The sequence below is a fragment of the Pimephales promelas genome, chromosome 23 (assembly GCF_988280905.1).
Source record: "Pimephales promelas chromosome 23, fPimPro1.hap1.1, whole genome shotgun sequence".
In the NCBI taxonomy this organism is placed as follows: Eukaryota; Metazoa; Chordata; class Actinopteri; order Cypriniformes; family Leuciscidae; genus Pimephales; species Pimephales promelas.
The window spans coordinates 18,139,032-18,260,691 of NC_142791.1; the positions used below are offsets into that span (position 1 = coordinate 18,139,032).

Consider the following 121,660-nt stretch of genomic DNA (forward strand, 5'->3'; position numbering starts at 1 on the left):
AAGTGTGCTTTGCTAGTTTCAGCCTGACGCAGTTATCATTTTCATGTCCTGTGCCACGTTAGCAAATGCATTTGCGCCCATCTGTGGCCCATGGGCTGCTGATCTGAGGACCAGGTGTGTGTTCGGGCGCATTGGTGGAGCGTTGCTATTCTGAGGAAGTGAAAAAGACTGAGCCATTGACCAACTGAAACCCGGGCTAAAGTCAATTATTACCCCCCTCGTTGAAGTCAGTACCTGATTGCCTAATCCCAACCCCGCCCCTAATCTTAACCCCTCCCCCACAACTAATCCTAAACCTACCAATACTAGGGGGGTAATAATTTGGCAGGGGGTCGAAATTCGGCACAACACCCAAAACACACCCATTCCTCATTAAAGGGTTAGTTCACCCAAAAATGAAAATTCTGTCAGCATTTACTCACCCTCATGTTGTTCCAAACCTCTATGTGTTTATTTGTTCTGCTGAACACAAAGGAAGATATTTGGAAGAATGTTTTAATCAAACAGATCTCATTCCCCATTGACTACCATAGTAGGAAAAAATACATACTATGGTAGTCAATGGGGAATGAGATCTGTTTGATTAAAACATTCTTCCAAATATCTTCCTTTATGTTCAGCAGAACAAATAAACACAGAGGTTTGGAACAACATGAGGGTGAGTAAATACTGACAGAATTTTCATTTTTGGGTGAACTAACCCTTTAAGAGAGTATGGACGACCCTTTAGGAGTGCCGACCGTTAAACTAGTAAAAGTGGATTCGGACTCGCCCTAAGTGCACTTTAGACCATGAGATAGGGCCTTAAAATAGGGCCCTTAATGTTAATACAGTTTTTGATGCTTAAAATTGTATTAATTTGAAATAAATTCCTGTGGCTGTAAGAAATTAATTAGTTACATCTTATCTATTTTTATTACTTGAATTTATACACTCACCGGCCACTTTATTAGGTACACCTGTCCAACTGCTCGTTAACACTTAATTTCTAAGCAGCCAATCACATGGCGGCAACTCAGTGCATTTAGGCATGTAGACATGGTCAAGACAATCTCCTGCAGTTCAAACCGAGCATCAGTATGGGGAAGAAAGGTGATTTGAGTGACTTTGAACGTGGCATGATTGTTGGTGCCAGAAGGGCTGGTCTGAGTATTTCAGAAACTGCTAATCTACTGGGATTTTCACGCACAACCATCTCTAGGGTTTACAGAGAATGGTCCGAAAAAGAAAAAACATCCAGTGAGCGGCAGTTCTGTGGGCGGAAATGCCTTGTTGATGCCAGAGGTCAGAGGAGAATGGCCAGACTGGTTCGAGCTGATAGAAGGGCAACAGTGACTCAAATAACCACCCGTTACAACCAAGGTGGGCAGAAGAGCATCTCTGAACGCACAGTACGTCGAACTTTGAGACAGATGGGCTACAGCAGCAGAAGACCACACCGGGTGCCACTCCTTTCAGCTAAGAACAGGAAACTGAGGCTACAATTTGCACAAGCTCATCGAAATTGGACAATAGAAGATTGGAAAAACGTTGCCTGGTCTGATGAGTCTCGATTTCTGCTGCGACATTCGGATGGTAGGGTCAGAATTTGGCGTCTACAACATGAAAGCATGGATCCATCCTGCCTTGTATCAACGGTTCAGGCTGGTGGTGGTGGTGTCATGGTGTGGGGAATATTTTCTTGGCACTCTTTGGGCCCCTTGGTACCAATTGAGCATCGTTGCAACGCCACAGCCTACCTGAGTATTGTTGCTGACCATGTCCATCCCTTTATGACCACAATGTACCCAACTTCTGATGGCTACTTTCAGCAGGATAATGCGCCATGTCATAAAGCTGGAATCATCTCAGACTGGTTTCTTGAACATGACAATGAGTTCGCTGTACTCAAATGGCCTCCACAGTCACCAGATCTCAATCCAATAGAGCATCTTTGGGATGTGGTGGAACGGGAGATTCGCATCATGGATGTGCAGCCGACAAATCTGCGGCAACTGTGTGATGCCATCATGTCAATATGGACCAAACGCCCTGAGGAATGCTTCCAGCACCTTGTTGAATCTATGCCATGAAGAATTGAGGCAGTTCTGAAGGCAAAAGGGGGTCCAACCCGTTACTAGCATGGGGTACCTAATAAAGTGGCCGGTGAGTGTATAAACATAAGTATAAACAGGGCAGCACGGTATCACCATCACCTGATCCATCAGTTGCAATGTTTTCCCTTTTGGGAGGATTTCCCCCCAAAAAAGAGAGAGAAAAAAACGTTCTTAAAATATATTTTTTTTTGACTTTTTAACATTCTTAGTTCAAGTAACGTAACATTTGGGTTTAAATACAGTTAGTAGAATGTTTAAAGAAATGGTCTGGTAAGTAACCTTTAAGTATCATTCTAATCACCACAAGAACATTTTTTTGGAACATTTCAAAATACTGTTTCCTCACCGTTTATATAACCTTAATTTGTAAGCTGGGCAGTTATCTGAGCTCTATGTTGGCATTTTGCTTGGAAATATGGACATTTTAATCTTACTTGTGAGTGAAAACAGAAACATGAACAAACTTATTGAAAGTATTAAATGCATAAAGAGCATGATTTAAATCTAACTACAGTTCCTACCTTTAGATGCTGACTGAGCCCGAGCACATTAATGTAGTGCTGGCCATAGCAGTACGTCTCCGCCAGTGTTTCCCAGCTGTTCTGGAGCCACCAACATGGCACATTTTATATGTCTCCCTTGTCTGACTCATATGCTTCTGGTCTTGGAGTCTCTGCTAGTGAGCTGATGAGTGGATTCAGGAATAGGAAGAGTTTGTGCACTGCTGGACTGTGTCTGAAACCGTCCTCATTCGCTGTTCCCTACATTACTCCACTGCATTTACATTTAATTTATTCATATAGCTGACGCTTTTATCCAAAGCGACTTACAATTGCTATATACGTCAGAGGTCGCACGCCTCTGGAGCAACTCGGGGTTAAGTGTCTTGCTCAGGAACACATTGGTGTCTCACAGTAGATTCAAACCAAAGACATGTGTCTTATCCACTGCGCCATCACCACCCTAAAATAGTACAAAGTGAATGAAAACGAGTGAGTGAATTCATGAGTGCCGGACGTGCTGCTGCTTTTACATGGTTTGAGCTGAAACTTAGCCCACTGGCAGCTCCAGTAGTAATGAAAAGATTTATCTTGTAACTCTGTCACGGAAACTAGCATTTATAAACCCTAATTAAACAATTAAAAAAGAGTTTGTATCTTGTATGATATTACGCTGTACCCACATTGGACAAGCGGATTGAAAACCGGAAGGATGGATGATTCAGCTGCATGTGCGACTCTCACAGTGCATTGTGGGTATTCTCTAGCCGTTACATCAGTACACTCGTTATTGTGGTATTGAATGAGTGCACTAGATAATGTCCATTATGGCTTCAGACACCACGACAAATGTCTGTCCCCTCAAATAATGCCCTGTTTAAGGGTGTAGGGGAGATTTCAGACTCCAGAAACATGGTTGGGAAACACTATGATTTTGCTCCAGTTCCTAGTGTCCATATTACCAATAGGTGGCGTTGTCACCAAATCCAGTATGCTCAGGTTATTGTGACGGCATGTACCAAACTTTATGCCAATATGTCGAAACATTGCGAAGATTCCTGATTTTCCATCCTTACCGTAACATAAACAGTTTGGTACATCAGAATAACTTTAAATGAGTTAAAAGAAAACCCCTAAAATGATCACTAGCAGAACTGATACCCGCTCCAGTATAATCCAAACTTCATGGCGTTCGGCCATACGTGAGCTATGAGAAGAGAAGACAGAGGAACAGCTAATCAAATGTCTTTAGGAGCAACATGACATCATGACTTTTGCGTGAACATACACGCCACTTTCGAGTCAGGTGGCGTGTTATCTCTACGCATTTTGAGCTATCCGCGTATATGTCTACGCCATTAACGTCCGCGTCATTCCGTGTGTCTGTACACGCAGTCAAATCTCCAGTCATAAATACCATTAACCCCAGTGACGGTTAAGTTTAGGGATGGGGTTGAGGTAAGTCATATCTTTTTTTTACCTAGGATGGTAAGGGAACAGTCATAAATGCCATTAACCCCAGTGACGGTTAGGTTTAGGGACGGGGTTGAGGTAAGTCATATATTTATATAACGTTAAGTCAACGGCGTTCATAAACACGCTGAAAGGCGATTATGCGTCTTGATAGCACGCCAAAAATGGAAATACTAATTGGCGTGTCATACACACGCTACTTCATGAGATCAGTCTGTTAGGAGTTAAGATTGCCATCAAATGCTAACAACTTTACTTGCTTTCAGCAGCTTGCAGTTTGTTCGGAGAATAAGACATTGCAAAAATAAGGAGACGCAACACATAAAGCTATCATACATAGCGGCCAGACATTTTATACAGTTGTTCACATAAGAGCAAATGAAACTGAACATCTTGGTGGTCATGTTTGACCGTGCTTGTTTTGCATGTGTTGTGCCAGGCATGCCTGTGTTTGTCCTCCTGCTCTCATGCAGCATTCAGAAACACTTTATTTGTCTCAGTGGAGAGCATCTGTTCTTCCTTTATCTTCATTGGCAATCAACCAACCAAGCCAAAATCTGCTATGCTGGAACACTGGTCGTTTAGAGATCACACGTCTAATTTCATCCAAAAAGTAAATGAACAGCCATTTCTAAAAACAAAAATATGTACGATGAAGATGGAACCTTTAAAGCCGCCATCTGTAATACATCCAACATCAAACCACTTGAAGCGGTGGGAATAAAGGCTTGCGTTAGAAGCAACAGAAAAAAGGCTGTTTTCAAGTGTCCCAGAAGCAGTTCAGCTCATTTTTATTGTACAATCAGTTTCATGGATATTTGTCACGGTGAACATTTGTTGTTTTTTTTCTGAATGAGTTTGAATGACAGTATGTTGAATAACAGAGTCTAGGCCTAAATGGCAAAACAACACAAATATAGGAGAAAAAAAGGAGAAAAAAAAAAACACACACACTTAAAAAATAAGGTTTTGTTGATGAACCCAAAGATTGCAAGTGTCTCCTATTGTCAATGCTATTAAAATATAGACTTATAGATGCTAGATTCCATAAGGCCCAGATAATAAATAAATAAATAACAAATAAATAAAGAAAATAAATACAATAAAATGGGCCACATTTGATGGAAGAGAAAGCGTAGGGGAAAAGGCCTTCACACAAGCTGTATAGTGAGCTCTAGGTTAAAAGTGTTGTCTGTGTAACCAGGTCAGCAAGCTGGATAGAGTAGACTATTAGTGGCTATTTTCAGGAAAACCTTGTGAATACATAAGTTACTGTGTTAATCTGGTGACGCAAACATAACAAAATACTGTACAACAGGTGATTTGTTCTTTAAATGATCACACATATACACACAAACATGATGAGACGTAAAGGAACACTTTGAATATAATATAACGTTCTATAGGATAGCAATGGACAAATGTAAAAAAAAAGTGATCTGGACAATAACTAATCAAATAAAATATTGTAATAAAAATGTCGGTGTCAGTATCGTAAAAGTGGTGCTATAACTTTCCCACAATGCATTGTTAGAGAAGCCAATGAGCATGATGGACAAAGTGAGCCATATATCCAGTCGTGAATCAGTAATTGAATCTAAAGTCTCATAGAACTAAAGTATGCTATACAAGTCAACCGTAATGATTATGTTTGATTAATAGCCGATCGCACATGATTTATTTATTTTTTTTTAGCATTTTTTTCTTCATTTTTTTAGCTTTTGAATTGTCTTGTTTTCAGTTTGCAGCAGCCTTACATTGATATTTTAAATCAAAATGCAGAAATAAGTCTCAATGTAAATAAAACAAGTCGGGTTAAATGAAGTTTTCCAGCCCGCTCTGGACGTCTCTCTCGTCTGACACAGTTCAGTCATGGAGCTGAGGATCTGAATCACGTGTTAAATAAGAGAGACCAAGATCAGGACTGAGAAGACCATGATGCACTTTTACACACTTTAATCGGATAGCAAGAATTCAGACATGGAGTGCTGGTGGATTTTTTTTTCTTCTTTTCAGTCAGTCACAGAGAATGTGTTTTGTTGCCCCCGAGTCGTGAATATATGGCCCAGTGTCATAATGCAGTTCTTCTTTTTCCCAACTGAAATTAAAAGGCACCGTTGATTATATTTTTTCTGCCATTGAAATACTGTGACCTCAGCTACATGTGAATGGCACTTTTTTTCCATGACACAAACACGTTGCACACATTATAAAAGTCTTTGTTTCACTAACATCACTAAAATAAAAGTTAAAGTTTTTCTTTTTGCAATACTTAATTATAGAAAATAAAGGTTTAGTGGTGATCTTCTTCTTCTTTGCATGCCTCACACGGCGATGAGGTCTTGTTTGGCCATGCGGGCTGTGAGTCTGCTCTGCAGGTCGTGTTTGGGCGAGAGGAGCAGCGCCGGGTTAGGGTTAGTTCTGCTGCCCTCCAGCCCATCCAGAACCAGCCCGCCGGACACCAAAGGGTTCTGGGAGCCGAGAAACGGCGTGTCCTCGTCCTCGCTCTCGGAGCCGCTGCTCTCTGAGGGACTGCCGCTGAGTTCGGGCTCCGGCGCCGCCTGAGTCCTGTGGGACGGGGAGGACGGGGCACCTGTGCTTGTGAACCTCTCCTGCTCCTCAGGGTGCACAGGACTGGGCAGATCCAGCCCGTGGTTATAATGGGCCGAGTGGCGAAGGTTCTGGCCTGTCTGGCTCTGGTGTGCGCTGGGTTTGTCCCGCAGGAACAGCAGGGGGCGCTCCTCCTCTCCCGAGGGACTGGACGGGACAGGGGTCGCCAGGCTGGAGAGAGGAGCCGACATCTCGGAGGGTGTCGCTGGAGAGAGGGGACCCACGGGGGACACATGGGCCGGGGAAGTTATAGCCGAAACGTACCTGTGGAGGACACACACACACACACGCTTTACAGCACAAATTTGGCTGAACCGGCGTCATTCTGAAGGCATGAGTCTACAACCCAACCTGGAGAGAGCAGTGTATCTCGGCGAGACAACGTCAAGGTAAGATTTGTTTTACAATGATTATACACGCCTATATCTTAATGATTTTCGTACAAGTTGTATTTAAGACTGCAAGACATACTTCGCCGTGAATCTGCGTTGATGAGAACATGAAAGAATGTTGGTCTAAGCTAGGTCTAACGTTACGTTCGTTGCTAAGCAAAGACTATTAAAATATGGGATAATTACAGGAAAATATTTCAACGGGAAGAGAGCGGGAATTAAATCTAAATAAGGGAGAATCACAGGGGAAACGGGAGGGTTGACAGGTGCAGGTTCCAGCAAGCGACCTAGGCTAGACTCATCATCAGCTAAAAAGAGTGGAAACCAAAACAAATCAATTATTTGGTAACACTTTACAATAAGGTTCATTAGTTAACATTAACTAAGAATGAACAATACTTCTACAGCATTTGTTAATCTTTGTTAATGTTAATTTCAACACTTACTAATACTTTATTAAAATCTTGTTAACATTAGTTAATGCACTGTGAACTAACATGAACAAACAATGAACAGCTGGATTTGTATTAACTAACGTTAACAAAGATTAACAAAAACAGTAACAAATGTATTGCTCATTGTTAGATCATGTTAGTTAATACATTAATTAATGTTTAATAAATTAACCTTATTGTAAAGTGTTACCAATTATTTCAAATTAACTTTATAGTGGTAGTCATGGAGTTATACAAGCTGATTATGGTAGATTGTCACAGTTTATATAATGACACAATTCTGTGCGTGGTAGTTTATGCTTTTTCCCTCCCACACATGTCAGGGATTAGCATTGGGAGTGCGCCAGCTCTCAGACTCTCTGTGGTGCTGGGCCAGTGTCAGGTAATCTCCACCCATGCTGTACTGGTGAGGGAGTGTCAGGTTGTTGTTTTTGATATTGAGGCTAGCCCATCATAATCTGCTGTACAAGAGCAAGTTACAAGGAAGTATGAGTTTGTAAAGGCATTTTGTATCCAATGTGCATACAACAAAATGGAAACAATGTCTGTAGTACTTGTACGATACTTATACGTATACTTGACCTCAGTAAAAAAAACAAACAAACATACAAAGCGGTGAGGTAAGAGATAGACTTTAAGGGCTAGTTCACCCAAAAATGAAAATTAAGTCATTAATTACTCAGCACCATGCTGTACCAACCTCGTAAGACCTTTGTTCATCTTCGGAACACAAATGAAGATATTTTTTGATTAAATTTGAGAGCTGTATCACTACCACATTGGCTGCCTAAGGGATTGAAACTTGACGGCCCAGAAAGTCATTGAAGAAAATGTTTGAAGGGATAGTTCACTTTGAAATTAATTTTTTATAACTTTTAGCTTACCTCAAGGGGAAAGATGTAGGTGTCTTTGTTTCCACATTATTTTCAAATTCAATCAGTCATACACTGGAGGCTGAGGGAGTCCACCAAAAAGCATGCACAAAAAAGTCAAAATTAAACATGATTTAATGATTTGTACATGTACACATTGATGGCCTAAGACACGAAACGAGCGGTTTGTGTGAGAAAACGAACAGTATTTATATATTTTTACCTCTTGTAATCATAGCCATGACAAAATGATCTGACGACACGGGCGCTTCGGTCTGTGAATGTGCCGGAAGTGATCGCTTGCGTGTGACGTCACTCTTTGTTTATACAGAGATTTCTGAATTTTACCTTTCACTAAACATATTTATATAAGTGAAACCGCAATGGAAGACGATTTCGGTATATCTAAATATGTTTAGTAAAAGGTAAAACTTCAGAAATCTCCGTGTAAATATTGAGTGACGTCACACGCAAGCGATCACTTCCGGCGTAACATTGAACTGATTCAGTTCGGTTCAGTTGGACATTGCATAACTGATTCAGATCACTTGGATTACACGAGGTAAAAACGATATAAATACTGTTCGGTTTTCTCACAAAAAACGCTCGTTTCGTGTCTTAGGCCATCAATGTGTACTTACATTTACGAGTCATTAAATTATGTTTCATTTTGACTTCTCTGCGCATGCTTTTTGGTGGACCCCTTTAGCCTCCAGTGTATGACTGATAGACAACAACGGTTTGACTGAAAAATGTCAAAATTGAAAATACTGTGGAAACAAAGACACCTACATCTTGGATGCCCTTGAGGTAAGCTAAAACATATCAAAAATTAATTTCAAAGTGAACTATCCCTTAAAATATTCCATGTGACTACAGTGGCTCAACTAGAAGTTTATCAAGCGACGAGACTACTTTTTGTGCGAAAAAAACAAACAAAAATAACGTCTTTATTCGACTATTCCTTTTCTTCCTTGTAGGCCTGAGACGAGAGTTCAAGAGATTTCCACGACGCACGCGCGAGAACTGAGTTATTTTTCTACTACTTCTTGTTCAGGTCCCACGCATGTGTTGTGGAAATCTCTTGAACTCTCGTCTCAGGCCTACACGGAAGAAAAGGAATAGTCGAATAAAGTTGTTTTTTTTTTGTTTTTTTTTTCTTCAAACAAAAAGTATTTTTGTCGCTTGATAAATTTCTAGTTGAGCCACTGTAGTCACATGCAATATTTAAACATTTTCTTCGATGACTTTCTGGGTCGTCAAGTTTCGATCACTTAGGGTGCCTATGTGGTAGTTATACAGCTCTCAAATTTAATAAAAAATATCTTCATTTGTGTTCCGAAGATGAACGAAGGTCTTACTAACACAGTCTCATCCCAAGACGTCATATAACTGACGTCTTGGGACGTCTTTTGACCATACGTCAATATCTGCCTTTTTAGGGCCCCCTTAAACGTCGGTAGATGGCGATCCCGGGCCGTCATACAACTGACGCTTTACCTTTAACGTCAGTTAGGTGACGGGTTAGGTTTAGGTCTGGGGTAGAGTTAGGATCCCATAACCTCATCTACCGACGTTTAAGGGGGCCCTAAAAAGGCGAATATTGACGTATGGTCAAAAGACGTCCCAAAACGTCAGTTATATGACGTCTTGGGATGAGACCGGGTTGGTCTTACGGGGTTGGTACACCATGGGGGTGAGTAATTAATGACTTCATTTTCATTTTTGGGTGAACTAACCCTTTAAAGCGACTCACCCTCGAGTTGTTCCAAACCTGTGTGAGTTTCTGTCTTCTGATGAACACAAACTCATACAGGCTTTTCGGGTGAACTTTCCCTTCAAGGTCTGGTTATACTTAGTTTATCATGTTCTGCTCCGTTTTGTGCACAGTTAAGAGCACAGGCCTTTTGAAGTAAGCCTAGGTGACTGTGAGCATGGATGGACGCTCCACAAGTTCATATGGACAAAAGCAACAACTACCAAAAACAGGCAGCAGTCAGACAATGCCCAGTCACAAGTGGACTTGGTGACAAACATTCGGTCACGTGCACTGTCCGTGAGACAAACACAAACATGTGTAAGTGGGGGAGGGAAGATATGAAGTGTGCACAGGAAGAGGGAGAAACAAACTCCTACAAAATATTAAATATCTAAAGATAAAACAAAAGTTACTTAATGTTATTAATAAATGGTTAGCAGGAGCGGATAAGGCTTTCTTTTGCCTGCTGTGATAAATGCAACAAACAAAGTTCTGAAGCGTTGTGTGTTTGGGAGGATTGTATAAAAGCCAGACCGAATCTGCTCACACCTCTACCTGCAGGCATTTACAGGCAGAAGCAGGAGAAAATATCATATAAAACGCGAGTGGGAGAGAATTAAACATTTCATTGCATTTTTGTAGCGCGTTTGTTTTGGCGAGGTCATGTCTTTATCTTACAATCTTCACAGTCATGGGGGTTTATAGTGGCGCACAGGGACCCGTCAATTCATTTTCTCCCAAATGTGAATTCTCCAGCCTGGCGTGCAAAGCTCTACTAAGGGCTGAAGGGGTTCAGTACACGCAGCCAACGCTACCTCTCGCTGTAGGGGGAGTCTCTGCAGGAGCCCGGGGCGTCTCCGCAGCTCTTCAGGTGATCGTTGAGCTGGTGCACGCCTCCGGTGGCGTTCAGACGCCCTCTGGGACCGGGCGTCCCATGCCGGCTGTTCTCCTGCGAGGACTTCACCAGGACTGCATGAACATCAGAAGCGACACTGTCTGCTTTCCCATTACTCCAGCTGCTAGAGACCAAGGCAAACACGCTCATCATACACATCATCTACACACGTCTTGTGATAAATCATGTCCTGCCATACCATAACAAAACATTGAATTAAAAATGTTCAAACCAGTTCTGTGATGCTTGAAAATCGAACAATGACAGAGGTAGAATTTGTACTTATGAGGGAATGAATGAACTTTCTCATTCCATAAAGCAATATCGTTACAGCTATATCGTATAATAAAGTTATATCATTATCACTTTTTAACCTGCTTGGTAACAGTTTCTCTGGATCTCACTGCAGGGTTATGGGTAGTGTGGTACTTGAACAGAAAGTCCCTTCTTTTTAACTTGTGACTTACTGTAGATGTCAACAAGCTCAGGAGCTAATGGATGGTCTGTGAAATCCTAAATCAATGGGGCTTTTATGTCAGGAAGATTTGCTGTTGCACTCTGTAGAGGCTTATACACTCTAATATGACTATCAGTTATCAGTATAACTATAATATATGATATGCAACCATATGTACGGAGAAAAGTGCAATACAAATAAATATGACTTGATTTGACTTGATGAGTGATTGATTTGACACTGATGTGTGTGTGGGACTGTACCTCAGGCTAGAGGAGCGAGTGACGGCGCTGGACACATGTGTTGGTGATGGGAACTCTGTGGTGGACAGAGATGTTTCCGCTTTTCTGTCGGTCACATGAACGTGAGGAGGGACAGGATTTTGCGGCATGTAATGCTGAAATCAGACAAAAGATGATTGGTCTATCACTGTTTCTCTTGTGGTGTGATCATAGTGTACACTCGATCAACTTTAACCGTTTAAACACATATTAAAAACCCCATTTACAGTAAATTAGCTTTTAGTCGATTGGTACAATACTTGTTGACCACTAATCTTAAAATCCTCTCAACGTGATTACGTGATGTGTGACGCATCACAGCTTGTACAACACCAGCATTTGTGGTTAAAAGTATATAAATGTTTTTTTTTTTTGTTTTTTTGAAAATGGACGATGGTTTCACTAGATAAGACTCTTATTCCTCGGCTAGGATCATGTCGAGACTTTGAAGCTGCACTAAAACCATTGGACCTCATTGAAGTCACTATATAGATTGTTTTCTATATAGAGTGTTTTCCTAAAAAAACCTTCATTTCTCTTCGACTGAAGAAAGTAAGACATGAATGACTTGATGATTACGTGGGGGAGAGTAAATTATCAGGAAATTTTCATTCTGAAGTGAACTACTCCTTTAATACTGACACCATTAACATAAATGGCACCATTTTCTGAGAATGATGAATGATCTAAAATCCCCTAAAAAGGGTCGCTGTGTTTTTATCCAATAGTTCAAACTGCAGTGGACAGGATTTTAACATTATTAAATTTCATGATGTAGACACAGTGAGCACACTCACATTGACCAGCTGCAGGTTTTCGGGTGGAGGCTGGGGTGGCTGGGCGCCTTTGGCCGCAGCGTTTCGCTCTCGTAAACTTTGCCGCAGACGGTCATGCAGCTTTTTCCTCTGTTTCCTACACGCGCGAAAAAAGAAAAAAGGGAAAAGAACAGCTCTTAGACATTAGGAGATCAGATATCAATGACTATCAATAATTAATATGGCTCATTTTAGTTTTTGAGTAAAACATTAGTACAAACTAACTGTACAAAGTAACTTAGTACAAACAGACATTTCAAAAAGTTGTTGAATTACTTTGTTTTGCAGTAAGCCACCACACACATGATGCCAACAACTAGAAGAGCGATGCAGATGCCTGTTATAGTCAAAACGCGTTTCTGATAGAGCTCCTCAGCTTCTGGAAGAGAGGACAGACTGCTTTTCAAGCTTGAACACACACACACACACACATTACATCTCAGTCATATTCTTACTTGGAGTAATATTTTATAATAACAATGTTATTTCAACAGATTTCCAAGTAAGAACATAAGCTGGCACACATGTATGTTTCCAGTGGCGCTGATGCTTTAATTAGACAGGTTTGATTGGTCTCAGGATGTAGTTTTGCTGAGGGGAGGGACAACAGGACAAGCTAATTCAAGGTCAGCTCAGAAAATCATCATGTCGTCACAAATGACATGAAATGCAAACCCGGCCAGGCTGAGGCCTCTGGGATGCCTGCAACACTCAACACTCATGCATTTCACTCATTTTACTATGAGGTTTAGATCACAACAGTGACAGACTGAATTTATTGAAGCCTTCAGTAACTTTTTGTATGTATAATTTTGCGAATGGTCAATAGATATGGAATGCTAAAGGCTTTAATAAACAGTCATGAACTAGTAGCAGCACAAACTCACAGGCTGCTAACACAAGCTGGGAAATGTGTCTGTTATTTCATGCCAAAGACCCCATGAAATGTTTGACGAGCATATTTTTCGCAATTTGATGGACGCTTGAGTGGGATATAGAAAAAGGCTCCTCCCTTTTGGTAAAAATGGCCTTTAGTTTACATGAAACATGACATGAAAAACTGACATTTCATGTAATTTTACAGTAAAATACTGTTATCATTGCCATTTTTGTCTCATCAGTTATGAACATTAGGGTTTTATGTTATGTTATGTCGTTAAATGTTTATTGCATCCAGTGTTGGGGAGTAGTTAACTACAAGTAGTAACTTAACTACATTTTTCAGTAGCTTGGCAGTAGCTTTTTAAACAGTGTAGCTTTTCCAGTAGGTAACTACTTTTTGCAGCAAGTAGCGGTGTAGCGCGAGCAAAAGCTACATTGCGTTTGTCGAGCCTGCGCGAATCAGCACGTTCACATTCTTTTATGTTAGATTACAAACTAATTTTTTCTTGCCATTACCGCCACCTGTTGTTTAATCACGCATCTTGCGGCTAACGGTTCACTGACGTGCAGAAGTGGGTTGACACACCCATATTATGATTATACATGATGGAGCAAGACGTGATGGCAGATTTGGAGGATGGAGAAACAACTAACGTTTATTATCCATGGCCTTATTTGTCCAAGTTCAATCAGTATTTTTGAGAAAATGTTCTACATGCAATTTACGTTGGATGTATATTTTGTTCTTGGAATGTTGTAGGCTATTTGTTGCAATTTTGCATTTTTGACAAAGATATTTAAGTGTTGTGTGTAATAAAACAATACTCTTTGAAATCATAATTGTATTGCATTGTTTTAAACACTAAAAATTTAAAACATTCCTCAGACACTTATTCAGTTATTTATAATATACATTGTTCAAAAAGCAAAAGTAGTTTCAATGTAGCTATTTTTTTTATATTAACTTGTAGTGTAGCTAAATACTTTTCCAAAAGGGTAGCTTGACTGCAGTTTAACTGCTTTTAACTTACGAGTAGCTTGTAAAACTACAGTTTCAGAGTAGCTTCCCCAACACTGATTGCATCATTGTAGTGTCATGATGGTGTTGTATTTATATGTATGACTTTATGACTGGATAGCTAGTGTGTGTATAATCTTGTAGCTTTCTCCTTACCAGCTCTTTACCAGTTTAGTTATAGTGTTATTAGGGCAGGGGTGTCCAATCCTGATCCTGGAGGGCCACTTTGGCACCAACCCCAATTAAACACAGCTAATCAATTTTGACCGGACACAAAACTGTATACGCCCCTGAGTGCACGATGATGTCATCAACATTTTATCTGCTTTCAAATTTTCCATTTCTTCATGGGGTCTTAAAGGCACAGAATACTGTAGGTTCCCGTCACAACAAAGCGTATGGAAGCCTGTGAGCAAACGCTACCACTCGTTTGATTTAGAAACTTCTATGTTGAATTATTGTTTTTAGAGTATAGCAAACACATTCTTGATGCACACAACACAACGGCAATCACTATGTACAGACATTGATAAAACACTGATGAGAAGTAGAAAAGGGGGAGAAAACAAAGAAGAAAGTGAGGAATGAGATGTCATGCTGAAGATAGAGGGATGCATGAATGGAGGGCAAAGCAAAGCTGAAGGGATCTAAACACAGCATAACTACTGCAGTACGGCTTCTCTTGTGCACCGCTGAACTGTGTGTGGAATTTAGCTGTCTCACTCTCTCTGTGTGTGTGTGTGTGTGTGCGTAAGAGAGAGCTTTACATATCTGCCTTGAATGGAAGATATCAGAGGTCTTGATGAATTATTAACAACATCCTTCCTAGCATGCAGGCTAATGCCCCCGCGCACGTCACATGCTTCGGAGCGGATATCCACTTTCTTGTCTAAGACCCTAGAAACCTGCAGAGTGGCTCTAAGCAAATGAATATAATAAAGAATAATGGTGTCAATCTCCAATCATCTGTTATGGCTGTTTGATCCCTTCATGAGCAAAAGGAAACCAGCTGAAGTTGAAGGAAACAGGCTCAAGCTTCTAGACCTACGAATCTGCAAACTAGGAGGAAAGAACGATTCATACCCATAAATTCAATCCCAAGATGTTCTGCCAAGGCAGACAAGGTGTTGAAAAGAAAGCAAAACACAAACAAACAAAAAACAGTTGAGCGGTGATGTCAACTCTGACTGACTGCACACAAACAGCTCAAACCACCTCCAAAAACACCTGCAGTCTTCTCAGCATGTATATATATATATATATATTGCATGGTACATTACACACATACACAGATACATATTTGAAAGCAGAAATGATTCAAACCTATTCTGTTTGACTTTAAACCCACCATGACAATGCATCATTTAATGCTTTTAGAGAGATATATGGATGGTTTATCACACGTATATAGTGATGTACATCTCTATATACAGACACTTATGGTTGGTCATCATTATGACACAAGGACATGCACATGCAGACGTCACTGCGCTCACGCCATTATATACACTGACCCTCCACACATTTCACTACAGACAGTCAGATTCGGTTAATTCATGTGATTACACCAGCACTTGTTAAACATGCTGTTAAACACATGCATCTCTCGGTCACCTAAACTATCTGACTGATGTCAGAAGCTGTGGCTTGTTGGACTGATACCTGAGCCCATCATAGTTTGAAAGATTAACCCTGGCAGAATGTGATCTCATACTCCTCTATACATTAAGAACAGATTTGCAGAAATATAATCCTGTGATTTCAGAAGCATAAAATGGCACTAAAACTAGTGTCATTACAAGGTTAAATCGCCAATTAAAATAATATCAATTGTTTGACCTTAATGCTGGCATAATAATGATGACGTGTTGTTAGGGGCCCAATGATTTTGCTCATTAACTGATAGCCGAAGGACACATTAGCAAAGATTATTAATAGCTGAGAATTGATTGTCATTGCAGATTTCCAGTAATAGCTATTTTAGCACTTTAGGTAATCGATGGAGATTTTCTGTCTGCTCACTGTCCTATTTGAAATGCAGAAATGATAATGAATATCACCCAAACGTATAATATAGATGTCCAGTTCAATATAATAGACGGATCTCTCTTTTGAGCAAGGATCTCTCTGTGATCATTGATGGCTCTCAGCTCTTATTACATGGCTCTGTGTGTCTTAAAGGGATAGTTCGCCCAAAAATGAAAATCACACCATGCTTTACTCACCCTCAAACCATCCTAGGTGTATATGACTTTCGTTTTTTAGACAAACAAAATCAGAATTATATTAAAAATATCCTGGCTCTTCCCAGCTTTATAATGGCAGTAAATGGAGGACGAGATTTTGAAGGGTAGAATATGGATATTTTTCTTACAAAAACCCATGGCTTTGCTTCAGAAGGGCTTTTTTAACTCTCTGGAGCCATATGTACTACTTTTATGATGGATGGATGCACTTTTTTGGCCTTCAAAATCAGGACCACCATTCACTACCATTATTAAGCTGGAAAGAGCAATGATACAGTATCTTTTAATATAACTCCGTAACTCAGTTTAAAATAACTCCAGTAAATCATGGGATAATTCTCATTTTTGGGTGAACTGTTAATGTTAATTAAGGGAATTGTGTCTATATCTCTGGTACTGTACAATAAGTCGCGTCAATAGTTTTAAGAAGAGTCATTCTCAGAAAAGATTCTCATGGCGTTAAAAAAAATACTACTGTCAGGATTTGTTAAGATGAAAAATAAATGAAAAGGTCTTGTCAATTATTTTTGCAGCTGATTGCATATGAATTTGTGGGAGCTTCCTTTCAGATGCAATATTAATGGGAGGAGTGTATCTAAATTAATCATGCACCATGATTTACCAAGGTTTGCTGTAGTCAATGTACTGGTATTTGTGCAATTATTTAACACCCAAAAAGCATGTCTAAAGCCAGTTTGCACCTGTGTTACCATCAGCCTGACCGGTCTCTGAAGCATATCTGACAAACGCCAATTAATTGTATATATATATATATATATATATATTGGGTAACACTTTATTTGAAGGGGTGTGCATAAGACTGACATGACACTGTCATAAACTTTGCATTAAAAGTGTCACACTGTAAAAAAAATATTGTTGGTTTAACTTAAAAAAGTAAGTAACCTGGGTTGCCTTAAAATTTTAAGTTGATTGAACTGGAAAAAGTGAGTTAATACAATGAAGGAGATTAATTTAATAATCAGAAACTCAAAATAATAATTTAACTAAATAAATTATTATAAAGTTGATTTGACAAAAGAAAATATGTTGTGATAACAAATCTTCAAAGCAACCATTGCCAAATCGGCACAGAAATGGAGCAAGTTTTGGTTAACAGGAAAGCAGAAAACTGAAACCACTCTCTCTATTGCTTGTTTAATATTGTGCGCTAAAGAGTAAGCCCTTAATGGCTTTTGCATGCCAGCACGTTTTCCAGCTAAAATAGTTCGGATTATGTGTTAGGATGGGCACATGTCTGAGAACATCCTTCACATGCCCCCAAGGTGAGAATGGCATTGATCAGTGGTTGTGGGAAGAGGTTTATTGTCTCTGGCAACTCTCTGGCTCCACTCTTGAGGTATCTTTTTCCACGGTCAGCTATATTTTCCCCCTATGTCTAAAGTAGAATTGTATGCTTGGCTATGTTGTATTGTTTGTTAGATACCCCTGTAGGGCTGATGCAGGGTGAATGGAGTAAGGGCATTATAGATTCCCTATACCTTGTTTATCTCGCTCCCCAACTACTGTTGTGTCTTGAAGTAGGGATGTATGCTCCAGGGTTGTGTACTCGAGACTTGGACTCGGTCTCGACTTGGTCTCGAGACCATATTTTAATGGTCTCGGTCTTGTCATGGACTCGTGTGCATTTAGACACGGAATTGAGTCGTACTCGAACATATTAGGACTCTGACTTATTCCCGAGTCCACTCGAGTCCCATTTAAAATATGTCATGATTATTACTGTATGTTAATATTTCTTTAAATTGTTGTTTGGTTAAAACTCGGACTCGACCCTCTATGGTCTCGACTCGGACTCGACTGTCTTTGGTCTCGGTCTTGACTCGGACTTGACTCTCTTTGGTCTCGGACTCGACCCTCTTAGGTCTTGGTCTCGACTCGGACTCGAATGTCTTTGGTCTCGGTCTCGACTCGGACTTGACTCTCTTTGGTCTCAGACACGACCCTCTTAGGTCTCGGTCTCGACTCGGACTCGAATGTCTTTGGTCTCGGTCTCGACTCGGACTTGACTCTCTTTGGTCTCAGACTCGACCCTCTTAGGTCTCGGTCTCAACTCGGACTCAGCCCTCTAGGGTCTCGGTCTCGACTCAGACTCAAGTGAGCTGGTCTCGACTACAACACTCCTCTTGGGATGGGTGATTTATAGGCCTCTTTAATAAGACCCATGTTCAAGAATACGACAGGTAGAGGTAAACTGCCTGTGAGCGTCCCTCCTGATTATCTATTGCATGCTATAGTTAGCAATAGAGTAAAGCGCTATCTATAGTGTGTCCTGGAGAATACGTATATTTTATTGAGGGTTGATTTGCTCTCCACCAGTGTACTGGGGTATGTTATGCATAAGCTTCTCTGCGTCCTTCTTGGGGTTGGCTTATGCTGGATGATAATTATTGGCAAACTAAAGAAAAAGCAGACTGCCTTTCTCTTGACAGAGGCATTTCTCCCTTTTGGGATACTAGGTGATGGGAGTTATGTAAGGCCGTATACATTTTCTCTATTTCATTTACCTCCCTCCCCAAACTGCTGTCAGGTTTTCAAGTTGGGTTTTCTCCCTTTGGATAGGTGCTCTACTGTGGCCTGGTTTGACAATCCTAACATGTAGAGGAAGGTCGTCTATGGGCTTCCCTCAGATTATCTATCACATACTATGGTCTAGTGCTAAAAGGAAAAGACGAAGCGCTAGTTATAACGGATCTTAGGTAGAGTGCCTTTACTCAAGGTTTACTTAATACTTCGAAAAGCAACGTCTCAGGTTACGTCTGTAATCCAGGTTTTTCTGAGAAGAGGAACGAGACACTGCGCTTCATTGCCATGTCTTGGGCCTGCCTCAGAGAAAAGAGTTTATGATGTGTATTACAGGCACTTGTGACTTCACAGACTGTGGTCAGCCACACATGCTCCCCATAGCGTCATTTCAAGACGCAGTGTCTTGTTCCCCTTCTCAGGGAACCAGGATTACAGTTGTAACCTGAGACGTTTTTATTAATGTTAGCACTTGCCAAGGCAACATTTCTAATTTTCTTTCTATATTTTAATCTAATATTCACATTTTATTTTAGCTTTATTTTAATTAGCAAAAACGATTTTTAATAGTTTTAGTTAACAATAGCAACACTGAGAATGACACTTATAACAGTTTCTTGAGAGGTTTACAGGACTTGGTTATACATGAAGACTAGCTCACAAAACATGTTGATGAGCTGAGAGTAAAGTCAGTTCATAACCTTTTGAGTGCAATGTTGTCTGCAGACAGAGCTTAATACACTCATCTCATCTGTTCCCGAAAAAGTTAAAAATTATGTGAATGAGGACAAACCGGATCTCCCCTAATAACTAACATGTGTCCAGACTGATGAATGTCAACCCTGTCTAACTATTGTCAGCTAACTAACATCCAACATAACAAAACTAGATTAATAAATGCTAAACATGCAAAGAGAAGAAATGGAAAACATAAAAAAGATCTGATCTGATCTGACTACCCGTTGGTCAAGAACATAAAACCAAAGCAACAGGAGGTAGCGCTGATTGAGCATGCTCCAATCCAAGCACAGACAGGAAGAGGAAATAGACGTACTGTAGAAGCTGGCCATTACGTAGCTTTGGCAGCGATCACCAGTAAACTCATTGGGGCACCTGAGAGGGAAAGACAGAAGTCACAGAGAGAAAGAGAGGAAGACAGGAAGTGAGTTTGACACCCAAAAGTCCCCCTCACACACGCGTGTCTCCGGTGTTGCTCGCTGAATGTCTCGCAAACGTCCGCCTGGGTTCCAAGTGCCAATTAACAGTTTAGACATGACTAGTCTCTGAAGAGTGGGGAGTATCTCTGGGGTAAATGTTGGCAGCCCATCGTGCACCTGTCCACATCTGACGCCGGGACAGATGGGCGGTCTGGCGAACCCTGACAGAAAGAGTGCTTTCTAAATGGCGGAGGTGGCGAGGCAGCGCAGAAACAGCGGCGATGGAGTGTGTTTGGGGTGAAGGGGGCATTCACAGACTGCACATACGTTTGGGGTCTACGACTCTCACAGGGTCTCTGGTATGACAGCGGTTCCCTGTGAATCCTGGAAGGCACCTAGGTTAGAAAAAGGATGAACACAGCACAACACATCACAACACAACATTACACTACAACACTAGACAAACACACACGGGTCAAGGACAGGGAATGTTCTCTGCTCTTCACAAACATGAGCTTCCCCTCCGGATTCACTTCTGCTGTCACGTCATCATATCACTTATTTTTTGGTGATAAAAAAAAGTCCAGGGTTGAGATTGTTCCAGTCTTGATCTTTCAGCTGACCAACTGGTCTCTGATGACATTTAGAGCACTCAAACCCTTGCCACACACCCACACACAGCTGTGGAGCTCCAGCTGTTCTTCTGGAAGGGAAGTCTTTCTCAACAGACCCTGATTTACTTCAAGCGAAATCGGAAAAAAAATGTGGTGTGATATTTTAAACTTTCCGGCTAGTAAAAATCTTGCCATTGGTCCATGGCGATGATGCGATGGGTAGGCGTGCCTCTGAGGCTCCGCCTTCTTTGGTGTGGAAATCTTCTCCGGTTTATGTCTTCCGTTCAGTCCAACAATGGAAAGCGACATTGTATTTTGCTACAATGCTAGGTGATGGGAGTTATGTAAGGCCGTTTAAATTTTCTCTACTTCATTTACCTCCCTTCCCAAACAGCTGTTGGGTTTTCAAGTTGGGATGCCGCTCCCTTTTGATGGGTGCTCTACTGTGGCCTGGTTTGACAATGCTAACAAGCAGAGGAAGGTCATCTATGGGGCTTCCCTCAGATTATCTGTCACATACTATGGTCTAGTGCTAAAAGGAAAAGACGAAGCACTAGCTATACTTTTAGTGTGTGTGTTTGGATTTTTAGTGAAAATCTTGCCATTGGTCCATGGTGGGTTGGCGTGGCTCTGAGGCTCCGCTTTCTTTGGGGTGGAAATCTTCTCCGGTTTATGTCTTCCGTTCAGTCCATCAAATTAAAGGGTTAGTTCACCCCAAAATGAAAATTCTGTCAGTATTTACTCACCCTCATGTTGTTCCAACCCCGTAAGACCTTCGTTCATCTTCGGAACACAAATTAAGATATTTAAGATATTAAGATCGCTCCTGCATACTAGTCCATAGGCTTCTTGAGGGAATGACACTTGCTGGCATCTAAAAGTCATTAAAGACATCGTTAAAATAGTCCAAGTGACTACAGTGGCTCAATCTTAAGTTTATCAAGCGACAAGAACACTTTTTGTGCGCAAAAACAAACAAAAATAACGACTTTATTTCAAATATTTACTTCCTTCTCCATGGGCCTGTAGTCAGTTAACGTAGTGTGATAGCGTAGAGCTACGTCACACGTAGGCTCACTATTGGCCGACGCTGGTCATGTGTGTTATGCGTGTGACGTACAATAACAGAAGTTTACGCTATTAAACTAGTAACCTGACTCAAGGCAGAGAGAAAAATAAACTAATAAATGAAATAAAGTCGTTATTTTCGTTGTTTTTTGCGCACAAAAGTGTTCTCGTCTTTTGATAAAGTTAAGATTGAGCCACTGTAGTCACTTGGACTATTTTAACGATGTCTTTAATCACTTTTCGAGGCCATCAATTGTCATTCCCTCAAGAAGCCTATGGACTAGTATGCAGGAGCGATCTTAATATCTTAAATATCTTAATTTGTGTTCCGAAGATGAACGAAGGTCTTACGGGATTGGAACAACATGAGGATGAGTAAATACTGACAGAATTTTCATTTTTGGGTGAACTAACCCTTTAAGACATGAGTAAAAACGTGAACAATGGAAAGCGACATTGTATTTTGTAATGATAAAGCTGCTGCTTTAAATTGCAGCTGAATTGCAGAGTCGGTGCAAACATATCCACATCACTATGTTCAGTTGCTTTCTGAACTGCTGTTTGTTATTGAGTGGAAAGCATGCAGCACATATTCATTCAAGCGTCGCTCTCAGCTGCGTGGGCAACATCGGGAAGTTTACTGAGAGTATGCCTAAACCAATCTCACGGGAAATCAGAACCATTTTATGAGGTGGCAATTTTATATGAATTCATATGATGTGAAAAAGGGAGTATGAAGTTCTCGAATTAATGAAATGAAAATACGAATGAAATTAACAAGCCACCAAAATGTCAAATAGTTTTGATTTGCCACAACTTGTGATTGTGTTGGTATTCCAGTCCTCAGGCATTTCAAACTGCTCCAGATTCATCAAAAGTGTTGAGAAACGTTAACAACAACAACGCGATATGCCGCATTCCTTGAATAAAAGGTGAATGGTGCTCTGACATCCAACAGTCGCTTTGATGCTGGAGTGTTGTGGGTGGTTGCCAGGGTGTTGCTAGGTGATTTGTCTCAAATGAAAAAATCCATTCTCTGTGATCATCTAGATATGCCTCCATCAATGTGCATCTGATCTCTAAAATCTCGTCAACACGAGGAATTATTCATGTCTGGAGCACAAATGATGCACACAATCAGCTTTAATCTTAGTTTCACAATTATTATGAGCACTGGTACAGTCATACTTGACTGAGCACTAATTCCACCAGTTGGTTAAGGGTCACGTGAGCACTGCTGAATGGCTCAAAGATGTACAGTCCCTGAGGAGCGCTGCTGTCTGCCTCTGCATTGAGAGAGGCGTCGACTGCAGTGCTTACTGATGAGAACAGAGCCCTTACATCAGCACTACGGTTTGTGCTTATTCACTGGATTGGACAGTAAGTGTGCTGGCAGTGTCGTGCATGCGGAAAACCTCCGCTTGCAACATGATTTTACATTTACATTCATGCATTTCATACTTTATCCAACATTTCATTGAAGATATTCATTGTATCAGTCCATACATTCCTTGAGAATCAAACCTTGGTGTTGCAAATGCAATGCTCCACCGTTTGAGCTAATAGGTCAATCATCTACGATCAATAAAATGACAGTGACTAGCAGACTGAATGCCTCAGTGTTGACCTGTAACACACGTGCGGATGTGAGCTGTACCTGCAGAGGTGTCGGATGTTTCCCGGTGTGACCTCCAGTGTGAAGCATTTCCCTCCGTTCACGCAGAACTTCCTCTCGCTCTCGCTGCAGGGCGTCATGTGACTGGAGGTCTTGGCCGAGGGAGTGGTGCTGGTGGCCGCTGCACAGAACAACACAACACAACTCATAAGAGTTCTGAGAAAGGAGCAGGTTTACCCCAGAGGACCTTATTTAAGTGTAACGCTAATCTGAGATCAAGAATTTAAAAGCGTCTGAACTGGATCTGCAGTTTGTGAGTGTGTCTGATCCAAACGACCTTCGTAAAACATCTGCTAAATACTAGAAGAGACAGGCTATTTCAAGCTATTGATCAGACTGAAGTAAATGCAAGGTCATTGTATTTCACTAAAAAAAGAATGTGAGAGCACAGGAAGAGCAATACTTCTCAACCAAACAGCTACTTCATTACATGCATACAAAGACCAAAATATGAGCACCAATGTTTCAATGTTTCAAATACAGCCACTTACAAAGCAGCAATGAACCATTTAAAGCAAGTGACAATTTTAAAATGAAAACAGCTCAGGCAACCTTGCAAATGTCAATCTATTTCAAGAAATTGTAAATCAGACAACATCAAATAATATCCCACCATACCTGTAACATTGCGATAATATCTGGATATGTGGAAGCGCATGACTCCGGTGTGTCGAGCACTCTGGACCTCTACTGCCTTGCTCTCCACTTCCCATCTGCAAAACCTCTGCTCATCAACATTTTTAAGTGAGCACCTCTGTGGCAGCTTGTACACGTCACGAACTGGCACCGAGTCTACACATCATCAGTGCAGCGGCGAGCGCTCACACTCCTCACACGACGACCAGCGAGGCAAACTAGAGCGCATTACTGGACTCCAGGTGCACTCGTAGTGTACTTCAAATGATAAGATAGATATATAACATTAATGAAATAAAAGAATACTTAAATATACTTAGTATAAAAGATACTTATTTTTGTAATAATGCGAAATTAAAGTTTTAAAGTGCATTTTAAATCATTATGATATAATAATCTTATGTTATGTTTTAAAGATATACAATTGTTCTCTTGATTTTAATTTGAACTATATATTATTCAATACATTTAAAGTTAACATGTTAAAGTTTAAATGTACTAAATTGCAACTTTATCATTCCAAATGTGTAATTAGTTTAATATACAGGTATCAATAGAAATAATACCTGACACACAGGTATCAATAGAAATGACATTCGTTTACTATAAAAGCCTGTCAGTACCATATTTCAATAGAAAACAGAAGTATGAAATTTCATATAAAGATACACAGTAACACTTTAGAATATTGTTCCATCTAATAATTAATAATTACACGCGAACAAATGAGTAACACATTACTAACACATTAGAAACTACTTTTAACTAACTAAGTAATAGCGCTAAGTTTATTGAAAGAAGTTCACTATTAGCTAATGAATTACTACTATTTTTTTCATGCCTCCCAGGGAATTCATAAATTCTAAAGTGAAGATCATAGTACCTCAGTAAGGTAAGGTTTTGGATAGTAATTCCTTCCTGATAAATTTGGCAACACTTAACTCATTACTAGTGGGTTACTATAATCTTCAATTTAGATACCGATCCAAATAAATATTAATTTCTTTAGAAGGATGCGTAGTCCTGTGTAGTTATTCATTAATGATGGAACTGTTTTATAAAGTTTACCAGATGTACTTATGTCCTAATTAATTGGGTCAAAAAATCACTCTAATGTTCAGCTAATGTTAAATGCATTTAATATAAATTGAAACTATAATACATTTTATTTCATTGCGAACAACATGCAATTACATTAAGTACTTCATGTATATTATTTTAAAGCAAATTATTTCTGTAATATGTACTTTTTTCAAAGTATGCTTAAGTATTTCTTTTTCACAAAGGAAACAGTATCAATATTGTTCTGTCCACACACAAACACAAGCAATCCTTCTGAATCTGTCACCATTCTGAGGAAGGGACGGTGAACCCAACCGTGAATTCCTGACCGCGTACCTCCTGAAGTGACTTCATGATCACATACTAATGGCTCTAGTTTCTGCTTTACGCACCAAACCAATTCCACCAGGAAATATTGATAGCCATCTCTAACCACCTCTGACATCGAGTTACTCTCGTTTATGGGCCGGAATCCGTGGCCACATCCGGCCGTCCGGACTTCCCTTCCACACGGTCAGCGCGAGACATGAGCCGCTGAACGCTGGCGATGTTTCAAGGCCAGAATAAAACTCAGCCTTCATCCTGACAGATAATCCAGTTAGTTTGGTTGTGATTTCATAGGTCACAGACCCCATCAGGTGACCACTGAAGCAGGATTTGTTCTGCCTTTGAGCTCAATGTAATTCAATCTTTACCATCCGAACTGCTGATGTTTGAGACAACCAGAACCGCATGAATAATTGACAGCGTAACAGATTGCTTTTGTCCCGTTAATCTAATTGCCGTTTTTCACTCCCATTAAACCTGCAGCATTAGTGATCAGCCACATTTGATCATCCGTCACATAACAACAGCGTTCAGTGTTTTCCGAGGAAGGGAAAGTGACGTGCATTTGCATATGACTGACCATCAGTGCCTGAAAGAAAACGCCTAATGAAAAGACTGTAAGTAGAACGACAAGACTTTAAATAGACGCCATTCATGTGACGTTGGCATCTTGGCATCCTGCGCTCACGTTGACGGGCACCTCTGTGAAGTGGAACCGTCATCAAAACAGCAGGAGAACATCTGAGTCTTTTCAAGGTGACAGAAGAGACAGAAGCCTATTCATTCAGCTCACGTATGAGCACATCTCAAGTCAGAGTCTGTCCGAAAACACGAGTGACGAGCCAAGGAGAGAAGTGAGGAACACTGCATTGCTGGGTGAACTTTTTGCTTGTACTTGGTCTTTGTAAATGTAAATGAAGTTTTTGTTAATCTGCAAGTCTATGTTTACAGTTAAGTGGTGTTTCTGGAGATGGTGGTATTGGTTAAGGATTGGGATGGTAATGTGGAGTTGACACATACATCCATGGACCTTCTGTTATCGAGATCTTAGGGTTAAAACTAGAGATGATGCATCGGCCATAATCGGTATCGGTTGATTAAAGCGATTCACTTTCGGCCATCGGCCAATTGTTTAAAAACAGACGATGATCAACGCCGATCATATATCCTTATATCATTCAAAAGGATGTGGAATGAAAAAAATGTTTCGGTGCATCTCTAGATAAAACGGTAACACTTTATAATAACTACACGCTAATAATCATTAGTTAAGCATGAGTAAACCATTAATTCATCATTCATAAAGCATTAATAGACATTAATAAGCAGTTCATAAATACAGCTATAAATGCTTTCTTCTTGATTTAAACGCATATCTATAATTTGTTTAATAATTGTATTTTCATCCTTTATTAATGATCAATTTATCATTTCTAAATGAAGAATTGCATTTTTTATGAGCCAGTTATTTAAGAGTTTTCAGTGGTTCATACGATTAGAGCGAGTAAGTAAATGATTAATAAACTATTTAAATGTACATTTATACATCTTATTATTCAGACATATAGTGATGGTTACTTAATGTGTTAGTAAATGCTTTATTAACATGTATTAATGCTATAATTAAGGGTTAATTTGGGTAGTTATAAAGCATTTAGTAGTGGTCAGTTAACTATGTTCGTGAGCTCATCTAAAGTGAGGACTAGTCATGCCTTGTAAAGCATTTTTAAAGGCTGTTAAATATTTCTATGTTCTGTATCACTGCGTTGTGTTTGTTACATTTTACTGTTTAGAAGATTGACGAGTCTTTAAATCACCTTTATAAATGCTTTACAAAGCATGATTAGTCCTCACTTTAGATTAGGTCACAAAAATAGTTAACTAACCACTACTAAATGCTTTATAACCACCTGTATTTACTACATTTACTTACACTTTCTAAGTGAACTTATGAATGACTGACAACTCTTAAACAACTGGTTTGTAAATAATGCTATACTTCATTTCATAAACTGTATATTAATGTCTATTAATGTTTTATAAATGATGAATTAACTGTTTACTCATGCTTAACTAATGATTAATAGTGTGCAGTTATTATAAAGTGTTACCGATAAAACTAATATGAATATACAGTCAAACCAAATTTATTCATACTAAGTTACATAAATGAACTAGTGTCCTGCACCCACTATTAAAAAATATAAAATTACATATGGTGTCTGAATAATTTTTGAATTGACTGTAATAAAGGAAATTGCACATCTTTCACTGGTTCATTTTAAAAGGTCCTGCAGTTACTTCCATATGTCTCTTAATTACAATGTGATCATTAAAGCGGCATCCATGACAGTTAATAGTGAAGATAAGAAACGTGGCAAAACTCGTCACACCACTGGGCATTTCAAGTTCCAAAAAGTATGTGATTGTCTAGTAAGTTTGCAGGCTTGTCTGTCAGTGAGAATAGCTGCAGAGTCTTAAAATAAACGCACCCTAAAAATAAGGTGCAATCCACTGCAATGCAGCAGTTCCAGTCTCACTCTCCACACGAGAGCTCTCTGCTGCATCGATTTGGTTACATTTAATTTTTTTTTTTTTGCTGGTAGGAAGAAACCAGAGACGCCAGCTCTGCACAGACTCTGCATCATCATCATCATCACTCATGCTGCAGTGCAAACCCATTGCCATCTCCTCTGAGCTTCTGCGGGACCAGCAGTTTCTGCTGCGTGTGAGGAGATCTGGCCGGGCACACACACCCGAATCGCTCTCTGCACACACGCTGAGGCATACTGTGTTCTTCCAGATCTCAGGTGTATAAACCCAGAATTCTGCTGACTCATACTGCAGGTCTGATGTGACACAGGGAGCGCTGTGTGCTCAAGGCAGGAGCTCACCTCTTTATCTTTCAAACAATGCTTTAAAATATATGTGATGATAACAGTCTCTGCGAGGTACATAACTGCAGTTTGCTGAAAGGCTAGAACCAGTTGAAGACAGTCCCTGTCAAAACCACAAAACCCCTTAATCTATACTTTCATAGCCATTTCACTGTCAACAAACAACTATGAGTTGAAACGTTCAGAAATACAATACTCTCTTGTTTTCTTTTATTGTTTTATTAAAGGGTTAGTTCACCCAAAAATGTAAATTCTGTCATCATTTATTCACCCTCAAGTTGTTCCAAACCTGTATGGAACCTGTACAACCGTTTGGTTCCAATCGTTCTTCAAAATATCTTCCTTTTTTGTTCAGCAGACGAAAGAAACTCATACAGGTTTGCAACAACTTGAGGGTGAGTAAATTATGACAGAATTTTCATTTTTGGGTGGAGTATCCCTTTAACATTAAATGACTGAGAGCAACAGGTTTATTAGGCTGCTGTCACTTTAAGACCGAATTCACAGACCTAATGCACTGACAAAGCACTCTATAGCGGTTTGTTTACTGAAGACATAACTGAATGCGTTTAAGTCAAACAAAGTCCCCAAGTCCCCATGACATATATTTTGCGTGTACATTAGTTCACTTTTGAAAAAACTTTTGCTGATAATTTACTCACCCCCATGTCATCCAAGATTTCCATGTCTTTCTTTCCTCAGTCTAAAAGAAATTAAGGTTTTTGATGAAAACATTCCAGGATTTTTCACCTTATAATGGACTTACATGGGAACCAGACGGTCCAAGGTCCAAACGACAGTTAATAACAGTTTCAGATGCAGCTTCAAATGTCTTTAAACAACACCAGACGATGAATAAGGGTCTTATCATGTGAAACGATCGGTTATTTCAAAACTTATTTCAAAAATGTAACTTTTCTAAGGACAAATGCTAGCCTTGCTCTATTCTGTGAGGCGCATTTGTAACGTCACGTAATACGTAATTACGTTCAAAAGGTCACGGGCGACGTAGCCGGAAGTACAGAATCAAAATCGTCCGACATCATTGTTTTACCTTTTAATTCATTTTTTTGTAAACGGCGTTTGAGTTAGTTTGCACGTTCAACCTATGCGTTCAACTTGTAAACACTGACTCTGTACTTCTGGCTACGTCACCCGTGACCTTTTGAACGTAATTACGTATTACGTGACGTTACAAACGCGCCTCACAGAATAGAGCAAGGCTAGCATTTGTCCTTAGAAAACTTACATTTTTGGAATAAGTTTTGAAATAACCGATCGTTTCGCATGATAAGACCCTTATTCATCGTCTGGTGTCGTTTAAAGACATTTGAAGCTGCATCTGAAACTGTTATTAACTGTCTTTTCGACCTTGGACCGTCTGGTTCCCATGTAAGTCCATTATATGGAGAAAAATCCTGGAATGTTTTCATCAAAAACCTTAATTTCTTTTCAACTAAGGAAAGAAAGACATCTTGGATGACATGGGGGTGAGTAAATTATCAGCAAAAGTTTTTTCAAAAGTGAACTAATCCTTTAACAAATACATTATTCAGGTACATTATTCAAACAGGTACATTATTCAAATGTTCTCCTTTTCAGTATCACAGAAGAAAGAAAGTCCGGTTATGAGTAAATGATGAGAGAATTTTCTCTTTTGAAACTGCCACTTTCAGTGTCCAGAGAGAACTCATTTACTCTCATAGAACAGGAGAACAAACGGGATCGAAACAGCAGAGAAAGCCTAGGATTGCACAACTCCAATCTGCCAGTGTTAGTTCTGGCGTGGCATGTTTTAGAGAGCTGAGGAAGTGTGTGTCTGATAGAACACACACCTCACCTCACCTCTCTCACAGCTTACCTGATTCACTTCACACATGCCCAGTCACCCGCGACAGCAATGCCTGTTTATCTGTAACCACGGCAATCACGCGTTTGACGTCTCTCTCAACATGACCAGCGGGAAACTAATGTGTGTCTTGTGCAATGTGTGTAAAGAGCAGAACTTATCGCTTCGGGCTGTAAAAAACGCCTGGAACTCCTGGAGCGGCACGATTGTTCTCTGGGAGGGATTTCCTGTGGACCTGTACCGACATATTACTTTAAAGCGCATTCTTTAAAGGTTTTACGTCAGCAAACCATAGACACTTTAAATTAGAGAGGAAGTTTTTACAAAAGAAGCTGAATGACTAATTATGAAGCAAACAATTACAAAGACACTGCATTAGAAGGGTGTTAAACACACCTCAGCACCCTGATGGAGAAACACAGCTGTTTCTCGTGTTGCACTTCATTTTTCACTTCATTCACTTTGAAATGTGGCTAGGGATTTCTCATCATAATTAGTAATAAAAATAATATAATTGTTTTGAAGGGCAATCTCAGTTTACTAGTGAATATTTAGCAAATCGTAACCATGACCAAGATGCCTACTTGGAAACAATTCTGACTGATGACACTAGATTATAATAATCTACAGGATAATATATTGATGCCCCCGAACGCTTGTGACACTGTCACATAAGAGACATATTTACTGCTCTAATCTATCCAGGAAGCAGGAGCTACACTGGTATAAAGAGAGCAACATGACAAACAAACAAGGGACACAATAGATACCATCACTTTTTTGGAGTGTGGTGTTACCGCTTGCGGACTTACTTTTCCAGACACCACTTCAAACTTTCGGATTATCACTACTATCACTTTTGGACTGTTTTTACACTGGTGGACACTCACATTGGGACGCTTCAACACAGGGATTTTTACTGTATGGACTGTTTTATGGTATGGTGCGATGGACTTTTAATTCTCCTGGGTTGATTGTGCTGTTTTAAAGTCTCTTGTGAAGATTGTAAATACACCATTCTTATCCACTTTAACCTCACACAATTCCTCACCCATTTTAACCCATCGCCGGCAATACCAGCTCACTTTTTTTCTTATAAGTGCAAAAGACATTTAAAATTTGATTTGATCTTACATAAGTGTTATACATCATTCGATCCTGTTAAGTGTCTATTTTTTTTGTGTATACTCACAATAAAAACAAAGTGGTGTGCTTTTTGTCCAATAAAGAAAAATAAACATGATGCGAATTTTGCCTTCTCTCTGTCAGTGAAGTCCATTGTGAAACACGTCCGAAAATGAACTGTAACTCAGTCAAGCGATTTCTCTCTATGAAGCTGAAATTCTCTTCTTTTAAATGAGTAATTTATTTAAAAAAACAAATATTCTCAGTTTATGTAATCTGTATGAAAAGAGAGAGATGTCAGTCTTTTCCTTTCAGCTCATTATAGTTTATTACGTGCTAATCTGACCACGCCCACGGAGAAAGAGCGTACGCTATTCAATCGCAAATGTTGAGGCAAGCCATGAAAACGCCCACATCAGCTTGATAAAATATCCAGTTTAATAAGAATCTTGTACTTTACCTTGTCTTGCTGCGCTGTGAGGAATTATACTATCGTAATAATCCTGGAAAAGTTACCTTAGAATTGCTGGTAGTTTCATTTCGAGGAGCAACGGATTCAGCTGATGCAGTAAGTTATTTATTCTTAAGTGCTTTGTTTTAATCACATTATTGAATAGTGTCTTTAACTATACAAAGACTGTTTAAATATGAATTGCGTGTCTGTGTGTGAGTGAATGAATGGATGAATGGCAAGGACGCACCTTAGTAAACATTAGTAAACATTATTTTTACATGAACACATCCAAACTATATTGCTATAGCCTAATGAGATTTGTTCTAATCGTGATACATAATAGTGTCTGTAATGACAACATTTCGTTGACTAGTTTTGGATAGATTATAAAGTTTTTAATATAAAATAGACATCAAATAAGCTTTTTTCACAATTTAAAACAATCTATTGTTTTATGTGAATGATTAGGCAGGATGATTTTCAGATCATATTGAAGCAAAAACTCTAGGCGACAACATGCATTAGTCAAAAGTCTCGTGGACGCATATTAAGTATGTGTTTTGTGGCCTTATTTCAGAAACTTTCATTTTTTGTTTTTTCAATAACCATGCATAAATATTCTCTCAAACACAAACATGCAAATACATGTTGCTCACATATTAGGGTATAATATGGGATAATAATGTGAAGTTTGACCAGCACAAGTTAAAGTACTCTGAGATGAAAGCAACATACAGAGCGAGAGCGAGTGCGAGGTCATATTGGGCTCCAGCCTGCTGAAAGGTTTGTCACGCGATCAGTTAACGACTGCCCTGCCTCGGCCACAGAGGGAACACCACTGGGATCATGGAACAGGCGTGTGAGGAAAAACCTTTTGTTTCCAATGTCTTCAAAACCATTAGTCTCACCTGAGCTGTGCAGAAGCACAGACTGATAATCGTTGAAATTGAAATACTCTTTACGCAAGCAATACGGTACTCGAGGCTGTGCTGTGTCGTGAATAAGTCACGGCTGAAGGGCGTTGTTTGGCACAACGCGAGGCGGAGTAACCCCAACAGTCGCGACTTATTCACCATACAGCACAGCCTCGAGTACCTTATTGCTTTTATAAAATGGTTCCAACACAATACAAATATTAAAGCCAAAAAATATGTATTTATGCAACTTTAATAAAGTAAAATCACTAAAAGCCTTCCTTCCGCTGGAAAAAATGGTCCCTGTTACATACATTAGATGGCGGCAAAGACTTTATGTCTTTATGAGAGTGAGTCAACCAATAGAGGAGACTATTACATTGAAAGGACTCAAACTTGTAATCACGGAGAAGGAAGACGCAACTGACAAATGACTATTGTCACGGTAAAACCCCTTAACTGTAAAAGGACCTTAAGGAAAATGCATGTACACTCACTTACTCGATCTCTCACAATACTCTACTATACAATGAACAATATCAATGAGATCAAACATGTGATTGCCTAGTTGCTAAGAGTGGTTGCTAGGGATGTTGTGTAGTGATACATCGAACAGTTGGGTTAAGCGCCATAGTTGTGTTTTATCGTGAATAAAACACAGCAATTGACCAATCAGAATCAAGGATCGGAACTAACCGTTTTATAAGACCAGTTCAATTATGGATACTGCGAATAGGTTCAGCACCAAGATCTACAATGAAAAGAGATGTAAACTGTAAAAAGTAGCACTCAAATCAAATGTGCGTGAACTTGCTGAGCTAATGGATGATTTTGGCAAAGCTGCAGGCGTCTAGACCTACATCAAGAGACCCTAAAGAGATTAGTGAGTTAAAGAAACATTACAGATGTTGAGATGTTTAAATAAACCATCACTCTAATTTAGGCATATTAAAGAACCCATATCATAGCATTTGAAATGTTCCTATTTTTGTTTTAGGAGTTCCCAAAAACAGTTTAACGTGCATGCAAGGATAAAAACACTTTATTTGTCTAATAATATGCATTTATTTTTAACTGATTTGCTCAACGACTCCCAAATGATTCGTTCGACGATTCATTTTCCCAAACACCTCCTTTGAGTGACGCGAATCTGCGGCGATTGGTCAAATGACCCAGTCAGTTATTATTGGTAAACCGAAGGCAGAGACTGTCGGCAACAGAACGCCCATAACCAGGATTATAGCTTGTCAAGTGTTGAAAATTGTATTGTAGAACACAGCATCTTCTCGACATGATGAGATTCAGCTGAAGTATTTGAATGTGTTCTAGACGTCACTTCAAGTCTGCGCGCGCAGTTGTTAGGAGCGGCCAATGACCTGTCTACGTCACGATGTAACAGCTAATGACTCGTTTCAAAAACAATTCATTTCATAGACTCAGAGTCGACTCTCACTTTTGAAAGACAATAACTTTATATACAGTGCACTTTCAGATATAAATCTTTGCAGGATGTTTTCATTCCCTTAGAGCTATATTCCAGTCATTAGTCATTGAGCTAGAGCTATATTCCAGCTATGGTCATTTTCAAAAATCCATGATAGGTGCTCTTTAAATGGATGTTGCAATGTTTGCACAGTCAGTGATTCGCTGAAAGGCTGAGAAGATGTTAGCCACATAAAGATAACTGCTTACTGGCTCACACGTCCGGTGCTCTGCTGATGCAGCTAGTGTCCACTGTGGCCAATCAGAAAGAAGGCAAACCGATTCAATAAAATATAATGATTATTTTCAAAATTGACACGTTATAATGGTTGCAACGGTTATGACTCAAAACCATTGCAACCATTATAATTCAGGTTAGGAAAACTTCCGATACTTCTGAAGAACATCTACCCAAGATTCCTTAATCCTTACAGACACCAACGGTAGGCAGTTGTTCACACACAAAATCTAGAGGTATAGTATTTTGATAGAAATTTTACTAGGGCTCGGTTGAAAATATAAATGTATCGATTTGAATCATTTCTTATTTTGAAGAACCGATGTTGATTCCTAAATCCCAAGAACCAATCTTTCAGTCTATGCTCTTTTCAGTTGATGAACACACAAAGCTTTGTACAGCAACTCCCATCCAATAAATCACAGAAAACGCTGAGCTTTGTTACATACAATGTCTCCATTTTTAAATTCCATAAATTTTATTACAAAATTCACACAATAAATGGCTCAATTCAAGCCGAGCGCACGTGAACTAATAATCTCTTCTGCTTTACTAGTTACAACACCTCATTAACATGAATGAACATGATCAGAAGGAATGTTGAAAGATACAGTACAAATGATTGAAATTCGTATCATGTCACATGTAATCGTTAATCAGCGTTTTAACCACAGAAAGACGTCAATAAAAAAGTCACGCAACATCACATTTACATCTGGAAAGCCATTTAATGACCAAAAACTCTATAGTCAGCTAGAAAAAAACATTTTAAAGAGAAGCATTTTTCTAACTATATGCACTATATTGCATATTCATTGTATTTTTACTTAAACTGTTCTTCAATATTTGATGTACGTTTGCATGACATGTTTAAATGATCACTATTTAAATTTTTATATTTAAAAAAATGAAAAATGAAAAATGTATTATTATAGTCATTATTATAAAAACTTCCTTATGAGTAATTTAAATATAAGTAGTTAATTTTAACCTTTAATATTACAGTGGTTACCAATTGTGGTTCCCTATAGTTTATAGCATTAGCTGGGAGATATCTTTTTCTAGAGGGAGTTTGCCATATCCCTGATAGGCCCCAATTAATCAATACTGGATCAAATCATTTTGTAAGCTTGTGGTTCGAAATGAAATCGAATAGAGAAATATGTGTCTAAGCCTCGCCTACATTTTAATAACTAAAGCCTGGTTCACAAGGCAGGATTATTAGGCCGATTTTAGCCCCGATTCACCCCTTCCGACAATCTTAAAGGATTAGTTCACTTTTGAAAAAACTTTTGCTGATTATTTACTCACCCCCATGTCATCCAAGATGTCCATGTCTTTCTTTCCTCAGTTGAAAAGAAATTAAGGTTTTTGATGAAAACATTCCAGGATTTTTCTCCATATAATGGACTTACATGGGAACCAGACGGTCCAAGGTCCAAACGACAGTTAATAACAGTTTCAGATGCAGCTTCAAATGTCTTTAAACGACACCAGACGATGAATAAGGGTCTTATCATGTGAAACGATCGGTTATTTCAAAGCTTATTCCAAAAATTTAACTTTTCTAAGGGCAAATGCTAGCCTTGCTCTATTCTGTGAGGTGCGTTTGTAACGTCACGTAATACGTAATTACGTTCAAAAGGTCACGGGCGACGTAGCCAGAAGTACAGAATCAAAATCGTCCGACATCGTTGTTTTACCTTTTAATTCCTTTTTTGTAAACGGCGTTTGAGTTAGTTTGCACGTTCAACCTATGCGTTCAACTTGTAAACACTCTGACTCTGTACTTACAGCTACGTCGCCCGTGACCTTTTGAACGTAATTTCGTATTACGTGACGTTACAAACGCGCCTCACAGAATAGAGCAAGAATAGCATTTGTCCTTAGAAAAGTTAAATTTTTGGAATAAGTTTTGAAATAACCGATCGTTTCGCATGATAAGACCCTTATTCATCGTCTGGTGTCGTTTAAAGACATTTGAAGCTGCATCTAAAACTGTTATTAACTGTCGTTTGGACCTTGGCCCGTCTGGTTCCCATGGAAGTCCATTATATGGAGAAAAATCCTGGAATGTTTTCATTAAAAACCTTAATTTCTTTTCAACTGAGGAAAGAAAGACATGGACATCTTGGATGACATGGGGGTGAGTAAATTATCAGCAAATTTTTTTTCAAAAGTGAACTAATCCTTTAAGGATGCTCCAATTATTGTATTGTGGTGTCCCCCAGGGACGAACGAGCATGCAGCCTGTGAACTGTGGCATGTAGCCAATCAAAAAGCGAGGTGATGAGGCACAGAAGAAGCATTGGCGGGAAAAAAAATCAAAACAGCTGGCGCCCGGCAGTATGGCGCACCAGAAAGTCCGGTGGACGTTTTTTTTTTTAATGTTTTTTCGCAGCATCCTCTTCGTCCGCCATGATTGTTTACTCTGAAGTCACGTTTGATCTCGAGGGATTTTGCGAGATTTTCCGTCTGACCTGGGAATACTCGGGAGTCAAATCGGTTCATGTGTGATGTGTTGATTTTGCGTGTGGCTACGCACCATACACTGTACGACCAAAACTGTAAGACCCATGATTTTTTACGCCGTGTGTGGGGTCTCTCAGGTTTGGAAAATCAGCCGACAATTTTAAAATCGCCCCGTGTGAACCAGCCTTAACTTTGCAACTAATTACATGTCAACTAAATCTCAGAGTATTAGTAGGCTGTTACAGGTTATAGGGTTCGGGTTAGTAGAATACGTTGACATGTAGTTGCAAACTTATAGTCAGAAGAATGTGTGTTGAGGAGCATCACAATAAATAAGCAGACAGTCTACTAATACTCTATTGAGAGTTAGCTGACATGTAGTAAGTTACCTATAGTCTAAAATGAGAGAACGTCTGAAGTGGAAAATCAAACCTAGGCTTTTGTTTCTAGATGATTTAAAAGCTTCATGTGTCCCAAAAGTAAAGCATGTGCTTTTATATCTTATTTTCTGATAATAATGCAATTACACAATCTCCTCAGCACAGGCAATTAAATTCGGTAAGTCAACCATGACAGTGAGCAAAAACAACAAACCCAGAAAGAAGCGCTGATTCACAAAGAAAGGAAAATATGGACACATTGTTTTATGGTCGCAATGGTTAGTAAACTGGAGCTTGTGTCATATTTTCAAACTCACAGTGAGCATTATGTGTGAAGACCTACTGAGTGACATTGGGCAGGTCATTGTGCTCAGTGTGTGTGTGTGTGTGTGTGTGTGTGTCGTTCTCTGTGGGGTTTGCGATGTTCACTGTGAGCTGTTGAAGCAGAATGGACAAACAAACACAGACTCACTGGTGCTGGATCCCTCATGAGAGACACATGTCCCGCAACAGCACACAACTACACAACACTGCACTCTTTCCACGCCGGCCATCGCCAGCGTTTTTGACCATTTCTGTCAGGACCACTATCGGTTATTATATTATAGGTTAATATTTTATCATTTCAAAATGGAACAAACTTCTTTTTGTTCAAATGTTTCGGTTGTATCTTTCTTTACAATAAATAACCCTTGCTTAGATGTTTTGTTCTCTAATACAAAGCCATTCCAACATCCTATTGGTTATTGTATAATAAGAGGAAGAACTGAGATGTGTGTAAAGCAAATGAAGTGATTAGGAGAGAGGCGTGATGGCATGTGTGTGTGTAATCGCCGATGCTGCTCATTAGCTCTCAAACAGAAGAGGAAAACACACAGAAAGACGTTTGTTATGTGGACGGCTGGGAATCAGACGCTGCTCTGAGGGGAATGTGATTTCCACACACTCTGCTCAGACACAAACACTTGCATGTCCCTCTCTGGCTCAGTGTGTGTGTGTGTGTGTGTGTTAATGAGTCTCTGAAGGTGACCCTTCGGTAAACCCAGCTCAGCTCTCCATAGATTCGAACATCTCTCAGCACTATTTCTGCTCCATGATTACATACAAAGAAATAAACATAGCCTATTAGAGATTATGAAGATGCTTCAGATTCAGAAGACGTTCAAACATCTACTGGATGATGAGCCGCTGCTGGCGTAGAGTTTCCGGTCTCGCTGACCTTGTCCATGTGCACTGTAATATAAGACTGATGTGCATCTCACCAATATCATTATGCAGCAGAGACTCATGGGACGTCTGTTCTCAGGAGTGTATCATATATTCGCTGTACCCACAATGCCTTTGGCAATCCATTCAAAGCCTGTTAGAATCCACCAAACAAGGTCAGGAAAAGACATATGCGATATCTGCATATTCATGAGGTTTCTTAGCTAGATTTCCTGCAGTCAGTCAAGGGCCTTCAGAGGGCCAAATCACACATGGACATATTTATGTTCCTCTGGAGAAACTGATGTGCACAAGAAGTGTGATCCACCATCAGACACCTCGATATCACTGAAAGACTGTTGCTATTCAGTTTCAGATCTATGAGGAGAAGAGGCAAAGTGACCAACCACAGTTATCTTGTTTTACTGGATGTTCAAGGGCAACTTGATCTGAAATAAAATTTACATATAAAGAACATTTCAGCAAAATTTGGGTTGATGACTTAAAGGGGTGTGTACTATAAAGAAACATCTTCTGGACAAATCTTCTGGCCAAGTTCAAATGCACTCTTTGTATTCGTGCTGGTCTCATCTTCTAGAAAAATTTATATTTAAAATGCCATGTGGCATGACCATCAAATAAACAGTAAATGAATATATGTGAGTGAACATCTCACATTTAAATTTCACATCTAAAGTGTGTGTGTGTGTGTGCGTGTCTAACAATGTGCAAAGGTGTGCTGCTCAAATTTTGACAGGAAATATTGCTGCAAATGATGTCGATGAAAAATGATCAGCTAAAATCTAACCCAAGGACATTTGTGAGGCGTAAGCTGTTGACTCGAAGACTTTAAGGAGAGATGTCCAGAATTTATAATCAGAAGACTGTAATTGATGTGCTGAGTCACTGGATCGAACGGGCCATTAGAGGGTTCTGTTCGGGACGGCACCGTTGCCTTCCTCATAACTGCCAGATGCCACTTCATTCCAGCATAATTAAATCAGAGATGTTTGCCTCAGCTGGTCCCTCTCCATTACAGTAATGAATTCATCAACCCCACGGCCCCATCTCACAATCACATCTCTATACACGGTTTGGATTTAGATTTGGGTTTGGTGTAGGAACGGAAGGGGTTAATAACACTCTGTGATCAATGTGATGTGAATTATCCAAATGAAAATTTACCTTCACGTTAGACTAAATGCAACACAGCTCCTTTGATCCTGCAATGGGCTTGATGGAGAAGGAGAACATATTGGTGTGTTTGAGACCTGTTTTTGCCGTGTCCTGGGGTGTTGTGTGTGTGAGATGTCTGCTGAGACTTTATGACCTCATGAAACATTTCAAAGCAGTACAGATGGGCCCCGTGGGACAAGGAACGCCTAAGAGACAACTAATAAAAGATAATGTATGCTTACATGCAGCATGCTATTGTAGCATATCATCCCCATTGTCCATTCACACTTATGAGCATGCATTTATAATTTGGGTTCAGCTTTTGGGTAAGGCTCGCTATACCACTCGTTCTAAGATGGTGGGTCACACTCAGCAGTGAAAAATTCATGCCAGAAAGGAAAAAAATAGTTTGCCTGGACCACAATGTGTGTTATGCATGGAGTTATTGAGAGCAAAAAAACCATAAAAATGCATAATGAACTTACATAGCTCTTACATTAAGTCATGTTAATACTTCTGCATTATTTGGGGTCTATTAATTTTGTGATAGAACCAGTAAATGTTTTATTTTAAAGGTATATTTTCTGATTTTATCAGTCAAACTATTTTCAGTTTCCCCATAGACAATAAAATAAATGGACACAGTGACCCTATAGACTTCAATGGAGAAAAGTGAAGTCAATTCGAAGCACTCACTTCCTGATGGCTGAGCTTGACGACGGAGATGTGAGTGTTCTCACTCACTAGTTCACTAACTGTAGACATTACTGTAGCTTTACCCATTAATATACATGGTACTTCCTTGAAGATAAATTCCAGCACAGCAACAACAACCATAATGAAATGATCTTCACAAAAGATAATGCTTTACAGTGAACTCTGTCAGAGAGCTGCATATGATAGGTTCTCTGTTCAGGAAAACACCTCACTCTCCGGTGCGGTGGTGTAAGGGCCTGTTCACATATCGCGTCTTTTGCGCGCTCAAGTTCGTTATTTCAAATGTAGGCGCGCTCATAATGGAAACGACCCCGGTAGCGGTGCGACGCGCTAGTTTTTTCCAAGTGCGTCCACACCGCATCGAGATAAAACATCTTAACTTTTCAGAATGTCACAAGCGCACCATAAGCGCTAAGTTGGTCACGTGACGAGAACCAACCAGAGCGCAACCGCCCTAGCGCTTTGGAAAAAGGAGAATGCGCCGTTTTTAGGCGCTATATGTGAATCCGGCCTAATGAAACACCATCATCTCCACCTCACTTTTAAGTGCGTTCAGTTTAGCGGAACGCGGTGCGTTCAGTTTAGCGGAATGCTCATCATACCGCCTGTGAGGCGTCGAAGATGACCAAGAGACCAGAAGCAAAAGTGGGAAAAAAGAGCCGGAGTATGAGCTAGGCTACAAGATAACCCACACAGACCAGCGCTTCCGAGTTTCTTTCTTACAAACGCCCGGTCACTCGTAAACAGTGTTGTGCAAGTTACTTCCAAACTGTAATACATTAGGTATTACTTGTTACTGTTATTTAAAATAATTCATTACCTTACAATATTACTGTCCCAGAATTGTAATGCGTTACATTACTCATGTATTACTTTTGAGTTACTTTCACCAAAATAACTAAGTAGAACTTAACTTTTAGGCTGTAACGATATGCAATATGAAACCGAAATCGCGATCGCCACACGACTCAGATCCACGAACCTACAGAATCGCGACACACCTCTTCCAACTCCCAGCGTTATTCTCCTTACTGTCCATATCCAATGCTGCCTTATCTTTAAATTAGGCTATTAGTATTATTTGAAGTTAACATTATAAAATACGTAGACCTACACCACAAAACTAGTTGAGGATAAATTATTTAAAATTGGGGAAGTCCAGCATTATGGACATGATGACATTTGCAGTCAAAACTTGAAATAAAAATTCTCAGAAAATACATGTATTGAAATGTATATAGGCTACTTCCTTAAAGGACTCCAGACATTAGACAAATATCAGTCTATGTTTTATTTTTAATATTAGGGAAAAGACACACATTCATGCCAAAAAAATAGGAGGCAAAATATATTTTTCGTAATTCTGTTAATTATACTGCGCAAATCGGATGAGGAAGGGTTGGCTCTCCAGTCTCCATAGAACTTAAAATATTCATTTTATTTTAGTTTCCGTGTTCGCATTTATGAGGAAAAAACAATGTTACAGACGCGACCGCTCTGAACTGGCACTAAAAGACTGCTTTAAAACTTTCACATAGTCTGTTGCCTTTAAGAAGTAAAAGCAGACAATACACTGTAATACAAGCCTCACTGAACATGTAACGAGTAAAATATTACTGAAAATTGATTAGTAATGCCTTACACTACTGCGTTACAGCAAAAAGTAATATGTTACTGTAATGTATTACTTTTGTAATGCGTTACTCCCAACACTGCTCGTAAACAAGATGGACGAAATGAGACTTAGGATAATTTCACATCACCTTAACAACTGTGTTGTGGTACAGTAATCACAGAGACTTGGCTGGATAACGCTGTTCCAGATGCAGCTATCGAGCTAGCGGGCAGAACGCATGCTTGAAGAGATCCCAAGAAGGGCATCAAAGCAGCAAAACAGGTATCAACAACGCATTGAGGGCCATTTTAAAGACAGGTAGGCACAATCTCTAACGGACTATAAGAAGAGCCCCTCCTTGTCCGGCCATGATGCCATGCTTCCTGACACCCTAAACCAGTTCTTTGCGTGCTTTGATGGTCACTCCAACAGCATGGAAATCCAGAGGAGCCGGTACCTGTCTTCAAAACGCCATCAAGTGAGATCCACACTAAGGAGTATCAATGTCAATAAAGCAGCAGGACCAGACAAAGTTCCAGGTTGTACGCTCAAGTCATGTGCAGACCAACTGGCGGGGGTGTTCACCAGCATCTTCAATTTGTCTCTGCAGCAGGCTGTAGTCCCAACATGCCAAAAATTAACTACTATTATTCCTGTGCCTAAAAACTAGTCAGTAAAATGTCTGAATGACTATCGCCCAGTCGCTCTCACACCAATTATCAGGAAGTGCTTTGAGAAATTGGTTCTTTCAGACATCAAAGCCAACATCCCTGCTGACCTGGACAGTTTGCTTACTGTAGGAACAGATCTACAGAGGATGCAATCTCAATTGCACTTCACATCAGTCTTACTCATTTAGAGCATTCTAATACACATGTTAAGGTGCTATTTGTAGATTTCAGCTTGCCTTTTAATACCATCGTGCCATACAAACTTGTAAACAAGCTGAATGACTTTGGTCTAAACACCACACTTTTTTCATGGATTTGGGATTTCCTCACTAACAGATCACAGAATGTCAGGATAGGCTGTCATACATCATCTGTTATCATCACTATCATCACTAATCTTAGCCCTTTCACGCGTACGATCACACCGGTGTGATCAGTCTTGGCTGGTCCCTGGAGCGTACGATCACACCGGTGTGATTAGAACGTTCAGTGCACACGTCAGCAACTGCTAAATTCAAACTTGCTCTCGCGCGTTGGCTGGCGCTCAGCCAGAGACAGACGCACTTAGTGCTGTCATATATCACAACTATTGAGTGTTTTCAACCACTTAATGTTTATTTTAGGTTTCAGACATTTATATAAACATATGTACTAGCAAAACAATGATTTTGAGTTTGTAAAATACACACAGATGTCTATGGAAGCGGCAATAATAATCCTTTCAATTATAATAAGACGACACATTTTATTCATATCAGATACACATTGTGTAAGTAGCTTAACATTTGATCATATTCTTCTCCCAGTTCACCAGCCACTTACTATCATGTATTTCGTGAGAAGTGGATGAATTGACGTTATAAATCCAACAGATCCGATTCTCTGAACTGAAAACGAAACTAAAATGGCGCCGCCCGTTGTGCATACAGCTCAACTAACGCGATCGTTATAAAGATGTCTAAACAACAAAACCCATCCACTTGCACATATTTGACAATCGGAATATCAGTGTTTCATGATATAGCTAATACATTTTTTAATATTTTTAATAAAAAAGGAAAAATGACATAAAAGCAGATCATCATTCATTCCGCGCTCTGTTCTGGTTGTGCTGTGTCACGTGACAAGCAATGACGCGTCACCATGGAAACATTAAAGCGGCAAGTTCTAAATAACGGTCGCCTTAAAAAACTCACGCTGGGGGGTCAGTTAGAATATTTTAAACTTACGTGTGAAAGGGTTAGTCCAGCTCTTTTCACCCTATTCACACACGACTGCAAATCCATCCATTCCTCTTCTAACACCATAGTGAAGTTTGCTGATGACACCACTATAGTGGGAAGGATATCAGAAAACTATGAGTCTCACTACAGAGAGCGAAAGCAAGCTAGCAATATCATCAAGGATTCAACTCATCCAGGACAGTCTTTTTGCATCCCTTCCATCAGGGAAAAGATATAGAACCCGTACAAACAGACTGAAGAACAGCTTTTCCCCAGAGCTGTAGCCTGTGCCACCCCCCAACACACAAATAGTTAACCCTTCCTCTCTTTTCTCTGTCTCATGTCTGCTGCTAATGCACAAAACATACTTATTGGACATTAATGTTGGCATTAAATTACCATGTTTATCTTGTTTATTTATTATACTAAGTATCTTTTTAATTATTATTATTTATTCGTATACATGTATTTTATATTTTATACTTTCATTACATTTATTATGTAATGTGTGTTGTTTTTTTTCTTGTCTTTTATGGCTGCTGTCTTCTGTGAGTTACCAAACAAATTTCGTTATATAACTACAATGACAATAAAGTTTCTCTCTGTTTCTCACTCGTTGTGACTACTAACCCCTGCCACTCACACACCAGACACACACACACACACGGCAAAGCAGCTGGAGTAACTGTACTCTATTTACTCTATAACACTAGAATAGACCATAGTGAATCAGTGTAAGACAAAAACATGTTTTGGAAGAAAGATTGATGATGTATTGACTGAATAAAATTTTGTTAGTTTTGAACTAAAAAAGTTACATAGTGTACCTTTCAGAAAATATTTATTAAAGGCAGGGTAGGTAGAACTTTTCTAAAAAAACTTTTCCCCAAATTTGTTTAAACTGTCTATATATACAAATACGTACATAATTAAAATGTAAGTACTCTGAAAAAGAAAGTATACAAATCGAGTGTCTGTAGTCCTCTCAGTGCTGCAATAAACACAGCTCATTATTTCCAACCAGGACAAAAGAAATGAATGGCTGGGCGACTGTCACTCTCCCTCTCTACCAAACCAGCACTGCTGCGTTAGAGGAGCCCACATGCGCGCACACGTTTGCTTGAGGAGTAGAAGAGGCACGGAAGCTAGGAAGAATCACAATTATGGCAGAGAAAGAGCAGTCAAAATTCCCAGTTACCTGCATATACAGTCAGCGAAGGAAAACCAGGCAAAAAGGAAGACAGTATTTGAAAAGGCTATGACTAAAAAGTATTTGGATAAAGCAAAAAGTCAGACGATAGTCAATATCGGCGGGGTTTTCCAGCCGTGGCGACAACTGACAACCAGGGGCTGAAAAGTGAAGCCAGCAGTGCTTTCGTGGAGGCTCTTACATGTAAAACACCGTATATGTGATGAATCTTACACGAAATTCACCTTAATCACAGTGTAACTGATGGTCACGGGAAAATGTGTATCAATGCAACCTGTTTTGCTGTTTTTAGTTTTTATGTTACTAGCTCTTAGCGAATCAAACTCAATATATTTTAAACTTTACCATTACCAGTATCGATATACTAGCTTGATAGTGAGTACTACCAGCCATGTTAGTTGTTTATATTACGTGATTCTGACATGATGCTCCTCTCCGCGGCGCTGGTAAACGAGTCCTCAAGCTGAGCGCGGTCGGCAGTGCGCGTTGATGTGTTTTGGGGGCGTGGCTTTGTAAAGATCCCAGACGGGAGGGGTTGGGAGTGAATGAAATAATGAGCTGTGTTTATTGCAGCACTGAGAGGACTAGAGACAATCGATTTGCATACTTTCTTTGTCAGAGTACTTACATTTTAATTATGTATTGGTATATATAGACAGTTTAAACAAATTTGGGGAAAAGTTTTTTTTTTTTTTTAGAAAATTTCTACCTACCCTACCTTTAAGTGGGTTTTGTAAAATGGATCCTTGAAACCAGTTGAGAAGAACTTTGTAGAAGTAATCAAAAATATTGCCATTACATCACATGGCCAATAAAACACTTTCAACAGTGGCAGCAATTACAAAATACGAAACCTTTGCTGTCTAGCTAAAAAAACAATCCATAAGACATTCATTACTGGAGGTAAAAGGCGTCGCTGCGACGGGTGGAGCTCATCTCCTGAAAGCGGGGCATGACCTTTCCATGAACCGTATCACACTGAACAAAAGCAGCAAGAGAAGATAGCCAGTAATGAAATGAACAGCTTCACACATTATTTCTTAATTAAAATGGATAGAGTAAAAACAACAGTAAGTGGACTCGAAACATGAAAAAACTGATAACTGATATCAAAATCACAGCACAGGAAGAAGTCTTATTTCGTTGATAAGTAATAAATCATCTACATTATGTTCTGATGGCAATGGTGATGAGAGCGTGTGAAACGTGTCTGTGACATCATAAGGAAGACATTTTAAAAGGTTGGTGAGACACGTAGCACTGATCGATAAAGCCATCAGGAAGTTATTCATACATTATTCAACAAGTTCACAAAGCTGTGCATTTATGAGCAGCACGCTTTACGGGATAGAGACCTATGGCTTATGCATGTTTACTATCATGTACTTAGTGCTATGCACCATTTCACTGTTTAGCATAAGCTAATGTGTTCATCAATACTGTATCACAGAACAGCACAGAGGTAGTGTGTGCAAACAGAAGGCGAAACCTGAATTTCCTTACAAAAATCTGCATCCTACAATATACAACAAAGGACCCAGCCAATCTAATCACTAATGCCAGTTACCACACAGGACATCAATAATTTCAGCTTGTAGAGAGACCCAGCCTGATTCTTGGCTTTAGTCCCACTGAAATACTGCAGTTAGATCTGAATCATCAGTCGTTCGCACAGGGCATCCCGAAACAAACGAGAGCGAAGACAGATCGCGCTGCCTCTCTGTAATACAGGTCGAGGGGCTGGACGTACCCGAGCTCAAGACACTAGACCACTAGATCAGAAGCAAAGGACAAATCCAAAGGCCATTTATTCTTCTCAGTTCTTGGTTCTTCGCCACTGTCGTCTTTTTCGCCTAAGTTGTCATAATTGGCTTTTGGCTTGCTAGTTGGGGACATTTAATTTAATATTCGACAATATTATTGATCTGTCTGCAAATAATGAACTAAATGAATATATATTTTTTTACAACAAAAATGAACCATCACTGAACTTACTTAAGCTGGACTATGGTGCTATTTTCTTCAAGGCACAAACTTTTTTGCATTATTTTCCTGTTATCTCTGTAAAGCTGCTTTGACACACTCTGTATTGTAAAAGCTCTATATAAGTAAAGGCGACTTGATTTGAGTTGAGAAGCAGAGTGATGAAGCTGTAGCTTCTATCTGATGCCGAAGGAGAACTGTGTGAAACTCCACAAAGATTCTGTAGAGCATCCGGTTCGGTTCCTTGCCACTGTTGCCTTTGGCTTGCTCAGTTGGGGATATTCAAGTTAAATGACCCATCATACCATTGATCAGCTCTACCAAACTTGATTGCCTTTTTTCAATTAATAAACAAACACTGTTATGTTGTCTTGATTGATACGGTGAAGCAGCTTTGATACAATCTGTATTGTGACAAGCGCTATATAAATATATTTGACTTGACTAGACTTGACTTGACATCCTTCTACATGTGCTGGTGCTTTGAGGAGCTCAACAAACGGATCGAATAGTGCTGTGTTGGAAAAAAAATCGATTCACCAATTCTGAATCGATTTTCATATTAATTTCTAAAGATCGATCCGTAACTCAGAGAATCGATTTATTAATATGCCTACATTTTCCCCGTGAACTTTAACTTGCCGCGAGTGATCCCTATGTGCGCATTGAAAGCTTTCACTCTGCGCTTTCACTTGTTACGACAATGGACTTTGATTCATTAAACCGTTCATTCAACGAACACGTTCAAAAAAGCAGATTCATTAAAATAGATGTAATGAAACAACTTCAAGGTGTTAATTATTTTTAACTTTGAGTTCCACTTAAGGCTCAGCTGAGCAGCAATGCATCGCATGGGCAAATGGCATTAATTCAATGCGTGACTCACTGATTCGGTTTCCTCGTGCTGTGGGATGCTGATCAGCGCTGCTGCTGACATGCATTTATGGTAAATACCCGTAACGTGAACGTTAAAAGGATGATTCGACAACTATTACGCGTTCCTTTGACACGGCACGGCAAGCTTTCCACGAATACATATGACTTCAAAGACAGACGCAGGTAATCGCACGCGCTCTGCCGATCTCTTTCATTCACTGTCTGTGCGAAACCGCTGTAGGCTACACATCACCACGATAAACAGTCTCGTTATCATTATGAACTTGTCTAACATTCAATATACATGCATGAAGAAGTTCAAAACAGGAAGGGTAGCCTTATAAAAAACGTTAATATCACGGTTTCTGCGGTTACTTGCAATCCTCCTGCTGATATAGCCTACCTCTGCGTCCTCTGTCGTCTACACCAGTGCAAGTTAGTGAAAGCAGTTGTATAAACACGGAAGGGGGATTGTTCTTTACAACAATCAATACTACATTAATTTGCAGTTGAATGTCTATAATAATAGTATCAATATGTTGCATAAATACAGTCCTGTAATTCAGGTAACAGCTGGAAAAAAATGCTTTGTTCAAAAACAATTATCTAAATCTCGAAGATCGAATCGGATCGAATCGAATAATGATAATCGATTCAAGATCTTGAGAATCGGAATCGAAACGATTCTTGAAATTTGAATCGAAACCCAGCTCAAGGATCCAAACAACCTCCATTGGTACCTAAGCTAATCTCCAAATAACAATTTAGCAACCTAAGCAGCCCGTTCTCATCCCAAGACGTCATCTAACTGACGCTTTTGACCATACGTCAACACCCGACGTTTTAGGGCACCCTTTAACATCAGTTAGATGACGCTATCTAACCCTAACCCTACCCCAGACCTAAACCTACCCGCGTCATCTAACTTACGCTAAAGGTAAAGCGTCATTTAGATGACGCCCTAGGATAGTTAAAGGGTGCCCCATAATAAACGTCTTGACGTATGTTGACGTATGGTCAAAAGCGTCATTTAGATGACGTCTTGTGATGAGAATGTGTTGACCTAAGATACACATACAAACAAAAATAGTTATTGGTGGTTTATTTGCAAAACTACTAAACGTGAAAAAGTTTACAAAAGTCACATTACTACTAATCTAGTGAGGCAGCATTACTAGGTTGAACCAGTAGAGTACTCCAGCAAGTCAATATTACTCTACAAAATCCTCTAAAATCACATGCAAACAACAGCAGCTTGGCACATAAAATTGACTATTTTCCACTTACAACCTCACATCCTACAGAGAGATCGGTGTCTGTTCATTGTTCCCCATTAAACAGCATACATCCCTCTGTACAGGAATATTGTGCAGTAAAGCAATTTCTATTTAACAAACGTTTTCTATCATACTATTGAAAAATTAGCTTTCAATGAGCCTATTTTTGTAGAATTGTGGGCTTTTGAGTGCTAACGCACAGAACATGTAATGGATTAGTACTAATGAAGTACTAATGCAATACATGATGATGTAAACCCATAAATGTGCACCCAAATGACGCATTTGCCTCTCATTATATTTCTGTCCTGATCTTTCATTTCACAAAATGCGTGATGTATTTCATCAGGCTCAGAATCACTTTAACTAAAGCTTCCTTGTTAGTCAGCTGATCCGCTGTCTGTTATTGATTTAGACTGAAATGTCCACAGAACCGATTGCATTTCCATTTAAGGCCCAGACGATTGATCCCAGTGCTTGCAGTGGGAGGGTGTTTGAGCTTCCCAGCAGCACTTGATTCAAGCAAACTGTGCAAGCCGAACGAGGCCAGCGCTGGGGTGACGTGAGGTTATGAAAATCGAGGTCACATCTGAAATAATCTTGAGGTCTCAGCAACAAATGGACTGTAATGTCCGGTCACAAACAAATTTAAAACGTTAAATTAAGCTATTAGGGATAGACATACAGTACAACCCCTTCAGTGAGTTGTACTGTTGTGTACATTGATTAAACTGAAGTAAAGTAGTACATTTCCAGCTAAAAAATGCATGTCTGTTTTCATTCTCATTTGGAATATTGTGTCCACCCTGACACCACATTCTCCATATTTCTCCATTACATGTAACTAAGGCTAGAAGTGTCCCAAAGACATCTGGCAACTCTTAATTCTGTAATAGCTCAGTATTTTAAAGACAGATGAGGTGAGATAATCCAATCTTTTAAATGGATTAAAGTAGAGATCTCAGTCCCAAAGAACTGAAGGGCTTGGCTCTATATTTGCATAATGATCTGCAGATTCTGAGCATCACTATAGGCTGGCTTCAGCTGACGCGGCTAAAAGTGGCAGAGATGACCAAAAAAAAAAAAAAAAACCTGGAGAGAAAAAAAGGAAAGGGAAGGAGATCCGAGATCCGGGAGTGGAAGTCTGGCAGTCCTCCAGCCATTATAATTCTTCAAGCTCTCAAAGTCATGGTGGAGAGCAGATAGTATTACTGACGATCATCTTTCTATGGAAGGGCATGGGCTAGTCTGTGTGGAGACTCTGACCTTGAGATGGAGCAGAGCCAATAGGAAGTGTCCTCCTCACTGCAGCACCACTGCACTCGTGCGCCTCTGATAGTGTTCGGGTTTGACACAGTAATTGACAGGCGGCTTCAAAGGGGCGTCTGCGTCACTATCAGCGCCCATCTCGGGTGACTTTTACTTTCAGGGCTCAGTCGCAGGAGTGTGCAGCACGACCGACGCGATACAACACGTTGACATACTAAACATCCGACTCTTACCTCACGGGGAAACAAGCGCTTAACAATTAATATTCTTTTATGATGTATTAAGGGACTCTCAGGGGTACACGCATAACCTTTTTCATTATTCAAGGCAGATTCTGCATTTTGAGACTAAACCTAAACTTAAACTTTTAACATTTTCACCCCCAAAAAAGTGAACACAGAGTGTACTTACATGTCTTTGGAACAATTTCGTTAGATTCCACAGTTGTATATTGGTTTGCATTGGTGACATTCTGGATGGGTTTGAAGGTGCTCTTGGGTTTGGGTGGAGACACAGAGTTGGCGTGAACAGTCACTGCTGCAGTGGGTGTTAAAACAGCCACTTTAGACGAGGAGACCTCGACGGGACCGACCGTGGGCCCCCCCTCCACAAACACCTTGGGCTGTCTTGGGACAGACGGGTTAGCCGTAGAAGAGGAGACTGATACCGGATTCTGAGTAAAGTCCGAGTTTATTACAGGATCATGTCCTATGAGTTTACGATCAAGGTGGGTGGGTGGCTCGTACTCGAAGATCTTGTCCACGAAGACCCACTTAAGGCCGGCGGTGCAGAGAGCCAGGCTCAGCAAGCAGGCCAGGATAGGCAAGATGCAGATCTTCTCCGAGCGCACGCAGTTACTCACGTGCTCCAGATCCAGGCACACGCAGCAAGCCAAAGGCAAAGGCACGCATCCCGAAGGATCTTGCTCGCCGTCTCCCGGCACGTCCTCCTCCGCCTCCTCTTTCGTGGAGACCTCGGATAGCGCTTCTGAAGGAGCCTCTTGAGACGCGAGCCCGGCCGAGATGTCCTCCGACTGCATCTCTCCCCCCGGTTCTGTGTGTCAGGATCAGACGAGCAGCAGACCTCGCTCTACTGCCTCACGAAGTGATCTCTCCATTATCAGGAGAGGGGGAAGGGACTCGGACACGATGCTCAACTGACTGACTAACCTCGTTACTAAAGAGGAAGACTTCGAATTTCTGTCGCCCAGGTCGCGCACACGGTCTCCACAGGAGCAGGAGGAAAAACACCGGCAGCGAGGCTATAAATAAGGCATGTGTTCGGGAAGCAGTGTGTGTGAGCACCCCGGGGAGGATCCGCCTCAGAGTGAGTCGAGAAGTCCTGGGAGAGTAGAGCTCACATGGGGGCAGGGCTGAGGATCATGCTGTCCTGAATCATCCGCGGGCTGCAGGTGTATGTCCCATCAAAGCGCCGGCTTCTTGGAGCAAGAAGCCGGACGTTACAGACTTGCACGCAGAAGCACACGGAAGGACGAGGAGATCGGAGTGAAGATTACACACACCCCTTCCTACACCCCTCCTCTCTCTCCCTCTCCGTATCCATCACACCAACACACACGCTCTGTCTGGTGGCTCTCTCCTCTCACACTACGAACACAAAGCAGAGAGTCGGGCAAGTCTGCGCTTGATCCAATTAGAAAGAACGGCAGCGAATGAGACAGTCTCTCTCTCTCTCTCTCTCTCTCTCTCTGACATTGATTCTGCTGTGGATGAGGATAGAGTTGTATCACACACACACACACACACACACTGATGGGATGCTTTCTCAGGGGAATATGCTGCTATTGTTTCTATTAATGGTCGAGTGATATGTTTTTTTTAATGGCTAATCACCAAAACTGTATCTAGAAGGCAGGGTGCATGGGCAATGGTAGTTTGATTTTTTTTTTTTAGATTTCCGGTTAAAATTCATGTGTATTTAAGTGCAGCTCACCATTTTTGCTTAAGTTTTTCACCATTATTATTTTAATTACATTTTTGTCTTCCCTGAGGTGCAACAAATCATTTTTGGTTACATTTAATTTTAAGGTGTTTCTGTACGGTGTAATTATACATTTAAGTAATATTGAGTAACTACATATACTTACTATAGGGTTATGCGTATTTTATAGTTATTACTATAGTAATTACAGATATGTAACGATAACACTGTAAAATAAAGTGTTACCAAATTTTTTTTAAACGTCAAATATTCAGCTTTCATGAAATCAATTTGAGCCCATAAAACTGCATGCATAATAATTATAAAAGAATTCAAAAACTGTTGTTTAAAAGGATATCATACAACACAACATCTCATCAACTTTCCAAATGATAATAATATTTCATATTAGAATATGAGGTGATCTGAAGTCTACTGCTTAAACTTTGGGTAGACGTTGTAACTGACTTTAAGATTTGAAATTGACAATAAAACATGAATGGAAATGTTTCATCGTTCAATCAAATGCCTGTTTTTAAATCACAGAGCTAAACTGATTAGTTTGAGTAATGTGTGTATATATTCAGTTTGCCCTTTACTGTTGTATAATCACATTTGCCTCCACATGCTGCAGGAACGCTGACTCAGGGGCCGGGGGATCGCGGGCGGGCCAGAACCCCCATCCTGGACCAATAAATACTGAATGAGGAACGGACTCCATAGGGAATACTGTGCAGCCACACCGGAAATCAGTGTGCTTTCATTTAATGAGGCGTTTTCTTTACACGTCAGCTGTACTAACACACAATGTAAGAACAAGGGCTTTACTAATGAACTGGTTTTGTCACTATTATAGTTCAAGTCGTTTTGTACTAGTCTTTTATTGGCATTAGATTAATTTGCTTCCGTGATCTCAAATTGAAGCCAATTTCAGTTAACACAGTGTGATTTATCTTGAAGGCCATTATATAATATGAAAGCGTAAAGTGATCATATAACAAAAGGCTGAATGATTTAACATGCTAAATATTACAAAGATAAAAAGGCTAATAAATGAAGGCACGTTGAAACTAAACTTTTAAATCAGCTTAAAAATTTTTTTTCTCCATTATTGTGAATTAATTTTAATTTATTTAAGACAAATTGTCCCCCAATAAATTCTCATCCAGATTTTTAATAATTATCATAAGATTTTCACTATAATACAAACATTTTCTTTATTTCTTATTAACATCAGCTTAAATTAAACATAAAATAAACATTTTTGCTTTACAGTATTCAGAATTTAAGGAGGTAAAATGTGCTAAATCATCACAGAAATGTCCTTTTCTTTGTGCAAAATATATTTTGTTTTAATTTAGGGGTAAAATATGACTTGACCGGTTTGATTTTCATTCACCTGTTTGAAACAATTACTGTAAGGTCTCCAAATTTTATCCCAGACAGAGGCCATCTGTTCCTCAGATTAGTCAGATCAAGATTCAGACTCATCCTTAGCATTATCGTGGTCTGTGTATGTTTCTGAAGGATTTTTAGTTCAATGTTTAATGCTCACAAATATACACATTGCTTTCCACTATCATTATCTAAGCCGTCCCACACTGACGTGGATGGATGACTCGTTACCATTATCAGATGACCTGGGATTAGCGACCACACAACACGTGGTATTAGCAAGAGCCCCTGCAGGGGTAAATGGAGCAGATACGGAGGGCTTCACGTCCCCTCAGGCTTGTTAAGCCGTCCCACGTCTCATTGCCATTAGGCTGAGAATCAAATGTACACGAGGTGTGTGTGTGCAGTGGGGTCATGAGGTCAGGTCGACAGTAGTGACCCCTTGACTCTCACAGAGGAAGTGGACTCGCATTATATGGACAGATGCTGATGTCCTATCAGTAACAAAAGAGAAAGTCATACGCATTCCTTGATAAAAGAATGTTTAACATGTTTACACACTTCAGAGACAGCTGTTACGTGAAGCTGCAACTGTAACAATAGATCTGCTTGGGTCACACCAGTGATTCAGAAAGCTACTTCTTTAAATAAGCGACCCCATGGGACTAGGATTGTAGTTTTTATACTGAATATGTTCATATTAAAAGAAATCTACATAATAATGGGAAATAGTATATGGCTATTTCATTTTCTTCAGGACAATAACAACACTTGTATAGAAAATCAGAGAATGATGGAAAATTCAAAATCCATTCTGTCAAAATGACATTTAGAGATTATTCGTAGCATAACCTCATTTAATAGATATATTGTAGATATGAAGGTCATTGGCTTGCTAATGTTGGATTGGTGCCAAAAGGGTCCCAAATGTGCCAAAATGAACAAGTCATCAAAGTCAAAGTCAAAAGATCTGTTTGTTAGGGTGCACTAAAACTAACTCCATTAAGTGTTAGCATTATATCTAAATAATAAACACTAAATATTACATTTCTCACATAGTAAAGATCAATTCATTCAATTCACCTTCTTGACTAAGTATTCGAAATGTGAAATGAGTTAAATCCTAAATCCTGCAGCATGGGTTTGGCAGGTGAAGGGTTACTGCTGCATTAGGAGATGAAACACTTTTCATGCCAAACACGTCAAGGCAAGAGTTTTATTAACAAACACGGAACAAGGTCTCGGACACCAATTCAATAACGGTGCCTTTCTCTGCTGACGCACAAACACTGAGGAGCTTTTACAGAGATAGAGAGGCCTTTTCTCCTGCGCTGTCATGAGCAGAGAGACTGGAGTCAGACACACACAGCGTCACGTCTGACTGTGTGTTCATGCCCTCACCTCCAACAGCCCGCCCGACTGGAGCCGCTTCAAAGGACCATCCATCTCACACACACACACACACGTCTAGTTCACTATCTTTGTGGGGACTCTATGGTTTTTATGCTGTACAAACTGTATATATCTCTCCCCTTAAACTAACCCGATCGCTAAACCTACCCATCACACACTCTCTCTCTCTCTCTCGCAACTGAATGACTGAATGAAAAAAAAGCTTACTTCCGCATCGCAACATAAGGTGACTGTGACCAATATGATTGGCTTGAGCATCAAACTACAAATAAAAATCAAATTCATTTCATTTATGATTCTATCCATTATTTCAAGGGCAAAATTGATAAACAATGAAAGAAACGGCCGCGATCTCTCTTCTAGTCACACTGCTGAAGCATTAGTCAGTGTATCATGGCATGATGCCTCTATAAAGCCGGACCCGGGCGGTATGCTGCAGTGCAGTGGCAGCACTCAGCGCTGTAATTATTCATGCGGTCTGGAGGTGCAGTGTGTTCCCTCCTTCAGAACTGTTCCCAAACGGCTTTCAGTGGGAAGAGTGTGGCGTGACAGAGACCACTAAAGACAAAGAGCTTGTCTGCACCGATCCACTGCAGTAACTCCTGCAGTACTACAACCCTGACTCACATCACCACAGAGGGATGCTTGAATCGTATGCATTGAGGTGACTTCCCCACGGGAACACGCCCCATCAGCCGGACCGAGTTTAAACTAATGGCTGGACCTGATATAGTGGCCCTTACAACTTACCAAAGATCCATGATCACGGATATTGAAATATGCAGCAGAAATCATGTTTCCTGACATTTATATGAGCCTGATTTCAAGGAGAGGGAAATATAAAGCAAATTTGCCTGTGACAATTTATATAATAGGTCTAAATCAGGGTGATCACTTAAATCAATGTTATACAGTTTTCATATCATTATACAGTGATTCATTTGTTGCCTAGATGCTGCTTTAGTGGAGAGAGCAGTATGTTTGCCGTCAAGACTGAGAGGACGCTAACATTGGTAGTGTCTCAAGAAGTTAAAGGGTTAGTTCACCCAAAAATGAAAATTAAGTCATTAATTACTCACCCCCATGCTGTACCAACCCCGTAAGACCTTCGTTCATCTTCGGAACACAAATGAAGATATTTTTGATTAAATTTGAGAGCTGTACAACTACCACATTGGCTGCCTAAGGGACTGGCTCTTGACGGCCCAGAAAGTCAATGAAGAAAATGTTTAAATATCCCATGTGACTACAGTGGCTCAACTATAAGTTTATCAAGCGACGAGAATACTTTTTGTGCGAAAAAACAAACAAAAATAACGACTTTATTCGACTATTCCTTTTCTTCCTTGTTGGCCTGAAACGAGACTTCCTTAGATTTCCAGGACGCATGCGCAAGAATTGCGATCTCCTTCAACTACTTCAGTTCAGTTCTCGCGCATGCGTCGTGGAAATCTAAGGAAGTCTCGTTTTCAGGCCAACAAGGAAGAAAAGGAATAGTCGAATAAAGTCGTTATTTTTGTTTGTTTTTTCGCACAAAAATATTCTCGTCGCTTGATAAACTTATAGTTGAGCCACGGTAGTCACATGGGATATTTAAACATTTTCTTCAAAAACCCTATCACCCAATTTTTTTTAAGGCTAATTGTAGTACTGAAGGATCCTTCAGTACTACAATTAGCCTTAAAAAAAATTGGGTGATAGGGTTTTTTTCATCTTCATGTAAACCACAATGATTTCCCTCATGTGTTAAAAAACCTAGTTATCGCTATCCACTATCGGTCGACCTTTACCCAAGCAACTGCAAAGCGAGGCCCTGGCAACCGCCCATCACAACACTGGTGAACCACTCACCAAGATGTTCTTCACTCAGATCCGCTTTGGCCTTCAACATTTACTGTATTTCTCTAATCTCTTGTTATCCCCTCATATTTTGTCTATCACTAAAAGTCAGTCCTCCACAGACCTGTCTAGACACTATAATTGAAACATGACCTGTTCAGATGACCACTTACAAAAACATTCAGACACATGCCGAAAATGTAATGAATGATACTGGATCCAAATACCACACATATGACATATTTCGAGTGTTATCCTGCAGTACAGCTGGACTTTACTGATCCAGACCACACGACAGCAGAAACATCTACGCATGAGCTCATATATAGCCACTGGAGCTCTGCTGAGACAAAACACACATAAAAACGACCCTAAAATGTCACTCATAATTGTTTTACATGGGGCCATGATGTCATTTCAGCATTTTTCGGTGCTAGTGTGTTATTTTACTGCGGTCCAAAAATGGAAAATGTCAGTGTTTTCCTCCCACCTCCCATTAGAAAGTTCCCGGACAAATGACCAACTGTTTTTTTTTTTTTTACATCCACCAGCATTGTGTGGAAATGTAATTCCCATCTGAACTTTCTTTTGAGTGTATGTGGAGGTCTTGACCACTGCTGGAGACACTGCTGTGGCACAAAGGATGCTCACTTCAGAGAAACTAAGGCCATGTTCATTCCTGGTATTAGGATACGTTTTGGTCGATCGGATCTCAAGTGGACGACGCTAATACAGGTGTAAACCGGGTCTAAAACACTGAGTTGTCCACTTTTCACACTTCCAGTGGTAGATGAAAACAAGTTCGACCAGATTTCTTTAAAGTCCCCGTGAACCGGAAGTTGCAAACGATTTTTCTCCTGTGCTGTGACGTATTTCCAAGTGAAACGGAATATTGAACAGAGGGCAGGGTTTTACTCTAGCGCTCCTCCTCTCCATCTCTCGCTCATAGCAAACTAACGGTTTGAGGGGAGTGGTTAAGCGTTTCCCCACCAAAACTGTGAAACCTACGTCATCAGAAAAAGAAACCGTTCCAGACCGGAAGTAACTTTTCAGATTTTGATTAAAGATTACTAAGGTAAAACATTTTTTTAATATATATTCACTTGCATGGATTAATTGTTCACCACAAGACTAGTAATATGCGCTAACAAAGTAAATAGGTTCAATTTTGATTTCACGGGGACTTTAATAGTGTAAACACTCATGTTGTCGAATGTGTTCAAACAGCCACAATAGGCCGTCTACTCTCTGTCTACTGATATAATGCCTAAACACTATGGGAAGTGCTCTAGCCAGACGGTATTTAAACTTTTTCGACTGGAGACACAAGTTTGACGACGAAAAACAAACCAAGCACGATGTTCTCTCACCATTCCTGATTTCTAACACACACTCACTGTCTTCACACATGCTCACACATGCTCTCTGTGTGCTTCTCTCTCGTCTCCGGGCGCGTTCAATTGCACAAGATTTCATTTTGTCCATTAGATTGAGAGATTTGGAAAAGCCCAAACATTTACCCACCCATAGACCCTCCCCTCGAAGAAATCAGGACAGAAGAGGTCTAATGTGGACAAAAGAGACGGATCAAAACACCAGGTGTACACGGGAATGTGTCTCTCGTCTACTTGTGATCCGATCGATCGAAACGCATCTTCATACCAGGTGTGAACATGGATTTTTGAAAATGACTGTTCATGTGGTGTGGAATATAGCTCTAAGGGAATGAAAACATCCTGCAAATATTTATATCTGAAAGTGCACCGTATATAAAGTTATTGTCTTTCAAAAGTTAAAGTCGACTCTGAGTCTGTGAAATGAATTGTTTTTCAAACGAGTCATTAGCTGTTTCGTAGTGTCGTAGATACGAAACATGAACATATTGGCCGCGCCCAGTTACTGCGCGTGCAGACGGAAGTGTAAACTTGAAGTCTAGAACACATTCAAATACTTCATCATAGCATCATGTCGAGAAGACGCTGTGTTCTACAATGCAAAGACAGTTCAGCCACTTGAGCATGTGAAGAATCGGTGGTTAGAGTTCATATTTGCAACGACACCACAAGAGTATTGCCCGATTGTGTTCTCATCATTTTAATGACGAATCATTCAAAAACATAAATGAATTCAAATGTGGATTCGCAAGCCGGTTGTTCCTGAAGGAGGTCTCAGTACACAGTGCATATGGATCAGCTTCCTCCTCCGAATCACAACCTGTAAGTATTATTAATAATTGTTGCTTTTATGGGTTTTGTAGTGTCGGGGCTCGAGGAGGGAAGGCGCAATAAGTATGTGTGTGCGCGTGTGTGTGTGTGTAAGTTACGCTCAGCGCAGCTTCTAGGTCTCCAATGTAATTTTTTTTAAATATGTGAAATGTTTGTCGCTGTCATTGGAGTTGTCATAAAGAATAGAGCGTCTTGTAGTACTGCAGTGCTTTATCAATATGTTTATGCGTTATGTTAACAAACAATAACTGACTGGGTCTGTCATCTGACCAATCACCGCCGATTAGCGTCACGCAAAGGAGTGGTTTGGAAAATTGAGTCGTACGAATCATTTGGGAGACGGTGAGCAAATCAAGTAAAAATAAATGCACATTATAAGACAACAAAACTGTTTTTTGTCATTGCATTCATGTAAAACTGTTGTTGGGGAATCCCAGAACAATATTAGGAACATTTTAAATGCCATAATATGTAGGTTCTCTTTAAAATGAACTATGGCTATGTATGTACACATGAAATGTTTTCAGAATGACAAGAGATATACAGTATTTGTGGAGAGAATGTTAAAGGGATACTCCACTTTTTTTGGGAAATAGGCTCATTTTACCACTCCCCCAGAGTTAAACAGGTGGGTTTTACCGTTTTCAATCCGTTCAGCCGATTTTCTGATATTTAGAAGAATATCAGTAACCAGACAGTTTCTGGTCTCATTGACTTCCATAGTATATTTTTTTCCTACTATTGAAGTCAATGAGACCAGAAACTGTCTGGTTACTGATATTCTTCTAAATATCAGAAAATCGGCTGAATGGATTCAAAAACGATAAAACTCAACTGTTTAACTCTGGGGGAATTGTAAAAAGTGGAGTATCCCTTTAAAGACGGCTCCATTTTAAAACGTGGTTGTGACTCTGGTCAATAGCAAAATTGGGTGTACAGACTGAGACTAAACCCTTGCTATAGAAGTGGCATCCATATTTAGCTTTGTATATCTTAGCAAAAAGAAACAAAAGCACCAAAATTGTCCTTAATGTCCAATTCTATTCTTCAATGAGATACTTTGTCAATATCCATCATCAGCTCTGTGGGTGAACTTTAATTGGGATAAAAAGGTGCTCCTTGAAAAGCATACAGAAAGACATGTGATCATCTGCAACATAATCCCAGACGTGCCATCAGTGCAATGGAGAGACGCGGTTTCCTTGAAATGGGTCAAATGAGAAGCTTTGATGAATTTGGTGGAAGTCTATGAGGAAGAGTCTAATGGTGGCCGGCGGTCTCACGTTACCAGAGGGGACCGCTTTCATGGAGAACCTGAGGGGAAACTACTCAGACTAAAGCCCACAAATCAATAAAGTGTAAATGCAGATCCATACATACATAGATTCTGCATTGGATTTAGGGTTTCGTTCAGTTCCGGGGACGACTGTAAGCTCTGTCTCTAACTCACAGACAGTAACTGACCACTGTTATCACACTGCGCCACATGAACATCATATCCTCTCTACACAGCCTTTAAAGTAAGGTTAGATGAGGTCCTTAAAGTCTGGCCCCTCATCTGAAATCTCGCTCTAAGATTAGTTTAACATCCTAAAATGAGCTGCAATGAGGGAAATCTGGCCCAGCAGTGATCTGTGCTCAGTCAGATAACCTTCTTTACCAGGTTTGTAAGGCATCAAAATTTACAGTTTACAGTCATTTACATTTACAGACTGGCCGGTTGCTGCTGTTCTAATGCCCGAGGGAAGACACGGAAGACCTCGTACTTTTCACTTTCCATTTCATTCAAATGCACTGCTCACTAATTGAAAAAAGGCATTAAGAAGCCAGATTACAGAGCAGAAAACTGATCATTTTTGCAATGTTGCGAATGGGCTGGAGGAACCCCATTTAGCTTTCAGGAGAGATTTATGACCCGCCGCTTTTAAGACTCACAACCCGTAAATGATCAATATCACAATTGGGTCTGTGTTACATATGTGGATGTAAGTAAGCAGACAGCATGAGTTAAGTAGGTTGTAATATTTTTCTGTGGTGTTTGTTTCCAATGCAAGGTTCCCCACAATGCTACAGTGTTTGTGGCTGTTGAACTTCAATGCTATATGTTTACTACATACTTCTTAAATGCAAGGACTGTTGAGTGCATGAAGCTCACTTCTCCCTGTTCACACTACTCACACTATTCACTGTATACTACAAAATGGCGAATTGGGACGCACTGATATTCTGGTCTTCAGATATGGCTCGGGAACAGGAAGACAGAACTTCTAAAGCTAATAAAGTTGCTTGGAATCAATGTATTTAAGTTGGAGTTGAGGAGAACATATGCTCTAGATGCAGCTATTATGTGACATTTATGTGAAGGTTTGCAAAACTTTACTGTTCAACATGAACATATGATCTAATTATATTATATCAATGTGAGATTTTAAATGAATGAATAATTAAAGTTAGGGTGAAAACATCAATAAGAATCTTTAAAAATTACAATTATATTATAAATAACAATCCATAATTTATATATAGTACCTGAATCAAAGAGCACAGGCCTATAGATACAAAAAAGACATGCAATGCAACACATTTCCAAGAACCGTCCAAAGAATGAATCAGGCTTTCTAGCATTACATACTGTATGAGAGACAAGCCATTTAGGATAAAGAGAATCACGAATCGAACTTTCCAAGGTTTCCAAGGTGTGTGTGAGAGTGATTGAGTGAGTGTATGAGTGTGAGAGACTGTGTGTGTGTGTGTGTGTGTGTGTGTGTGTGTGAGTGAGTGAAAAGGTGGACCATTTAAAGGAGAACTGCGGCGCAAAATGAACCTTTGGTCTAATAAAACATTGGTACCTTTTTCATCATAATCGAATGTAAAGATTTTTATCTCTAAAAACTGTTTAGCGTATAATGCTAGTACTGGGGGCATTTACTAAGTAAAAAGAAATCGCTAGTTTATTCCACTAACAAGGCTCAAAATAGCCCCACACTAACACAGTAACATAATGAGGGTCCATACATGCAAAACGAAGCATTGAGAACTTTGTACAGACCGTTTAATAAGAAGATACTTTATAAAGACAGTTCACTTCGTGTAGAGTCACGACAAGTCAAACCACAAACGTCGTGAACTGTATGGAGTTCAGCGAACTTCTGAACGGTCTTCAGGGATCGACTTATCGAGACTATTTTCTAAGTGTGTTCTGACAGGAGCCATCTTAGAAAATAGTCGATCCCTGAACGCCGTTTTAAAACAGTGTTTTGCTACACCACCAATCTTTCCTCGCGCTAAATTCATAGAAATCGTGGTTGTGACTCAAGAGCCAAGCAGAAAATGCAATGATCTTATAGAAAATGCACTTTACAAATGATATATACAGAACAGATGTGGTGATTTAGCAGTTACCACTGGTGTATTCAGTCTTCACTCCGGACGGGTCTGGTCACCCTGGCCCTTTCTGTGGCCTCGCCACACATTTACACACTGTAGACTTTAATGCTAGTGAAAAGAATGCATTCTTACTTTTGCTGATGGTTAGGCTCGCTGTAGTATTTGTTTTTCCAATTTTGTTGACTGCCTCACAGGTGTATAAACCAGCGTGTCCCTCTGTGGACTTCCTGATCAGTAGCTCGGATATGTTCTTCCTGTGGAAAGTTACATAATCTTGGTTGTTTATACTGTAATTCAAGATAAACATTAGCAGCGTATGCATCATCATGAGTCAGCGTAATATCGGAGTATTTCTTCTCAAAAATGCAACACTGTCCTAAGGTTACGAATTTAATTAGGGAGGCCTGTTTGGTTTTACTGGGTTAACTTTGACCAACAGGCTGTACGACACACGGCAGATACCGTCACGCTAAATGCAAAAATAACATTTCTTCAAAGCCAAATCTTCATCCAGCTTAAGCAAAATGATGATTTATTTAAACAGTACGAACTTACTGTTTCCTTTCCTTAATCCTAATGCTTTTGGGTCTGTTTTTGCCTGCGAGTTCTTGCCCGTTCTTGTACCACTTGATGCTGGGCGGTGGGTTTCCCGCCACGATCTGACACTTAAACACGGTCTTTTTCCCATCCTGCACCGTCACGCTCCGCAGCTCCTTTAACTTGGGTTCGGCTGAAACACAGACACAAAACAGAAGACAGAAATTACCCACAGTAATAAAACTTCAAATATTATACGTTAACTTATAACTTATTAATATTATAAACGTATAAGTAATAAAATACATTAATATTTCACTGTATGCCACCTATTCTAGTGTAATTATATTTTAATGTAGGGGGGTTTGACAGGAAACTGTTCTTGATTGTCATGAAAATAATATCAAACAATAAGCAAATAGGCTTAATTTTTTGAGCAAAATATTATCACCATTGCTGTCCTGTTGGCAGTGTTGCCAGATTGAACGGTTTTGAATTTGATTGTGTAGGTTGAAATTTGGGTTTGGGCAGGTGGACAAAATTTGGGCTGGTTTTGGGATCAGTTTGGCATTTTTCAAACATTCAAATTTTATGATTGGTTAACAAACAAAACCCAAGTGCACATGTACTCCATCCAATCAGTCATCATGATGTTATTAAACACACAAGCCCACTGCAATATTCAACAATGCATTGCCTGTGTGAGAACTGGTCTGAGCTGGACCATGTGACAATCATCTTTACACATGTAAGTTATTAGTAAGCTACGACAAGACAACATTCCGCAAAATAAATAAATAATTAAAATCATTTTTTGAAATAAATGTTTCCGCGGAAGGAAGAATGAGCCTCTGCTAAAGTCTCCACCTTACCCTGTGTTACACCCCTGGGCTCTCAAGCTTAAATTCATATCCAATATATTTAATAATATTTTGGAATATCTGAGATAATATAATAAATGCAGATTTATTTCAACTAAAGGTTGAACTGTGTTCTCAAAAAGTATATTTCATAAATGTCAGGCCAGGGCACGTTTTATACAGTAAATTTAAACAATTAATTGCAATAATCAACAAATTGTAAAAATAGTGAGTGGTTTGGTTTCTACATATGTAACTTTAGCATTTTGTTTGAACTCTGCTGAAAAACCTCCAATATGCTGTTTAATTGCGAGTTCCTATGTGACAGTGTGACAAACGCACAATAACCAGATCAGTATGCGTGTGATGTCATATTAAACAGATACATAAAACTTGTATTGTTTAGAGTAGGAACATCACAACATGAAAAGGGGAAAATGATTCACAACTAAACTAAATCATGTTTTGCATGTTTACTTTAAACGGTATTAGTCACTATATTTGGGAACACTAAAGATCAGGGAACACATATTCACTACTAACTAGGAGATTTCCCTAGTTACTAGAAAGCAGAAAGCAGTAATTCTGCTTTCTAACCGTAAGTGAGGTAGTTGTGTTGTACTGGTTATGTTTAAGTATGGGGAAGGGTTAAGGGATGCAGAATAAGGCATTCATATGTGCTTTATAAGTACTAATAAAGAGACAATATGTATGCTAACAAGCAACACTGTGAATAGTGTTCCCTAATCTAGAGTGTTAAACCCTATTAATAAATTTATATAAACAAAACTATCATCTATGGTAGGACCGCATTTACACAGCAACATAAACCTGTGAGAATGAGTGTTGGGGAAAAGACTGATGAAGGACGTCCCCATACTCAAGATGAGTGAAGTTATGAGTCCGCACCAGCAGGTGGTGATACTGCAATAAATACTCAAGTCTGAAGAGACACACAGATAACTAAAGATGAACACAACACTTTTAATGAACATGCTCATTTATCCATAAAATCCTTGAACTCTTGTTTGTCCCAACTGCATAATTCCCTCCGACTTTGGCATATTCCCAGCAAAAAAACAAGGAGAGATTTTCAGTGAAATTAATGTTGCAGAGAATTGTTTAGGAATGGTTAAAATAACTCTGCATATTGATCTGAATTTGCTATTTAATCCACGACTCACATATGCTTGCATACATGGCTAATAAAGAGATTCTGATTTATGCTGTAATGTATTCTTCAGTGGGCTGGGTAATCTAATCTGAAGGTGTTTTTTTTGCCAGTCACAGCTACTCAATCCTCAGAGACAATCAACTCCATCAGTCCGAACTGCTCAAAATGATAAAGCATGCAGCTCTAAAATCTTGTTGCCTTATCATCCAACACTTCCTGTAGACAAGGTGCTTTTAATAACAAGAATATTTTGCATAGCGCAGTGATGACAGCAATACAAAGAGAGCTTCATCTCAGAGACCTCTGCTGGGACACTGGGCTTGAGACGTGCGTTATACATGTGTAATATACACTGCCGGGCCGAAATAAAAGTGCTTCAGAGTCTATGACTGGATCATTATTGCAGTGATTATTATATTTCTAGCATGTTATATATTTGGCAACAGTTCTTCTAACACTAACTGATGTAGAGTGTAGCTTTTCATTTCTTAAACAACCATGTAGGAACACACATAATGGCCAGCAAAGCAATTTTGTGTTTAAAAGACGTCTAATAGGGGCCCAAACACAGCCCAGACAATCCAGGCTACAACAAGGAAATATTTGGGGTGTCAGTGAAAATTTAATAGACGTCTAAACCATAGCCCAAGAATACACTAATCATCAATTAGATAATAAAGAAATGAAACGAGTGAAGAAATGAATCCAAACACCTTGTAATCACTGTTGACTTTGCTTACATGATGGGATATCATATATCTCGCAAGTTATTTTGGCAAAAATGACATGTAACTTCAGTAAATTCAAGGTTATTTTGGCTAGTGTGTGTTACTCATAGCCGGACTATATCGGGTCTATAGTTAACCGAGACGGTGAAATGACGGCTATTGCTCGCTAGGCCAAATATAAATGTTGTGACGTTGTGAGTTCCATATATTTTCTGTCAAGATCTGGTATGCAAGAGTCCAGCTCTCTGTAAAGCCTCCTCCAGCACATCCCAAACACTTCCACTGGATTTGCGCTCTGGATTCATTCATGAAAAGGATTCTTCAATGATTCCTTCACAATCTGAGCCTGATAAATCTTGACATTGTCATCCTGAAATATGGCCATGATGCGTGTTCCTACATGGTTGTTCACGAAATGAAAAGCTACACACTCCATCAGTTAGGGTTAGAAGAACTGTTGCCAAACATATAACATGCTAGAAACAATAATCACTGCAATAATGATCCAGACTCTAAAGCATTTGCCTATTTAAATCCAAATAGCTTTTTTCTTCTTCTTCTTTTTATTTTTTGGCCAGGCAGTGTATTTTAACCTGATATGATCATGGACGGATAACAGTGAATTTCGTTATTTGTGTTTCCTCGCGGTGTCTGGGTCCAGGCGCTGCCCGTCCAGCTGTTTCTGTGTGTCACGGACACGTTCCCTTTGGGGAAACTCCTACACTGTCTTTCAGGCCGCAAAACTGAGTCGGATCAGGGTCCACATTCCCATGATCTAATATGAGCTTCAGACAGCCAGATCCTGCTTCTGTCAGAGATCTCTACAGTAAGACAAACTAGTGTGCCTAAAGAGGGAACCAAACTCTTAACATTGCCTTGAGCTGGAGGATTATTATAGCCCAGACAGCAAACTGACATCGAATCAACGTGGAAACGACGTCTCTCATGACATCGAAACAACGTTGATCTGGCATTGTTTTGCTCATCGAATTAACGTTGAACCAACGTCAGACGCGGCATTCTTCAAAGGTAAATAAAAATCGAAAATTGGTTTGCTTTCACAACGTTGATTTCAAGTTGATTTTCCGTTAGTTTTGAAAGAATGACGCGTTGTTTCGTTGTGACAACGTTGTTTCGTTGAAAGAATGACAACGTTGTTTTGATGTCATGTTTCCACGTTGATTCAATGTCAGTTTGCTATGTTTAGGTGGATGTGTGAAGCCAGTTTTCCTCAGATTCACACAGGTGCGCTACAGCTGCACAGAAATCACATTAACTAGAGCCGAAGAGTGACAACACTTTTTAAACACCGGATCAATTTTTGATCATTTCAAATTATGTTTTCCTTTCAAAGTATGCAAGTGCTATCTTTCTTCATAATAGATAAATGTTGCTTTGATATTTTATATCTCACGGAAAGATATATTCAGCCATTTTTAAAGGTGAATCAAGAGTTCAAATACCTCAAACACCATAATTTCTGACGTTTACACGCACGAAACTCAACGAACAGGACGCATTTCATCCGGTTGAGGTTCCTCTAATGCTGGCATGAGCGTGTTTCAACATGAGCTCGACCTGAATCAGTGACAGCGAGTTTCTTAAGCAAGAGATCATTCACAGAATCGAGTCGTTCACACTCAAATACATTCAAAAATAACATTAAAAAGTAGGCTGTGAATGGAGCGTTCACTTTTAACTAATCACACGTAACATTAATACTTGATACTCGATAACCAAGAGTGTGTATTCAGTGACATCCAGACCACATTGAAAATCAGAGATTCAAATCTAATTTAAACTTAGAAATCAACAGTCAATTGTAGAGTTTGGCTGATCATCTGAATTAATGCTGGAGGAGATGATCATCAGGTTTAGTTGATGAAGCCCCAGTGTTGTGGTCAATACAGACACCAAACATTGATACCGTCTCACATTTATCTACAGTTTTTCCATTCAAATATCTCAAATTGTTATGCTAATAAATGTCCCCTAATTCAAACAACTTGCTGCCTTATTCTTTAGGTATATTCAAAATTGACTGTACAACAGACTTTCAAAACATTTCCGAGCAGAACCTTTTTTTTAACTTAAAAATGAAGTTCAAACTAAAGAGTTAAAGTACTGTAAAAACACATGCTGTAATGCCTTTCTCTGGGTGTGTATTGAAGCGCTAGTCCCTGACCTCCAGAAGTCAAGCCGCCGCCGTGACAGGCGGGAAACTCTCTCCTCTAAGTCACCGGACCGGTGGGTCGTGTTAATGGTTACAAACATTTCTGCCCTTTCTCGCTTGACAGAGTCACATGCGCTCAAACATCCCAGTGGATTGCAACAACTTGGATTGTAACCTGAAAGCGGAGCTCACGGGGAAAGAAACTATTGAAATCTGCTCAATAGTGGAGCTTCCCACCTGAAACCTTGACACTTTCCCACACCTCAGCAGAGCAGACGCTTACCTTCCGGGGAGCTTGAGTCCTTATCCTTTTTCTTTCCGCCACCTTTCCCATCTTTTCTTGGCTGTTTCTCAGACATGCTGGCTCTGTGTGTTCTCGCTGCGTTTAGCTGTCAGTCAGTGTAAGTTGAGAGCGAGGTGTGAGTGTGTGAGTGAGACTCCTTCAGACAACTCTAGCAACAGAAACTCTCCCCCGTCTGCAAGTGTGTTTTACTCAGGAGAGGCGGGATCAACTCGTAATGTGTCAGATTTCCACAAGTCCCACGAATCAGTGCACTTCTTCATTTGTAAATTAGCAACGGCCACCGTGTTGGTGTATTAAAGCCACTTTGAAGACTTCCTAGTCTTTGAAGACTCTACTAGTCTGATAGTGTATAAACAGGACGGCTGTCACATTGATTCTGTCATCATATACTGTACTCATAAACTGTGATTGAGCGAGTACTGTGAAATGTGTCATAATTATTAAATACTCAACTGTAAGTGTTATAAACACAAAATACTTGTGTTCCTCTCTTTGGATGTGACGACTCATGTCTGACATAAGCATGGCACGCTTGACAAGACTAGACATGCTGGATTCAGTTGATGTTGTCACGGTTTGATGTGGGTCTGTGGTCTTGTTCGACGTGACGTGTGGGATGAATGTCTGAAGGATACACCAACTAGGAAGACTCCTGCCATACACACCGAAACTGGGCTTTACACTGAAATATGTTGAACAACAGCAGATCTGGCAGTTTGAGCTTTAACTTTAAAACAAGACAAGTGACATGTTTTGCTTGTGTTGTTATCATAAGCAAATCCTAAATATAAACTTTTAAAATAGAATGTATGCCTACTCTGATTGAATTACAGTCACTGACACACAAGTGTGTGAATAACAATACATGTAATATGTTCATAAATGGGGAAAAATAATGTGTTGGTTAACTGAGTGCACCTAAAATAAAAAATCATGTTTTCAAGCAGGATTACAGTCTCTGTCTGCTAGTCATTCATTATCCTCAGGGATGCGCCAGTACTAACATTCTGGCTGATAATTATTTTCATATTATGGCTGATAAATGGCAGATTTAAAAAAAAAATCCATTTTTACTTTAAATGAATAATAAAACATTAATACATTTGAAATAAAACTACAAGTTAGAGAGAAAATGTCCAGGGTGCTCAGGGAGTTCAAAAAGGTATTAGAAGGTGCTCTTTGGGGTCGGGAGTTCAACGTCGTAGAGAAAAGGAAATCCAAGGCACTCTTCTTTAGAAAATTAAAAAGCCTTTATTAGACTGGCTATATCATAATAGAAAAGATAGTTAAAACATGTGGGGGAAAATACAACCCACGCGTAGCGGCACAAACAGCCTTCTTCAGGGTATGAAAGAAGAAGGCAGGGTACCCTGAAGAAGGCTGTTTGTGCCGCTATCTTTTCTGTTATGATATGGCCAGTCTAATAAAGGCTTTTTAATTTTCTAAAGAAGAAAACTACAAGTTAGTTTATAAAACTAGAAGTGAATTTTTAGGCATTACAGCATGTAAAGTATGGAAATGGATATTCATACCTTTATTAAACCAGGTTAGTCTCATTGAGATAGAGAATCTCTTTTTCAAGAGAGACCTGGCCAAGATAGCACAACAAACTAGATCACACAATCATAAAACAAACACAAAAGAGGCAAAGACAACATTTCAATTAAATAAAAGTGCTATTAATTAAAGCATTTGCACGAGTGACTTATGTTCTATAGTTTTAGCATAACCTTTAAAATCATTTAAGGAAATTAAACACAGTAGTTTAAGTGTTTTCTGTAGGTTATTCAAAGTAGAAGGTGCAACAAACATGAAAGCCTTTTTAAACAACTCTGTTCGGGCTTGAGATACATTCAATCAAATAGTTTTCTAGACCGTGATCCATAAATTCGGATATGTAACTTGGGAGCCTGTCTATAATGGCCTTATATATAAAGATATAAATGTAAGCCTGCGATTTGACAGAGAGGGCAAATGCACTGTGGAGTAAAGTGAACAGTGATGAGTGGAAGACACTTAGATAAAGGCATTCATTTACAACATATGATCATAATCAATATTACAGAAAAATGTGGCATCCACTAGCCTTTTTCTGGAAGAAAAAGTAAAACAAGATTTGTGCCTAAAGAAAACCCCCAGCTTCAATTTCAACATTTTACTTGATTCTGTACTTGGAGCTATAAAGCTTAAAAAAAGGTAATCATCAATTAAAAATCCTAAATATGTATAAGATGAAACTACCTCAATTGTTTTACCCTGATCATCAGTAACAATATTCAGGTCTAACTCAGTTTTCCTTGAGTTTGAAAAGACCATTACGTTGGTCTTCTCTGCATTAAGCACGAGCTCTAATTGATAAAGCTGTACTTTACTCTATCGATTCTAACTATCCATTCATATGCCTTCCTAACGATAGCTGCAATAATAAATAACTGTATCATCTGCATAAAATGGAAAAATGTATGTTGGACATTTTCCCCCAGACAGTTTATATAAATAGTGAATAAAAATGGCCCCAAAATGGAGCCCTGTGGGACCCCTTTACAAAATGATCCATATTTTGATCAATTACAGTTTTTGCTGATTAATATCGGTAAGTAGGAATGCCTTGGTCTTATATTTGTTTTTTTATTACTGAGTGAAAGTGAAACAAGTGAAAGCATGGCAGAACATATATTACTGGTTTTGACAATGACAAGATATTTTGTTGTTTTAAATCAGATGAGATCAGGTGGTATGAATGTTTCATTTCCAGCGGTAACTTCTGACATGCTCCCTCACAGATCCAGACCTGAGCCATTTCCTTCAGCACAAGCACAAGCACTGGCACGTCACGTCAAACAGGTAACACTTCAAAGTCAGTCCTCGGTTCGGTTTAAATCTAACCTTTCAGTTTCACCCAGTGGGTGTTGAATGAAACTCGCCCCTTCAGGTAGTCATCCTGAGAGTCTCCTCGAGGTGGGTGGGGTCGAGGAAATCCAGGACTCCTTCCTTCTGTACAAAGGCTGATGCGTCACAGACACGGCAACAGTTAAGGATACGGTTGAGTGATTTTGGAGGGAGAAGAATGTGTGGGCTTCAATAGAGTGGCGCAAACCTGCGTGAACACAGCCAGAGCTCATCTATCGGGATCAGGGATAGACTCCGCTCACTGACTCAAACGGAACGTCAGTGACAGGAAGGAAGCTCAAATAGCTATTCATTGGAAACTACATCCCATTGAACCATATCAAATCATTTGTATAGTCTTTGTGCAAAAAAAGAGAAGAGTGACATTTTTTTAAAGGTAAAAACAGCATAAAAGAGTTGAGACAACTATTGAGACTGATGAGGCCAATATAAGTTTAACCCCTTTGTTCACACAAACACACAATAAACAATGGACATGAATTAAAAAAAGGTTAAATGGTCCTAAAATAAAATAGTCACACTTGTGCTCCTCGCGGTCAAAATTGACGCTTTGGAAATTAATGGGGAGTGAATTTCATCAAGTGGAAGCATTTGGTACTGCGCCCAAACAAATCTAACTAAAGGTTTCATTGTTTCATAACAATCAATCTAAAATTCTATAACTTTTTTAAGTTCACTTTTTAAAAACTTTTTCACTTAAGGAGTGGGCTAATCTGGAAATTGCCGTCTTCAAAGCGGTCAAACTTCAGTCTGTGCTACAAAATGATATTTTATTAACAAAGTTCAGGAGGAGCACATTCAGGTAATTAACACGGGTGGAGAGCACCCATCAATAATAAAAGGTATAGATTCAGCAGTCTCACCTCAATCCATTGAGAGTTTAGCAGCATCCCTCCACCACCCCTTCTCCACTCTTCTAGTCCTAACCACTTACATAAACTCTGGGTTCGGGCTTTTGACTAAAAGTTTGGGCTTATTGGTACTCAGAATTCCGAGCTCGGAGCCCTCCCCCCGGACAGCACGCCGAATATGCATTAAACTTTACTCCCTTCATTTGTATGCAAGTGTGAACTCGTGAAACATTTAAGATTTATTACAGCTGAAGTTGGACATTTCTTTTTAAGGTCTATGGATTATATGGACAAATGGATTATTACTACTGCATAAATATAATTGAATACCATAAAATCAATAAAAAAAAATATTACAGTAGAATTAACAAAAAAAAATCTACATAGAGCAAGCATGATATTTTAATTCAAATGAAAGTGAAATATTGGTAGAAATCTGTGTGCTTTAACGCAATGTGATTATTGAGCTTCCTGCCAAATATTTCACTTGTTAGTCACTTGGTCATTTGGAATGGCAATCTTACCAGCATTGGCTATTTACCATATAAATGGTTTCCTTTATTACGGGCACTATTACTCAGAAACATGATGTTGCAGAAAATCTCAACATTTGGATACAGGGTCCCTTCCCGCTTGCAACAGGCTTAAAAATGTGAATCATGTTACAAAAAAGTGTTGTAAATACACGCTTGCGTTGCTCAATGCTGTCATGTCCTTTAAACAATAATTGACAAAGATACGTAATTGGTGACTTTTATTCACCTACGCCATCTCTTATTGAACAAACAATTTATAGTAGTGGGTTCAAGGCACTTAGAGAAGCTCAACTTTCCAAAGAACTTTTCTGAGAAATCGCAGAATTTCCATGTGCGCAATCTGTATAAACATGACGCCTACATATAAAGCGTCCGGCCCAACAAGCCCTCGTCCTCGAAACAAGCTCTTGACCATCTCTGCACACCAGATCTGTTCATACTGCACCCATCGAAGCATTGTTGCAATCATAACTCTCACTTTTTCTGCTGTTGAAATTCACTCCACAGAGGTGTCGTGATCCTGCGGTCTCGTGGAGGAATATGAATAATGACCATCATGTCAAAAGAGTCCATTCAAAAACAGCCTACGAGAATGAAAAGTAAAATGCATATAGTTAGGACGGAGATTCAACACAAAACACGGCAGACGTCACAAAAGAGTGTGTTTTTAGGTCCTTTTACTTTCTGTGAGTTTCTAGGAGGGGCAAAGCCTGAACTTGCAGCCTGTTCCAACTTGAAGAGATCAGAGCATTATCCACCGACTGCTCTTCCCTCAGATTTATTTGGGCTTTGTTGTCTTGGATACACACTACCCCTTATGGTCACATTTCTAGAGAATAGTATGTGCATATTTCATAACAATAAATCAAGAATTCTATAACTTTTTTAAAAACGTTTTAACTCTAGCAGTAATCTGGAAAATACCTTCTTTAAAAATACCAAACTTCAGTCAAGATGTACGACAGTTTTCATTTTCAGGTCTATGCTCAAAACGTGAGTAAATTGATTAGAACCACTGCATAAATACCATTTAGAACCCTAAAATAAATAGAGTTGTTATTGCCACGATAACCAAACCGAAAGACAGTCTTGAGGAAAGATTTGTTTCACATGCATCAACAGTGGTCTAATATGCAGGAGATCGTGTCTAGTGCAATGCCCATGTTTATAGTTATTTATATATCTTATATCATCATCTAGCCCTGTAAGTACTGCGAACCAACTTCACATCTCTCACTCCGTTTTGTTTTCTTGCAGAAAAGCACCTTTGATGAAGTAAATATTTTCTGAATTGTGGATGTGGGTGTTGAACGCAATAGAGCCAATTTGCAGGTGTATGTTTTACGTCGCCATAAAAGGTCATCAAAACCACAAAAAAAACATGACAAAAACTATAATTGTACGAGCATAATGTAAATATTATGATTAGCGTGAAAGCTAGCGTAAAACACCAGCCCTGCGCTCCACGCGCTCAAGTTACCGAGATGAAAAGGGCGAATGTTGAAGATGGCTCTCTCGTCCAGATGTCCGGCACGCTGTGTGTACGGCTCATAATGGACTGTTTTCTTTCAGCATTTCTGAAAGTGAAGTTGTTTGGGTTGTTTCATAAACACAGTTGTGACTGAAGGAAGAGCGCACTCAACAAAGCCCGACCGGGGCGCATCTCGCACACGCGCTCTGGATGTTTTTACCGCAGTGCTATCATCAGTTACTGACGGCTGAATATCATTACACCTCAAATCTTCAACAATCAAGAACATGTGCATGAAGACAGTCAATGTTTATGAGGGAGTTGCCATTAATACATTTCATTCTAAAATGTCCCAGTATGAGCCTCATCACAGAGTTTCCAGTAAAGTGAAATATAAAAAGCATGAGCAGACGATTCAGCAAGGCGCAGACAAAGGTCAATCCTCCAGCTGATGATTAAGGCTCATTACATATACAGGCAATACATCTTATTAATAATATGTTGTGACTTTATAGTGATGTGGAATATAAAGGGCAGTTTGTATTTTACTACATGAAATAGTTGTTTTGAACGTAGATAAAATCAAGCTGCTCTGAGATGTGACTGTTTACAACAGGATAACAGAAAATAAAAAGGAAAGGAGCATTTCCTACTATGACACACATACACACTGTCTTGGCAATGTAACAAGGGTCTAATGTCAGTTAGAATGTGGTGTAACTATGCTAGGATCTGCCAATGATTTTAGAGAGACTGCTAATCTTTCACTGCATTGGTGTCATTTGGTAAGGGATTTCTTTGGATTAGCTTGATGTTATATGTTATGTAATCTCACAGTAGAAATCTAGTCTAGTCCACCAAAGACGGCTTAGTTGTTCACTCCAAAACTCAGGTGCCGCATAAGAAGAAAACATTGACAAATTAGCCTGACAGTTCAAACAGTGCAGGCATATAGTGGAAGGCCGTGGCTGCAAAGACACAGATACAACATTGATGGACCCCTGGAGTATGACAACGACATCATCTTCAGGTACCTTGGAACTTTAGGTATATATACTGTAAATATACATACAAGACAAAACAAGTCAATCCTGTTTCTTGTCATTCACTACTACTTCCACAAGTTTTTCACGTCTTTTGGTCGATTTAGTCAAAAGCAGTTTAAGGTACCTGAAAATGATGTTGTTGTCATATTAACAGGTCTGTCCCGTCCACGGTGTGTATCTGGTCCATCAGCGCCTGTATCTGTGTCTTTACTGTGACAGCCTCATACATGAACAATCGCGGCCAAACCCTTCCACTATACGCCTGCACTGTTTGAACTGTCAGGCTTAAATTTGTCAATGTTTCTTTTATTTTATGATTAATGACATTTTCTCTTCATATGAACAAAGGTTAAGTTTGTCTATATGTGACATGAATGTTTATATATGGGCATAAAAAATCACACTTTACAATGTGGTCTCATTTGTTAATACTGCATTAGTTCACATGAACTATATGAGAAATATATTTTTACAGCAGTCTTAACCTTTATTAAAGATAGTTAATGAAATTACAATTGCAATTGTTTGTTCATGTTAGTTCACAGAGCAGTAATGTTTTACTTTTGTTAAAGGAGCATTTCACCCATTTCAACATTAATCTTTACTGAAAGTGGATCATATATGTAGTCGAAATATAAAAGATTTCTTTTTTAACCGAGGGGCGCATTTGTATGTAAGACAACAACTCCCACAATGCACCACATTGCACAGTTCTGCAAGCCATACCCACTAATCCGGAACAGCGCAAACAGAGAAATCACTCTTGCGCAGGCACGTGTACACATAGACATCAAAGGAGGCTTGAGCACCTGCCCTTTTTATTCCTGGAGAGAAAGTGCCCTTTTTTCTGGGGTGCTTTTTTAATTTTCGAAAAATAATATATATTCCTGTTTGCGCACAGCTTCCCTGTCAAACAAATATATTTGTTGAATAGTAAATATCAGGTCTGAAGCGCCGATCAAGAGTTAACGCGTTTGCTCTAGTGAGCTCGCGCTACGCCGCCGTTTGGACTTTGAGGCGAGCGGATAAACAGTCTGTGAAATGCGTGCGGTTCAAATGAGTTTCTTTTCGCTTTTTGCACAAACGTTATCGAACATTTATCAAACTCGATATTGATATCGACGATATTTGACTCGAAATTGAATTAAAAAAATATCAATTTAAGACGTGGCTGAACGTAATTTATGAAGTTGTATGGAAAATCCGGACGTTTTTATGACTTTTTATGGCCTAAAATTCTTAATAAAGTTAATGACTAGAATACATCAAGAGTCTTTCCCCCTGAAATTTAGAAATCTAAATTGGTGAATTTAGAAGAAATCTGCAAACAGAGGATAAAACAAACTCCATCAAATGTGGATTTTTAAGGTTTTATTTGATGATGATGATCCAGTCCTCCCTCAAATGTGAAACTAAAGGCTGGTTAAAATTGTCGGCCAATATTCCAAACCTGAGAGATCCCACACAACGGCGATAAAACAAATCACGGGTCAAACAGTTTTGGTCGTACAGTGTGTGGTGCACAGCCACACGGCAAAATCAACACAAAATCAACCGTTTTTTTTTTGTTTTTTTTACGAAAAAAAAAAAAACATCCACTGGACTTTCTGGTGCGCCATACCGCTGGGCGCCGGCTGTTTTGATTTTGTTACCCGCCAGAGCTTCCTCTGCGCCTCATCACCTCGCTTTCTGATTGGCTACACACCACAGTTCACAGGCTGCGTGCTCGTTCGTCCCCAGGGGACACCACACATGAGGAGAAATCGGGCCAAAAAAATCCAACATGTTGGATATCCCCGATTTGAGATTGGAGTGCTCCCGGCATCCTTCCGAGCAGACAAGAGGAGTCTTAACACACCACACACGGCAGGAATGTCTGATCAGATTATTTTATGGTAATCGGAGCATGCTTAAGATTGTCGGAAGGGGTGAATCGGGGCTAAAATCTGCCTAATAATCCTGCCGTGTGAACCAGGCTAAATTCCATGTTACCATCAATTGTATCTAGGGATGCACCGAATATTCGGCCACCGAAAATTTTCGGCCGAAAATGGCCCAAAAGTGCATTTTCGGTTTTCGGCCGAAAGACTTTTATCACCGAAATAATACGGCCGAAATGTTGTCATGACGCAAACAGAAACCGCGACCTGCACGTGCTTGTCTGAAGCACCATGTCTGCGGTGCGGACGTATTTCAGTGTATCTGAAACCGCGAGGAGACGGAAGCCTTTATCCACTGCTCTAAACAATGCGCGCCGCCATGACAACGACTCCGGTAATGCCTCAACCGTTTGGAGCGGTGCGCGCGCTGTCTGTGGAGACACGCGCTGCGGAGGCAGGCGAAAGTAAACAAGGCAGCGCGAGTCTCCACAGACAGCGCCACACCGCTCCAAACTGCGTTTTTGAAAGGCTCGCCGTTGTACTATTCCTTAAAACAACAGGGGACGACTCAAGTAACTGTCATCTAACCAGGAATCGGTGAGAAGAAGAAAGATAAACACATGACAATGTTTATTTTTTTAGTATTCCACCACCAATACAAAAATAATCATGTTAAACCCAGTAAACCCTGAGATTATTACTTGTGACATTACAAATAGGCTAATATATATGAGGACATGTATGTAACGTTATAGAACTAACGTTAAATTAATGCTCTCTTAAATATGTTCTACATCCCTTAAACATGTTTAGTGTTTCACTGAACAGGCTTTTTATGGTTTTGTATGCTAAATTTTTTAAATGTAAGCAACTAATTTAGACTTGAAACTAGGTGCTGGTGTGATGAGAAGTTCATGCTCGACTTTGTTTTTATGAGAGAACATTTAATTTTAAAACCTTTCTGCAGGCCATATTATTATTTAATGTACACATGAGTGGGGTGAATTTTATTTTATACGGTGCATTGTGCTAAATAAATATTTGTAATTGATTTATTCTTTGAAAATGTTATATTAATTTATGCAATTGTAATGCCTTGATTTTAGTAAAGTTTGTACACAGTCATAATAGCCATAAATGCAATGATACTAATAATTGGCATAATTTCTTTCGGTGTTTCGGTTTTCGGCCTTGGTTTCCTCTTTTTCGGTTTTCGGTTTCGGCCAAGAATTTTCATTTCGGTGCATCCCTAATTGTATCAAATATAGACTTGATTGAAACTAGTAGCATAGAAAACATGCTTATTGTGGCATGGTTTCCTTTGCTGCTCAATAAACCTGGTGAATACTAGGGAGAACATTGGTTTCTGTGTGAAATGATTATTTTGTAGACATATTTTGAAAATGAAACAATTGCTTGAGTTTGAGGGAGATAAAATTAACTTTAATACATTTTATAAAAAGTCAAGGTTGTGTTAATATATGCAGTATACTTTTTTGTTTAAAAAAAGTAAAAAGAGAAAAAAAATGTAATTATGAGAAGTGCCCTTTTTTTCCACTTGAGCCCCTGCCCCTCAATATGTCTCTTGCGTCAACCCGGTCTCATCCCAAATCGTCATATAACTGACGTTTTGGGACGTCTTTTGACCATACGTCAATATTCGCCTTTTTAGGGCCCCCTTAAACGTCGGTAGATGAGGTTATGGGATCCTAACTCTACCCCATACCTAAACTTAACCCTAAACCTAACCCGTCACCTAACTGACGTTAAAGGTAAAGCGTCAGTTGTATGACGGCCCGGGATCGCCATCTACCGACGTTTAAGGGGGCCCTAAAAAGGCGGATATTGACGTATGGTCAAAATACGTCCCAAAACGTCAGTTATATGACGATTTGGGATGAGACTGTGTTACTTGCGTCTACAAGGCTAACGTTAGCTGTCACCAGAGTTTGAGATTCATTTCGATCAGGACGATCGAGGGCGAGGGACATAAGAGGACGGGGTGAGGCTGGTGGCGTGAGTGATAATGAAAGACACCTATGAGGTGCGCGCCGGTCTCGCGTCTCTCACGGAGGAGCGAATGCAATGGCATTGGCAAACTGTTACATTGTAAACTGACAATGCGTTGTAAACTGACAATGCGTTACATTGGCAAACTCATTAGTGAATTACTCCTCGTTTGTATTTATTTCTATATGGTGAATTACTGCATGATAGCTGGATGTTTAGTCAGGCGAAACTAGGATGGTTCACATCACAACACAAACGTCCGTGTGCTCATCTGATTCAAAGATTTCGTTCAGGAGAAATTGCCATTGTTGAAATTTTCTGCAGCAGACGGACTCTATCTGTGTACGTAGTTCACAGCGAGAGCAAATGCACCAGCAGTCTGTCCAGCTCGAGCTAGTCTGGGCTCCTCGACCGCGACAGGCAGCTGCCTACTGTTCTTCCATCAGCCTCAGCTGCTCTTCACAATATTGCGGCTCGTAAAGATAGCCACGAACATCGGATTTGAGCAGCAGAATTTCAAAATTCTCTTTTAGTTTACTGTTTTTTTCTTCTGCCATTATCATGCTTCCTATCTCCACAGCACTTGTTAACTTAGCTTCCAAACAAGATGGCTGATATTGATTCAGTATCTGCAAGTGAAGTCCCACCCACTGATCAGTAATAGGCCTGTTTTTAAATCATAATAAGCAGGAAGTAAAACACTTAACCATCTCAGGGGAAAATAAGGGAATAAACTATGACCATTCAAATATATGACTGGGTTTCTAAAGATAAGCTTAATGCGAATGGGTGAAGTGTCCCTTTAAGTGTAATAATGTATTAGTAAATGTAGAACTAAGATTTTAAGATTAATAGATGTTGCACAAGTACATTCAATAATAATTGTTAATAGTCAAAATAAGTGTGAGTGTGGTTTTCTGTACTATTGCAATACTTTATTGTTTATATCAGAAATAGCTCTTGATTTTAAAGCACTGGACAAAACTTTTCTATAACTAGTCCATCATTTCTCTAACCTGCCACTCATCTAACTGGTGAGATGAGTAAATTTACAGACATCTACTGCAATAAATGAACTCAACCTCTACCTATAATCAACTGAGTCAGTTGTGTATCCTATATGAGTTCACTGTAAATCATAAACATCACAAACAGACAACATTTAAACAGTTAATATATCAGATTATCTCAAGATGGAAATGTACACATCAAACAGAGAGTGTTTTAAAAGTGGAAGGTCTCTAAAAGCCTGACTCATTTCAGGTTTGTGTTGATGTTACTCATATCGACCAGATTTAAATCCAGTGAAACATCTGACCTAAAATGACCTCCTAAACCTCCCCCACTAGATCCTTTTTTTCACTCAGATATACTGTAATGTACATCCTCTTGAAACTTGACATAGACAAGTGTAAACAGCAGAAGGGACCCAAACAGATTAAAGCCCACCACCTGCGCGGCCTCATCATGCGATGCGTTGTGCGTGTTGCTGAGCTCCAGAAGAGGCGGATGGGTGACTTACAACAGGATATGACCTTCAAACAAACCCACTCATCCCTGAGGAAACGTCCCGTAATCTTCAGATTAACTCCAGCACTTCACTTACAACCCTCCCCGATGACAATATGAGATGAAAGACAATCAAACAAACATAAAACCTGGAAATGGAGCGTTTAAAGTAACTCCTGATATAAACCGTCCTAGATACAAGTCCATTCATTTAGCCGTTTGCCATCTAAAACTGAAACTCTGTTCTAGTGAATGGACACAGGAGAGGAATCATCAAACTGGTTTCAATGTAGTGAATGATTTCACAGACTTGTGCTGATTAACAACCTCAAAGCTAATCATGCATGACATATAAAACTGCCTGCACGTGTGTACAGTCAAACCAACATTTATTCAGACACCTTCAACGTTCTCATATTATCACAGTTATTCACTATAGTTTAGAAAATAGTTTGGAAATAAATGAGACGAATTATCAGATCAGTGGATATTTCACTGGTTTTGTCCATCCTTCTGTTAGACATGAATTATGTTGAATACCTGTCAGCTGTTAAATTTAACTAAACAATTAGTTAATAGCAGTTTAGTACGGAAGCCCTGAACCGCAACCTAAAAAAAAAAAAATCAGAAAAAAAAATCTGTAAAAAAAAAAAATCTAGCATTTCGAGATTAAAGTCGAAACATTTCGAGATTAAAGTCGAAACATTTCGAGATTAAAGTCGAAACATTTCGAGTTTAAAGTCGAAACATTTCAAGAATAAAGTCGAAATATTTCGAGATTAAAGTCGAAACATTTTGAGAGACGAGAACCGTCTTCTGTAGAAGCTGCGCGTGTTTGCTTGCCATTGTCTCACATTGCCGCACACACAGGCATTCATAGTGGCCAATAGCGAGTTTCACACTGTGTGTGTGTGTGTGTGTGTGAGTTTTGTTTCATCAAAGGAAATTCAACAGGTGCTAATCTACCAGCATTAGGCTACCATTATAGGACGTTATAAAATATACTGTGCCGGAATAGACTTTAGCCTATAGGAAAACCAACACGGAAAACACTTTTCAGACTGATGGAGAAATCCAGCTTTATGAATGAATGAATAGGGCATTTATATAGCGCTTTCATATAGACGAATCCGGCGAAACTACCGGAAGTAAGCGGGGCGCCATTACTGAGCTGTTGCTGGGTAGCGTTGCGCCATTGCCTCCTATTGTTTTAGTTGCAACTTGCGTCCACTGGAATAAACAGCCCGCGATTTACGACTGTCACTAACGTTACAACGTTATCCCTTGTATAATATCGAGTGGGTAAACAGTTTCCGTTATAAATTGTTTCAATGGTGGCAGTAAAATTTCAATTTTGAAGAGAAAACACTGTGAATACCCCGGGTCGACTGCCCCTGTCTGGTGCCGTACGGTTTACAGATTTCCTGGGCGAGTACAAGACGCGGACATTCGCGTAAAATAACAATTATTTAATGACATAAGTAAAAAAATATATAATAAATATGTGATATAGTGATCAGCAAAATCTCCTCTCTTGCTATTTTTTCTATTCAATTAACATGCTATGGTCATTAAATGGCTTTCCTGAGCTAAATGTAGCGTTATGTGACATAATTGTTTTCCTGCTGTTATATTGACCTCTTTCCATGGTTTAAAAACACTAATTGGTCGATATTATGTATACTTTCTAGCTGTAACGTTACCTTACCCTTGCCTGTTGCAATGTGAAAATGAGATAAATAATGGACACAAATGAAAAACATGAATTCATTTATTTATTTATTGTTGCCAAATGGACAGATCTTTTTATAGTTTCCTCGTTAGCAAACGTTAGCCTAGCTAGCTTGCCAAGCTATTTTCATAAATAACGTTAATCATAAAGATCGTTTGTACCTTCATCTGTGACTGGAAGCCACTGCAGTCACATATCAAACCAACAAGTCATTCTGCCTGACTGTAGCGGTCATCGAGGGTGAGTTCGCGTTATCACCGAGGTTTGTTTACATACCGGTGCATATGTCTATATGCCTGTGTAACAGCTCAGTAATGGCGTCGCCACAAGATGGCAGCCTACACAGAACGCTCGTCGGATTCGTCTATATGCCTACACTCAAAGTGCTTTACAATCATATCAGAGAATCTCTCCTCAAACATAAGGTTATTAAATCTTAGGAAATCACAGAATCAGGCCAAATGATTGGATACAGAATGATGCACTTAAAATGTATCCAGAGCGTATTTACGGTGAAGAGGGAGACCGAACAGTTACTGTTGTGTTCTCGACCCAGATAGTGTTGACTAGACGATCACGAAAACACCTCAGAAACACTGCCACTAGCACGTGTGACGTGTGTAGAATTTTGTTGAAAGCCCAGATAAAAGTAAAAAGCTACTATTTTGTGTTTATCCATGGCAGTTCGACTTCACACACACACACACACACACACACACACGCGCGCGCGCTCTGAGCCAGTGGACGCTCACTGTTATTATGAATGCACAATATTTCGACTTTAATCTCGAAACATTTTGACTTTAATCTCGAAACATTTCGACTTTAATCTCGAAACATTTCGACTTTAATCTCGAAATGCTAGATTTTTTTTTTTACAGATTTTTTTTTTTTTACGATTTTTTTTTTTTTTACTGACTTTTTTTTTTTTTTAGGTTGCGGTTCAGGGCTTCCGTAGTTTAGCTCAACCAGTGACCAAATAATACTTCATGTTGTTCAGTCTGTGTGTAAAAAGAGCATTAGCAATTAAAGCAAAAAACACTCAATAAAACATGATCAGGTCAGAATCATTTTTGGCCCCAAATTTGATGAAGAATATTTGGGCATACTTATGTCACAGTTTACTTTATTTTGCTCTCCTCACGTGCATGAACTATATGTCCTGCACCCACTAGTAAAAGTATCAAAAATTATATCTGGTGTCAGAATGTTAAATGCAATTAAGATCAAAGTGTAGAAAAGTTTGTGTAGAATTTTTTTTTTCTTTTCTAATTCAATAAAACAAAAGGAACCCCCCAATTTTAACTCCTGATTCTTATTAACCCCTATGGGGATTCAGGACCCCGGCCTCCACAATCCTGTCCCCTCCTCCTCAATCCAACAGCATTTTCTGTTTATATGGCCTGTGGCATCTATTTATAGAGACATTAGAAAGCATGAGTTCATTATTTTTCTTCCTGATATTGAAGGGTGTTTCCATTCTCCTGCCTGGAGACGTGGGTGAAACAGCAGATTAGAGCATTCGCTGAACACATCTCCACCAATATCATTTGTTTTAAATAGATCTGTATGACAGAAGGTCAAACAAACAGCTCTCTCCACGTACTCTCATTGCGAACGTCACAGTGATATCAGTCAAGATTTGTTCTGGACTTTTTCACTGCACTTCACCTATTGTATGTTGTGAATAACAAACGGCGTGCGTGCTTTAAATGACAAACTAACTACTTTTGCGATATTTCTTTGAGAAAGTTTGTGTGGATATGTTTGGAGGTTCAAACATCTCTGAACGAACAAGATAAAGAGCGACAGAGGCCGGATCATATTCATCTTAGTATGGCTTTAGATCAGAAGTGTTAGTAAGAGAAGACAGTTCCCTCTGCTGGAAGCACTGAGCAACAGATTCAGGAGCTGATGACATTATGCAAGGAGCACTGATCTCAGAACAGATATTTTAGTGTTCAAACTTATCTAAAATAAATTAGTTGAGGCCCTGTACAGCATAGATACACTTCATGTAAAAATGGCCATATGCCTACAGTGCTGTTATTTTTAACTAAAACTATCAAAAATAGTTTTTTCGGTATTTTAAATAAATCTGAAACACACACACACACACACACACACACACACACACACATATATATATATATATATATATATTAAATGCTAAAGTTTAAAATAAATAAAATTACAAATGCTGAATTGTAACTAACCGAAGTAATAAATTAATAAAACTAAACTTGAAATAAAATAAATTAAAGCTAAACAGAATTCAAGCTAATTAAAAATTATAAATATTCGATCAAATTTATATTGTATTTGCTTCAAGCTACAAAAAAAAAAGTTTCAGCTGTTTTTAGATTCTGTTTTCAGAATCAATTCAAACTTCTTTCGAACCGTAGAAACTGTAGATGCAAATACAACAATTGTTAGTTTTTGACTCTTCTGAGTCACATGGATGAAGTATTTACCACAGTGATAATGTGCAGTGTGTACTTACAGCTGTGCAGCCCTCGTTTAACAACAAAAACTGCAAAGACTTTAGGGAATGAAGTGCCTGAGAGGTCTTATGCATCCACAGCTGCCACATACAGAAGGAGAGAGACTGCACAAACACACACCACTGGTCCATCAGAGCATGAGCTAACAGGATTACTCCTTCATTCAATGGGTTTACAGTTTGAATGCATGTGTAAACTGGAAATAAAAACTCACATTCTACATCAGAGTCATTTACTGAATGTTTTAAATAAAAAAATACATGGAAAAATACATTTTGATACTCAGTCGATTGTACTCAGCAAATGGAGGCTAATATAGGATTAGAGTTTTAGAAGTTTTTATGAAATTAAGTATATTATATTATATTATTTAATTGTTTCAGCTGTTTTTATAGCCTGTTTTCTAATCTTCTTTAGGGCCAAAGAAAAAGCAAACCATTAACTGTATGCAAATACAACAATTGTTAGTTTCAGGGCTGTTCCTAGGCACATGGATAAAGTATTTACCACATGGATAATGTGCAGTGTGTACTTGCAGCTGCGCAGCGCTCGTTTAACAACAAAACGTGCCACCAGGACCAGCTGGGACCTAAACACAGTAAACAAGAAGGATGATCATCATGCTTAAGGCCACTGATCCTTCATTAGGCCAGAACCCAGAGGAGAACTGGCCCTTGACCGAGTCCAAGTTTTTTTTCTCCATTTCTGTCACTAATGGACTTTACATACTTGTCACTATTGTCTTTTGGCTTGCTTAGTTAGGGACACTTAATATTCAACAATGTTACTGATTTAACAGCACTGACACTATTGAATCAGAAACGTCTCAGGTTACGACTGTAACCCTGGTTCCCTGAGAAGGGGAACAAGACACTATGGGGAACCAATACTCAATACGGCATGCTGCCTCACTAGGCTGTGAAGATCCACACACATAGTGGGAAGCAGCAAAAATTGACTCTATGGACTACCCAGGTGGAGTCAAAGTGCATCAAACCTATGGGCACACCCCATGCCGCTCATATGGTGGCGCTACTCCCTAAGCCATAGTACCAGATACTAGGAAAACCCCCCAAGCTTTTATGCCAGGGGTATCCAAACCCGTTACCGGTTGCATAAAACACCTTAAGTTTTTCCCTTGAAGGATAATTCCGGTATTTAGCACTTTGAGTCTGTTTTCTAGGTTAATTTGGATGAACTAGAGAGGTGGACATGGAAATTTTCTGTCTCGACTTTCTGACTCCTCTAGAATCACCTTTGACTGCTTCAAAGTGGCTGTCTACTACGGGTATGCACAAACGTGTCCTTAAAACAACCCTTAACGTTCGTTTTCAAAACTGTGCAACTCACCAAGTGGTCACAGACTACAAAATAGACTCAAAGTGCTAAATACCGAATTATCCTGGTATAAGTATGAGACTTAAAGGGTACATATCATGCTTTTAAATCATTCATTTTTACTTATAAATCATACATTTGTGGTCTATAATATAAAGCATAACTGCAATGCTTGGGTCTGAATTCCTCATTATTATAGCTCAACAGGCCCGTTTTCTGATGTGCTTCTGTGAGCAAGTCGTTTCGAAGCGTCCCCCCCGCTCTTCAGGTCGCTGAGTTCACACTCGGTTCAACTCCCCGCGTTGGGCCATTATTGTAGTTTGATAAGAGGTATACGATTACTATAGCTTCTAAGAACATTTTTATTCACACGTTAATAAAATGTCAACAACGGAAGACTTGTCCATCAAGCCTAACATGTTCGAGCCAGAGCCAGCGAGTTGATAAAGACGACGACGAACCTGCAGAACAACGTCTTCATATGGATGCAGTGGTATGTAAGTTAAGTAAAGTTAACTATGTTGTGTTATTAGTGAAAGTCGACTATTTTCTCTTGTTAAAACAAGCACGCTGACAAGATAAATGTCTACGGTCTAATCTTACCACTAAAAATCTGTATTGATAATAATATGATAACTTACTTTTAGAAAAGCATCAGCAAACACAGCAGCTAAATGATAGAAGGAATTTACCCCTCATTCAGACGAAGTCGATCGGCAAACCCTTCTGTATACTGGTGGAGGTTGTTGAAGTGGGGATCCTTGAAGTGCTTCAGGTCACTACATCCAACAACTGTACGTTTTGACTTGCCCTCTCGTAACTTCTGCATCATTGAGCTTGGGGTGGATCACAGAGACTCACTAGTAGGCTAGACTTGTTTTTTTAAATACTGCACTTGGGTAGTGAAGCAAGTGCATTCTGGGAGTTGTTGTCTTTTATCCATACTGGCCAAAAATACATTTTCTTGCTTTTCTCAGTCTAGAAAGCTCCAAATTCAAAAATAATTTCACATTTCTTCTACATAAATGACCCATTTTAAATACAAATTCATCTTTCTAGAGGTGAAGTATCCCATTAAGGGTGTTGCATATGATCCCTTTAAAAGTTCTCTTAGCTAAGGGTTTCAAGATGGACCCAGGTTTTGCAGTTATAAAAATTTGATTGCTGCCATGGAAACGTTATTTGTTAAGTTTAACAGAAAACAGCATAACATGGATAAGGAAAACAAAAAAGAAAACCAAATATGAAAGTACCGTTCCAGGCGAGACAGAAACTCAAATTGATAGTTTACTCAAAATTGAAAATTCTGTCATCATACTCACCGTCACCTTCAATCATCATTAGAAACAAATGAAGATATTTAATATTCGCTCATCATTTCTGTCTATTTATTAAATGTTGAAAGGCATTAAAGTAATCCATATTAATCCAGGCTGTTTCAGAACCAATGAGGTTTGTTCTTGCGTGTGACGCACGTTTGAGCTTCTTAGGGTGTATGACGCTTCACCTAAATAAACCCTTAAGTAACATTTAACACCCTTAGGTGTTAAAATGCTAAACGTTAACTGGGAAAATGCTAACTTTAGCCTGATATCAGTAAAAGCGTATGTCCCACCCTCCCAGCAAATCGCCGTCCAAAGCCACGCCTCCAGAAAGCATGAACGCGCACAGCCAAGAAGACCGGAGGCAAGCGTTACTGCAATACATGAAGTGTCATTCACCAGTGAGGAAACGTCAAGGTTACGACTGTAACCTCTATTCCTTAACGAGACACTGCGTCTTTTCGCCCATGCCTCGGGATCCCTGCTGAAGAGTCCCTTCAGACAATAAGTTGTTGACATGTTATCCAGGCTCCCCTTATATACTTCAGGGTCGCAATAGTAGGGATGTCATACGCAGACAACTTCTGGCAAATTTAGATTTGCTCTGAAAGTTAGTCTGGCAAAGAGCTCATTCAAGCCCATTTCCAGTCTGCAGAAATCGCGGCACCCATCAGAAACGTTGGGGCGGGCTTTACACGATGACGACAGTGCTGGGATTATGAAGCAGATTTTGTAGCCTACATTACAAAGATGGACGCCGCCATCGAACATTACTCGCTTGAATCAGCTATCGCGTCTGTTTTTAAGAGAGCTTTATACGATGACGACAGTGTTTTCTTGGTTTATCTCAGTCAGAATTAATTTTTATATACAAGTGAATGAAACCAGCCCTGTACTCTCTACTCATAAGTGTTGAGTCAGCATTAGATGTACTGTGCGTTCACATCAAAGTGGCCGGAAGCCATTCATTTTCAATGAGGCGGCGAGCTTCGACGAGGGCGGCGTGGCGCGTCTTGGACAAGGAGGTAATCCATCAGCCAGAAGTTGAAGCCTCGCGGGAGCCGCCACTGTAGCAGAACTTCACCTGCTGTTAGCATTCCATTGAACCCCATTCATTTTGGCGTCACTTTGGCAGGGAATAACTTTACATCTGAGGTGTCCAAAGGCTTAATTTGTCCATTATTTATTTATAAAGCAACACGACAATGTATAAAATGCTCTATTACTTTGTATCTTATGTTATGGCCCTGCAGAAGCCATTTTTGTAAAATAGGCTAAATATTGCGTCATAACCACAGGACTTTCTGTCGCACAATAGACACATTACCGTATAGACAGGAGGAGAAGCTCGCAGGCAATCTTTTACTGTCTATGAGGCAATCGGGGGGACATGAAGGCACAAAGTCAAGGTAGAAGCCCATAAATAGAGTCTATAAAAGCAACGGGACAAAATATTTATTTAGGAAGTGCAATAATCGGGCTTTAGTCTTCTCCGTTGAAATCAATGGGGTCGCTATGTCCATTTCTTTTACTGTCTATGGTCTTGGGCGCCGAGGAGAAGTTGAAGTCAGGCAGAGACAATTTATATAGAGACATGCCACTTCCTAAATCCTTAATACAACTATATAGGGAAAACCTGTAATGCCAAAGACAGCGGTTGTATGCACATGTCCTGCCCCTCCCGCTGGAAAGCCAATCGTCTGCTTTTAACAGTTAAGCCGGGAAACATTTAAGCCTATCGTCTAGTTCCACTGATGCACGCGCACATTTGATGTTTGCGACAGCAGAGACGAGAACCCTTGCGCATGTACTGTATAGCCTGTTGGGAAAAGGGCGTTTTAAACCTTATTTTGGGGCAAAGTCATCAAACTTTTTCAGCGATTTTGATCAGAATTTACTGCTATTTACATGCAGTTTTTATGTCCCGGAGACCAGTGAAACTGCAGTTCTGACTCTCTGCCCATTCATTTAGATAGGAGTCTGGTCTTGTTAGTCTGAAATAGCAGCCCGGAGGCGTTGCCAAGATGGCGGCCGAGTGGCATGACTTGCCTAAAAGGACTTTGAGTTGTTGTGTCCTCTGGCAACCAATCAGAATTTAGAGGTGCTCTGTTTGAGAGGATTCCAGGGAATGCAGTCCTGTAAACTTCGGTTCCGACCACATTAGTTCCAAAGCAAAATAGAGGAGAGGTTGATCATCTGAATTCGATAAAAAGGCACGCAACACTATTTATAGGCGACATTTTTGAGCTAGAGCTTGTTTTTCAGAGAGAATGCAAATTAGATTATCACTTAACCATGAGCAAAAAAGGCACACCACACAAATGGCTTTTAATTTGTTAATTTAGTTAGCAAAAATGTTTCTATAATTGTTAAGTTCTTGCCATCTATCAATTTATTACTTTCACATTTAAAAGATTCAATGAGGTTAACTTCTATCCTATTTGGTCAGTCTGCACCAATAACGGTTGACATGCTTGTTTGCTTTGCGGCCCCTTTAAATACAGTTTTAAAAAAGACCAAGCATTTGATCTACGTCATTCAGAGCATCAACGAATCTTTCCACGGCGTCGTTGGCAGGGCGGCGAGAGTGAATTTTGCCGCTCCCGCTCTCGGATCACAAAATGAACAGCAAAAAGTTATTCGCAATCATCAAAGCGTTGGGATAGAAAAAAAAAATGTACTAAAGAGAGTGCCCAATATCATTAGTATGGCACCCGTAGGAAGGTTATCTGAGAGACACCTCCTGATGGAAAGACTAATGGAGCTTCAGTGAGATCATTGTTTATGCTGAGAGGCTGGAGGGAAGTTCAACATTTCCTGTTGATAATGCTTGCTTGCGACTGAAAATTGTGTTCAACCTATCCAGTACTGAACGAACCCACCAAGAGTGATCAATAAATCTGAAATTTTCAGGGAGTAGCTGGTCTGCTGTATTATCGAACCCTTAAATTGATATTTTGAAAGAAATATATTGGGAGTTTGGGACTATAGAGGTATACAATGGCACAGAAGCTCTCCATAACATTTATGATACCAAGAAGCTCATAAATGCTCACCTGATTATGCATGTGTTGTGTTTGTTGTGATCAGTGTTGGGAGTACATAATAAGTTACATAATCAGATTACTTTTTAAAGTAACTAGTAAAGTAATGTGTTACTTTAAAATTTACAACAACATATCCAATTTACTTTTTCAAAGTAAGGCAAGTGACTTTGTTTCACCATGTATTGACTGTCTCCATGTTGAGAGAAACATAACATGAACAAATCAGCTGAAGTTCTACAACGTTTATTAATGCTAATTTCAACATTTATTAATGTATTATTAAAATCTAAAGTTTTTTGTTTAACTTTAGTTAATGCACTGTGAAGTAACATGATCAAACAGTGAACAGCTGTATTTATATTAACTAACGTTAACAAAGAGGAACAAATACAATAACAAATGTATTTCTCATGGTTGGTTCATATAGTTTAAACATTTAATGTTAACAAATGAAACCTTATTGTAAAGTGCTACCAGCACTTAATCTCACTTTATTAATCAATGTCTTTGCTGCTGACCTTTGATGATCCAATTAAATCATACATTAAGCAAAAACGTCACATTTGTGTTTCACTTTTTTATTGCTGAAGTAAGAGTATTGAACTTTCTTCTCCTTCATCCTATTCTTCTGTGATCCAGAATGAATCAGACACAAATTAATATTTCCTTCAGCCTGAGTATTCAGATTGGCAGTACAAGTAATTTCAACTTAAATATATTAAAATTATTGGTAACAGTATTCTAAAGTGTTACCAAATTATTATTTTTTTTAAATGAAGCTGGATGTCATATAACTTTTATAAATGGCTTGATGTAAAATTGAGTAAATGTAAAAACATAAGTTGTCCTGACTTACTGATGATATCATGATTTTTACAGTGTATATAAAGAAGTATTGGTTTCTTGCACATAGGTTGTACATATGTTGCTTGATAAGAATTTTAATTTGTCATAATACAGAAATAGTAATACTCTTGGCCATCAATGGAGAAATATGCTGTTTGTGGTTTAGTTGCAGATTGCAGCAAACCCTGACCCCTGCTACTAACTGTGATTGGCACAACCATAAGGGCAACATGAGAAATCCAATCCTAGCAAGTGTTTAAATTCATTATTGAGCAACACTGCCACCTGGAGATGGTCACTGCACACACACACACGCACACACACCAATATAATGTCAAAACCAGACCAGCAGTTCCTCTAAAACCTGTGTTGGGACCTCCACCACTGCACAGTTGGTACGATCCCTCATCAGACACACCCATATTCAAATCATTCAGTCTCTACTGAAGAGCTGGAGAGGTGGGTCAGGTGTGTCCAATGAGAGAGACATCTATAAGTGCAGGGATGGGGGTCCTGGAACAGCTTTAAGAAGCACAGGTCTACAGCACCAATATTAGATGGATCTGAAATACAGTGGAACGTCCACCTCTACAAATGTAGCACATTATAGAAGTCTCATTACCGCAATACGGACCAGCCTTTCATTCTATACAGTACCACAATCCCATTTCCAGAAGAGACATTTCGTAAAATAAAATTAAATCAATAATCTGTAATTTGTTTATTCTCTTTAACCTGTATTTAACTGACAAAAAAAAAAAAAAAAAAGATTTTCAATGTTTTCACTGACCAACTTATTTGTATTTTGTAAACATACAGTAATCACATTTTGATCACATTTCGTCACGGCTGCAACACACTCCAAACAAAGTTGGGAAAGAGGCTTGTTTACTGCTGTCACATCACAGCCATCACATCTGTCCTTTAATTACACTCGTTCCCAGCATGAGAAGGGGGGGTGATGGTGACCCAGCAAATGTTTTGCACGCAATGACTGAGCTTGGTGTGCTGGTGTGTGTGCAAGCTTTTAGTGAGGCACTTGACCTCTGACTTTGGTTGAATTCATTCTCATTCAGCATTTGTTGAATTATTGTCTATTATTATTGACTACATTTCATGCTCTTGACTGCATTGACATGCCTTTTACAATGTACACTTTCTGGGTTCAGTGACTGACCGCTGGATTTTGACATGAACACTGTTTATGCTGTTAAATGACATTTTTATTTGTTTTCATCTCTCTAAATATTTTAGTTTTGCAATGTACACAAGCTGTTTTGTACACAAAACAAGCTCTTTTATACACAACTGTTTTACACTTCGATCCTTTGAAACAGGAGACAAATCCTTTCAAACTTTGAAACGTTTCAGCCGTTTGAATTTTTACTTTGTTTAACACTTAAGATGACATTAAATAATAATAACAGAGGGAACAAAAGAAACTACAAAGTTATAAATATATATTTTAATAAATCATTAATCTTAAAGCTACAATATGTAGCTTTTTTGGCCACAAGAGGGCGCAGTTTCCAACAATAACAAAGGCGTATGTCTATGACGCAGTGACGAGCTGAATGATGGGACTTGCTGTCAAGCTGATGGATCTAATAATGTTTATGGATTAGTGAAAACACTCATGTTTTTTAACATTACAGTGGTATGAAGCAGGTCGCGATTGCTAATAAGAGACATATATCTAGGGTTGCCACCCGTCCCTTAAAATACGGAATCGTCCCGTATTTGTGAAGTAAACAGCGCGTCCCGTTTTGAATCAATACGGGACGCGGTTTGTCCCGTATTTCCGAACGCATGATCCCATGCAAATCATGCCACCCGCATTCTGTGAAGACTCGTCCTATTCTACCCTTGATTGGGTAATATTCGCTGCCATTGTTGGTTTGATTGGTTTGTTTAATATACCATCAGGTTCAGGGCCAATCAGAGTCAGAAGAGGGAGGGTCTTGATGCGTCCACCTCTGAAACGAAAGTGTGTGCAAAAGTAATGACGAGAGTGGGAGGAAACAAATACTTGGCTGGAAAGTGTCAGTGGCAATGAGTAGCCTAAATAAGTTATAATTAGAAATACGAGATATATATTTAATACATATAATAATAAAAATGGGCATGTTGTGGAGAAAATAAAAACCTAGAGAATTTCATCCTTTAATAGGCTACTATAGAATTAACAATATGTCTGAATACACAAATAAATACATAAATAGATTTTCTTACCAATAATACAAATTTTACATAGACCCACACATAGTTGAATAAACAAATAAGGATTTTACAGTAGCCTATATATAATACTAATAGTAATTATAATAAAATCAATTTCACAAGAAGAAGTAGAGTAGTTAATTTGCGCATGAATGCATTTTAGTGTCTTTTTTTTCCATAGTGACGAGTCTAGAGAACATGCGGTATAGGCCTATTGTTTTTTGTTGTTGTTTTTTTCTTTGAAAAATAAATATATAATATTAATATAGTATTCCATACATTTGTCAGAGCTTGTTAGACAACTATTATATTTGTTAATGTTATTAAACAGATTAATAAATACATTATAATTGGTATTATTAAATATTAATCATATATGCATACTAAATTATGGTCATATCTGTAATACACTTTATGGCAATTAAAAGAAAGTTTTAAAAGTGCTACAAGTGCTACATTAAAAAATAGACAAACAATTACATAACAATTTCAAAATGAAATTCAAAATCAATGTGAGTAAATAAAAACAATAAAAATATCCCACCCATGCAGAATTGTCAAAAACATGATTACTGGTTCATGTTCATATATATATATATATATATATATATATATATATATATATATATATATACACAGTATATATATATATATATATATATATATATAGTAAATAAGTAAAATAATAATATAATAATTCTGTTGCAAGCTCACATGTTTTCTCTTGGTTTATTGTTGAGCGGTCAAGTTGAAATAACCAGTTCCATACCATTGACACATTTTTTTTAATTAATTGAATTATTTATTTATCTCGCGTATGGGTGTCCCTTATTTTGCCTCACTGAAGGTGGCAACCCTACATATATCACACGCGAGTACCGCGGATATGAATAAGGAAATTTCATCCTATTGAACTACACGCAAGTGCTGGATTACTCACACAGGTCAGTTTATTAAATTAATTAAACTTGTGAGGGAAACACGGCACTGGCCCACTTGCTATAACGTTACACTATCACACTAAACTGCATTTAAATGTGTGTTGAAAGTTATAATGTTATTCTACGTGTTTGTTCGTTTGCTATCCGAAACTAGCAGCTAGATAAACATAAGAATAAATTACAGACCATATTCTAACATTTCATCATGTCAAGCTAACGTTATAACATTGGTTTGTTTTATGTACATTTTCTCACCTGTCTAATAAAGCTGTAAAGTCGTGACTCGTGAAGTTCTGTCAAGTCCAAATTAGTCACGGACGCTAGCTCTCTATTGAGTGGAAGTCAGTCTCGGACGCTAGAACGAAACAAGAACTGGGTGCCCATAACCGTTACTCACTACGCAATTGTCCACGTCTGTCACCATGGTTACGTCATGGCTATGGCAGTACGAGTGGAAACCGAGGATAGCACGGATATTGCGTCATTGACAAGCGACATTTTTGGAGACTTTGGAGACTTTTGGGATATTGTAAGTACACAACTGCAGGAAATATATCACACTGTGCAAGTGATTTTTGGATATTTTATTACAAAATTCTTACATATTGGACCTTTAAATAGTGTTTCCTTTACATCATTAAAGGGTTAGTTCACCCAAAAATGAAAATTCTGTCAGTATTTACTCACCCCCATGTTGTTCCAACCCTGTAAGACCATCGTTCATCTTCGGAACACAAATTAAGATATTTAAGATATTAAGATCACTCCTGCATACTAGTCCATAGGCTTCTTGAGGGAATGACAATTGATGGCCTCGAAAAGTCATTAAAGACATCGTTAAAATAGTCCAAGTGACTACAGGGGCTCAATCTTAAAGGGTAACTAAACCCCTGGTCAGAGCCTGACTCCACCCACTGGCAATATTCGAAAAATGCTGGAAAAGTGGGCAGAGCCCAGCGGAGGGGGGCGTGCACCTGAGACGCATCTCTTTGTATGGAACTTGCCTACGTCACCAACAACCGCTGTGTCATGTACTACCGCAAACATCCAATAGGAAAATTCAACTGCAGTAGCCACCGTTCAACCTGAAGAGGGCAGCACTACGACGTTTTTACACCATATATTGTAGAAATAAAACACTTTATACAGAAATGTCAAAAAAGTTACTCAAATCAATGACTGGTATTAATAAAGATCCATTCTTACAGATCATTAACTAAAAAAAGTTGGTTAAGTGTTTAGTTACTCTTTAAGTTTATCAAACGACGAGAACACTTTTTGTGCGCAAAAAACAACAAAAATAACGACTTCATTTCAACTATTAGTTTATTTCTCTCTCTGCCTTGAGTCAGGTTACTAGTTTAATAGTATAAGCTTCTGTTATTGTACGTCACACGCATCACACACATGACCAGCGTCGGCCAATAGTGAGCCTACGTGTGACGTAGCTCTACGCTATCACACTACGTTAACTGACTACAGGCCCATGGAGAAGGAAGTAAATATTTGAAATAAAGTCGTTATTTTTGTTTGTTTTGGCGAACAAAAAGTATTCTCGTCATTTGATAAACTTAAGATTGAGCCACTGTAGTCTATTTTAACGATGTCTTTAATGACTTTTAGATGCCATCAAGTGTCATTCCCTCAAGAAGCCTATAGACTAGTATGCAGGAGTGATCTTAATATCTTAAATATCTTAATTTGTGTTCCGAAGATAAACGAAGGTCTTACGGGGTTGGAACAACATGAGGGTGAGTAAATACTGACAGAATTTTCATTTTTGGGTGAACTAACCCTTTAATGTGTTGTAAAACTGAAATATGCAACCAAAAACAATGCTTCCCCAAACAGATTGCATACAGACAGCTCGCCTACTCACACACAACCCCACAAGACCAGCTTCACCAGCTCCGGTTAACCTGAGAACAGCATGACTCTGCTGGTCCACCAGCTAGACCAGCACTGACCAGCAAGGAATTCATGTTGGTTTATTGTGGATTCTGCACTCTCGACTGAAATAAGACAGTCCGGTGTCATAAACGTTGTTGCCTGATTCTCCTTTTCATGATGGGCCATATATTTTCAGTAAGACACAAATCTGGACTGCAGGCAGGCACATCCCTTCTATGGTGCAGTGTCTAGAAACCACTTTGTTATAACACATACAGATTGAGGCCTGACATTGTCTTCCATGTAGTTTGCACTGATGCATCTCAATACTATGATCGATTGTTCGCTGATGGATGGTTCGCTTTGGAAGTTGATGCCCATTTTTCCCCAAAATAACCTGAAACGTAGACTTATCTGACCACGGCACACATTTGGATCATCTGAGATGAGAACTCAGTGGCATGTCTACATTGAACTGATGTATATCTGTGTCCTTTGCATAGCAAAGATTCAAGCAGACATTTAACAGTATGGTCGTTTCTGATCACATAAGGTCACATAACATGTCCTGCCTTGTACTGGGATTTCCTGAATCTTTTTACAATATGGTAGAGGGTGAAAGTGAGAAGCTCTTTTACACCCAAACATGATACCCTCACCTATTACCAGTTCACCTGTTTATTGGGGACTGTTTCAAAAGAGTTCAACTTGGCTATTTTTCAATCTTTTTAATTAATTCATTTATATAGCGCTTTTCTCTGCACTCAAAGCGCTTTACATAGAAGGGGGGATCTCCTCAACCACCACCAATGTGCAGCATCCACCTGGATGATGCGAAGGCAGCCATATTGTGCCAGAACACCCACCACACACCAGCTTACTGGTGGAGAGGAGACAGTGATGAAGCCAATTGGTATATCTATCCACCTTATTCTGCATCCGTTCTATTTCCCATGATTCATTGTGGTTTCAACTGACTAAACCGTTTTCCACTTCCTGTTGAATTATTGTTTACATAGAATGCTAGCACTCTAGTCCAGACCACTCATCTTGATATATTATATAGTTCAGTGGTCCAGACATTAGAAAAATATCAGTTTACACATGTGTTTTATATTCACGGACATGACCGTTATGAAAGCGACTTTAAAACTTTCACCGAGATTTTAAAGAGAAACCACAAAGAAACCTTTCTTTAAAGTGAATTTCGTTTTTTATTAATTGAATCTTAATTTAAATCAATGTTTCATCAACCAATTGACTGGTTTTAATAAATAAGAGGTATATGAACAATAGATGATCATGACGGAGGCGACAGTGCACAAACTGGACTTTGGTCTGAAACTCGGCGTAACGTTATGCCTAACCTCACATCCCTGAGAAATATATAGACTATGCATCTTTGAAAGCAGAGGTAGACCGGAGTCAAAGGGCTAACCAGCCTAACCTTTTAGTACTGTTCTGGAGGGGTGATAGAAACTGTCGGATTTGCTGGATTAGGGAGATCGTGCAGTCATGAATCCTTGGAAGTTATGAAGAAAAGAAAAACGTTCATTTTGTTTTTTATCTGTGATTTAATAAAAATAACGTGATCAGATCACATTTGATAAATGTTTTTTCGATTTAGTTTAGCGATGTGGGGATGACACAATCTAAAACACATGCCAAAAAAGCATAGACTAGACTCGAACCGGAAGTTGACAACCGGAGTCGTTGTCATGGCGGTGCCCATTCTTTAGAGTAGAATAAGGTGGATATATGGGGATTATTAGGAGGCCATGATGTACAGGCCACTGGGCAAATTTGGCCAGGATGCCGAGGTTACATCCCAACTCTTTCGAAAGACATCCTGGGATTTTTTTGTGACCACAGATACCCCTTTTCCACCAAAAAAGAACTGGTTCGGATCTGGTGCTGGTTCAAAGTTGGTTCGGAGTTGGTTCAACTTGAACCTGTTTGCTTTTCCACTGACTAGAGCGCCCAGGGAACGACGTCGTTATGTTACTGTGTACGTCACCATATGTCTTAGCTAGAAATGCTTGCAAGTACAACATTACTTTGGGATTATCTCTAACTCGTGTAGGCCTACCAAGAAGGCTTTAAAAACAATTGAAATATGTTTTTTAATAAAGTCTTTTAATATTTTCTTTTGATATATCTTTTCTGATTAGTTATGTTTAGTACCCCTGTCTTGTGTCTTTTTTCTTTCCATTTATTTGTTCTATATTGTGACTGTTTTCTTCTTTGCTTGTGTTTTCAATAAAAAAAGAAAAAATTAGAAACGCTTGCGCCAACTTCAAGCATTTCAAGCTTTGTAATTAAAGGCGGACTCCATTGTGTTTCTGCAAATGTTTCTCCTGGCTTTGCAATCCTATATTGTGGTCAGAAAAGATGTTTAGAACACATCTAAACCCGCCCCCAGCCCCCGACGTAAGCAAGACGTGGTAAAAGAACAGTTCTAGTCCAGCAAAGAGTTGGTGCCTCTTTGGAACCAGTTTTCCTGGCCGAGAACCGGTTCTTTGGGAGTCAAAACAAAAAAAGAACTGGTTCGCGCACCGACACCGGCTCTTAAAATGCTTTGGTGGAAAAGGGGTAAGAGAGTCAGGGCCTCGGTTGAACGTCTCATCCGAAGGACGTGCTCTTTGACAGTATAGTGTCCCCATTACTATACTGGGGCATTAGGACCCACACAGGCCACAGGGTGAGCACTGAGCCCTGCTGGCCTCAATAACACCTCTTCCAGCAGCAACCCGGTTTTCTCAGAAGGTCTACCATCCAGGTACTAACCAGGCTCAGCCATGCTTAGCTTCAGTGGGCAACCAGTCTTAGGCTACAGTTTTATTTTTATTTTGCGTCACAACTTTTTGAGTGTGCTGCAGCCATCAAAATCAATATATGAAGTTGGTCAGGGAAAACATTGGAAATCTTTTCTATGTACTTTTGTCAGTAAATAAAGTTTTGAGAGAATAGAATTTAATCACAGGTTCTTGATTTTATTGCATTTTGCAAACCTTTTTTTTTTATTTTGCCATCTGAAGCATTATTTTTAGAGAGTTGAGAGAGTTATTGTAGAGTTGAGAATGAGTTGATCCAGTATAGGCCGCAGTGGAGGAATGTACTGGAAGGGTAGAGCAAACTCATACAATGGTGGTTAGTGTCTGGAGGACATGAAGCAGCAGCTGCTACTGTCCATTAGAGCCCAGAACCCGGCAGATCCGAACACATGTACATATGAAGGATCACATCACGACTCATCTAGCATCCACACATGCTCACATATGAATGCAAATATCAATGAGATTAAAGAGTATGACTGGCCTGTGGGTTTGTGGGCCAGATCATGAAAATGGGTCCCACTGGTGTAAAATTGTCATTTAAAAAAACATTCTCAGAAAATATCAAATACAATTACCTGAAAATAATGAAGACAACCAACCAATAAGTCCATTAGCAATTTGACACTCATCTCACACATTAGTTTCCATCCTTGAACCAATTAAAAGAATCTCAATTAAAAGAACCCGGCTCATTTCAATGCACAGAAACCATTCCCTCCTTACTTACACAACAACAACAACATGACAAAAACAGCTGAGGGTCAATTGAGTAATTTTACTTGTGTAAGTATTTGGCTACTCCACCCATCTCAAGCTGGCACAAACGCATGAGGCTAGGGGTCAATGCTGGATAAACCCTGCTATGGTAACGAATGCCAGGCTAATTAAACCCATTCCTTTGAAAAATCATTGTGGCTTAAAACAGATTATATTTATCATCTCATAAAAGAAAGCAACACACCTCTATGTTTTCCTTGTGTAATATTTAAAAATGTATTTTGTCAAAAGCTCTATCAGAATGGACATAATTTACTGCAGGCACAACGAATCCGGGATAAATCAACTGCTGAATGTCTTGGCATTTTACGACAGGAATTTCAGAGCATAAACCCCTGAAATTTGAACATGGCTTCAACAATGGACTTCTTATGATCCTGTGAAGTGTGAGCAGTGAGAGGAAGGCTGATCTGCAGTTGTCTTCAGCAGCTGAGGAAGTGTGTTTAGGAAGGTATTTAGTGGGCACACGCCAGAGCAGGACAGGTGTGTGTGTGTGTGTGTGTGTGTGTCCTAACAGCTCTAACCAGAGATGAAACTGCAGATCAGCACGTGGCTCATGGATTCTGCAAGTAACACTCAAATGTGAAATATCTGTAATTCATTAATATACACAACACTACATACAGTAGCCAAAATTTGAAGTGGATCAAAAAAGTTCATCAAAGTTGTCCCAAGACAAGAACGGGTATTGTTCAAAATTCATGTATAACTTTGATGGTTTAGATCCACTTCAAATGTTGACTTCTGTAGATATAAGATACATTTCAATGTAGGGTATTTACAGACAAAGTTAAAGGTGCATTGTGCAACTCTCTGAGTTTTTGCAGAACTATGCCCCCTCTGGCGACAAGCAAAACTACAACCAAGTGTGCACGCTCAAGGACCACACACACATGCACGCTTGCACGAGCTGTTCATAACCAAAGGAGCATCAGCCACACAAATCTTTTGTTACAGTCATAATGTCTTCAGGGGTAATAAAGTTATAAATCTGCAAGTCATTTTAAATATATGTAAGGAAAGGCATTTGAGTAAATTACACACTTAAGTGTGTGTGAGGGGAAAATGGGGGTAGTATAAAACTTCGGGTTTTGTTGTTTTATTTGCTTACTGTATCCGCTTATGAGTGTATTATTATGGAAACACGTTCATGAACAATATAAGTTAATAATATTAATAATAATAATAATTCATTACATTTATATAGCGCTTTTCTCTGCACTCAAAGCGCTTTACATAGAGAGGGGAATCTCCTCAACCACCACCAGTGTGCAGCATCCACCTGGATGATGCGACGGCTGCCATAGTGCGCCAGAACGCTCACCACACACCAGCTTACTGGTGGAGAGGAGACAGTGATGAAGCCAATTGGTATATATGGGGATGATTAGGAGGCCATGATGGACAGAGGCCACTGGGCAAATTTGGCCAGGATGACGGTGTTACACCCCTACTCTTTCGAAAGACATCCTGGGACAGAGAGTCAGAACCTCGGTTTAACGTCTCATCCGAAGGACGGAAGTTATTACTTTGTATAGGATCCCGTTTGAGCCCTTGAGCAGACCGGAGATCTCTGTTGAAAGCCTTCCCGATGTTGACTCTCGTCTTATTCTGAAGCCTGTCACTAGATAAAAGTTTTTGTCAAAAGTTGACTAAAGTCTTGTCTCTCGAGTTGTCTTTGCTGATACTGAGAATGGTGGTCGAATATACAAACCTGCCAGACATAGACAGGTGAGCGTGAACGCACATGACGTAATGCCCTGTGTTAAATTCCGTCTCGAATCGCTCATTGGAACTAATGCGCTAACCAGTGGCGTAGGCAGAAATTGTATTTTGGGTGAAGAAGTAGAAACATTAATAGACAAACTGCAAAAACAGTTACAACTTTATATTCGGCAAATCATCATGTTGATTCAACCAACAGAGCTCAATAAAGGCTGGACAAACCAGTGTAGACAATAACTTGTCTATTTTATTCAGGCTAGTCAGCAGTGCAAAGTCAGTTCACCCGAAAATAAAGTAAGGTAAAATAATAATATCGCAGTAGGTCGGCGGGTAAACCCACGTCCGTGAGAGAGAGAGAGAGTAAGAAGCAGCCGCCGCCAGCACCTGACTAGCCTTCTTGTGGGTTAATGAGTCTGAAGAAATGGGCAGTGTGGACTCGATTGATGAAGGCAGTAGTGTGTCTTCTTCCTCAACTCTTGCTTTTTCCAAATAGCACATTAAAGAAAGTTGTTTAGCCATTATTGTGGCGTCGGAACCCCCAGCAACCATAGCAACCAATAACGTTCCTGAGGGAGGCTTTCTATAATTTGCTTCTACAGTTCCATTTTATTCGGGAAACGAATTAAACACACACAGCAGTCAAATCAGGTACATATATATTAATATATTTTCCTAAATACATTTGAATATTAAATACAAACTAAAAAACTATTTTTTTCAAACTTGCCTGGGCGGGCCAGTGAGTAATGTGGGCGGGCCAATGCCGCCCTGGCCCAATACTGGCTAAGCCCCTGGCGCTAACAGACCCATCACAGATCAGTGCCAGTGCGTTTGATTTCACCGGCAGAAACGTTTTGAAAATATGGACGACGGTACTGAATACGCAGACGGATGCATTACGGATAGGGTTGGGTACCGAAACGTGGTGCCAATAGGGAACCAGTTCCGACGTAAACGGTAATAACCAGACCGAATAAGAAACAAAATTTCGGTGCCTGAGTCTCTGTGTCATGAGTCAGAGGCGCACACACGCAAAGTCTCTCGCTCTCTCCCTCTCCCTCGTGCGCGCACTTTACGGTTTGGAGCACAGTCTGATCTGTCTTGCATGCGCGCTCTTGCTCACTCGCTCTAGATTTCGTGAGATTTTAACTAATTTGCGGGCATCAGTGAGCCAGAGTAAGTGTGCCGATTGTCTGAAGCCCATATTGAATCACGCCAATCCATTGGCTGATGGCGAGGGCGCCGCCTTGATGCTCTTACATCATATTATATTAGCACACATTATCTGATTTCATTGTGAAAAAATGATTTCCAGGCGGTAGCGTAGAGTGGAGCTCAACTTAGTAGAGCTTCAACTTAGTAGAGGGAGTGGCCAGCGGAGGTGAGCAATGCACTATAGGGATTGTTGTCTACAATCCACAAGCACTAAAAAGTAATTTTCTGCCTTTTATCAGCCAAGGAGGACACAAATTAAACATTTATGATACTATTCTACTACATATATGACCCACTTTCAATACTCATGTCTCCACTGGTGGAATTACCCTTTAAGAATGTCTCAGTCAAATATCTGCAAGAACCAACATGTACCAAAAGTCTTTAATCTGAAAGAAGGAAGACAACACAAATGCACTATTCACATTCATACTGCAGGGCTGTTGAATGCTTGACTCTGATAGGTTGATGAACTTTCTGAGGTGTGCAAATATTGTCCAGTAAACACACAGCTAAAGTAGTTCCAGGCAGATCGCATTACTTTGCCAAATGATTTAAGTTATTTCAAAGGTCCTTATAGCCGACAACAGCAAAAGAAACAAAACACACAAGACATCAATCAAACAAATAATTACAAATAATAGGAAATGACAAACAATATCCACATTTTTCACATATACAGCACAGACACACACGCGCACAGAAAGCGTTACCATGTGACTATATCAATAAAATAGTTCCGCAGTTGAAAGTTAGATGACATTTCACAGAGGCGATGTGGTAACGTTGCTGTTCACGAAATTATGTTTATTAACAAAGTTCAGAAGAAGCACGTTCAGATAAGGTGGAGAGCACTCAGCAATCATGATTAAAATGTGTATATATATAGACTCAGCAGTCACACCTCATTTCTCTGACAGTATAGCAGCGTCCCTCACACCACAAGTGTTGTCACGATACCAAATTTATTGTTTCGATACCGATACCAGGTCAAGAATCGCGATTTCGATACTTTTTCGATACTTTTCCTGAAAAGGAAAGTATTTCTTACAGGGCTTTTTCCTTTGCGTAGGTCTGTGCTCTTTAAATGCTGTAATAACCAAATATAAATAAATCACTGACAAACATGCTCTGATTATAATCATATAGCCTATAGATCATTTTAGCTGATGTTTTGTATGCTTTATTTTAGCAGCTTGCAAATTAGTTATGCTATCTATGAAAGTTGGGGTGAAACTTGTGCAGCTAATGCCAAAATAAATAAAACAACTACAGTTAAATAGCAGATAATTTATTTATTTCGCCATTAAATAAGAGATCTAGCGCTAAAATCTGTTGTTTTTTAAATCAAGCGGAGCGCTCTTTTTCGCTGCTATCAGTTGCATGGTCTTTTGCGGCTCGCACCACGCGTGCGCTTCATTCTATCACCGTTGCAGAGACTATTGTGTACAGGCCACCGGATAGTGTTGCTAAGAACTTGCAAAGTATAACTATCAGACCGGTCCTCGCGGCCTCGAAACACTACTGGCCCACCGGGAAAAGTCCTGAATCTCCGGATTGCCACTCCGCTACTGACTGGCAGCCACAGACACAGTATCACTTGCGCTCGCGCATGCAGCCGTGTCGCTGTAGTGTTTGTCTCATGACAGATGCCGCTTCTTTGCTGCGTGCGCGAGGGGAAAAAAAAACACTGACGTCCATAGGGAGGGACTGGAAACGTGCGTTGCACACATCAACATGAAATACGTCTTTTACAAACCTGGAACGCGGTCATTCATAAAAGTAACGATACTAATACATTTAGGTATCGCGAGGTTTTTAATTTCCGAGTATCGCGATACTTTTAAAGTATCGGTGTATCGTGCAACACTACACACCACCCCTTCTCCACTCTTCTAGTGCTAAACCACTTTACATACAGGGGGGGAGTATTCTGGGTTCGGGCCGAATTCCGAGCTCGGAGCCCTCCCCCCGGATAGCATGCCAAATACGCATTATACTTTATTCCCTTTAATTGTATGTAAGTGTGAACTCGTGAAACAGTTAAACTTACAACTCCGTTATTAGAGACACTGCTGTCAAACTGTTGAGAGATACACGCTCGGTATTAGTCGTCAGATCAGTGGCTCAAGCCTCCGTTACTATCTCTAAAATGACGTTTTGGAAGTGGCAATGAAGGCTTGTGATTAGATGCATATAAATTTGCATAATGCTGGGTTGTTTTAACCCAACTTTGGGTCAAATATGACTGGGTTTGTCCATATTTGACCCAAAGTTGGGTTTAAACAATCCAGCAATTTTTAGAGTGTAAGGACAAAAACCTGACAACTGTCTTGAAATAAAACATCTTAACATTGTCTTGTGGTATAGTAACCGTACAAGTGGAATAATTGACATATCATACATAGATATCAGAGGAGAACTGTCAGGCCAGCAACAAAAAAGAAAAACAAAAAAACGTTTAAATATTAAATAGGAATTCAGAATTTCACAATCAACATATCAAATGTTTTTGAGGAAATAATAAACCCTTTAATTCTGCCTACTGAGTTGTGCTGGAATGTGAAGGGCTGAATGAAAGACGCACACTCCTCCGCCTAATGCTTTCAGATCAGAGTTTGCTGGTCCAGCTATAAATTACAGCCAAGCCATAGCAGGCCGCCGCAGCTTTGTACATGTCAGTTAAGCTTTATTTGAGAAAACAGTCATTTTGAAGAATCACTGGTCAATCTGTAAATTTACCAAATCAGTGACCATTATGAATATTTGTTGCAGTTCTGCATAATAGTGCATTTGTTCCCCAAATAAACTAAGTATAGTTTCATACATGATGTAATGGCTGCTGTGCCAGTCTAATGATGTAATTTATCATCAACATTTCTTGTTTGAGGTGGTAGGTTTCAAACGGCCACGATCGCTGTTCACTGTCTATGATGCAGAAGTGTCTGTAATGTATTTGCTTTGCTGTGAGTGTCGACTTACATTACATTTGGTTAGTTTTGTGTGGTAGAGGTGTCTGTCATACGTTCTGCAACCCGGCCAGGTGTCACCATATTCCACTGAAGTGGACACACCGACTGTGATGAAGATGCAGTTATTTGTAATGACGAATTGTATTTTATTACATTTTGTGTTATTGTGGTGATAACTCTCACCTTCGCTGTGTGTTTGCCTGTTGCATGACTGCAGTCTCCTAACTGTTTCAGAGCTGGAATTGTCAAAAGTGATTTCTGTAATATTACAGAAAAGGATACAGTAAACTAGACTGATAGTTTGAGTTTTCTCCCGATGAGGGAAGGGAGTGAGAGGCCCATGGTTCAAGCTACTTGATTTGCTACCGATCAGGATTTATGTATATAGGTGGGTCCATCTACATTCATGGTGGTGAACCCCTGTCCCTTTTGTTCCAACAACAAACAGTAATAAAAACCCTATTTCATATATATACCCTAACCCTCTATTAATAATAAATTAAATCTTAATTTCATTATCATTAAAGGAATGTAATTTCGCTGACAGCCATTTATTCACAAAAAAACATGTTTATCATATGTTTATATGTTTTATTTTACCTTGAGTAGATTTATTAATGATTTCTATCAACTCAATCTATCAACAAAATAGTATACTGTAGAACCAAGCGTGCCGCACAAGCCCTCAAAAGTGAAGCCAAAACGTCTCGATCACCCCCTGTGACCGGTCCTAGTATAGCTCATAACCCCCGCCTCCCCATGTTATTCAATGGGACGCGAGACCAACTAAATAATTCAATTACACTTCACATATCCTTTTTCCAAAGATAGGTTCTGTCATTTACTGTAGTTTCTATCACGTTAATGTAAATTCAAGTGTTCGTTTTTAAAATAAGTTTGTTTTTAGTTAGTTATGTGATGCTATAAACGGTGCTCTGACATCATGATTGACAGGTTCCCTGTGCGAGGTAGTCACTGAAGCACCAACGGACTTTATTTAATAATGTTGATTATGTGGTTAGTAGTTGTATTTACCTTTTTTTAACGAGGTTCTACAATCAGCAGACATCATTGGAGAAGAACGAAGCAGACAGAGGCCACTTAATGAAAGTGCGGGGCGTGTGCTTGCGTTTGATTCAGCGAGAATGAGGGCGTGGCCTTGATTTCGCGGCTTTACTTCCTGTTCACGACTGCGCATGTCTGGTCCCGAAAACAGCAAGTGCGCAGACTCAAGTTTCAAGATGTCAGCGTCATATCGGGACACTGGCGGCTTCAGTTCTCTCTGATGGAAAAGAGCGAAGGGACGTTGTCCATCTTTATTTACAGTCTATGTGTAGAGCACAAACATTCGTTCGCAACAGTGCCAGAGACCCCAATCAGAACTGAGTTCACACACACTAAACCGGATCTGACCTGCCATTTATTCTCACTCAGGTTCTAGTTTTTTAATTATTGTTGACATATCCTCACAAAAACTCACAAATGCGCCAAAAGCCTCAGTAGCATATTGTTTGGAAAACGCCAGAGCGGTCGTGGTGGACTAGTCAAAAAACAAGCCAATAATACTCTCCACTGAGCATGGGCCTTTCACTCGCGCTAGATGCATCAACGGTACATTTGCACAGGCTGCCCTCTTTGAATGGTTGCATGGTTTGAATGGTCATGATTGGTTGATTGCCAAATTAAAATAAGTAATAGATTTTTTTCATTTTATTCCATTTTGTTTGTTTTCATATTTCATACAATGAACCGGTTAAGAGCCCAGCTCAAAAACTAATGATACCTCAGTTTCAGGGGCATGAACAGGCATTTTGAGGGACTGAGGCCCAGAAAAAGGAGAAACTGAGAAAATAATTTCACACTACATACACAATTATACTTTTGCATTAAAACAGACAGGTAGTAATTTAATGAGAACAATGTAGCATTCATTTTAGATAATTTCACTAACACTACAATCATATCATTCACTCAGCTTCCTTTCGCTTCTCGCTTCCAATGTTTCTGATACACTGCAAAACAGAAACACAGAGCCAGACGACCATCTAGAATCTAATCAAATGCCTGATTCAACGCAACAGCTCTCCAATGCTCTACCCAATTCACACACTATCTGTTCTAAATAATGTTCGAAATGAGTACAATTAGTGTGTCCCAAATGGTAGTATATTGAAATGAGTTAGAAGGTTAGAATTAGAAGTGTGAAAATATGCACCAAATTTATAATCTAATGGTGACAAATTTCACATATCTGGAAATGATGACCTCCATCTACCTCCAAGTCTTGGTGACAAAGCTATAATGTCCCTGACTGACATTTGTCACTGGTTAATGTCAAACTAATTACATTGCGTAAAAAGTCAATAATTGAAAGAGTCCATAATTCCTGGGTATTTTCTGGACATTTGTTGTAGTGCAAAGAGACATTTATTAACTTTCAAAAGCAATTTCTTGAGGCTTCTGATTTGTTCTGTGAAGTTCGAGCGAAACACTAGCAGATCATAAAGACAGATGACACATATTTTCCAGGACAGGCCAGAACAGCAGCTCCACAAATCTTAGAAATGTGGATGGAGCATTTGTCCATCTCATAATCATGACTTGGAACTGATACAGGGTACTTCCAGTGGTAAAGACAGATTTCTTCCCTACTCATATGACTCCCATTCAACAAGTTACAACAAATGTCCAAGCCAAAATTCCCCATTTAAATTGACTATACTCACCACTTTAACTATACTCACCACAACAATTAGTTGAGCTTGTAATGCCTTATGATGTGAACACAGCATAAGAGAACATTTCATCTGCCTGCCTGCTGTAACTATCAAGCACTCCTGTCCTGAAGCCCAGCTTATTCCGCTGAGTTTGATCAAGACAGGACAGGAGCTAACCTCTGCAGGACAATAACCCTCGAAGAAATTCGGGCGTGTTCACACTTCTAACTCTATTGGTTCTTTTGGTTCAGAATAAATAAAGATACATTTAGTCCTGGTTCGCTTAGCGTTCACACTGTCATTTTTAAAACTGAACCAAAAGATACAAAACAAACAAAATAGCTTTTATGACATACATTTTGTGATCAAACATCTAAAACAATATCTTGACAAACTGAGAAGAGCTTATAAAATGTGTGAAGGAGTCAAAACAGTGGCAGAAATCCCTCCGTCACACACACAAATAAAGATCTGATGCGAGGAGACGCAGTTCGGACGTCTTTACTGAAATGCGATGGGCAACATCGGGACTATGGCGGGTGGAAACAGATGTGCTTGAGCACATGTTAGGGGCGCACAACACTGCTTTGGTAGTAAATTAATAATAAAGACAAAATGGATGTGTTGTGGATGATGCAATTACATTAATTCATTCGATATCATTTTGTTAAAACAACTGTATAAATGTATGTGAATAATTCTTTTAGAATTCTAAGACTAATTTGTCTAAATAAAGTACACACTAGATAACAAGCAACATAAAACTTCAGGGTGTCACACTTTTGGTGTTCTAGGAGCTCGTGCTGAATGTGGGCCATTTGAATACAGAATAAAGATGGGATTATGGGATAATCTGTGAAAGGACAGGGGATTATGACTGTGTATCTGTGTAACCCTTCTGAGATATGTGTCCAGACTTAACTTCAGCTCTCATATTCATCTCCCACAGATCCAACTCGTGTGCTGTCCTTCAAAGAAATTATCTCTCAAAATACAGCAAATCAACCTCTGCCGTTTCTTTTACAACCCAGGTTATTCAATACGATTTAGAATTCCATTAAAGTCAAACAAAAAAGTTTATTGAATAAATTGTCCCATTTTAAACTGCATTATAATGTGCTAGAAGCTCACGGTTTTCTCTTCTCCTTGTCTTCATTATCCATTGCACTTTGCTTGGGCTAAACCCTGACTTCATTCAGTAATACCTTCTCCTGCAGGCCATTGTAAATCAATAAGATTCAATAAAGAAAATGAATAACGTTATTATCTGACAGAAGGATGGAATTTGTAGTTCCCTTAGGAGTTGAAGCCTTTAAAATCAATTCAAATGCCATTATATAAATTGAAAAGATTTTTTTTTTAAATCAACGCTTTAAATACGATTAAGATTAAGTATTCGAGAAAACATACATGAACTGTCCCTGAAATTATTATTGCAACCATTCATGTTTTTACTAACTGTACTGTACATCATGACATTACAGATATTTCCCCAATCTGATTCTGAATCTGAACACTTACAAAAAGTGTCAAAATCATCATTCATTTGACACATGCTTTTTCATTCTTCCTCAAAAACCTAAATCTTTATGATGTCTAGATGTCCATTATCTATTCAAATTCTCATCATTAAATTCTCATAATATAAATACGAAAAAAATAAAATAAAAATGGACAGATCTCGCAGGTCATGCCAGGACCGGAAGTAGATAAACTCACAACAGTGGGATTGAAAGGCAGCAGAGGAATGCGTCAGCATCAGTGAGAGCAGTGGAGCTTCTCCCAGAGGGCAGCAGTGGGCATTGAACACACTTGAGAGCAACACTGCAATGAACACTCAAGACTAACAACTTATTAAATCTATTGTACTATTTTTGAGTGAAAAAACAATGCACAGCTGAGCTCATGAACATCTCAAAGCTTCTTACAGCATTACTGCTGCACACAGGCGATGAAGCAATACTGGAGTATTTCATCTGGACAAATTTAAACAAAGCCAGCTCAATCACAAAGCCAAAATACATATTCATTAGTTTATCACAAATGTTGCTGGTCTAATCAAATCTTATAACCGTTAACCTAATAACCCAAACAGACATGGTTCACTATGATGTGTAGTGCCAGAACTTCAAGACTAAAGAGAGAAATAATAAATGTGTAGGGAACATACAAAGGCAGAACAACTTGTGTAGCCTATGCTAAAATTTAACTATACGTGGACTTTGTGTTAAACCACCAAGCAAAATCAACTGACTGCAGGCATGCTAGCAGACACGAGTCAAAATATGGCATATAGCAGGCAAATGAGAAGTAGAAGAATCATCTTTAACTTTAGATTCCTCTCAATGTTCATAGCATCTCGTCTAACCTTTCAACCTCGCATTCTGTAAGTACAGATGATGTGACATGAGCTAATCAAGGTGAGCCCAAGCCAAAAGCTTCTATAATGTCTCCTCACTCAGTCATTAGGAATAGTTTTAATACAGAGGCAACTGGGTTGAGCAGGAATTTCTGTAATCCATCAGAATCTGGTGATGACATTAGTGTTAATAATCTCTGTGGATATCCTGCCAAAAACACAGATTTAACGCACTGACAGTTCAGCTTTGGAATAATTCTTTTGCATGACGTAAACTGCAGTGCATCATGCAAAAGAAAAACTGCATCATGCAAAAGAAAAAAAAAACAGTTGCATCCATCCAGTCAGGCTGATCAAACAAGTTTTAATACAATATTGTCAAACACACAGACCTTCTGACAGCAGTCTGAGATCTTCAGAGAATGCAGACTGATCTCATGAAATGGTGTATGATGTCATGTTGGAGAAATGCTTTACCAGTCTGTTAAAAGATCATCAGATAGCAACATATTTCGTTCAAACGCACACTGTCCAAAATTGACATTATCACAGTACTCTTTGAAGAATGTTGGAGTGTGCCGTCTCATTCAGTACCAATAGCATTGTATTACTGATTTTTCTTTAGCAATAGGGTCAAATGTAGCTTTCCCTTCAATTTACCCAACAACTTGTGAAATGTGAAACGAGTCAGTTTAAAATCATTATGCAAAATAATGTGACTTTAAAATGTCCAGTCCAGAACAAAGCTGCATTATAATGAGCTTTAAATGAATATAAAGTGTATCTGATAGGATCACTGTACTTTTCCCTGAGCTCCACATCAGCACCAGGACAGGAGACAAAACAAAACGCAAAGAAAGTTCCAGTTTAGTTTTGCTGCTGTGTCACTAAACTCCCGCGCATATGCACTTCTGACAGGTATTTAAGGGTCTTACCGCACTCCTGACAGAGCTCTAGACTCACGTCCTTCCTCACGGCGCGCTTGGTCTCCAGCGGAGGGAAGACCGGCGTGAAAACGGACGTGTCATTAGTGGCTTCCATGAAGAACATGTACCGGATCCCGGTGTTGAGCTGGAAACATCTGCCACCTTCAAACCAGATGAGCGACACCACCGAGTTCTTGAGGAGCCCTCCCGCCTTCAGCCGCCACACCTGCTGCACCCTGACGCGCACCTGACGCGACGCGTTGCCCGGCCGCTCTTCCTCCTGAAGCCTGCCCTCAAACACGACCCCCGAGCGGCGCACGCGCTCCTGCACCGACGCTGCAGGCGGCGAGCACGAGACGCTCCCACCCCGGACCACGCGCATCCACAGGCACAAACACACGGCGACTCCACAGAGCGCGGAGAGCGCGGAACAACCGCGACCTGACGGAATCCGCCGCATCCTCGCGCTCGCGTCTCTTGCGTTCAACGGGACGGATTAAAGTGGAGCAGGAGAAGTGAATGAAGAGAAGCGTGGGTTCTGTCGGCTCTTCAGCTGATCGTATTACAGGAGGCGGGGTGAGGATTTCCCCTCCGCGACACCGCATGCGACGCGAGGAAGGACAGCGCGATTTGTCGCGTCGTGTGTGGGTTAACGGACTTAACAGCCAATGTAAAGTGGTTAGGGATTTGAAAATATATTAAATAGGCATGTGATATTCTGTTATTTAAAACTAAACAAAAAGTATTCTTCCACAACATGCACTCTAAAAAAATGTCAACTTTCAAACCATGTTTGGGTCAAATATGGACAGACTCAACCGTTTTGGTTTAAAATGGAATAAACAAACAAAAAAAATAAAATAATAATAAGCCAGTGGTTGGGTTTGTCCAAATTTGACCCAAACATGGATTGAAACAACCCAGATTTTTTTTTATAGTGTGTATTTAAAAGTTTTATTAAAAGCTGTTTCAGTTTTCCCCAACAATAACCTTAGTGAATAAAGGCTATTTTAAAGTTTTAAGAACAAAGAAACAGCTTTTAAAAAATGAATGAAGCAGCAAAAATCTCAAACTCATAATGTCATCCTACTGTATAAATTTGATCTGACATTTCTGAAAAATAGGCTCTATGCCAAGGGGGTAATCCATCAGCTGGAAGTTGAAGCCTTGCGGGAGCCGCCATTGTAGCAGAACTTGACCTGCTGTTAGCATTCCATTGACTCCCATTCATTTTTGCGTCACTTTGACAGCGAATAACTTTACATCTGAGGCGTCCAAAGACTTAATTTGTTCATCATTTATTTTTAAAGAAACACGACAATGTATTAAAGGCTCCATTACCTTGTATCATACGTTATGACCCCGTACAAGAAGTTTTTTGTAAAAAATAGGCTAATGATTGCGTCAGAACGAATTGACTCCGCGTCGCACAGTACAGAAATTACCGGAGAAAAATTAGACAGAAATTAGACAGGAGGAGAAGCTTGCAGGTAATCGGGGGGACGTGGAGGCATAAAGTCTGATAAAGTCGAGGGAGAAGCCCATAAAGGGTAATAAAGTTGATCCTGCTGCTAGCTCATGGACAGCTAATACTCACTCTCTCCGTCTCTGTGAGATTCGGAAGGGAATTATTCAGTTTTCACTTGGACCAGCTACTAGAAGACATACAGGTTGCTCACGTGACATGCAGTTTGGGTATTATGGAAAATTACACTCGCTGTTTACAAGAACTTCCCATAGTTAGCGTGAATGATGTTAACGATATTGCGAGGTAGTTAGCTGTCACACAGAAGAGTAAGAAAGAACAGGGCATTAAATTATATATTTCGAGTTACATGGACAACTTTGAGAGCGACTAATCTCTCATATCATGCAAAATTCGACTAGCGAATCAGATTCTAAAATCGTTGTCTCGTTTTTGAGAAAATTAATTTTTATTAAAGTTTGGCCACTAGTACACTTCACTATAGAATGGATGCACTATGTGGAGGTAAAGACACTGGCTGACATTCTACCAGACATATGTCAGCAGCGTTTGTACATAGAGTCTATACTCTTGATCTGAGAAAAAAAGTAAATCCTCATTATATAGTGACTCTTGTCTTAATGATGTCAGTGTGTTTTACTGTTTACTTCAACATTGGATGTTAGTTTTACAACATGGGACAAACTGATCCTAATGTACTGTATGTTACATAGACATTGATACAACTTTCCCATTTAACAACTACCTCCAATTTCTTCTACTATATTGAGATGGAAAACGTATTTGAATTTGTCCCGCTCATCTGTCACATGTAGTAATACACGCACAGTTTGAGACACAACAAAGAGTCTTTTTTTTATGAAAAAGGAGAACACATCTGGAGAAAGAGTCAAAACTACACAATACGAAACAATACCGGACAGGGAATAGACTCAAACGAGGGCTTAAATACACAGAGCAAACAAAAGAGCTAATAAGATAATTAATGAGAACACAGGTGAACAGGATAATTAAATCAAACAAAGTGAGAAACTTGGTCAAATGACAGGCACAGGGAAAACATACAGAACCAAAACACATGTAACAGTATGCCCCCTCCTGATAAGGAGCGTCCTTGCGCCGTAAACAGTTCAACTGAAGAGAGAGGACGGGGGCTCTACAAGTTGGGGAACTGGAGAGGGGCAAGACAAGAGCAAGTCAAACACATAAGTTCAAGGGGAAGTGGAGGGTGGGGGTTGCCAAGGGGGGCTAGGAGCAGGAGGAGCCAGATGGAGTTCCAGAAACCAAGCCCGGTGGAGGCGTCTTGATGATGTCTGACCAAGAGGGAGCCGGTGGGACGAGGGAGCCCGGTGGATCCATCAAGCGGCCGGACCATAGTGAAACTGGTGGGACGAGGGAGCCCGGTGGAGCTGTTAGGATGATGTCTGACCAAGGTGGAGCCAGTGGGACAAGGGAACCCGGTGGAGCCATCAGGATGACGTCTGACCAAGGTGGAGCTAGTGAATCGAGGGAGCCCAGTGAAGCCATAAGGATGATGTCTGACCAAGGTGGAGCCAGTAGGACGAGGGAGCCCGGTGGAGCCATCACGATGATGTCTCACCAAGGTGAAGCCGGTGGGACGAGGGAGCCCGGTGGAGCCGACATGATGATGTCTGACCAAGGTGGAGCCAGTGGGACGAGGGAGCCCGGTAGAGCCATCAGGTTGTCTGCACGAGGGAGCCCGGTGGAGCCGTCTAGATGATGTATGACCAAGGTGGAGCTGGTCGACTAGGGAGCCCGGTAGAGCCATCAGGTGGTCTGGATGAGGGAGCCCGGTGGAGCCGTCAGGATGTTGTCTGACCAAGGTGGAGCTAGTGGATCGAGGGAGCCCGGTGGAGCTATCAGGATGATGTCTGACCAAGGTGGAGCTAGTGGATCGAGGGAGCCCGGTGGAGCTATCAGGATGATGTCTGACCAAGGTGAAGCCGGTGGGACGAGGGAGCCCGGTGGAGCCGACATGATGATGTCTGACCAAGGTGGAGCCGGTGGGACGAGGGAGCCCGGTGGAGACGTCATGATGATGTCTGACCAAGGTGGAGCCAGTGGGACGAGGGAGCCCGGTAGAGCCATCAGGTTGTCTGCACGAGGGAGCCCGGTGGAGCCGTCTGGATGATGTATGACCAAGGTGGAGCTGGTTCGACTAGGGAGCCCGGTAGAGCCATCAGGTGGTCTGGATGAGGGAGCCCGGTGGAGCCGTCAGGATGTTGTCTGACCAAGGTGGAGCTAGTGGATCGAGGGAGCCCGGTGGAGCTATCAGGATGATGTCTGACCAAGGTGGAGCCAGTGGGACGAGGGAGCCCGGTGGAGCCGGTTGTCTGCATGAGGGAGCCCGGTGGAGCTGTCTGGATGATGTATGACCAAGGTGGAGCTGGTTCGACGAGGGAGCCCGGTAGAGCCATCAGGTGGTCTGGATGAGGGAGCCTGGTGGAGCCGTCAGGATGTTGTCTGACCAAGGTGGAGCGAGTGGATCGAGGTAGCCCAGTGGAGCTGTCACGATGATGTCTGACCAAGGTCAAGCTGGATGTGGAGTGGGGCTGGTCTGGTCTTCAGCCAGGCAAGTGATTGTTCACTCCACAAATGTTTTCCTTTGGACCGTCTGCTGAAATATGTGTGCCAGCTGAAGACCTGGCAGGTCCATAGAAGGGGGAAAACAAAGAAAAATGGGAAGAAAAGTCCGGTATTCTGAGTTGAGAAAAAAACAACGTTATTTTGAGTCTTTTTAATAAAAAAAGGAGAAACTACACATTTAAACAAACAATACCAGGTAGGGAACTCAAAGTGAAGGCTTAAATACACAGAGCGAATATAAGAGCTAACAAGAAATTTAATGTGAACACAGGTGAACTGAACAGGAAATTAATGATTAATGATAATTAAATCAAACAAACTGAGAAACTGGGTCAAATGACAGGCACAGGGAAAACAGAACCAGAACACAAAAACATGTAACAGTCTGATCCTAGATTATCTTCTTGTGAACTCCCGCTGGCCCTGCCTGGTGAGCTTCCAAACTCTTTTATAAAGACTTGATGTGAAAACTTTAAAAGCTGTTTAGAAGGGCCTTTCTCAGTGGTGCCCACAGCCATACCCACTGCTTTTAATTGGTGCCCTCTTTTTGTATTTTACATGATGTTATTTAATACAATCACACATTAATTTACACAGAACAAAAAGTACCTGTAAAGCTACACAGCAATTCATGGTATGCCACTTTTACGATGACCTAAAAGTCATTATGTGGCCATCTAATGCCAAATAAGGTTTTCCATGTCAAAGTCACATGATATTGAGTTCGGTCGACGTAACATTGACCTTAGAAGGAATGGGCTCTATGCACGGCGGTATTTCCGGTGAAGGTTTAAGGATGCTCGATAACTTCCGCCTATCGTATAGTCCAATGCAATACCGAGAATTTATATTGAATTTTATACTCCATGGTTATACTAAAGAAACGTTAGTCACGAAAACAGACACCCCTCATTGTGTTTATGCTTCTTTTTAAAATTATATTAAATAAACATAACTATATATAAAATTACATCTAAACGTATGTTCGTTTCGTTTCAAAGACGGGAGGACAGTACATTTTTAAGACTCTGCCATAACCTGTTTTACTCCGCCTAAATCTCCACAACCGGAAATGGACGAGCATCCTTGCGTCAAATGCGGAACTTATGCGTGCATATAGCCCATAGACTTGCCTCTAAAATAATGTCAAATTAAAAGAACACAGCACAACAGCCCCATGGAGCCAAATAATAATCTGAAATAAACAAAAAAAAAATGCTTCTTAAATTTTACTTCCACTGGTGGTCAACTTAGACTGTATGTTATTTAAAGCAATCATTTTAAAAATATAAAAATAATAGTTGCTAATGGACACCAGACGGTCTCTGTCAGGTCTGGTATCCAGGCTCTTCTGGAATGCAGCTGTCGTTTGAGGACAGACTGAGGGGTTATTGGGACACAAATATTGGCATGTCAAGATACTCTGTCTCTGTTGCTGAAGCAGAACAGGTATTCGTGCATTGATGGAGTCTCATGTATAAAACCCTGCATTGGTTTTATTCAAAAACTGTGCCTACACACAAACATAAGATTCTGCCACCAAAGTAACATTCAGAATAGATAAAAGTGGCTAATGTAAACATTTCAGCACACTTGTCCCAATAAAGTACTAGAGCCAGCTAAACACACAGTCACACTAAACTGCCTAGGGGGGCAAACATTCTTGCTAGGGCCAGTTTCAAACTATAGGTAGTGTTCAAGATTTACCCATTCTCAAAGTGCTCTGAGAAGAACCCAATGAGGAGAGCTGAGCTGATGGTGTCCAAGAACCACCAGTTCAAAACAAGCTGTTTGTGAATCCATTCCACTCCAATCCATTGGGTTTGATCAAGTACAAACCGTCTATCTCTATTCGGCAAGTGTACTTGATCAAAGTATGTTTTGCTTCCGTCAAAACTCATGGTGTCTCAATCACCTCCCTATAAATTCCTAGGTTGTGAACCAGTATATCATGTTTACAAATTCAGGCACTGGTAATAGTAAAAAGAATAATAACAATTTGTTACATTTATACGGCACTTTTCTGGGTACTCTTAAACAGCACTTAAAAGACAGTAAGGACGCTAGCTCTCTACACAAATGACTCTATTTCCAGTGATGTGACATCATTGATCGTTGCAACATTAATTAAAAAGTTATTTAAAGTACATTATGATAAATACTGTACTTTGCTTGTTACATATGTGTGCAATATTCTAACCGGAAATAAATTATAAATGTTTGCTCTATTATTTCTTTACCTGTTTAGCGATGTATGTTTATGCTGACATAATAAAATAATGGTTTGGATTTCATAAAACATCTATGTGCATCTATAAATCATGGCTCACGTAATTTGTTTCACACTTCAGAACTTCTGTTAAGGGAACATAGAGAGCGCTGATGCTCCCTGGTTTTCACGGTGCATTGTGGGACTTTTTAGGGAGTGAATAGCCGCTTTTCCACTGCTGGTACGGGTCAGTACGGTTCGGCTCGGCGCGGCACGGTTCGGCTCGCTTTGCTTTTCCACTGCGTGGTACGACTCGGCTTGACACGGCACAGCACGGTTCGCTTTAGCTCGGTTGCTTTTCCACTGCAGTTAGTACCACTTTAAAGTGGGTGGGATTGTAGACTGATAGAAAACAGCGGTGGCTGTCACTGGCTATTTAAATCTAGCGGGTTTGGTTTCTCTTGTCGATGTCTATTGGTCCCAAATACAATGACGCTGGTAGTGACGATTCTGTCTGACCAATCAGTGATCTGCAGTGTTTCACATCATATTTTAGTACCGGTACAATACGCTTGTAACCTCAACAGACCAGGTACCATTTAATGCGAGCCGAACCGTACCATGCAGTGGAAAAGCGCCACAAGTGAGCCGTACCGTACTATGCAGTGGAAAAAAAAAGCGTGCTGCACCGTATCGAACTGAACCATACCGTACCAAGCAGTGGAAAAGCGCCAAATGTTTCAGTGCCCTGGAAGGATTCTGTAATTGAGACCATAAAATGGCCGACTCCGTGATCAGTGACCAGGGGAGCTCATTGAGATGCATGCTGCGTCTGAAAATTGATAAATGCTGCCTTCGGATTATGCATTTCAAGATCCCTTCATCTGATGGATTTTTGAAGACAGCATATATCCTTCACTTCCTTTGATACCCACAATCCTGCGCTTTCCATTCTGTGACAGTTGAGCTAGAAAAATAAAGATGGCATCTGGAAATTGTGGCTGGTTGTCAGTTTGTGCGCAAATGTACATTTTTGATCAATGTTTTTCTGTAATTTCTAGCAAGAAATTACTATTGTAATCATTAAATATTCACTTCTTTTTCACCAAAGCTCGCTCTATTTTGCTGTAGATCATTAAACCGTTATGCTAGAAACAAACTTTGTTGTATTATTTTCATGTTATCTCTGTAAAGCTGCTTTGATACAATCTGTATTTGTATCAATTTAAATAAAGGTGTCTTGACGCTGCCTAAGAAGTCTGTCTGAAATCAGTTCTGTGAGGTACCTTCGAGTGCAAACGCTGCTCGCAAAGTCATTGCCTGATTGGGCAGCGAGGCAACAAGTCACTGCCTACATTTTTCGACGCAACCACACACTCAGTTCCCTGTCCTGGGTGGCGTTTCCCAAAAGCATAGTAAGCCCAAGTTGATCGTAGAACAATTGCCACCAATGCTCTCTATAATCAACTTATGATGCTTTTAGTAGAAAAGCTTACTAGAACCTTCCAGGCATGTGTTTTGGAGCTGGTCCAGGCTGACCTCTCCAGAGCAGATCTTGACGGACTGGCATCATGGCCTGGGAGTGCACCGCTCTCTGCATGAGGCACTTCCTGCCACCAGTGTGGTAATGTTCATCAGCAAACCATCAGTGTCATGAAAGACAGGCAGAATTCTCTGGCCAGTTTCAAAGAGATTCAGCCATGCAAAACTGACATTGGATGCGCAGTGTTTGCCACAAGGTACAGCTGGCCGCTACAGAGAGTGTGGATTTCACAGAGAGCTTCAGGCAGTTCCTGAGATACTGTTCAGCAAGATGGCCCAGCCTCAACCACACACACACACACTTCCAGAGCCATGGACATGTGGACAAGCTTGAGAGGGTGAAGGTCCCGGCCGGCTGTTTCTCTGGAAAGGTGACGAGAGCCAAATGAAAACCAGTTTCAGTTAAGAAAAATCAATTATAAGAGTTTGTAAAAATGATTCTAAGAGATATTATTTCAAAATGCAGGAAACATTTCCTAAAAGTTGTCATGAAATGGAAGTAGTGACAGACCTTTTCTTGCATTTTCCAAATGAAACAAATCATCAAAAAAAGAATGGGGACTTGGTTTTATCCTTTGTCGGAGGCAGATCTGAATGAGAGCTTGGAGTCGATTGATAATGTATATGTATAGATTGTACGTGGTCAATGATTTAATGCACTAACACTGTGGTAAATTATATAACATTCTCATAACTTTTTTTAACCCTTGGGCATTGTTCAAATTCACTACCCTTTCGTTATGTTCGTGGCTGAAAAAAGCCACTACTTTAAACTGCTGTAAAAATGTATCAGATAAATATTTTTTTTCATTTTTTTTGGCATAAATCTATTAACTGACCTCAGTCCTGATCAAAACTGCAATTTTTTTTTCAAAAAATTCAGGATTTTAACTCTTTAATTGCCAAATTCATAAATGATGTCAATGATTTGGGAAAAAAAACACAAAATGACTTATTTTCAATATAAAATATGATTGTGGACTGGATTTTTTTTTTCACCTTTTATCACAGTCTTGGACATGTCAAAGATTAGAAACAACATTGGTTTTGATGCATTGTTAGTTTTTGTGCAGCATCAGATTTTAACTTTTTCTCCCTCATTTACTGTTCGTGGCTGTTTTTGCCCCATTTACTTCCATTATAACCACATTTTTTGATTGCAAAGCCATGACACCATAAAATCATGCATTTTTGATTGTTGATGGTTTTCCCTGTTGGGAAGAGGTAAAATTTGTAATTTTTACTGTTGATAACCAGGTGGAACCATTAACCCTTTAGACAGGCCTGTGCAAAAAAAAAAAGCTTAGTTTCTGGCTTTTACATGGAGTTATATAGAGTATAATAGCATATTACAGTGTATGTGTGTGTGTGTGTGTGTGTGTGCGTGAGTG

The 121,660-nt window shown here is 39.7% G+C and overlaps 1 protein-coding gene and 1 long non-coding RNA gene across 17 annotated transcripts; both read right to left on the minus strand.

The window, feature by feature from the left end:
• Positions 1-4,397: 4,397 nt before the first annotated feature.
• nrg1 (neuregulin 1) lies at positions 4,398-112,958 on the minus strand. Of its 15 annotated transcripts, none has more exons than XM_039676939.2 (11): positions 112,435-112,958; positions 63,624-63,798; positions 63,201-63,322; positions 23,792-23,930; positions 20,350-20,408; positions 15,589-15,612; positions 12,882-12,981; positions 12,588-12,702; positions 11,773-11,906; positions 10,973-11,176; positions 4,398-6,943 (listed from the first exon to the last, which is right to left on the minus strand). In XM_039676939.2, the coding sequence occupies exons 1-11, from the start codon at positions 112,883-112,885 to the stop codon at positions 6,394-6,396; spliced, it is 2,073 nt and encodes a 690-aa protein (XP_039532873.2). In that variant the 5' UTR covers positions 112,886-112,958; the 3' UTR covers positions 4,398-6,393. The 15 variants fall into 15 exon arrangements, with proteins under 15 accessions (XP_039532873.2, XP_039532874.2, XP_039532872.2 ...); XM_039676940.2 differs by having other exon boundaries at positions 10,973-11,173; positions 12,882-12,984; XM_039676938.2 differs by having other exon boundaries at positions 12,882-12,984.
• LOC148969434 (uncharacterized) lies at positions 73,347-87,478 on the minus strand. Of its 2 annotated transcripts, XR_016149676.1 has the most exons (3): positions 87,324-87,478; positions 85,293-85,397; positions 73,347-73,725 (listed from the first exon to the last, which is right to left on the minus strand). It is a non-coding gene; the product is annotated as an uncharacterized LOC148969434 (long non-coding RNA). The 2 variants fall into 2 exon arrangements; XR_016149674.1 differs by lacking the exon at positions 85,293-85,397.
• Positions 112,959-121,660: the final 8,702 nt, after the last annotated feature.

Excerpts from the sequence above, each read along its gene's own strand:
- nrg1 (XM_039676938.2), bottom strand. The coding sequence starts at position 112,885 with ATGCGGCGGATTCCGTCAGGTCGCGGTTGTTCCGCGCTCTCCGCGCTC. Across the intron at positions 63,323-63,623 it reads AGGATTAAGGAAAGGAAACA|GAAGAACATATCCGAGCTAC; the intron begins GTAAGTTCGTAC and ends AACTTTCCACAG. Across the intron at positions 23,931-63,200 it reads GAGCCTAACCATCAGCAAAA|CGGCCACCAGCACCACTCCC; the intron begins GTAAGAATGCAT and ends TGTTCTGTGCAG.